Raw genomic sequence first — 144,179 nt, 5'->3', positions numbered from 1 at the left:
GTGAATTCTTGTATTGGCCATAACTTGCTCAAAAAGTGTCAAAATTCAGTTTTGAAACTTGTTGTGAGTTGCCAGTATAGAGAGGAACCTCTGGAGTGAAATTCACTTCATTTTGACCAATTAGACATCATATGTGTATGATGTCTCAAGGGCACTTTTAGAGACCAAAATTGAGATTTGAGCATACCAGGTGTTAAGCACCACAAGACAAGCTTATAGACCAAGTTTGGACCATTTCTGTTCTCATAGACATCATACACGTATGATGTCTCAAGACTAGATCTGACAGTCCAATTGCACTTTTGACCACATAGGGGGTTTGGAAATGATGTGTTAGGCTTGCTTGTAAAATTTCATCTCATTTGGACACATACTTTTGCACTTAAAGAGATTTTTGCATATACAAGAAGGTAAAGGTGAAAAAGTGGTGATTTTGAGCAATTTTGACATCCAAAATTTGTTGTAATCACATATTCTTGTTGTATGCATCAAGGAGTACCTTGGGTAGAAATCTAAGTGAATTCTGAGCCAGTAGACATCATACGCGTATGATGTCTCATACGCCAGATTTGGGTCAAATCAGACGTTTGGGCATACCTCAGTGTCCTAGAGCATAAAAGAAGTCCCTAGCCAAAATTTCATTACATTTTGGAGCTCATTTGAGTTTGTAAAGGCCAAAAGACAGGTTTGGACCGATTCATGCTTGTATTAATCATAACTTGCCCAAAAAAATGTCCAAATTGAATTCTGAAAGTTGTTGAGAGTTGCTTGAGTGATAAGGAATCACTGGAACAAAAGTCACTTCATTTGACACAAAAGACTTTATACGTGTATGATGTCTCAAGAGGTCAAAAGTTATATATGAGCTCACAAAAGTGTTTTCCAACATAAAATAAGCCTAGAGACCAAGTTTCATTTAATTTGGATCACTTTTGGCTTAGTAAATCTTCCTGGGAAGTTACAGGCAACCTAACAAAAAAGGACTGATATACCTGTCTAAAAGTGTCAGAATCACAAACTGAGAATTGCAGTGGGTAGAAGACATCAAGGGGAGTCTACAATTTAAGTTTGGAGCAAATCAGAGTGAGGAGACATTATACGCGATAAAGTCTCTAGGCATAGGTTGAGTTAGAAAAAAACTGTTTTGGCCATAACTTGAGCTTATGGTATTGGATTCAAAAACATTTTTTATCAAAACGAACGTCCAGAGTATCTCTACGACTTTCTATGTAAACCACGAACAATGATGAAAGACTCCTTTGGGGTTATTCATTGTTGGTCAATGCCCAAAAAACCGTCGTTTAAGGCCTCAAAATTCATTCGGAAGTTAGGGGTGTCTAAAATTGACAATTTGAGAGAATTGTGAGAAAACTGTCGCGGTTTTGGACATAGTTTTGATTTTTCCCTAACCAAATCACTTGAACACATTGGACTAAGCCTTCTTACATCAAACTAGAGCTGTTAAGCCCAGAGATCATGCTCTCTTTAGAGTCAAACTCAGCTTATACAAGCTTCAAAATCCCAGCAATAGAGGAGCATCCACCCATAATGGATCTTCCAAACTTGCAACTGATAAAGACCAAGCTTGTTGAGAGATTTTGGATAACAGGTCATGAGAGTGAAGGACTATATAGATACGTTGACGACAATGAGGTCAATCTTTATAGATGCACATAGCCCTACCGAAAAGAGCTGACAGATTACAAGCTCTTATATATCTATACATACGGAGTCAACTATCAATGAAAGTCTACAGTTGTTGATAAGTATGGACAAGAATACATAGTTGTAGAAAGCACAAACCCATGAACTGCATTAGGAATAGGTGGATATTTGGTCAATGAAGGACCACATATACCTCCACCAAACATGAGAACTCCAAAAAGGGAGCCATGTGGATTCCCTTCTAGAGCAATAACGAGAGATGAAATGATCAGAGAGATGGCAGACATGCCCCCTCAAATGAATCTGCTAAGGGACCGATCTCCACCAAAACGACTAATCCCTTCGAAGAAGCACCTAGGCATGGTAGAAGGCCTGAAGCGAGAGAAGGATTGGGAGAGTCTATGGTTAGATTTGTAAACAATCGACGAGTTAGAACATCCCAGATCCAGAAATGAGTAAGAACATCCCAGATCTAGAAATTTGCTAGAGATAAAGATCCAAGAGATCACGCAATGGCTTTCAGAAGAGTAATTAGAGCAGAGGAAGTTTCAGATTTTGCAACACAATTTACGAGATTTGGACTGCCTCTAGAAGATGATGCAGCTACATGATTTGACTCAGTGGAAAGACGGGATTTTGAGTTCTAGACGAGTTGTTTAAATAATTCATCGAAGAATTCTTGCAAAAAGGCATAGCTCACAATACGGTCTCACAAATTCACTGATTCAAACAAAAAAAGAGTGAATCAGTGCGCAAAGCGGCATTATGGCTCAAGAGATACATCAAGTTCTGTCCAAGAGTGAAACTTCCTACGCAAGCACGATTAATGTTGATTTTTATACATGGAATGAGACATGCGGGTCTTCAGAAGGATCTGCATATTGTAAGGAGCTTGATGCTAAATGAATTGATCAAAGAAGCTCTTTATCTGGTGGACAACTATGAGGGATATAGAGAAAATGATTGTAAGGGTCAATAGGACGGCACATCCTCTCAGCACAGTGATTCACATATGAGTGAGTCCATTGCAAAACCCGCGGTACCTATCGATCAAGAATAGTTTATCACAACAAAATGGTCAAGAGGTTAGCTCCTCTTGTAAATTTTGATTCAGGGGAGCTTAAATGGTGCGAAATTGAGAGAAAATGGACAAACCATACGAGAGCAAAGTGTTACTATGACATGGAATATGCTAGGGAGAGGTATGTACAACCTATTCCAGTAGCACCTGCTCCACCTAGATACTTTACGGGGAATGTGCTAGGTCTAGCAAGAGTTTCAAGGCCACATCCTGTCTTAGGACAAAAACCTCTACTTCCAGGTGCTAGAATGCATGTAGAGATATGAGATACATGCCGATGATGGAAGGTCCTAACAAACAAACACTAGTACCAACTACAATGTGTTATAACAACCAAAGCAGGTACTTCCCTTCGAAGTGACAAAAGATGAGAGAAACACATGGAATGGTGAGGCCTTTACAACCTCCACGTCCTGTGTTTCAACCTGAAGAAAGAAGGTATGAGATGGACAAAAGGACATTACGGTTCATTGTGAATAGAGGCTTAGCTAGGTCAGAGCCTGTTTATAGCCAAGAGGAATTACAAGAAGAAGCTCCTCAACCAAATATAGAGTGTCACAAAAGCCGTGACAACCACTTGGTCAAACAATGTCCTCAGATGGAGGTCACTCAAGTGAATGCCTAGTGTCTTGATTGTGGTGTCGTTCACTTGATCCCCGACTATCCAAAAAACCCAAACCGAGTCATCAAGATCACAACAAATATCTCAAGAATTTTTTAGCTACCTAGTAGCTCAGAAAACAAAAACGTCGTACCAATTCAAGTAGTTACAAGAGCACAAGCTCAAAAGCTAGCTGATGAGAATCCAGAGACAAAGAAAACAAAAATTGACGCAAGTCCAGAGACGAGTGAGCCAAAGACTAACACACCTAGTCAAAAAACCAAGAGCAAATGAAATAGTTGGAAAGCTACAAAGGCTAGGATGAAAGCATGTAGGGAACGAGAGCAAAAATCCCTAGCTGAGGAGCTCACCCAAGCTAAAGAGAAGATAAGAAAACATGAGGAAAGGGTTTCACCTTCTCTTACACAGATGTCTCAACCTCCAGAAGAACCATCCACAAATGAAAAACCAGGAAGTGCTAGTTCGGGAGGATCAGTGTTGGTCAAGAAGGTTAATGAGCCATTAGATGCCCTCCTAAAAGCCTATGAAACACGGCTCAAAAACAACCAAACCCAAGAACATAGGTGGATGACATATCCATATGCAGAACTAGAAAAGAACATGCTAGAAATGTGCAAGAAAATGATTCAAACAGCCCAAGCTTTACTAGAACCACAAGTTGAAAAACCTAAGGGTGTGATCCCTGTCCCACCTTTACCAATAATCCCACCAAACCAGGAACAAAAAGAGCTAAATTCCAGTCACGAGCACAGACCAAAGCTCAAGGACCCCGCATCAGAACCAAGGATAGTGTTGAATACCACGGATAACTCTTCCAAGGGATTTCACATAGCTATACCTGACAGTTGTAAAGAAATATATGGTCTTGACGAATTATGGAAACAAGTCAGAGAGGCCAATGAAGCGAGTGAGATAAGGAAACGAGTAAACCAGACAAGTGATGGAAGAGGAGTGTCTCTTCCATCAATAGAGGAATTTGAGGCTGGATCTCAAATGCATCTAGAAGTGGAATCATATTGGGGAGACAAAGAATCTGTACAGTCTATGGATATTCAATCCCATTTGCTACTAAGAACACTACCATCCTATACGAGAGAGTACGAGGCCAAGTCAAATGTTGTTCCAGTCCCATCACAGAGATTGCCTCCCAACAAGTTCATCGATTCAAAAGGAATGATAGACATTTTGTCGTCGCTAGTCACTTGTACGATAACGTTAGCCGAATTCCTCAAAATACGACCAAACATGTGGGCTACTGTGGGAAAATGAATAGAGAAATTTGGTGTTAAAAAACCAATGACTCAAATTGAGGAAAGGCTCAAAGAGCTAGAAATGACTCAGTTAAATACTAGACCAGTGCCACTTAACAAGGTAGGTGAGTATTATGAGTGAGAATATGGGAACACCACTCTTCCTGTGGAGTTCCAAGGTATAAAAACCATGGCAATCCTTGACATTGGAGGCGGTGTTTCCATCGCAACAAAAGAGCTCTACAAAAAATGGAGAAAACCAACAATGAGGACTACTAGGATGAAACTGCATCTTGTAGACGGACACATGGAAAGGCCCATAGGACTGTTAGAAAAAAGCAGTTGTTACTTCTTGTGGCATTAAATATGAGCAAACCTTTGCTATTGTTGACTCCGACAAGAAGAACAATTATGATATCATTCTAGGAAGACCATTCATGTGACAACTGAAAATTGTCCAAGATTGGGGTTATGATTATATCTACCTGAGACATATGGAAACCACGACAAGGATAAACTTGAAGGACCATAGTTACAACGATGTGATGAGAACACCTATGGAGGAGTTTGATTCTGCTACTGTAGCAAGATCAGAACTTCAAGCATGGTTGGGTAAGCCTAAAGAAATGTGGATGTGTGGAGCTTTGCAATGTGGAAGCTTAAAGCAAGAGGAATACATCCTAGAAAGGGCAATTGAAGATGAGGATTATATCCCAAAACCCTTTCCGGAGGAAGTCTTGGAGCCACTTGAATGGGAACACATCTTGGCTACTCTCAATGTGTGCACTATTCAAGACAATCCAACAACGAAGTTTTTCTGATGAAAATGGCTATGATGTCGTTCCTTACTTTGTAGTGAGTGTAATCCAAGAAAACAAAGAAGACGAGTTCTACGACTCTGTAGAACACTTGGAGCTTCAAAAAGATGCCAACAACAGAAATCCGAATGACCTAGCAGGTGACAAGAACGAAACTTTAACTAATGCACGTTTTTTTGATTGTCCAAATCAAAAACACAGGAACCAATGTCAGCGATACAAGAATAAAGTGCATCAGAAGTGGATTCCAACATCCTTGATGGAAATGCAACTGCAACAAGCACCCTCATATGTAACTCCCATACATGAAGAAAAGAGTCGGCCAAGAAGTACACAGCCATGTCAACAAGCTAACATTGCTCTAATCAAGTGGACACAAAAGTCATCCCAGAAACAACAATCAAAGAGCAAACCGACAGCAACTTTCCATAATCAGCCAAACCACAAAGGGAAAGTGCTAGAATGCAACCTTGTGGAGGATAGTAGTGATAGTGATGATTCTTATGACATCCCCTACCAAAAACTCAGGTCATTATTGAACAATGAAGGCCAAAAGAAAAGAACAACAAGTCAGAACCAAAAAGTTTGACAAATTTGGATATCAAAGAGCCAAATTGTCCAAAAACATGTCTGGATCAAGAAGACAAAGATTTCCGGTGAAAAATTACAGGATCCAGCACCAAAAGGAAAACTGTCAAAGCCTGCAAAATCATATAAGAAAATCTCAAAGTTGCCAGCTTTTGTAAATCAGATTTGGGTTCCAAAGAAGTTGACTCAAGCATAAAGAGTTCAAGAATTTATTTGGATTCCAAAGCATTTAAAGTATCAACTCCCAAAGCCTTGAATCCCGTCCTCAACCAAGAGTACAAGAGCTGAAGTAAAGCCCATTGAAGACTCACACAAAGACAAGGTGGATCCAAAGAAGTATCTTCAAACACAAACGAAGCAAGAACAAGTATGGGTTTGCAAACGAGAAACATCAACAAAACAGCCAGTAATCTCAAAGAAGTGGGTCCCAAAGGTAGCCAATAAAACTATTATCACTGCACCACCGCTTGAATTCTTTCAATTCCTCCTACAGTTAAAGTACAGCTAGAAGAGAACCCACTCTAAGGAACAATGACAAATACGACAACAACCACAAGGCCAACATGGATTCCAAAGAAGCATCAAACAGATAAGTAATCCTTTGAAAAATCTCTACAACCTTCAATCAAGCAAACAACTCAGGAGCTTTCAAAGACCATCACATTGCTTAGAATAGGAAGCCTCGCCAACAAATGCCAATAAGCAAATTTCTTATACCCACATCTTGCACAACATAAATATTTTCCATGCATTGATTGTGTATACATAATAGGGCTACATTACAATGTCTGCATAGGTGCAATTTTTGACTGCCCAAGCACAACACATACCCTTGGCAATACCATGTCGTCAAGGAGAACTCAAAATAGGAGGGGGGGGGGGATTCTAAATGCGGACCTAATATATGAATATTAGAGGGCAATCTTTTGTGAGTTGCATTGAATTTTTGTGTTTGATTGTGACATTTTTTGACAAAATCAGAGTATAGGCCCTCATAATAGCGTTATAGGAGGAGTACGGGGACAAAAGTCATACATGAGCCCCTAGGGACATGTGCACAGTGTACATAGCATTTAGATTCTATTAACTTGATTTTGCTTTTTGAGTTGAATTGATTTTTGGTTTTATTTTGTTATTCTTAAGATTTTCAAAAAAAAAGTTATAATCCAGATGAAGAAAATACTAAAGCGATGTCGAGCCACACAAAGCAAAGAAGGTCCAATTAAATGATGACACTTCACGAAGCATGTCTCAAAAGCCATAAGTAATGTCAGAGGGAAGAAAAGAACATTGATCAGCCTTCAACAACAACGTGAGGCCAAAAATGACTGAGAATGGTCATCAAACTCCAAGATGGACTACAAGGACAAAGAAAGTTGGTGATGCGACTAAACAAAATCACCCATCAAGTGTAAGTTGCATATCAGACACTTCACACAATGATAAGGCCGTGTACAGGAAGTAGATATTTATACTATAAATCTTCTATCTTGTATGTGACTTAATGAAGCCTAACAAACAAAAGGGATTAACAGTACTGACAAGCACAAAAGGGGCAAAAATGACAATTCATTCATCTATTGTGATAGATGCCTGCAATAGCAACCAGGGATCAAGCCCAATTTTGATCATTATCATTGGTTCTACATGTGTTTGGTAGCCAAAAGGTGCCAAAGATGCCAATCAATCATTTTCGAAACTGAAGTCCAAAAAGTGCCAAATACAAGACCATGAGAAGTGGTTGCATTGCTGTTACCACCCTTTCTTTGAGAAGCAATAAAAGCATGTTCAACTACACCAAACTTTGTAAGGGGGCTATGAATACAGAATACAAGCTAAGGGCTATAAAGAAAAAATGAATTAATTTTATTTTTCTTACCCTTAGCCAAAGATGCAATTTTTTCAAATCTGAAGCCATGATAGCCATCTACATACCTTGTACATCATGTATATGAGTTTTGGAGACAAAGGGACAATGATAGCTCATCAATGATGAATGACGTTAATTGAAGCCCTTTTGATGCAAGTTTCTAACTTGGGGAATTAACAGGGTTTTGTCGGGCTTTAATTAAGTCGTGTATCAAGTAGAAAGAGTATAATGACTTACACATTACACAAAAGCTAACAGTGGCAAATGCGACTTTGGTCACCTTGATGCAGGAACAAAGGAGTCACCAATGAAGAAGAGCAGACATAAAGTAATTAGAGGATCTCAAAAGATTGTCCTTGATGAGGCACATCAAATGCTAGACATGGATTTTGAACCTCAAGTCAAAAAAATTATCTCCCGGATTCAGTGTGACAGACATACTTTGCATTAGGGTGCAACTTGGCCTAAAAAATTTGAAGGTTTTTCCATACAATTTCTATAGAATTCTTACAAAGTTTTCATTGGCTCACAATACCTGAAAGCCAATCACTCAATTCTACAGATTGTAGAAGTTGTTTCTAAAAATGAGAAAGACAAAATATTGGCAGATATTTGTCATCATCAATTATGATTTTCCTGAATCGTGTGAAGACTATGTACCTCTGATTGGACGAACAAGACAAGCTCGTGCAAAGGCTACAACCTATACTTTCTTTACATCAGCAAAGCAACAACAAAGACCGCACCGACATTGACCACCAAGTCATGTCAGGGATGACATGAATACGGAGGGGGGGAGTGTTGACCGTTGGGTCAACATCACGACAAAACTCAACAAAGCCTTACTTTATGAGAGTTATGAAATGCTATGGATTATGATTAAAAAGGTCATTTGTAATGAGTAGTTAGCCTAGTTGCAGAAGCCGGGGTGCAATGGCACTTCTAGATTGTAAATACCAAGCCATTTGACCCTTCAAACTCTATTTGTGGTTAACCTAAGGTAGTCTTAGTATATAAGGTACCTAGGTCACTTTTGTAAAAACATTTAATCATAATCATAGTATTAAGATGCCATTGATTATGCCTGAGAGAGGAAGAGAGAGAGTGTAAGGTTCATCCTGGCACTACTCCCTACTCGTTCATCACATTGTAGATCTGAATGCACCATTGTGCTGGCCTTGGCAGGAGCTACGCGACAACGCCAAGCATTCCTTGCGAAATGAAGCGAACGTGCTCACGCATCTACAAGCTATTTGTGGTTGTAAGTATATCAAACGATGTCTATTTTTTCGCATGCAAGTAGTCATTAGGATCGTGGCAACATAAGCTATGCATAGGTACTCATAGATTTCTCTTTCGGGCATTTCAAAATTCTGCTCTGTCTTTATACGCATTTTCCATAGATGGGTTTAGAGCGAGGGTTTTGAGTGTACGGGCTTTGGGACAGGTGTATCCTAGTAAGGAGATGGTGTTCCTTAAGTTTCGTATGATTCTAGAATGATTTGATGGGTTTCCTTCCATTGTGTGTATGTAGGTAGGTGGTGTAGTTGAGAGCAGTGAGATTCTAGATTGTGGTTTAGTTGGCCTTCCAGAGTGTTGTATGTGTAGGATGGTCTTAGCCTGACAAGCTAAAGAGATTTCCTTCGTGTGCCTATCATGTCATCTATGTCCTCGATTGACATTATGTTGATCTAGGTTGTGTTGCATGCACTTTATGGGTGGTGTGATTCACTCCCGCAACACAAGGCAGATTAAGGGAACTTCAACAATCATTGTGAGCTAGAGGTCCTCAGGCAGACGGTTGAGACGGTCCCAATGATGAATGGCAATGGTGTGGACAAGAATGGGCATGAAGTAGGGCATGGTACATAGCATTTGGAATGAAGAAATAGCATTTGGATTGAAGGAATGTCCACTACCTCTATGCACCAATAGTAAAAACTTTGCACAGTAAAAAAATAACCTCTCCTTTTTCAAAAGCAAAAAGGGGAGGCATCACTAAGGCCTCACCCCTTTGCAGACATGTCAAAACCTTTGATGAATATGTATGGGCTATACATTAACTTCTTACATGTGTGTCCCTACAAAGGCAGACAATAGGGTTTCAAGTATTGATGAGTTTAAGTGTACCTTTACTTAACAACAAGTAGATAATTTTTTTAGTTTGATAAAATATATTCAAAATTTAGGCTTCGAGCTACAGGGTGGGATATAGAAAATGTGCAAGCTATAGTCATACTTGCTTGTAACATCAAGTGTTTAATAAGAGAACACTTGAGGTCTTGTAAAACTTCAAAGCATGCATGTATCTATTAAAGATTATATGTTAGGCTTAGAACGGGACTTATAAATTCTTTTGGAAGGAGGAGTTAGATTATTTTTGGCTACAAGAATGTGAGCAGCAAAATCATGAATAGTCTATAGGCCATGGTAGGAATTGCTTTATCAGTAAGTGTCTAATGACAACACATTAAGGTCTTGTAAAATTGCAAAATACACATGGGTGTGTTGAATACAATGCTTTGGCTAAGAATGCCCCCCCAAGAAGAAGCTAGATTAGGTTCAAATGCAAGAAGGTGACATTATGGTTGGTCACCCAATGAAGGTCAAGGATCTTGAATAAGGCAGTAGCATCACTGATCATCCAAGTAAGGTCAAGGATCTCACAGAGTACCTACAGGCTAGCAACGATGAATTCATTGCAAATGATGAGATATTTGGCAAGACTTTAACCTCAACTTCACAAACTTATTGGACACTTTGTACATTCTTAACTCTCACTATGGAGGGTAATATATGTGCCCCTAACATTTGAAGATTTAGTGGGAATGTTACTGCACATAGATGAGTCAAGTAAGAACAAGTTTACTTCTACGAATACATGATTAGGGTCTTCTTACTACATAAGGTAAAGGTAAAAGTAAGCCCAATAATCTAATCAGGCACATCATGGCCTAGTTTAAGAGGATGATCATGCTCAAGAATACATTACAAAAGAAAAATGTGAAGGAGAGTAGCCTTGTTTTTTTTGGAAAAGTTCCCTTTTTGTACAAATTTTGGTCAATACGTTGTTGAGGTGCTCTTCAGGGGAGCAACTTAAAACTGTAAGGATAGCCAGTGAGTTCAAATTAAGAGTCATTTCATTTGGAAAAATTTAAAACATAACATAAATCCATTCACCAAAGGGGCTTTTAATTGCATACTAGGAAAAAACTTGTAATTTTCATGAGAGCCATGGTCAACTCATAGCATATAAGTATATCCTAACATTTGAAGATTTAGTGGGAATGTTACTGCACATAGATGATTCAAGTAAGAACAAGTTTACTTCTACGAATACATGATTAGGGTCTTCTTACTACATAAGGTAAAGGTAAAAGTAAGCCCAATAATCTAATCAGGCACATCATGGGCTAGTTTAAGAGGATGATCATGCTCAAGAAAACATTACAAAAGAAAAATGTGAAGGAGAGTAGCCTTTATTTTTTTGGAAAAGTTCCTTTTTTGTACAAATTTTGGTCAATACGTTGTTGAGGTGCTCTTGAGGGGAGCACCTCAAAACTGTAAGTATAGCCAGTGAGTTCAAATTAAGAGTCATTTCATTTGGAAAAAAATAAAACATAACATGAATCCATTCACCAAAGGGGCTTTTAATTACATTCTAGGAAAAAACTTGTAATTTTCATGAGAGCCATGGTCAACTCATAGCATATAAATATATCCATTTTTTGAATACCCGTTGCACACCTATAATAGGTTGATTTCCTATAGGTGAACCACCAAGAAAATGCTATCACTGAGTAGACATATGTGTGAGATATAGAAAGAAACAATAGGGTGCAAGTATGATGAGAAGATGTACCCCTTATATGACGAGAAGATGATGAGAAGATGTACCCCTTATATAAGATGCAAGTATGATGAGAAGATGTAATCTTCCAATTATACTGATAGTGTATCTACTTCTGCATTGGAGCCTCATACCACTTAAATATTATTGTGCATCTCATCGGATTGCTCCACCTATAAACAATGAGAATCTCACTTTCCTAGGAGTGAGCTAGTACACCACCTATCCCAACCTAGATACAAGAGGCTACTTCACCTCCCTCCATGAGCGCATGCCCTGAAAGGATTACAATACCCACCAATAATGGAAATCAATAATACTTATGATTTTAACACCTTAGTTGTACAACACATCCTTGTTCCATGGCCAACTACCCGCAAGGATCATTGCTTCTAGTCCTTCATGAACTTGCCTCAGTGAGGAAAGCTATCCTAAACTAGAAAAGGTGAGAATTTGTCACAATCCATATAATATTTTGACCGCAATAAATAGAATGAAAATTTCATTTTTTCACTATTCAAATGCAACAATGTAAGCTATGGATAACCTATAAAAACACCATAAAAGACTGTAAGAGAGAGAGAGAGAGATAGAGAGAGAGAGAGAGAGCATGTGCATAAGCATCTCTATGTGCATGTTTTCAGAGAGAGAAAGAGGGACATAACACAAGCACTAGGTACAATTTCCCCCCATGCAAGTATGAACATCTCCCTCTTGCATGCACTTAATTTATACCTTAAAGTTCATGTTCAAAATAGCTACAATCACCACTTGGACATAAATAGGGAGATGTTCAAAATAGCTACAATTACCACTTGGACATAAATAGGGACATAACAGAAGCACTAGGTGCAATTTCCCCCCATGCAAGTATGAGCATCTCCCTCTTGCATGCACTTAATTTATAACTTAAAGTGCATGTTCAAACTAACTACAATAACCACTTGGACATAAACAAGGATTACTCATAAGAGCTCACAAAAATAACAATTCTCTTGACATAATGCTAAATTATTTAATAGAATGTATGGGAGATGCGCTTGCCAACCACATCTAGAATGTGGCTGCACATCTGCAAATCCAAAATCCATTGCCATTATGTCTTGCACCTATCCAACTCATTGATTTTCTATTCATGAACACCAAATCAACACTATCCATTGCAGTCATAAAAGTCATACAAATTGTCAATGCAACATCAATATAACTAAATCCAACGAAACAATATTCTATATACAAGTATTCATTTCCATACATATCACAAAGTTAATATACTATTGCCCTCAATTGTTACCAAGACCACATTAGGGGTAGTGATGGCTAGCCCCTTGTTGTATGGTTTTGTAATCAATCTTTCCTAAAAAGGTGAATCTACACCAATGGCCATGCTACTTGAACCATCACATCTACACTAAATACTACCTAAATTGGGTACTACCTAAACCAACAAATCTAGATTGAGTATTTCCTGAATTGACAAATCTACACTAAGTATAGCCTAAACTAATAAATCTAAACCGAGTACTACCTAAACTGACAAATCTAAACGGAGTATTGTCTAAACTAATAAATCTGCATTGAGTATTGCCTAAACTGATAGATCTATACTGAGTACAACCTAAACGGAGTACTGCCCAAATTGACAAATCTGTACTTACTACTGCCTAAATTGAAAAATCTACACTAAGTAGTGTCTAAACTAAGTATCATCTAAACTTATAAATTTGCATTGAGTATTGTCTAAAATGAGGACTACCTAAACTCACAAATCTGCACTCAATATTGCCTAAACTAAAAAATCTACAATGAGTACTGCCTAAACAAACAAATCTACGTTGAGGTCATGCTGCATAAACCCAAAGATACGCATTGAATGCTACCTAAACTAGCAAATTTGCATTGAGGTCATGCTACCTAAGTCAATGAATATGTACTTAGGTCATGTCCCAAGATCATTATGAAATGCCCGTGGTTAGTGAAATGCCCCTGGTGGGACTGCCTGGAATGAACCTCCCATTAAATAGCCCCCTTGGGCCTCATTCCCTATCCACACTTGCAGCCGGACCCTTGGGCCTGGTCCTTGACCACCGGGCATTGCCCTTGGCATGACATTACTCCCCCCTTGGAGAAGCGTTTTTGTCCTTGAAAACAAGAATGATGATACACGAATGTTTTTCACATTGGCTTCCTGCAAGGATCCAGCTGTTTGCTTGACCGGAACACGGTTTAGTAGGAGGTTCAATGAAACCAAGAGTAACCTCTTGATTTTCCACATTGTTGTCTCGTTGCAACCGTCTTGGTGTAACCATCTTATAGATAATATAGCATGTAAACTCCATTTAGAACTCACTTGAGTATACTAAATGAGTTATCACAACTAAGACGTACCCGAAAGAGTACCTCTTCTCACTTTCCATGAAAGTAACTTGCTGACGTAACTCATCAGCTCAGCCAAGTTTAAGTGTGTGACTTGTTATCTCTTGTATCAGTAAACAACCCCACTATAACTAGTGTTCAAGGTTGAGAACCCGAATTATACATGAAGAGACTAAACCTAGTCGCAAACGTGCTTTAACTTATGGTAAGCAATCTCCAAGTAGAGTAATAAATGCTTACTAATTGGATTGCTTGGTGCTAACGTACGCACAGTGCGTATCCTTTAGTACAAGATTACACTTTGTAATCTGTCTCTCCTCCTTGGATATGTAATCTGCCTGTCCTCCTTGGATAACGAACAATACTAAGGTGTTTTTCCCACCGTTTACAGACAGTCTTCCAAGATGACTGGTAAACAGGGATCACAATATTATACAACATTGTTGAGTAAACAACAATGTCCTGAATAACCATCTTGGTTAACATGAAAAATCCACAAGCACCCAAACCGAGCCATGACCTCTATTGGTGATTGGTAGACCCAAAAGTAAGCGCATAGAGATATCGTACATAGAGTGCAAAATGCTTCATAAGCAACTAATGTGATGAATATGCATGCCGCTCCAAGTCAGTCTTTGCTAAACACTAGAGCCCATAACACCTAGTGTGCATGCATTTAGTAAAAAATAGATCCGAACCTGTATATCCAGGATCATTCTTGCCAATACTTATGGCGAATGTGATGCTCCTAGCACACATTAAAGAGGAATGTAGATATTGCTGAAAAGAAACAAAATACTTTCGGCTACAATCATTTGCAAGCGTGGCTGAAACCTTTGGACCATAATAGAAGGTGAAACATTAATCACTTTTAGGGACAAACAATGAAACTTTTTCATTAACAACTCATAGCCTTGCTATATGAATAAACAACCATCTGTAATATTGTTTAGAAGCACTTGTATCTTGACAAGTCATTCTAAGTATCCAACAATTTCTGGCCACCGAAATTGTTTCTGATACGTCGTGCTGAAAATGGTCTAGAAAACAGATTTTTTCAGCACCTAGGGACTTTGTCGTGACACATATTTGAAATAGTGGGCACGAGTGCCCGTCCTAGAGACTCATATTCTCCACCTGTGGAATATGTCTCATGTAAGGGTGTCTGAAAAGAACATCCTTCAAGTACAAGATGTACTTGTGCGTGGAGGTTAGTGCAAACACACTACGACGGGAGTGAGAGGGACCCTCATTAGCCTTGCTCCACACTCGCTAAACCGAACTCCTTGAGTTCCTAGACCATGTTGCATCCCATGTGACAACATGTGCCAAATAAACCCTACAAGTGGGTCTATAACTGTATAATGCAAAAAAGGTATTTTGGACACAATGGCCCAAAATTCTTGGCTCTTACATGACCTTGTCATTTCTCGGGAGAGCAAACATAGTGTATGCATCCTATGTAGAAAACCAAACCAAAAGAAACAAAACCAAAGCAGATGTGTACCTGTAGGTAAAACATAGTGTTCACTTATCCGGAGTGAAGAGCACCTGCCCAATTTTCTCGCATGCAAAGGCCTAGGAACACTAATTGAAAATTAGTGAAATGCTAAGTAGTATTGCAAATGGAACCTTGGGTGTTGCCTTTGCAATCCAGACCCCTTGGATAAAGCAACATTGTCAAACCCCTTGGTCAAACGTTGCATGAAAACTGCCCAACAAGTAGTCGGCCCTTGGCCTTTGTCCGTGACCCCCCTTGGGTTTGCCCATGGCATTTCATTATTTTTGAAGTTGAAAGATTTCCACTACCCCTTCGCAGTTTGTGGACTTCCTTCCTTGAAAATGCAAGAGTTAAGGTTCCAAGAATGGACCATCAACCCTTGAATGGACCATCAACCTTTACTAAGTGTTTTAGTAATCACGCGCTGGGTCTTATCCCTAATGCTACTCATATAAGCACTTTTAGTGCTAATATGATCTCCACTAAAGTTCTAGTCGTATTCACAACTAGATCTTTTTCCACCCAAAAATCCATAATCTGGGGTTGTTGTGAACAGATGTGTGGTCTGAAATGCTGGCTTCATCCATACACCTTGGTAGAGATAAGCCCTTACGAGTTTAAGACTTCAAAAACTCAACTTGACTTTCACTTAAAGTGTGGAGTGCTAAAATAATGCCCAAAAAAATCACTAATGGCAAGACCCTTGCTTGTCCATTATAATTGATGAGTACTCAATTGGATAAAAGTATTCGATCTTGAAATCAATCACTGATGGACTACAAACAGATGGCTCGTAGCCATGCCAAAATAGGTGGTAAAAGATGGCTCTTAGCCCTTCCTATTGGCGTATTGACATAGAAATATTTCAAGAAAGTCATGAAATATTGCCATAAAATCATTCCTAGTTTGCCTTTCCCGGATAGAAGTTGGGAAGAGAGAGAGAGAGAGAGAATGCGGGGCTGAGGAAAACCCCTTATGCAAATGTGGTGTATGCCCCGTGCATATGATCCCGTGCAGACCATGTCTGTGTCGTAGCTTATCCTATAAGCGTACAACTACACGTCCTCGTAGAGAGAGGCTTAGCTTATCCCATAAGCATACAACTGTGTACGTGGACCACGCCCTCGTAGAGAGAAGTACTATAAGGCACATCTTGACCCATTGACCTTGTATGTGATCGTGATTGTATCAAGGTAACTTTATTTTATGGAACTTTGCCTGTGAATGACATAAAAAAATATGTTAAGATAGTAGCTACCTACCTTGTCCTTGGCAAAGTATTTAGTGTTATAGAGAAAGCATTAATAGTATTGAGGTAAAAGTTGATCTACCTCATGGGCATGCTATGCATGCAGAGGTGTTGCTCTTGGCGACAAGGACGGTCTCAACCATGTGATCCCCTGGTATAAGTGCCTTGCACGATTACATTGGCATGGATACATCACAGGGCAGCATTGCATGTTGTGAGCTTATATCCATGTAGTGCGAAAGATGTGTGCCATTATCATTGATCTGAAATCAATCAATAATACCTTGGCACCTAAGCAAAGCCATGTTGCACATGAAGAGAGGCAAAGCACTTTGCTTTTTATAGTGGCTTCATATGGAGTCTACCCAAGCACTTTGCTTTGCACAGCAGAGAGATCTTTTCAAAAATGAAAAGAAAAACATAGACAAAAATAAACATAACTCAAAAATTGACGAACCTTGTCGCCCACTTGTGGTGAGGTTTCTGGTAGTGCGCTCGAATCCGGCTCATAGAGTGAAGCCTTGTCAAAATTTTATAGAGAATTGGCCTTGCCGAATCTGGAAGCGTGTTGAGAATCATGGGATTTTCCAATACTGATAGAGACATCATCTATAGCTGAACTATCAAGAGAGAGTCAACTATTGCCAAACACATTTTTTGTAACCATTGCCCTTGGCATTGGAAGGTGTAGCATAGTTGGTGATGCCCATTTACTTCATATATAGTGTTTTTGCCCGTACTGTGGCAAGTTATAAATACTATGGAGTGACCATGCACCCAATGCATATACATAGGTATGGAGCCTTGCTCGTGAAAGCCTTTCTTTTTCCATGGTTTTGAGTGGATTGTCTCTTCCTCTACATTAGGTCAAAAATACAAGCTTCATTGTTATGAAAACTGTAACACAACTATTGGTTACACAAGCCTTGCTCGTGGGTGGCCGCATACAGAGTCCTACTTCATAGGCAAAATATGCTTGATGTATTTAATGTGCGGAGTTATGCTCCTGAAAGCCTTGCTTTCCCCCTCCTTGAGGTAGCACACAGTGGAGAGATCAAAAATTTAATAGCCGACGTAATACAGAGCCGTACTCCCGAGTTAAAACTGACATACTGTGGTGCATCTTATGACAGTGTCAAATTAAACAGAGTTTAAAGTAAGTTAACCCTGTCAATTGTTGACCTTGTCGAAACAATGTACCGAACTTGAGAACATCTATAGTAAGTGTAGAAACAAAGCATACTTGTTGCCCAATTCTACTAGCATGCATGTTTTGCCAGTTACTCTTGAAACCCTGTCAGATCTTGCTTCAGTGATTGCAGAAAACTTGGTGAGGAGCCATGCTTTGGCATGCATGATCAAAACTAGCAACAAGTCTTTCCTGTGCATCTAAATTTGAACTTGGTGAGTTCCATCTGGAGATTCCTGATGACCATGTGGATATTGCAATACACATCAAATGTATATCCAGCGGTCAAGGGCCTTGCCCAATTCACCACCCAAGGTGAAGCTCGTGAAAGCAATATCCGCTATGTGCATGCCTTGCATGATCGGGGTATGCGGCCTTGGTGGTTGGTGTTCCTCTACCTCCGTGCCAGAGATCTTGGTTAAACTCAAATGGTTACTATGTAACCATGTATGTTGTTCTTCAACCGTGATCCACAAAATACCAAAAACCTTTGATTTGCTGATTTTCTGATTTTTTTAATTTTCTGTTGGGTTTGTGAAATTGCAAAAAATCATGCTAAGCTCCTTACTGTGGAGGCCTCAAATTCCAAGAAGGTGGGGAGGGGGGGGGCCACCCTCCATTAAACTTTTAAACAATTTTGCCCTAAGGCCTCATGACCTTGGGCGTTAAATGTGAACGGGGAGCTTCAAACAAATTATGGTGCCATCGACCGCCTGCTGCAGAGCTTGAGAGAGAGAGAGAGAGAGAGAGAGAGAGAGAGAGAGAGAGAGAGAGAGAGAGAGAGAGAGAGAGAGAGAGAGAGAGAGAGAGAGAGTAGTTCCACTAGCCACGCTCCTGTGACGTGAATTGGTCCTCCCGTCCTCACGCTCCTGTAGAACCCACCCTTGCAATGTTTGGTGATGGTCGACATCTCTTCCCCATTTGCTGCAAGCGGCCCTGCACACGTTTGTTCTCATAGCCCTCTTTGGACCTCCCACCTTGCAAGAGACCTTCCCCACGGCTTCATTCTCTCCTCCATACCCCTTGCCAAACACGCCCTTTCCCCTCCTTGAAGGTGTGAGAGAGATAACAAACATGCAAAAACATGAAAGACATGCTTACCCTTCTTCCATAGCTGCCCTTCTCCCCTAAGCTCTGATACCAGTGAAATGCACCTAGTCAATGAAATGCCCCTCGTGGGACTGCCTGGAATGAACCTCCCAACCTCCATTAAATAGCCCCCTTGGGCCTCATTCCCTATCCACGCTTGCAGTCGGCCCCTTGGGCCTGCTGGTCCTTGACCACTAGGCACTGCCCTTGGCATGAAACGATAAATATATACTAAGTGTTGTCTAATTGAATGGATCTACATTGAAAGGGAATCACTGCCTAAATTGAAGAGTGCATTTGCACACATACGTGCATGTGTGGTGCAATGTGGTGCGGTGTGTGCGTGCGAGAAGGTGAGAGGCGAAAATGCAAAATAGACCCGGTGGCCTCTACACCAAGACTATGCACAATAGCCTCATCATGGGAGGTACACAATAGGGGCACCACCTAGCTTGGAATGCGGCTAGGACACATGGTAGGGCGGGTTGGCACATAGCACAAGGAAGATGTGAGAGAAGGAGAGAGAGGGAGAGGAAGAGATCATTAGAGCTACATAAATATAGGCTTCATAGACACCATATAAACATTTACAAGTTTTCATCTTTTCTTTCTTTTGGGAAGATTCACCATGCCTAATGCGCTTTACCCCCATGGCATCTACTGCTTTAAACTTGGTCTTACCTTTTGCCACTCCCTTGATATCCTCCTCCACTTTCTCCTTTCCCTTACCTTCAAGATTAATGACACTTACTGCCTGGTTTTCAACTGATGGTGGGGGTAAGGGTGGAATGAGAGGTTGTGGTGGCGATGGTGGATGTGGTTGAATGTGTGGTTGTAAGATTTTCACGAGTGGTGCTTGTTGTGGTGCCCTTGGTGGTGGTGATCTTGCTCTCGGTGGTGAGATCTGGTTTTGTCTAGCTCCTCTGTTGAAACTTTGCCTCCTTGGGTGTGGGTAGTATTCCATGGCCATCTTCCCCACAATTGTAGCAGTAGTATTCTTGGTTCTACCTTGGTTGTCCTGTCACTTGATCTTGATTGCAGTTGTGTGCATGTCCTTGTCACACAAAATTCACAGATAGATTCTCCAGGTGAGTAATGATGCGACTCAACAGGTCTTGTTGCTCTTTTGATGCCTCTTGTGGTTGAGTCCTCTGAGCGGCTGTTGGATTTATTGGGGTTAGTTGAACTGAGCTTGATTCCTCTGACTCATTGACTCTTGCTTGCATACACAGCTTCTTTCCTGTAAGGCGAGCTACTTCCACTACCAACTCATACATTGCAGGGAATCTCCCCTTCACCTTCTCTTTAAGAGGCGACCACAGGCCAGCAATGAAACGTTCCTTCTTCATGAAATTAGGTGATCCTTCACCTTCCTCCAGTGAGGCAACCCATCGCTCCCACAAATCCACAAACTTGGATTCGTAGGTGGCATACTCTAGCAGACATCCTTGCTTTAACTCTGTCAGCAGTTGCCATAACTTTTTAGAGGTTGTGCCTCCACCAAACCTCTTCACAAAGGCAGCACGTGGTAAGTCCCATGTATCCTTGGTATTTTGGGGCAAAGCATTGTACCAAGACTTTTGGCCTCTACTTTCATCAGTATAGGAAATATTTGTAGTTGTGAGGCGTCATCATCCTTATTGGAAACCACACAAGAGATAACAAAGTTATCCAAAAAATTGGTGGTGATGTCTTCTCCCTTCTTGCCACTAAACGTGGGAAAAGAGACACTTGCCATGGTAGTAAATCAATGAGCAAACACTCACAAACTTTTTTTTTTTGGAATGACTTAGTGATTCATAAAGTTTTATATATGGGTGGACAACTTGAGCAAGAGCTAAGAAGAGCACAAGGCTAGAATAAAATTAAGATGCTTACATCAAAAGAGTGGTAGTAATCAAGAATGGGCATGATGATGGGATGTGGGGATCTGAGGATTTCGTCAAGCATCTCTGGTCCAAACAGGAAGATAATTTTTTATTGGTAGAATATCTTCCTATCAATGTACACATTTACATGCATGTGTTGCAAGAAGTGAAAAGGAAAAACTTCTGGCCTATTGTGATTATCCATGTTGGGTGTAAGGCATGGCTTTGACCAGTACAGTTGTATACCTTAAGTGTTGACAAGGTGACACCTTCACCACAGGCCTTTACCTCTCGTTGAAGTCCACATAATCCTCTATATTGGGTTCAAAATAGACTAGGTGAGAAGAGTGTACCTCAATTGGCTTTCCATTTTGCATGCGGCAGTGACGCTTGGATGGTCATACTTGACTTGAACTCTCTAAGCCTAGAGAGAGCATAGGCCCACTTGCTTCCACCAAATGCTTTAGGCTTTGTGGTTGATGTAGTTGACAACTCTTCTCTGACTGTTGGAGAGAAAAGACTTGGTGCTACACAAAATCTGACTGGTGTGAGAGTGCCAATGCGGTTCTCAAAGTAAAACTCACCGTTCTTTCTTCACCTCCTCTGTCGGCACTCATTGACAGAATGCTTTGGTAGACAACAATGATAAATTTTGTAGCCCTCCCTCTTAATGCTCTTGATTTGTAATTAGCAAGAGCAACGCGATATGAGGAGCTTACCTCTTAGATATCGATGACACTACAACCGGGCAGTAGCACTTCGATGAAGGCCTTGAGTGCTTCTACAATCTCCTCTTCTTCAGTCCTCCAATTTGAAAACTCTTGTAGCCACTCGTCTATATGGCATGCATCGCTACTCTTTATTGATTGAAGTTCTTTGCAAATCACTCCTCATTGGGGGCATCAAATGAGAGGTGGAAGCGCAAAACAGACGTGGTGGCCTCTACACCAAGACTATGCACAATAGCCTCATCCTGGGAGTACACAATAGGGGCACCATCTAGCTTGGAATGCAGCTAGGACGCTTGGTGGGGGGGTTGGCACATAGCACAAGGAAGATGTGAGAGAAGGAGAGAGAGGGAGAGGAAGAGATCATGAGAGCTTCATTAATATAGGCTTCATAGACACCATACAAACATTTACGAGGGGAATTGCACATAATCAACATCTCACAAGCTCATGTGTGCATGGTAACTCAAACCTCTTGGCCACTAAAAACCAAAAAAAAAGACCATAGCCAATACTATACCATAGTAGAACTATGTGTGCGCAGAGGTGCATACATAAGGATATACATATGAGAGCGTGAGTGCTAGAGCTTGCTTGTGTGTCCATTTACAAAGTAGAAGGCCTCCTTTGATAGGCCAAGAGAGTGATTAGGGAAGACATTATGAGCAAGAGGAGTTATTACAAAGTAACCTCAATTAGAGGCATTCCCCCAATAAAAGAGCTCCATGTGCCATACTTATTGACCAATTTCCTCGCAGTCGCCTTCATCATGGCGAGCTTTGTCTCCATGCCTCCTTCCATAGCATGAGTCCAAGAGCTTCCTTATAATATTTGAGAGAATCTTGATAAAATAAGAGAAAATCAAGCAATAATGGAGAGAAACCTATAACAAATTATGTGTGTGTAGTTGGATAACCATGAATTCTTCCCATGTGGACAAATAGGCTCCACCATTTCAGCCATATCTCCCAAACCGTAGCTCCAAAAATTATTAATAAAATAGGGACAGAAAGATCAGCTCAACGCCTACAACTTTTTTTGTTGAAAACTTTTTCCAATTTGGAATAGAAAAAATAGAGAAAAATTTATAAAAATATGTGTCCGTCTTTTCCCTTCCAGACGTCTTACAGGTGGTCCCCTCTTGACTTCATGTGCAAGCCTTCCGTCCACAAGTGAAGTATGCTTGAATTTGATTATATTTTGTTGACTCCAACTCCATAATGCATAAGATTCTCCTCCTTTCACTATTGACTCTTATTCGTCACTTGTAGTGACCATCGGGTAGAATCAACATCCTGTGAATTTTATTTTTTCATAGGGTTTGTTCCTACCTCTCCTTATTTCCAAGATCCAATTTTTTGAAAACCATAGTTATGTACAAAATAAATACATAGATTTCTTTTGTGATCTTCATGCATCAGGTCCCTCCTTCTCCATGAAACCTTGAAGCCTTGCCATCAAGTACATACCAAGAGAGAGGTGGACCAAAATTTTGAAACGCGACCCTTAAAGGGGAAAGGAAAAGGGAGACGCTGTGTGGGTGGAGTAGGGCTCAAATGAGCTACTCCTTATTCTTAGTAAATGTACAAGAATAAGGTGAGTAGTGGTGGGAGCCCATAGCCAGGGCGGTTGGGAAAGGCATAGATGCCTTTACCCCAACAATCTCCCACTTAAAGGTGAATGTGCTGATAAGTGGTCCTACTAGCTAAACTACTAGTACGTACAAAAAAACAAGTGAGAGACTCTCTCAACCTATGCCCACTAGCTTGCTCAGTTGATCTACATGTAGTCGTATCGGCTCTAGAGATAGGCAAGCATACGTATCCACGCTAGAGCCTACATGTAAATCCCATAGACTATTGTATATATTCTACAAAACTCCACTATGCATCATGCTAGTGTTAGTCACCGTACGATAGACAATCCCTGCTACAAATGCTCCCACTACAACTGCTAGGTCGGGCCTTGACACTAGTAGGTCGTACATGAGACACCCGAAAGCTGACAAAATCTACACAAATATGGATGTCCTAGCCTCCCTTGTGCTATCTGCATGTACTACATCATTAAGACTACTCATCGCGTATGGAATGTGTCAACACCGACACTAGGATGGCTACATCCCTCTCACCCATAGGCAAAATTGTGCATCCTAGCACCAACTCATCAACCTCTAGAATGAGCATATCAAAGAACTTCATGTTCATCATCTATGCATGTGTCACTAGGGAGAATACTCGCTTTACCTCTGCCTGCACACACCCTGACAACACATATTGTGTCTCACTAGAGCACTGCCGCTCTACCTCTATCTCTATAGAGTCTACTAGCACGTCCTGCACAACTAAATACTCTGTCTTGTGAGCATGGTGGAGCTCACCCATGGAGGAGACAGCATGCCAGCAACAAAATCGAGACCATGCCATCTCAAACCTAAGACATGTGCATATGATATATCAAGCCGCTACGGGCTCCTTTGGCAATCACTAATGATCCGCAATGCATCTGGTAAGAATGCTCTCTAAGTAGTGTCTGACACCCAAAATCTACTAATCGTCTCACTGAGATCAAACTTTGTCTCAGCTAAGGAACATTGTGCACATGTCGTAGCGTATATGATGCACCACTGGGCAATGACAAACAAACATCTCTCGCACCTGCAATGTCAAGTGCCAAACCATCTGCCAAGTGCACATAATAACCAAAGCTCCCACTAGAGAAGGTGCTAAACCAGTCACGATGCGGTGTGACATGGAAAACTGCATCCTCATATAGCAACCAACATGTAGAAGTGTCACCTTTCAAAGACAAGTAATCAGGAAGGCTAAAGGCAAATGTGACATCACCATCACTGACATGTGAAGTCATCACACTAGCATGTGTCAAAATCTCATATACACCACGTATAGATCTCCGCTACTGTCTCATACGTCTAAAACAACGGCGCCTAATGTGCCCTATGTGACCAAAATGCTAACATTGCATGTATCGGCAACTACGAGACCGCCTTCTCTCTCGAGTCATGACTGTAGACTCTAAACTGTCACACAGATCTGCAACCATAAGTGAATGTCAAGAAACCAAACTATGGTGAGAAATTCTAAGAGAAAATTGGCAGAGTATCCCCTGTAAACTGAGTAAAAACTCAAGTATAATCTCTACCATAAACCATGCCAAACTGGCAACAAAGTGGGAGTAACTTGACCACTACATAATCATGAAACTCATGATCAAACACATCAAAATGGATGCTCACATATGCATAGAGCAACTCCACAATCTGCTATATCTACAAGCATACAATCTGCTATATCTGCAAGCATACAATCTGGGACAAATAGCTCAATTAAGTGTAAAGCGCATAACCATATACGTAAGTAGTGAGCAAACTAACTCAAAACACATCCCACAAGAGAAATTGCCTACAAAAGTTTGCAAAATTGATGAAACCTATGGATGTATGTCTATAGCCACACAAACATACGCAATCCTCACTCCTACGAGAGTGGGTACAAGAACACTAAGTTGTGTCCACGTTGACAAAACCTGTCAAAGTGAGAGTAAACACTCAATCACTATCAAATTGTGAGTCAAACTCAACCATTAAACCATCACAGAGTAAAACTACAGTAAACCATCACAGAGTAAAACTACAGCTACGCATAAAACATGGTGAGAAACTGGGAAAATTTTGACAAAGTTTTTCCTGAAAACTGAGTGAAAGCTCAAAAAATCTCGCCAATATTACATAACAGATTCACACATGTATACATGCACTACCAAAACCTGGCAAACTAGTTCGCTCCTAAACGAGTGGCTCTATGGACGTGTACCTATCCAAAAACGTTGTAAACTTGTGAACCTGGTACCTGCGAGCTATATCTAGCTCAAGCTATATCCGCACATGCATACATAGCATAGATTGCACAAAACCATGCTAAAAATTGCTCTCTGGAATACCCCACACAATCATACATATCTGCAATGCAAGAAAGTGCAACCTGTGAGCAAAACTACCTAGAATGTGGCACACTACCTTATCAGTCAGAAAACAATTCGATCAAAAACAAAACACAAAACATGATCAACTAGCTGCGTGTGGTTGAAATCATTGTCTGGGAGTCGGCTCACAAGAAAGATTGCTCCAGAATGGACCATCAGAGCCACTATGCGTTGTTGTGTGCTGTCGAAGCTGGAAACAAAGACTCGTCAAAGCCGTAATTCTAGATCAAGGCCAAGGTGCCGGGAAATGTTTGAACGTCAAAGTCAAAAAACCACCAAATTATTGTCGAAACCGAGACAAATTCGAAATTTGAGGGCCGATGTTGTAACTGCCTAAAATCGCCAAGAAGAAGTTGTTCGAGAGAAGCTCTCTCAAGTGGGATGTCATAGCTCTCTGATGCCAAGAGCTAATGCAAGATCGCTGAGAACGAGGTGTCGTAAAATTATAGCCATGCTGTTGCTGAAGGAGAGCTGATCCGATGTTGGGGAAAATCTCAAGCGTACTCGCCCGTCTCGCACACGCCTATGTGTGTGTGCAAGCGCGTCTAGTGCACGTGCTCTATCCTTTCTCTCTACAACCAAGAGAGGTCCAAATTTTGCTCTCTTTCTCTTTCTTTCCGCTACCTAGAGTGTGTAGCCGCGTGCCGAATTCTCTCTCGATCTCTATCTTCTTTCTCCTGAATGTGTATATGCGTGAATACACTCTTAAGAGAGAGAAATTAAAAAGAAATTGTCTTCTCTGTCAAAATGTTGCTACTGCTTGTTCTACTGCAAGGTGTGTGTGTGTGTGTGTGTGTGTGTGCGCGCGCGCACACCTCCTTGCTGCTTCTCTGCCTTTCAACGCTACACCCTGGCTTGCTCTTGCTATGGTACTGCCCGAGAGCTCCCAATTTGCCAACACTGTAGCCCGATTCTCCCACACCTACTGCTGCCCAATTTGTTGCCAGTTCTACCAAGTTTGTTACACTTTTATTAGTGCTGCTTAATTTTGCTTGACATTGCTGCTGCGCGCTTGCCGATGAGCTCCCCTGCGGCCTCTGTTAAGGATCAATTTGCGTGCTTCAAATGTTTTGCTCAGCTCTCTTTTTCTTGCTTCAAACACACAAGTACACACACTTTGACTTGCCCGCTTGGGAAATTTCCCTTCTCAAACTGAATTTCCTGCCTTCCTATTTTGAATATCTCCAAGGTCCCCTATTGTACGAGCTCCTGCTACTCAACTCAAGCTCTCCTTGCTCACAATTCTGCTCAGCAGACTTAGGCCAGGTTCACGGTGGGCTGCGGCAGGAGTTGCGTGAGCTCTGTTAAACAATCAAAAGCGAGCACGTCAGATGCCCTGTTCATAGTGAGCGGCGGCAATCTCTTTCTTGTTTGCCAGCGCATGGAAGAAACTCCAGCAATTCCTTCCGACCCCTCGGCAATTAGACTTCCACCCTCCATGTCATCTCATCTCACAACTACCACTTTTTTATTTTATTGAATTTCAAACCTTCCACTTTCCTATTTTAATAAATTACAAACCTTTCAAAACCTGACCTTTTATTGTTTATTCTGCCCATCGCCAATGTTCACAACAGGTGGCGGTAGGAGAACTATTGATTTTATTCTTCCACCCGTGTGTGAACGGATGGGTGGGGGAAGAGTGCATTCCAAAGCACTTCTACCTGGAAATGCCTCTTTTGAAGAGTGATTGCCGCCGCTTTAGTGTGAACCCAACCTTACCCCACTTCTCTATGGATTCCTTGATTCTCTCTCAAGATCCGTCTACAAGAGGGGCTACACACACGTTGGGAGCTCCGAGATCCACCCAATCTCCTCGAGGCGCAATCGATCCTTGCCATATCCGCACTGAACCGCTCCAATCTAGCATCGGCAAGTGTCAAGATTCATTTGAGCTTCATTTTCGCATAGGGAACATTGTCACCGATCTCGCGGCTTTGATACCAGTTAGAGAGTCATGTGTGCGGATGCGTGCATGCACGGTGCGGTATGTGCATGCGAGAAGCGGAGAGGGAGATGGAGACGCTGTGTGGGTGGAGTGGGGCTCAATTGAACTACTCCTTATTCTTGCTATATGTACAAGAATAAGGTGAATAGTGGGCGGGCACCCATAGCCTGGACGACCTGGAAAGGCATAGAAGCCTTTACCCCAACATAAATAAGCAAAATTTGTGGTCCTAGCTGATTGATAAGCAAGTATCAAGTTGTGATATTGCGGACTTAGTGATGCTTCTGATATCCACTGGCATTCTTTTAAGGAACGAGTCTTATGTTTCACTGAGTACCGTTTGTATTGAGTAGGGCTTTGGAGCAAGCTTTTTTGGTTATTGGCTTGATTACCATTTTTAGCAAGAAAAGTTTGCTCCATACGAGCTTTGGAGCGATCTTTTTTACCTCTCAATTATCTCTCACACAATCTCTCTATCTCTCTCTCTCTCTCTCTCTCTCTCTCTCTCATGTGAGGCAAGGGAGTGTGGAATCTAATATTCCACCCAGCTTGCCTACCTAATCTTATAGACCGCCCCCATGCCATTTCACACCTTGCCCTTGGCCTCACACTTTCAAAAGCATTCGAGGTGGAAATAATGGTTTTTTTTTTTTTTTTTTTGGTGTAGCCACAAATGCTTGCTCAAGAGTAGGTTGGTTAGCCTTGTTTTTCTATAGATTGGGTTGCTTGTAGCAATACAAGGACAAGTCCATCAAACACCATTTCTCTATCACATGCCTAAAGGTGTGAACAAAATTCTGATAAGAAAGCATCAAGAAATGTTTGCCCAAGAAACTTTTAAGAATAACCTCACTAGGGGCAATTAATTAGTCATTGAGATCTTTAGTCTCCACAAAAATTACATCCTTATCCTTCTCCTCATGCATAACCTTGGACTCTAGCTCCTTACGTAGACTAGAAAGTTTTGCCAACTTAAGACATGCATACAAAGAAGCCAGTCTATCCCATGCTTGTTTTTTTGCTTGTGCTAAGCAAATAAGTGGAGTAATGGAAAGCTTAATTGAAAGTGAAATCAAAGCACGAACTTGCGCATCCTTAGAATCCCAATATGCATGCTCAGTAGTAAGTAAGAAAACTCTAACATTAGTATTGTTACCATCATCCATAGAACCTGGTCTTACATCATAACCCCGCACGATGTTGCACACACCCATTGAAACGAGGAGATTGTTGCATCATGTATGCTCAAAATGGGTAGTTGTCCCCATCCATTTTTTCCTTATGGGCCAACATGTGGGAAACATCATTATTGTTAGCCATGGTTGGTGAAAACAAAAAGTCCCCTGCATAGAGGAAGAACTACACAAAACTAATTTTTGCTATATAGCACAATCCACCAAAGACAACAAAATGCCTTTTTTGTAGAAATTTGAACCGTCAAAAAACTTGCACAAAAAGACAAAATTGCCTATAGAGTATCGCTGGTGGTGGAAATGGAGGCCCGAATCAAAATTTTAGAAATACCATGCTCCATAAGATCTCCTAAAAATTATGTCATCCTCCAATTTTTGAAAGTAAGTGAGCCAGGAGGTTGATGAAGAAGCTACTTGGGATACTAAAGCCTGCTCATATATCAAATTTTGGAAATACGGCCAGAAGTATACACGTAAAAATGAAGAAGATGAAGGTGAAGCTTAAGAGCACACAACATAGGAACTAGTACTATTGATTGTGATAATTACAAAGATAATGCTTGCCCTATAATGATGGCCTTATATACAATATGAGAAAAAAATCCTTCTAGCAAGCGACAACAGTACTCAATGGTCCTAATTGCTTTCACACACATTAGTATAATAATATGGTATTGAGGTGATGAGTGAATTCTAGATATGTTATCCCTCACCCTTGTTACTCTAAGGAACTTGATTTAAACATTTTAGGAGGTTATTATGTTCAATATTACCATGTTTTACTCAATGTCAAAATAATCCCTACATATTCTTCTACTTTGTAGAAAAGGGAGTACCTCTCCCATTGGGGGACTCATGTTGCTCAATGAGTGGTGAATTGATGTCACCTTGATTGTCATGTCAAGTTTTCACTCATAAAGAGCTATATAGGAGGTTATACTGCTATTTTGCTAATCGAGGCAAGTATCCATCCATCCACATTTCAACTCTTGAATCTGATTTAGAGCTTTACTATGATGATGAAATTACGAAGTGGCATAAACTCATCTGCTTAAAAGGGAAGTTATAGTATATCCGAAGCCACCATAGAAATGGGTGGCTTGTAATAAGTGATACGCTCAATAACATCTCTGAAATGTTGTGAAGGATTGGGGGCGGGCCTCTACAACACCTCAAATCACCACAAAGAAAAGAGGATGAAGAGAATAGCTCTCTCTAGATAATATGGAACGATCTTCGCTCACAAATTTTAACAACCTCACATACGCTCAACCTCGACTAGCTTCTCTCTACATTGCCATAGCCCCAGCTATATGCAGTTGGCCTCAAGGAAGAAAAAAAAAACACTAAATGTTGGGGGGGGGGGGGGAACCCAAGAAAAAACTATGCACTTTTCATCATAAAAACCATAGCCTCACACCATCTCAACAACCCTTACATATGCGAGATAGGGCTCCTTAGTCACTCCCAACCATGCACATAAACCCTTAAAAAACTATGTCAATCATGAGTTATACAAAAATTCATGATGTTCATCCAAAAAAATCATTAAAAAACATGGGGAAACACTCTCCCATTCACGACAATACAAAGGGCTTTCACTGCCAAACTTGAGTAGCAAACACACGCGTACAAGGGAGATTTGCTTCATGCAGCTTCCATCACCAAAAAGCAAGAAGAGGGGTGAAATTATAGAGGTCACATCCATGTTCATGGCCTTCTTGATGAGATACACGCTCTCCAATCAAGGCTCCAATCCCTCCCTCACAGACATGGGCACCTCGACTACACAACCCCCATGCACCACCATAGGTTGCAGCAATAGAGGCTTTCTTCTTTAGACAAAATAAACTATTCAAAGGATCTTCTCAATCCAAAATGCCAAAAGCCTAGCACATGGGAGACTTGTAGCTTACCCCTGTCATACACATAACATTTCATTCCTTCGTTTGCGAAAGAATCATTCTCAAACTCATGAAGATTAGCATGATACCTCCCAACATATCTACCATACACTTCATCATAAAAGAGGGACCATATAACCATTTTTCTACCATGTCCATAACAATGCCAATCAAAGCTATTCATCTCCCACAAACTATTGGCCTCATGATCATAAACACATTGTAAGGAAGCATCAAAATATTTTTCAAAGGTATTCAATATCATCATCACATAAGAATCAAGGCATCTCTTACTCATGAAAAAATACATATCATCCTTCCTTGCCATAACTTGAGACAAACTAGCATCAAAGCGTTGTTTCTCCCCAACCACAACAACATCATCCCTCATAGCATCCTTCTTATTTGTTTGCATCTCCAAATTTATCATAAGAGGCATATGACCAGCCACATACACACTCTTCATTTATATGCTCAATATCATAGAAAACTTTTTCTGCCTCATCAAACAAGCCAAATGTAGGCGCATAATCTTCATATGACACCACATCATGTGTTGAAATGAGATTTTAATCATCATAAAAGACCTTTACTTTTCCACCATCAAAAGAGAGATGAGACGCCAAAGCATATGTGTAGCACAAGCACTCTCATCACTAGTGACAACCATGGGTAGCTCATCAAACACACCATTCATTGAGACATAGTTTTCATCCATTATAGCATCAATATTATCAATATAGCATCAAATAGACCATACAATGAGACAGTCTTCATCCATTATAGCATCAATATGATGATATTATTCTAAAGCACGAAGGACATCAAAATCAGCATCCTTAGACTAAAGAGGATATTCTAAAGAGTTCACAACATGAGAAACAATTGTATTATATGCTTCTACAACCTCCCCTTTTCTAACATTGTCATCAAATAGACCACATACATATACATAATCTTTCTCCATCTCGACCTCATTAACATTAATAGAGTCTAATTTATAGTCAAGGTCACCAAAATCAGCACCTTCAAGATTAACAAAAGAACCCTTAGAAACATTTATAGCCTTCACATCCTCACAACAACCATCACTACATTTATGGTGTCATCTTCTACACAATCACATGCTGCTTCTGCTACGAATGGAGGCGTGGCAATCCCTACAAAATACTAAAAATAGCATACTACATGGCATAAAACAACAGATCTATGTACTTGTTAACCATACTTGCATATCCAAACTATACACGGTAAGAGAGATACAAAGAGCACGAGGAAGCAAGAGAGCACATGCAGGTGCACCTCCTAGAGCAGACTGCTACAGTGGCACATCGAGAGAGAAGAGAGGAGAGAAGAGAAGAAAGAAACATGCACTAGGTACAATCTCGCCCCTTGCAGGAGTGAGCATTTTCCTTTTGCACACGTATTTATTTATACATTCCTTGAATGCTCAAAATGAATACATACTAGTCGATCGAACATAATTGGTCATAGCTCATAAAGAGCACTTAAATAATGAAATGTCTATAAATGTGCTATCCTTTCGCATAACCCTTAGCTTTTTCCACCCGTTTCCTATAATAAATAAGCCATTTTCCATTTTCATACCTCTCCGTTAGAAAGCAACTGTCCTCAGTTGTTAAGTTACCTGCAAGCCATATTTGTCAAAAAATAATGGTTAAAAATATATGTCATAAATCAAATTGTGAAATTTAAACAAATAAAGTTGTTTATGCCTATCGTCATCCACATGTTGCATATTCTACTGTCCCATACCACTAGAATAAGCAGTATATGTCATACCTTGATGAATCAAGATATCACTGGTCACACTCATCGTTCAGTAAATCAATTCTCATAAATCTCAAGTCCAATCTAACAAACATTGTCGTGACAGGACATCGTCATATACCAATTTCAAATCCAAGATGTAGATGTGAATCAAAATAACTTTCATTATATACTCGAGTAATAAGTCATACTAGGGACAGTGGTGGCCAATGATTGGTGTTGCCTAAATCGGTGAATCTATACCAATAAGACGTGCTGCCTAAATTGATGAATCTGCACTAATGCTGCCTAAATTGACGGATTTGCATTTAATATTCTTTAAAATAGTAAATCTGTAGTTTCTTCGTGTGCTGCCTAAATCAACGAATCTGCACTCATGCTACCTAAATCGGTGGGTCGGCATGTATAATTGGTGTTGCCTAAATTGGTGAGTCTAGCTAGGAGGAGTACTTACACATTGCCTAAATCAACGAATCTGTGTACACATAACCGATGGACTAGACAAGGCATAAAATTTACAAAACATTTACCTAGTTCCAAATTAAAGTAGGTTGACATGATGAAGTAAGTACCAAATGTTGACGATCTCAAAAAATTGAGCTCATGTAAGTGGTTGTTTGACAAATCATCCCAATAGAAAATCAAATCAATGTAAGTACACGCCATGATGTTAAAAATAGTTGATTTTGTAGCTTATAACACAATATAAACAAGTAAAATTGCTTTGTCTTCTAAAAGTGTCCCCGACGGTACTCTTGCTTGTTGCAAAGTTGCTCGGCTATAGACTTGTGAGAATATCTTCAAAGAGAGTCACTTAAAAGAAATTAAATATAATAAGGATTAATTTATCAAGCCCATATTAATTTTGGGGATTCTCATATAAGAAGATGTTATAAAGTATAGTGAGAGAAATTTGGAGATCTTAAGATAAGAAAGGAGATAGAATAAGCACTTGGGTGGTGTATTATATAAGATTGCATCTGGGTCTAAAGATACATAGAGGGAGAATTTACCCATCAGAGATGATTCAAATGATCTTTCTAAATGTACATTATTAAAATGCATTGAAATTTTTTGTACCTGGGGGTTCTCTGATATGATAGCCTTGTATTTAGCTTTATCTGCAAAAGTGTTTCTCAAAGGCAATGCAGTAAAGGTGATTTCTTGTTCAATTCAACAACAATCGAATCGTAAAATAAATACATTAACATTTTAGAATCTATTAACATTTTAGTAAAATAAATACATTAACATTTTAGAATCTATTAATGATAAAATTAATGCAAAGTTGGGATTGAAAGCAGGCAAATCCCAGTATGAACAAGTAGATAATGAAGAGGCTATATAAATTTACAGAGTTGTTTGCAAAGTTGGTACAGCTAGTGGATATCTATCTTGTGTTAAAGTAGTAATAGGTCAATCAAGTACAAAGACACTTCCATTACATCTTTGCTAATAAGTATAAAGCTATATCATTGGGTTAATGGCTCATGAAAAGAGTAAGTGTAGACATGTAGTTGTTTCCTGTTTCATCAGCTTCACAATTGGTATCAGAGCAAGGTGATTTCCAGAGCCTCTACTTGCGTTTTCGCGTCCGCGCGTGCAATCGCAATTTTCAGGCAGTTTTTGGAAAATTTGCTCGTGGGAGCATCCTCGACGTTCCGGGAGTATTCTGATCAGGCAACCTGCAGTTTTACCCCCCTTTCAAAGCTGTTCGAGCCCTCAGAATTTTGTTCTAAGCAACATAGCAGAAGTTACTTTTCGGAGGCGTTTAGATCAAGAGGGTGTGCTTTTTGACAGATTTTCTTCAGGTAAACAGTTCTTTTGGGAAGCAGCTTGTCTTAGCTTTGTGCTGAGATTTTATGTAGAGTTTTGCTTGGATTGGAGAGGAGATTTGTGAATCTCTTGGAGGTTCTTTTGCTCTCTTGTGTGCATCCAGAGTATGGCTCAATCTACGGAGAAAGAGATTTTTGGTGCGTTTACATCCGAAGACAAATTGGATGGTACCAACTATTCTCTTTGGTCTTTTATGGCCAAAAATGTTTTGGTTGGTAAAGGATTGTGGGATTATGTATCTGGAGATGAAGTTCGTCCAGGTAGCATTGCACCTGCCACGCCTGGTCGTGGTGCAGTTGTTGGTGCCGGACCCTCACAAGTCACTCCAGAGCAAAAGAGATGGGATACTAAAGATGCACAAGCTATGGCTGTGATTGCCTTAACCATAAAGAGGACAATCACACCACATATCAGATCTTGCAGAACTTCTGAGGATACTTGGAACACTCTGCAAGCTATGTTTGGAGGAAGAAACGCTGCCTGAATAGAGTTTTTGAAGAAACAACTTGACAAAATACAGATGGACGAAGGTGACGATATTGTCGAGCATCTTACAAAAATCAGGGATCTTAAAGAGCAATTGCTTAGCATTGATGGAGTGATTCCAGAGAAGGACTTGGTTTCCAAAACACTCAATTCACTACCACCATCTTATTTGACTTTTCAGACTTCTTGACTCTGTCTTTGCGAGCTAATCCTGAGCCTCTTCATTTTGAAGAGTTAGTGGCTTTGCTATTGCAGGAGGATCAATCACGTAAGAACAAGTCTTTACAGGTGGATGGTATGGATCATGCTCTTGTTGTACAGAATAAAAACAAGGGTAAAGAGAGTGTTCATCACTACAAGTCTGGTGCAGGAGAGTCTTCAGAGAAGTCTAAAGGTGATTCCGACAAGTCCAAGAAGAAAGGTAAATGTCACTACTGCAAGAAACCTGGTCACTACATTAGTGAGTGTAAAAAGCGAATTGCTAAAGAAAAGAAGAAAGAGTCAAGTTTGGTTGTTTCAGCTTCTAGTGATTCTTCTACAGCTAAAGAAGAGTCTGCAAACTTTGTGCAGGATTCTTATGCTTTCGTAGTATGTTCAGATTTTTCTGCTTACAGTGTTGACGAGACACAAATGATTTGGTACTTTGATAGTGGTGCATCCAGGCATATTACTTCAAGGAAGGATTTGTTTTGTTCATTGGATGCAGCTCCAGCAGGAAAGAAGGTGACATGTGCAAATAATGATTCTTATCCAATCAAAGGCGTTGGTAAGATTTTGATTACCACTTCAGATGGTTCAAATTTATGCTTGTCAGATGTCTTATATGTTCCAGGGATCAAGAAGAATTTTTTATCTGTATCCTCTCTTACAAAAAATGATCTTCGGGTCATTTTTGAGGATGACAGATGTGTTGTACGAGATCGAGAGAATGGTTATTCTCTTATCACTACAGGTACGCTGGAAAATGGACTATTTGTGCTAGATCGTTATGAAACGCAGATTCAGGTATGTATTGCAGAAACAAAGACTCAGGCCATGCAGGATGCTGAGTTGTGGCATGCTAGATTTGGGCATGTTAGTTATGGCAGTTTGATGACTTTACAACGTCATAATATGGTGCATGATTTGTCTTTATTGGAGATGCCACCAAGACATGTATGTGAAGGTTGCGTTCTTGGAAAGATGCACAGATTTGCATTTTCGCAGGATGATTCAGTTAGAGCGACACGAAAGTTGCAGCTTGTACACAGTGATGTATGTGGTCCTATGAGGACACCATCTTTGGGAAACAGCCTTTATTTTATGACCTTCATTGATGACTTTTCCAGGTTTTGTTGGGTGTATCCACTCAAAGAAAAGTCAGATGTGTTTGCAATTTTTCAACATTATGTCGCCATGGTTGAAAATGAAACAGGTTGCAAAGTACAGACTCTTTGTACTGATCGAGGAGGTGAATACATGTCAGGTGCATTTAAGGATTTTTTGGGAAAGAAAGGCATTAAACACCAATGCACTATGCCATACACAGCACAATAGAATGGTGTTGCAGAAAGGAAGAACATGTCTTTAATGGAGACAGCTAGATGTATGCTCAAGGCTAAGAGTTTGCCTTATAAGCTATGGATGGAGGCAGTTGCTTGTGCAGCACATGTTTTGAACAGGTGTCCTACTCGTGCCTTGAAGACCATTACTCCATATGAAGCTTGGTATGACAGAAAACCTTCAGTCATTTATCTTCGTGTTTTTGGTTGTCTTGCTTATGCTCACATCCCTCAGCAGTTACGTGGGAAGCTTGATGATAAGGCAATCAAATGTATATTTGTGGGGTACAGTAGTGGAAGTAAAGGTTATAGACTTCACAATCCTGCTACAAACAAGATTTTTGAAAGTCGTGATGTAATTTTTGCAGAAACTACTGCTCAACCTATGGTTGCTTTTGATGTACCTCATATGCAGACACATGATGTATTTGAAGGTTTGCTTCCTTCTTTTGTGGAGAATCAAGAATCACAACAGGTTGATAATCTTGATCAATCTTTTGATTAGCATGTGACACCTCATGATGTAGAGGAAATTGTGCGTGAAGAGCAATAAGTTCTCAGGGAAGAAAGAACCTTGCCTAAATGGGTTCAGAAAACTTTGCAGGATAGCAAGTTGGATGAACCGTTGCCATGGAAAACACGTGCTGGTACTACTTTTGGCAGAGATTTGGCTTGCTTTAGCACTCTTTGTGATGCAGATGAGCCTGATTCATTTGAACAAGCTTTAGAGTGTGTTCAGTGGAAAGATGCTATGCAGCAAGAAATTGATTCTATTCATAAGAATCATACATGGGATCTAGTGGACTTGCCTACAGGTAAAAAGCCTATTGGTACAAAGTGGGTTTTTAAGGTAAAAAGGAAACAAGATGGTACTGTTGACAGGTACAAAGCAAGGCTTGTGGCAAAAGGCTATGCGCAACAGAAAGGCATAGATTATGATGAAACCTTTGCTCCTACTTCTCGTGCGTCCACAGTTAGATCACTAGTTGCAATTGCTGCTCATCATGGTTGGAAAGTGCATCAGTTGGATATCAAAATGCTTTTTTGAATGGTGATTTGCAGGAAGAAGTTTATGTAAGTCAACCAAGTGGTTTTTTTGTAAAAGGTCAAGAGCAAAAGGTATGTAGATTGCGTAAAGCTTTGTATGGTCTCAAACAGGCTCCAAGAGCATGGCATGAGAAGATACATACTTATTTGATTGGCCAAGGATTTCAGAATAGTCCAACAGAAAGTACTTTGTATGTCAAAAAGAGAGATGGAGTTCTCATTATGCTAACACTTTATGTGGATGATATGCTTCTTACAGGCAATATTGCAGAGGAAATTGAAGCGTTTAAAGATGCTTTGAGAAAAACCTTTGAGATGTCTGATCTTGGTTTGCTACATTATTACTTGGGTATTCAGTTTGTGCAATCAGAGGATGGCATATACATGTTGCAGGCAAAATATTTGCATAAAATTTTGGACAAAATTGTAAGCCAATCTCTACACTCGTAGAAACTGGATCAAAGTTGAGCATGCATGATGCTGGAGAACCTTTTGATATACATACTTATGCAGCAGCGGTTGGTTGCTTGATATATTTGGCAGACAACACTCGTCCAGACATTCAATTTGGGGTTTCACAAGCAAGCAGATTTATGCACAGCCCAGGTATGCATCATTGGCAGGCTGTGAAGCGCATACTTCGTTACCTTTCAGGTACCCCTAATCTTGCCATGTTCTTTCCAAGGGGGGATATGTATGGAAAGCACAGTTCTATGCAGCTTCTTGGTTACAGCGATTCAGATTGAGCTGGTGATTTTGACACACGACATTCCACAAGTGGGAATTGTTTTTTCTTGGGAAATGCATGTATATCTTGGCTAAGCAAGAAGCAACCCACAGTGGCTACATCAACTTGTGAAGCTGAGTACAGGGCAGCTTTCACGGCAACAATTGATTGTGTATGGATACGCAGGTTATTAGCAGATCTTTGTGAGTGTCAACATGCACCCACTACCATTTTCACTAACAGTCAGAGTGCTATGGCAGTTGCAAGGAATCCAGTATTTCATGCAAGAACAAAGCACATAGAGGTTCACTACCACTATGTCAGGGAAAGGCTACATGCAGGGGAGATCACACTAAGTTACTGTCCTACACAGGATAACATTGCAGATCTATTTACGAAGGCGTTATCACGAGAAAAGTTTGAAGCTTTCCGAAAAGCTTTGGGCTTACTCTCATACACATGATGATCTGCTACCTTGTACGGATTCACACTATCACTACAGGGGGGATTTGTAGACATGTAGTAGTGTTAGTGTGTATACGCGCTTCACCAGGGGCACTTTTCTCCCACTGGGTTTTCCCCCCTGGACATCTGGTGTGAAAGGACACCTTATCTCTTAGGGTTTCATATAAGCTTTGTAGCTCTGAGTTTGTATACTCTATTATTCCAATACAGAGAGATAGACTACAGAGATCTCGTACGCAAGCTCTGTGTCTTCTCCTTCTCCATCTTCTTCCTACTCTGAGTTGCTGTCTTCCCTCTGTTTCCTGTTTCATCATCTTCAACAGTAAGGAGAGAGAAATGTTATTATTTTCCATAGAGAATTGCATGCCTAGCTGCATTTGGATTTTAATAACCAAAATAATAGTCATCTCACATAGTGGGGAGAGTATAAGAGGACCACAACCTACAATTATAATGATGTTTTCTCATAGCCACCCAATCAATCTTTAGGGAGAAGGCTATGTTCTGGCATATTGGCATCATTCATGATATTTGTAGTCTAGAGCATAAAAGTATTAAAAATGACAAAGAGTAGGTAGAGCAGAGATGGTGTTGCCTCGGCCTTGGATGCAGATGAGACTTTAGTAGAAGGGAACTGGATGATGTGTTCAAGATTTGAAGCCGTTGGAGATGCACACCAATTGTGAAATTGATGGCATTCTTGAGATGCTTCACTTAGGATTGAGGCTTGTTATGCCTAATTTGGGGTAGCGGAAGGTGGCATATGTCTTGTAGAACTTGTGGCATTGTCTCTAAAATAGTTTCTCCAAGCACAACTAAAAGTTGGTTGTCATGTGTTGTGCTGAGTGGTTAATATTTTTGTGTGTGAATGAGAATAATTTGTCCTTGCTTGTATATTGATAGCTTTGTAAGCCGATCGAATGTGGGTGGCGTACTCTTGCAAACCATACGTATCAAACCTGAGTAAATGAATGATAATGGTTTCCCTCCAAAAATGAGTCTTGGGGTCTCGAGCTTGGGTTGCACTCGAGGATCAAATTGTGGCGGTAGACTTAGGACAATATAATTTGATGAGATGAAGTTCCTCTCTGCAAGAGCGGAGAAATTCCCCCCACAAAACCGTCTCAAGGATTCAAGTCAGCTCGCTATAGGCATTTCTTGAGTTGAGTGGTCCTTTAATATGTCTTCTTCGCATGATTACATAAACATAGATTGTTTCAAATAGCCAATAAATAGCAAGTTCCAAGGAAAAGTTTTTTTTTAATAAATATATTTTGAGACAATAGAAATGTAATTACCAGCTGTGGAAGAATAATTAGCACGACAACATATACCGTACCATTAGTGTGGCCCGTCCTTTGCAAAGTCAAGAAAAAGTAGTAAACATGCCTCGGTCGGCAAATACCAAAGGAGGAGGCATGGGAGTGAGGTTGATCATAGTGTACCCACTCTGATGAGCAGAAGCACATCATAGACACATGGTACTCTATGATACGAGAGAGAGAGAGAGAGAGAGAGAGAGAGAGAGAGAGAGAGAGAGAGAGAGAGAGAGAGAGAGAGAGAGAGAGAGAGAACTGATGGTGAAGTTGCGAGCATTTGTAGCTCGTATGTCACAGCCTTCTTGCGCTATCCTCAATTTTTGCTTAGCAAATGAGATCAATGCAGAGAGTATTTTGCGAACCTAGCTAAGGGTGAACAACGAAAGCCCGAGTATAAACCCATCAACCCAATGGACCAGGTTCCCGAATATTAGGGACCATTGGTACCTCACTGATGTTAGAAAGGAGCTAGAGCTCAACTTGATTGCATATTGGATTGGCATCATACGTGTCTATGACATAGCCTAGTCTAGTGTCATAGCACCTACTCTAGCTCGTGCTCTTGATCCTCATGCTATAGCAAAAGCTAAATCTCTTTTGAAAGCATCCCTTAAAAGGATGGGATGATGTAGCTGAGTTTGCAACCGTCTATTGCAGACTTGAGCCTTGCCGATGAAGTGACGTAGTTGCAGCTTCTTGGTAAAGATTGTGTTGCAGACTTGTTGGATCCCAATCCCAAAGTGAAAAGTGGGCTCGGTGTAGTTAAAAGAACCTTATCTCCACTTTTTTTTTTTCCGATTACATGAGACTCCGCTAAAAGCATCCAGGATGTACCAAAAGATAAGGGAAAGGGACGTGCTTCATTTTCTAGTGAAGGTAGCTCTTCAATTTTCCTGCAAGAATTGTAGATGGCTCTCCTAGGCGAGGGCGATATGCGCACCAGTTGGAGGTCGAGAGGAGGGTCGATTTACAAGGGAGGGCAGACCATGGCGTGAGATGAACAAGGGATGCACCATGCACTAGGAAAGAGAGGTCATGCAAAAACGCCTTCCATTGGACCTTGACCTCTCGTTATATGCCTAACAGAGCGGTTTTCTCTCTCTAATTACCAGAAAGAGAGATAGCGAGGGAAAGTTCGTCTGCCTGCCTATGCGGGGGGGTGTGTGTGTGTGTGCAGCTTTGTAGTGAATGAGGAGCAGAGAGAGAGAGAGAGAGAGAGAGAGAGAGAGAGAGAGAGAGAGAGAGAGAGAGAGAGAGAGAGAGAGAGAGAGAGAGAGAGAGAGAGAGAGAGAGAGAGAGAGAGAGAGAGAGAGAGAGTCAGATTGCAGAGGGGGTTGGCTGACGGCCACTTGTGTGTGTGTGTGTGTGTGTGTGTGTGTTGGGGGGGGGGGGTTTAAAAGTAGGCCGTAATGCTGCGGCTATAAAACTGCATGGCTAGTTGTTGTGGTGTGTGGTCGATATTCAGCATGGCTACACCAAGCAGCCATCACCATTATTTGGAAAATACAAAGAGAGAGACGATTAATGAACAAAACAAAAATTGCACGAACTACAATCTTATGCACTTTAACAAAAAAAAAAATGCACGAACTACATGTGCCTATAATTGAGCTCCATGAGTCGCTATTAGGGTTGGCAAACTGCATGCACCAAGAATCAAATAGCGGTTGCATGTGAGTAGTACAATGGCGGCTATGGTCAGGTAGCAAGGCACTGGATTGGTTGTAGGTGTTCACAACATTTTGGGTTGACGTCATGGGTTGTCGTCCGACACTGCTCACTCAAGGTGAATAGGCAGCCGGTGTGGCAATGTGTAGCTATCATACAACAAGGTGCATGAGTCAATGTTATGAATGGAGTCGACGGCCATGGCTTCCCAAGAGACGGGGCCAAAGCTGTACTCGAAGAGAACATTATTGCACCTCAGACATTCCCATGATTTCGTCTCTCTAATCAGTTCTCTATACTTGACTATTTGTACGATTCTTTTATTTTCAATTAATCTTACATAACCTTACAGATCTTAATCTCTTTCTATTAAATTCTATCAGTCTTCGTCATATTTCCTCATTAAATGTTTTTAAAGTTTGGGAAGGGGATTATCCCATTCATTCCCCAGAGGGGTTTTCTTTTTTGAGACAGAAAAAATTCCCCTCTTCATCAGCTTATTTTCATAAAGTCTTTGGAAGTTGCTTCCTATGACGATTTGTACATTTCTTATGCTCTTTCAACTCCATTCTCAATTGAATCTTGCTAGACCGTGAAGGTCTCTTCGTATCCCGTAATCCTTATTCTAATCACTCAAACTCTTCTTGCTTCATACACCCAAAATTGTTACGTCTAGAAGATACAAGCATGAAATCTTCCCTATAGTTATGTACATCTCTCTTAGGTATATCTAGACTAACATTGACTTATTTCGATACATATATGCATGAAAACACTCATTTTTCTTTTGATATATTCATACATACATAACTTCATAGGATTAATTTAATTGCCAAACAAAGTTTCATTCAATAACAAGAATCCACATGCCCTCCACAATCCAAACACAAATACAAATTTATGAAATTAAGAATCACCTATATACAATACCAAAGAAGAAGAAAATCACTTTCAAAGGAAGCATGGCTTATCTATGATTATGGTGATCTCTATAGCCGGGATTGTTGCAAACTAGAGACCATAGCCATGGATCTACATGGCATAAAACAATAAATATACGTACCTGCTAACCATACTTGCATATAATCCAAACTATACACGATAAGAGAGAGACAGAGAGCGAGAGGAAGCACAAAAGCACGTGCAGACGCACCTCCTAGAGCGGAGTGCTACATTGGCACAACAAGAGAGAAGAGAGGAGAGGAGAGAAGAAAGAAACACGCACTGGGTAAAATCTCCCCCCGTGCAAGATTGAGCATTTTCCTCTTGCACGTATTTATTTATATATTTCTTGAATGCTCAAAATGAATACATACTGGCTAGCTGGACATAATTGGCCATAGTTTATAAAGAGGACTTTAATAATGAAATGTCTATAAATGTGCTATCCTTTTGCATAACCCTTAGCTTTTTCCACATGTCACTTGCAATAAATAAACCATTTTCCATTTTCATTATAGCTTCATTATCATGCTTCACCGTCTGCTTACAAAAACCTCTCTCAAGCTTCCATAATGCAAAATCCACCATAGCCTTATCAAAATGAGCCTTTTCATATTGAAAGTTCAGACTAACAATGCTAATCATCACATCCACTTTGCACCTACTATCAAAAACAATGTCTTCCTTATCCCCATAGAGATGCATATTCATCAACATAACTTGCTTCTCCGCTTGCAAGACCTTTGCTAAACTCTAAGAGAGCGTCCTTTTTCTTTGTCCAACTACCACATACCTCACACATAGAATCATTCATAACATACTTTTGAAGTACCAGTCAAACTATCTATATTGGCAAGACAACATAAAGAGGAAACCCTGCTTATGGTCATCCTTTTGTCCACAATTGTCAAATACTTTTTTTCAAGTGATCAAAATTCAGTAAAATCATCTTAGAACCAATGTTAGGGAAGGCCTAGAGTTGATTCCTAAGTGGACCCCACCTGGCAATCAAAGCAACAAACACTACTCTCCTTTCCTCCGTGGGGGCACCGGTATATGTGAAGGATTGGGGGGTTGGCCTCTACAACACCTCAAACCACCACAAAGAAAAGAGGATGAAGAGAATAGCTTTCTCAAGATAATATGGCCTGATCTCCGTTTACAAATTTCTTCAACCTCGCACAGGCTCGACTAGCTCGACTAGCTTCCCTCTACATTGCCATAGCCCCATCTATGAGCAATTGGCCTCAGGAAAGGAAAAAAAACACACTAATTGTTGGGAGGGAAAACCCAAGATAAAACTATGCATTTTTTCATCATAAAAACCATAGCCTCACACCACCTCAGTAACCCTTACATATGCGAGATGGGGCTCCATAGTCGCTCCCAACCATGCTTATAAACCCATCAAAAACCCTGCCAATCATGAGTTATACAAAAACTCATGATTTCAGACAAAAAAATCATTAAAAACCATGGAAGACATGGGGAAACACTCTCCCATTCACAACAAATAACAAAGGGCTTTCACTGCCAAACCTGAGTAGTAGACATGCACATACAAGGGAGCTCTGCTTCATGCAACTTCCATTACCAAAAATCAAGAAGAGTGGTGAAAGTGTAGAGGTCACATCCATGTTCATGGCATTCTTGATGAGAGACAGACTCTCCAATCAAGGCTCGAGGCTCTCTCACACACACATGGGCACCTCGACTACACAACCCCCATGCACCACCGTAGACTGCAGCAATAGAGGCTTTCTTCTTCAGAGTTGAAAATCCCAACTCATTTACTATCCCAAGAAGATAAAAGTTCATTTTCTAGTCATATTTTTAAGGCACTTACTCACTCTTTAAAGTCTCAACACTTTTATGTACAAAAACAACAAAACTATATATCCCACACAACTTGCTTGCATGCGTAGAGACAGCTGGCACACATCGCCTTTGTGCACTTTGTAAAAGCATGCTTTATGTACATCCAAGGGTTCCAAAATCACAAAAAAAAACTTCTTAAAGTCTTTGGGGTGGACCACATCATTTCTCAAAAACACATCACAACATATTCAAAACTAATCGCTTCATTGTTTTGTTTACATAGATGCATAATCCTTTTTACATGGGGGATTCACCTTGAGAAACTTATCATACCAAGTAAGTGCAAGGGAAGGGGGCTCTTTGGGAGTTTAGATAAGAGTATAAGTTAGGGGTAGGTCTCCTTCATTGCTAAAACATAAGGGAGGGGGTTTTTTATATATACTTCAAGGGAAAATAAGAGGTATCTGGGGGTAGTGGAATAGATTGATAACATATATATAGACATACATGTTCGGGCTTTTTAATAGTAAACAAGCCAATTATTGCTACTGAATTACATGTGGTTACCCTATTACATGCCCCCATAAAGAGAATACAAGCCAATCTGATTAAGGTATTGACTTTAAAAATGTAACTTGTATGGCATCAAGTTTGATTTTGTTAAACTTGAAGATGAGAAACTATACCAAATCTTATATATAAATTAGAAGCATAATAATTTTAGTAACTACATGTCGTACAAGTGTAGAAAGGAGGATCATTTTTACTTCACATGAGTAGTAAATAAGAGTTTTCCAAGACTCTCAACTCTCAGGTGGCATGCACTTTTCTATAAAGAGTGAATCCCCCGGGCCTTTTTAAAACACACTTAGGATAATTGCTATTCTACATTGAAGATGAAGACCAATGACATCTACTTTTGTAAGTTTTTGATATATATGAAAAGTGGAATGCACTTTGCCATCTTTACTTTGAACACACATAAAGACACAAGGGTACCTTGAGCTGAAATAATGACTCCTTAGTACACTTTATCACAAAGGGATGCCTATGGCTACTGTCAGTAAATCCTCTGCGGTAGGTGGTGTGGAATGTGTATATGGCGAAATTTCAAATTGGCGACGACCTTCGAACTGAGGCACTGTCCAACAATAGGGAATTTCTGCTTCATCTGCCGTAGTCCACTTACTTGATCGTAGGTGTCTTCCTTCTAATGGACAAGCCATGTCCCTAGTTCGCCCCCAAACTTCAAAGGACCCTAAGGGCAGTTTCGCACGCCATGGCGACGGGGGTAAAGCTCACATTGGCAAAGTTGGAGGGAAGCATATAATGAGTTCCGAAAAGCGGATAGAAGGCTTGTCTTGTGCGCTTGATAAAGCTGGGGTAGCGCCAACTCTGCCGAAATTGGCAGAATGGGGGGGGCTCGTCTTCGTTGCTGACACACGCCATGTGGGGGTAGCAATCCCGTGTGCGGATGTGCTCTAACTAAAGATATTATTATAACTACTCACAGCTATTCACCTTGCTCTATCCGTCCAAACATTTAAGGCACATGAATGCTTCTTTCTCAGTACTTTTTAAGCATGGGAAAGCTTCGTTGACCCGTTGCGTCTCTCTCTCTCTATCTCTCTCTCTCTCTCACACACACACCCACCCACCCACGCATGTGAACTATCTCGCTCTGCTGAGTTGGTGTCTCTCTGAGCAGGCCTTGGTCAAAATTTGGTTTCCGTCTGCGCCATGTCTACGATTGTGAACTACTCGCAGCTAGCTGAGCATGGCACCGCCAAAGATTGCTGGCTTCTTATTGGAGGCAAGGTGACTCTATTTCCGTACTAAGCTACATGTGCGTGTGTGTGTGTGAGAGAGAGAGAGAGAGAGAAGATTGATTGTGTGATTTGTATGGGGATTTTATGGATTGGACTATGTAATGGAGTGAGTACTCATTCAGTGAGTTATTCTTGTGCCTGCATATATAACTACGTGCAGTATGTATGTTTGTGACTCAGCAGATGCCTTTGTCTTACCACATGTGCGGACATACATGTGCACCCTCACGCGGTGCACAGGAGAGGCCTGCATATATTTCTACGCGCAGTATGTATGTTTGTGAGTCAGCAGATGCCTTTGTCTTATCACATGCGTGGACACACATGTGCACCCTCATGTGGTGCACAGGAGAGGTTGCCTAAGGGAAGAATGTTCATTGACAAAGGACAAGTACCTTCTTGAAAAACAAGGTATAAGCTGCATAAACATTCCAAACTGGAATTGCCAACCTGCATACAACACTTTGAAATTGCCTTTTCGAGGATGAGGAAACGGTGGAGGGGTATAGTCAATTGAGTGTAGACGAGCTTACAACAATCCCGGGGTATATCGATGAAAAGACACCATAACAAGTTTTGCATAAACACATGAATTTCATGAACACCTTCCAAATTCCATAATTTACATAAGCATAAACCAAACAAAGTAGTTTTCATGATTCCGTTAAAAAATAATCCAAATAATACAATACATCATGTACACCAAGGGCTATACTTATTCACTATCGCCAATTTCCATCTCTATTTCTCTTCAACTTGACCTTCCAAATGCTAAGGCCCAAAAAGCTTCATGGCTCTTTTTTATTGGGCTGCATCCATTTGATGTTGTAGACGGTCACTTATGAAAATTGGAGTGGCTGTTTTGCATAAAAAACGCTACTACTGTTGGTGGGTTGGTTGATGCTAGGGATATTGATGTGCTGATTGCTGAAATCTCCAAGTGCTGGGAGAAAACGCCAATGTAGGCTGATGCTAGCAAAAACGCCGAGGGTTGGTCCTCCCATAAGGGTATTGACTTGATGATGTAAGTGGTCACCCCAGGGGTCACCTTTATATGACTTGCAGGTGAGGTAGGGTAATGCTGGGTTAAAACCTCACGACTTTATTCATGCTGGGAAATTATTTATAATAGGAGTACTATTAATAAAAGGTTCTTTAGATACTGTTAACTACCCAGGTTAGGTACTAAAGACGCTAAAGTGCCTGGACATGCACGTCGTGCATACAAGCTCATAAAGGTGCTAGAACACTGCCTAGGCTCTCCTTAACCCTAGAAGTAGGAGTTAGCTTGTCCACATGCACATAGGGTTAGATGTGCACGTGATATCCACCCCTTTTCAAGGTGAGGTACTTGTTACGAGCTGCATATTTTCCTTGTAGTTCACCAACAACCTTGGTTAATCCGGGAAGAAATCTTTGTCGGCCCACATTGCTTCATGGGGTCCGCGATACTTGAACTTCAAAAGCGACTGCTGTGTTTACTTCTTTAAGCTGTGCCGAAATCAAAGCAAGAAATTCTGCTCGGGCTCCATGACTTCAACTTTGTCTACATTTTCGGGTTCATCTTCTTCAAGAATCTCTTTGGGGGATTTTCTTGAAACAACTTCAACCAAGAAATATGTAAAACGTCGTGCATTGACTATGAGTTAGGCAACTGCACTCTCATAGAGGCATCATTTTGAATGACTGGCAATGGATTATACATCCTAAAAGACTGTGGATAGAATGTAAACAAAAAACTTGATACTTCTCTATCTAAAATAGCCGACTTTGGCCCCACAAAGGGATTACCAATGCTTGATGGGCGATTGTGATGTATGTTGTGCTGTGATTGTGACCTTTCAAGGAATGAGCATGCAAACTTATCGACACAATCAACAATGTGGAACACCGTGTTCTCCTGAATGGAAATTTTCTACTTTTTCTTAATTGGTCTTTATCCTTCTGTGCCCATTCGTGAGTGAATCATGTGTATCGTGCAATGTGGCTTTTCTATGAGAAGATAACACACAAATGATGATAAAAATACAAGAGATCAGTAGGAATGAGATACTCGGAATTTGCATATTGATTTTTTATGCTATCAAAAGATACTTCTTGAATGGGTACTATAAACCTTGACTCAAGAACCAAGATTTGTCCTTCGCACCTGAACGCATCTGCAACTTGGTTAGCTTCACTAGGAACATAGTCAATTACCACAAAATTGCTCAACAGATTGCGACCATCTAGCTTGAGGGTCGTTCCAAAGTGCCCTAGGCATAGACTGGAGCCACATGAGGGCTTGATGATCATAATGAACAATTAAATTTCTATCATACAAAAAATACTTTCCATGCTTTAGAGAAGGAATGATAGAGAGAGGTTCCTTGTCATGCACTGATTGAATCTTTTCTGAATTGTTGAACTTTGTACTGAGAAATGCAACTAGATTGTGTGTCTTATCTCCCTTTTAAGACATGAGAGAGATTAATGACTCGGAAGGAATGCTTTGCTGACCGCAAATGACCACGAAAGAGGCACCTTTACGAGTGAAAGTGAGCGTATTATCTTTCCAATTAGCTCATGGATTAATCTCACAAAACGACTTACAGAAAATCATATCACATCCAGAGAGAGGAAAAATAACAAACTTTGCAACAAAAACATCTTTTTGAATGGAGACTTGCACACTAGGACATTCATGCGTGATTGAAGAGTACATGCCAGGAGCAAATCTAGAAACCGCAATGGGATCTGTTGGAATAGCTACGAAGCGTGTGCTCTTTAAAAGAGAATCACTAATCACATCATGCATTGTGCTAGAATCAAACTAGATCACAATGCTCTAACCATTCACATGACTATAACACTTAAATGAGAGATTCATCAAGATGATCGTTAGAAACTTAGGACACATTACTTTGCTCATTTATGACATTAACAAAAGATGCGGGTTTTGTGGGTTCTTTCTTAGGTGATTCCTTAAGACAATCTCTTTTCATGTGACCTTTATTGTGATATGTAAAGCATCTTCCTTCTTTTCTATACTCTGTTCCTTCTTCAAGACTTAACCAACCTCCTCCTATTGCTTGAGTCTCAACTTAGGGTTACTTGAGTTTTAGCCTTTCTTTTATTATCATTGTTAGGTGTAGTGGAAGATTGAGTAGAAGAGTTATGCAGGGTGTGAGAAGGTGACTTGTTCTCTTTAGGCTTATCTATGTAGTGTCATAAACTGTTGACGTGTCAAAGCCCTGAAGAAGGGTGCCAACTTGCAGATGTCGGCCAAGGGGCCTAAACCCGAAGAAGAACAAGTAACAGAAGAAGAAGTCCTACCAACTTATGGGGACCCTGTCTGATGGGGCCCCACGTAACATAAAGGATTAAAATAAAGCAAGACCTACAAAAAAAAAAATTACGTAGCAGCTGATGACGTGGCAATTGTACGAAAATTTCAGATATTGCACTGACATGATGATGTGGTAGGCTGCACGGATTTTTGCGTTTTGCGCTAACTGCTGTACGGAAATTCCGTGATTTACACTGACAGCTTTTTGGCATTGCTTTTGCACCAGATGCTTTTGAGTTTGAAGGCTTTTCACTGTAAATTGCTTTTGGGGCCTAAGGCCTTTAAATATGTGCTAAGGGCTCATTCTCTGGCATCTTCCTGGAGAAGGTGCAGAGTCTGGAGTAACGGCTTGTACTGTGTTGATGCAACATAAAGAAATACCGAAAGGGGCGCCAAGGTTTTGGGGCCAACATTAACTGGGGTGGAATTCCGCCACTCCGTGTCGCGTGTCGTCTCTCTCTCTCTCTCTCTCTCTCTCTCAATTTAGTTGTTATTGAAGTGCTAAAAGTCTATTGAGTCTGTTCTTTTCTATTGGCACGTGGTGTCCGTCTTGTGACAGTGGTATCAGAGCATCAGGCGTGTGCTTTTCTGAAAGCATACCGGTCCTACAAAAGAGCAAACAGAGATATTGGAATTTTATTTGAGGTATCCTTGGCCTCTGACCCCGGACTTATTAGCCACTCCCTCATACCCGGGATATGCGCCTAACCAACCCAAAGATTTCAAAGATGGCGGCACGACAATCAAATTTTTTACTTTTTCCGTGGTGAAAGATCGCAAGAAAGCATTACAGTTCCTACAGCAATTCGACAACATCTATGCTTTAGGGAACTATACAAAAGAATCCAAGATTTCTCGAGCAGCGGGATTACTTAAAGATAATGCTATGCAATGGTGGAGTTCAATCGCGACACAACCGCATGCTCCAAGGACCTGGCAAGCTTTTGACGTAGTTACATGACTTCTATGTTTGAAGTCCGGATTTTGGCAGAGTGGGGCAACTTGAAAATGCTTGCCACCGAAACCATGGACGAATATAACCAAAGGTTTCTCGACATGTACCTTCCGGTGTCCTTCTTTAGGTCTGTTCCCTTGGAGGCCCAATGCGAGTGATACACCATTGGACTACCATCACCATTGCATGAATATTGTCTATCCAAGCAGGTCTCCACCATGCAAGAACTTATGGACCATGCCGTGGTCGGCTACAAACTGATGAAGGGAAAGCTAGAGTTTACCACCAGAAGAATCTCCGGCCACTAACCACAACTCTCGGCAACAACGAACAAATTCTCGAGTCTCGTGAAAATCAACCGCAAAGGCCTCGTTTGACGCCTCCACAATGAGACACCTTACTCCAAGAAGGCCGATGCTTTGGATGCTTTCAAACAGGGCATAATCATTCTAATTGTCCCAAACGCACTAATAGACCAGAGGAGCTGACGTTGGCACCAACGGTCGATAGAATCTCGGCGAGAGCTAGACCCGCCATTGGACTAGTTCCCGATATTTATGGCATACGCCTTGAGAGTACAAATGAATTGTGTCGAGCATATGGCAAAGTCAATGGCTTCAAAGCCCTTATTTTCTTTGACCCCGGAGCTACAGAGAACTTCATCCATCCAGAATTCTTAAAGCAGATGTACTTTGATTATGATGCAGAGGGTAGAGATATTGAAGCTGAGCTAGCCACGGGCAAACTCAGAAAGTAGTACCGCTCATTGGTGCTCTTCCAGTGACTATCCAAGATTATCATGGAAAAGTTGATTTCTTCATCATGAAGTTGGGCAATTGTGACGTTCTTTTGGGCATGCCTTGGCACGACAAGAATGATGTGTTGTTTTTGACTCCCGGCCTGGACCTTGATGGTTATGCGGGAGGAGTATTATAAAGTCTGAGCAGTGGTTACTCTCAGCACCTCCAAACGACGCAGGCTGCGGTCTAGGGAGCGTTTGGTTGTACAAGGCCTCTTTATCTCCCGGCCCGGACCTTCTTAGGTTATGCGGGAGGAGAGATGAGGAATTTGTTGAATATCTCCTGGCACAGACCTTGTTAGGTTATGCAGGAGGAGTGTTCATCGGCGGCTTTATGTTTCTATGTCTTGTAACATGCATATGTGAGCATTTGTCTTGCATTGTGATGTGCCAACCATTGAATATTCCTAACTGGATGAGATTGCTTGGGTATGTAATTTTTAGTGCATCAAGACACCGATGGAAGATGAGTACGGTCTGGGTGTGATGGCTAATTTCACTACGCCAGAATATCAAGAGTTCCGATCTGAACGAAAGGAGAACCTAAATCCTTGATCAAAACAGCTGAAAGGAGAAGCTAACTCCTTAACAAAAAGAGCAAACTGATTGTCTCTCGGAATGACCCTCGAAAAATTTTCAGCTAACTTGAGTTGTTTTGCAGATATGCTGTAATCGCGGACGATTACTCTCCTTCGTGAAGGGGAGATGTCACAAACTGCTGACAAGTCAAAGCCCAAAAGAAGGGAGCCAACTTGCAGATGTCGGCTGAGGGGCCTAAACCCTAAGAAGAACAAGTAACAGAAGAAGAAGTCCTACCAACATATGGGGACCCCGTCCGATGGGGCCCCAAGTGACATAAAGGATTAAAATACCTACACACAAAAAAATTACGTAGCAACTGATGACGTGGCAGTTGTATGGAAATTCCGAAAATTGTACTGACATGATGACGTGGCAAGTTGTACGGATTTTCGCGTTTTGCGTTGACTGCTATACGAAAATTCGGTGATTTACGTTGGCAGCTTTTTGGCATTGCTTTTACACAAGATGCTTTTGAGTTTGAAGGCTTTTCACTGTAAACTGCTTTTGGGGCCTAGGGCCTTTAAATATGTGCTAAGGGCTCATTCTCTGGCATGCTTACTGGAGAAGGTGCAGAGTCTGGAGTACCGGCTTGTACTGTGTTGATGCAATATAAATAAATACTGAAAGCTGTGTCAAGGCTTGGGGCCAACACTCTCTGGGGTGGAATTCCGCCACTCTGTGTCGCGTGTCGTCTCTCTCTCTCTCTCTCTCTCTCTCTCTCTCAATTCAGTTGTTATTGAAGTGCTAAAAGTTTGTTGAGTCTGTTCTTCTCTATTGGCACATGGTTTCCGTCTTGTGACATGTAGTGCTTTATTTCTTGTGCTAGAGCGATAGCGAGAGCGTCATTGTAGTTAGTAGGGCTGAAGACCTGCTCATCGTATTTGATGTACTCGTCCATACCAAAGAGGAAAGCCTCCTTGCGATCCTCACCCGACTTACGCAATTGAACATCAATTTGCAAAATACGTTTAGAATAGGAGTCTTATTTGCTTGAGAGCTTGCCAATCCTCTTTCAATCGATCAAGGTACTGTGGTGGCATAAAACTAGTCTTGAGCTTAGCCTTGAAAGTCGACCCAATTGTAAGACATTGCCTCGCCATCCGCCGCATGCTCAAGGTGCGCAACCATTTGTCACAAAGTGATGACGTGGCATGACCAACTGGAAGAGAAATGACCGAGTGGACTCAAAGAATCTTCGTGTCCCTGCCTCGGACTTACTAGCCACTCCCACCTTTCGTCCATCGCGCATTAGGCGTGCTCCTGTTTGCATCAGTGTGTCTTAAGGGGAATAAGCCATAAAAGAACCCAAGACTACACGTGGGTTCTTGCAGAGAATTTGACAGAGATGACACCTCTCAGCGGTAAGGCAAAGAAAAGTTGAAATCCAACACGGAAACTGAAGAAAAGAATGAAGAATTGGGCAAATTTTCGGTGGGAAGTTTTGCTAGAGCGGAGTACAAACGTCGACTGCAGGTTGACACGTGTGTGAAAAGATTGATCAAGTACTCTAGAGACCCGAAATTTGCAAAACACATGAAGAACTACCCAATGGATGAGATTCTTTCGAGATGGCGTGAGGCCATTGATTCTCCTCTCAGGTCGGGAAGAAAGCTGAAAGAAAAGCTAAGTGCCAAAGCGGAAGTTGTACTCACGGAAAGAGTTGGAGAGAAGAAGATGAACCAGATAATGAAAGGCTTGAAGCACTCTCGGAAGAAGAGGAAATTGGTGGATTCCCCGGTTATATGGGCTGGAAGTCCAGTTTCGAGGTGGCAAGCAAATCCAAGAAGCGTGTTTGTTTCGAGGATGACTCAGATTTTTCTGTCTTCAGAGAGTTCCGACAGTTCGTCGTCCTCTAGTTCTTGAGAGGATGAGAAAAGGCGGAAGAAGCGAAGAAAAAGCAAGAAAAGTAGATATCTGAAAAAGTCTAGAAGGCATGGGAGGCCATCTAGCGGTTCAGAGGAGGAGAGCTTGTCCTCTTCTGACAGTGAACAGATGAGCAAGAAGACCAAGGAGTTCAAGGAAGGTGGTCAGGCTGAGACATTTTCAGGTTACCTGGACACCCATTGAGCCCTTGAGTTTGTACAACATTTTGACATCGCCTTCTCTGGAGGTTGGTTCACGGAACACTCCAAGGTGCGAAGGGCGACATCTTACTTGAAAGGAACTGCACACGCAGAGAAGCACTTGCGACGTGGTTAAAATTCAAGAAAATTTTCACGTCCACTTGGATATCAAACGAATATGAAAGAGATGCCATCACGGCTTGGCATCATTTGAGAATGACTAAGATACATTGGATGACTATTGCAAGAGGTTTTGGGATACTTATTTGCCAGTGTCTTCGCTTCAGAAGATTACTTTGAAGGACCAGATTGGGCGGTTTTGCTGTGGTTTTCTAAAAGAGATTCGAGAGTATTGTCTAGAACAAAAGTCTGACTCTATTCGGAGATTTGTGGGACATACTAAGCAAGGATTTGGGATGCATGTCGACTCATTGACTTATCCTATGGACAGGACAATATCCACCTCAACAGGGCAAGTGTCTTCCAATAAAGAGAATGAATCAAGGGAACCAGATAACAAATCATCACAGGATTTCGGAGCAGTACGAGAATCGAATGGTAGTGCACCCGAGGGTTCACGAACTAAGGGAACCTGATGCAAGTTCATCAGAGGATTTCAGAGAAGAAAGAGCAAATTATGAACCTAATGAAAGAGCTTCTTGAGAAGGGTCACATTCAGCCCAATACATCACTTCATTGTTCGCCAATGTTGCTGGTTTTAGAGAACTATGGATCTTGGAAAATGTGCATTGACTATAGAGCTCTCAAAAAAATCACCATCAAGAACGGATTTCCTATACCCAGGATTGACCCTCGGACAGTGTACAATGAAGCATCAATAATAAAGGAATACCGAAAGGGGCGACGGTCTTTGGGGCCAACCTCTGTCGATGCGGAACTTCACCTTGCTGTGTCGTCTCTCTTTCTCAGTTTTGTTCATTTTGTTAAGTTGTTTTCAGTTTCTCTCATGTGTGTTGCATTAGATCCTTGGCTTGGGGTGTCCAAGTTTATTACAATGGTATCAGAGCTGAGACGATTTTTTCTTCTACGGAGAATCCAATCTCTCTATTTGCGGCACACATCGATTCAGTTGACAAATCCCGCCAGGAGGAAATTGTTGCACTTGACTACTCAGGGTCAAGGGAAAACACTGAAGATTCGAACGGACATCAGCCACCTTCTGTAGATTCGGAATGTCACTAGACGGCACCACGTGCCAATAGAAAAGAACAGAATGAACGTGATTGAATAACAAGTGAACTAAAAGAGATGTACGACACATGAGACGGGGAGTGGCGGAATTTTACCCCAAGAGAGCACTCGCCCCAAACCTTGGCGCCCCTTTCAGTATTTCTTTATGTTGCTTGAACTCAGTACAATGGCGGTACTCCAGACTCTGCACCTTCTCCACGAAGCATGCCAAAGAATGAGTCCTCTGCACATATTTAGAGGCCCTTGGCCTTGAAAAGCAGTTACATGAAAAGCAATCAAACTCAAAAGCAACTGGTCCTAAGAGCAACCCATCGTAATTTACGGAAATCCGTACAGCTGTCACACCATCAACGTAAAACACGAAAATCTGTACAAGTGCCACATCAGCATGTCAGTGCATTTTGTAGGCCGTCTGTATAGGTGCCACATCATCATCTTCTACGTTGTGTGTGTGTGTGTGTGTGTGTGTGGGCCTTGCTTTAATTTTTAATGCCTTTTGGTCACTTAGGCCCCATCCCATAAGTTGGGGGAAACTCTTCTTAAAAAATAGGCCACTCGGCAAGACTTTACAAGTTGGTAAAACTTCTTCTACTTCTTCACTTAGAATTTAGGCCCCTTGACCGGGATCTGAAGTTTGGTCCCGTTCTTCAGTGACTCGACACGTAAGCACTTCGTGACACGGAAGGAGAGTACGGGCCACCTCCGCCCACGGAGTATGAACGAATGGAGATGCAACGTCAATAGTAGGTTGATGCCTGTGCGCAACAGATGCTCTAGTATTCAAAAGATCCTCAATATGCGAAATTTTCAATCAAGCACCCAATTGATGAAATGCATTCCCGATGGTGTATGGCCATCCGTTCTCCTCTGAAGCCAGCTTTGAAGAAGACATCTATGACGGCAACACCTACTCAGAGGGTGTATTCAGAGGATGAATTCGATGAAGCAGTAGAAAGGTGAGTTAGTTGAATCATGAAGACCAAGAAGCAACTGAGGAGACAGTGTCGAGTAGTAGACTATCGTTGCTACTTGGGTTAGAAATCTACTTTTGAGAATGCACGAAAGACAAAGAGGCACGTGCGCTTTGAGGGTGTTTCTAGTTCATTCTCATCCTCTTTTGACCGCTTAGACAGTTCTTCCTCTTCTGACTCTAGCGACGAGGACAAAAAGAGTAGGAAGAGGAGAAAGACTCAGCGACATAGCAAACGCAAGAAGAAGAAAAAGAAGAGCAGATCCCATCGACGATCTTGCAAGTATTTTGACAGATCAGACAAGGACTTTTCCTCCTTCGAAAGTTCGGACTCCGATGAGGAGATGTTTTCTACAAAGAGGAAGTATTTTTATAGAGCCAATCGGTATGATTTTCTTGAGGATAAGGGCAAGAGGCCGAAGGATTTCAAGGAGGGAGGGCAAGCATTAAAATTTGATACTTTTTTAGTGTTTCGAGATTAGCCTTGTCCGGAGGACGCTATCAGAGCACTCCAAGGTTAGGAGGGCGGCATCTTATCTTAAGGGAAATGCGCAAACATGGTGGTCTACCCTATTGTTACGGAGGGAAGCACCAACGAAGTGGCTACAATTGTAGCGAGTTTTTACTTCTTCATGGCTCACTCAGAAGTACAAACGTGATGTGATCACAGCTTGGAATCATCTGCGGATGACCAGGAAAGACACTTTGAACACATACTGTCAGAGATTTGGGGATACTTTTCTACCGGCCTCTTCTTTCAAAAAGATCACCTTTAAGCAGCAAATTGAGCAATTTTGCTATGGTCTACCTAAAGAGATACGGGACTATTGTTTGCTAGAGAAGTCCGAGTCCATGCAACAATTAATGAGGCATGCCAAACAAGGTCTGCGATGCACGCGGGTACTCTTACGTATCCCACTGATCAACTTTTGGCAGCTCGGACCGGATAGAACTGGAACAACGGTAACAGAAGAAGGGGAAAGACTCAAAAAAAGAAATTTGAGGCCCTCGATTGTCAGCAAAGTAGCGAGCTGAGTATTACAAGGAGGGGAAGTGTTATGGTTGTGGAGAATAGGGGCATGTGTTGACCCGGTGAGTACTACAAGGAGGAGAAGTGTTACGATTGTGGATAATAGGGGCATGTGTTGACCTGGTGTCCCAACAAAGCACCCAGAGGATAACTAGAGGACAAGCCAGAGAGTTTTAGAGTAGCAGCTCAGTGTGACATGAAATGTTTCGGGGTTTCGTGCGTTTTGGGGTTTCGAGGTTTTTGAAACGTTTCGTTTCGGGACTCAAAGAAAGCGAAACACATGTTTCGTTTTACATGTATGTACCTATAATTATACATTGAATATACATATAAATTTACCTGTCAAAACATGTGAAATACCAAAATATGGATGTGAGACTTGAGTCACGAGTAAACAAGGTATTGATTTTGTGAAGCGGCCTTGCTTTAAAAATCCTCAAATGGGTGGTTTAAGGTCAACTGGTCAAAAGGGGGCCCAAAAGAAAAGTCGGTTCGTTTCGCCCGTTTCGTCGAAACGTTTTGGCGTTTCGGGGTTTCAAAGGGTCGAAACGTGTTTTTATGTCACACTGGAGTAGCTGAAGAGCGTGCAAAGAAAGGGAAGACAAAAGCTCGACTGGTAGTAGACTTTGTGGGGACCTACCCTGATGAGATGGACGAGAGAGAAAACTTTGCTGAGCGTGGGGCAAAGTGTGAAACCAAGAAGCCCTTATTTTCTTTGATGGAGGAGCCAAGGCCAACTTCATCTCAACCGAATTGGCGTCTCAACTTGGAATTACGCCCAGAGGAAATGGGACCACCGGTAGAGGCAATTCTAGCGGCAGCCGGACGGGATGTTGCCATTTCACCTGTCATTGGCAAACTACGATTGCATTGCCAGGGGTATTTAGGGCACGAGGACTTCTATATCTTGCCTTTGGAGAAGGGTGTGACGTCCTCTTAGTAATTCCTTGGTTCCACAAGATCTTCTTGCACGAGCTGAATGACAATAAAACGTCAAATATGTCTGACCTAGGGAAGGAATGACAAGATTTTTTGCAAGCTCAAGCTGACTGTTTCTATGAAGGCTTACCAGGAGAGTTATCTCCTCATCTTCGTGAAGATCACACGATTGATTTTATTCCTGGCCTTACCGGCCACCTTATCGGGTTAGCCGAGCTTAAGATGAAGAAATTATGACTCAAGTGAAAGAGCTTCGTGAGAAGAGTCTTCTCCAGCCTAGTACTTCACCTTATTGTTCGCCTGTGTTACTGGTTCTAAAGAAAGATGGCTCTTGGACAATGTGCATTGACTATAGAGCTCTCAACAAAATCACCGTCGAGAACAGATTACCTATTCCCAGGACCGATGATATACTAGACAGACTTCAGGGTTCTGATTGCTTTAGCAGGATTGATTTGAAGAGTGGTTATCATCAAATCCGAATTGCGCCTAGGGATGTCTACAAGATAGCTTTCAGGATGTCTTTTGGTTTGTATGAGTATTTGGTGATGCCTTTTAGTCTCATGAATGCTCCTACACGTTCAACCGCATGATGGATAGGATTTTTAGAGAGTATAGATCATTTGTGGGCACCTTTTCGACGACGTTAGTGGGGATGTCGTGGTATTTAGTCAATACTATATATTGTCTTGTGGGTGACTACCATAGGTCTATACCTTGCACTTTCCTTCAAGGGTGAATCTGGGCTTATCCTTGATTCATCTCAATATATTTTTTAGTCGTATAGCGGACATGTAGACTTCACATTGTGACGTTTTCATCCGAGTTACGACCAGTTGATATTGTGCTAATTCTTTCTTTTTGTTGTGGTGCGTATGCCCTATCAACTACCGCATTTTTGTGGTAATTTCTCCGATTTAATGCTTCTTTTAGTGCTAGGCTTCATTATGGCTGAGTTTACCCTTGATCTCCGGAGTCATGACAGAAACTCAGTACGCTGAACTTTGTGTTGATGTATGCTCATGTGTGTGTGCGTGTGGTGTGTGTTGTGCTGGGGAGCATATGTTAGTATCTAGTTCTACACCCACTATTGGGCATTGATGACATTAGTGGGGATGTCGTGGTATTTAGTCAATACTATGCATGATGGAACTGATGGTTATATTGTCTTGTGGGTGACTACCATGGGTCTATACCTTGCACTTTCCTTCAAGGGTGAATCTGGGCTTATCCTTGATTCATCTCTGTATACCTTTTTCAATGACATGATCTTCTCCTCCAAGAGTGAGGCTGAGCATAGACACCATCTGTTACAAGTTTTCCAGGCATTGCGGCAACATCGATTGGTAGTAAATGGAAAAATGAGCGAGTTCTTCTTGCCAGAAATACACTTCTTGGGACACATTGTCTCAGCAAAAGGTGTAAAGATGCCAGATGGACGCTACCAAGGTTGAGACCATTTGTGACTGGACAGATTTGAAAATGTACATGAAGTTCGAAGCTTTTTGGGTTTGTGCTCTTAATATCGGCGCTTCATTCGAAAGTCTGTGGAGATAGCTTCTCCATTGCACGTGTTGACACAGAAAAGGGTTCCTTTTTCTTGGGGACCGTCGGAAATTGCAGCCTTTCCAACTCTCAAGGAAAAGTTGACAACGGGGCTAGTGTTGGGTTTTGCCAAACTTGCAAAAGCCCTTTGAGGTTTACTGTGAAGCTTGCTTGTGGTCGCAATTTGGAAACAGTCTTTGAAACCGGCCTGCTTAAATCCAAAAAGGGCGGTAGACCTTAGACTTAAACCTTATTTGCTTTCACCCATTTAATTTGTCGCCCACTTTACCTGTACTTTCAAGACACAACAAAGGGGAAAGGGATACAGGTTGCTAGGCTGCACCTGTATGAGAAGACCGACACCAGATTGGCCCCTAATGTCACAAAAATACGGAAGCGTAAACTGATGTTTAATTGCACTTCAAATACTCAAGAGAATTAGAGGGAGCGAGAAAACTTGACACTTCATTGGGGACCAGAAGATGGGCTGGTCCCCCCCCATAAAGAGAATATCTTTATTACTAAGGGAGAATCTTTACAAGCACAGGAACGGGACATACGCCCGTCCTCTATTCTTTCTTTTGTTCTGTTCTGACTACTGACTGAGAAAGTGTTTCCACTTTCTTACTGCTTAGGGGATTTCCCCTCTTCTGCGAGACTGGTTGGAAGCTCTCGAAAAGAGAGTCTATCTTCCGAAACAGCTCATTGGAAGCTCTCACAGAGGAGAGTCCATCTTCCGTTATGTGTTGCCTTCATGCTCATTCATTCATGCATCGAACACAAAAGAGAAACAAGCAAAATGCACACGCACATGCTTGCTGTAATTTTCTGCACATAACCTGAAATTCTTACCTGTGCACACCCCTACGCCGAAATAGAGGTCTTCTTCGCGATGGAATCGCGCCAAACTTGATGTAGACTTAGGATAAGGAGAGAGAAGAGAATTTCTATGGCTGATCTGCTGAAAACAGCCCTAATCTAGGTGATTAGGGGCTGAAAACAGAGAATTACAGCAGCCGCACTCTGCTAAGAGAGCGTCTACGGCAGCTTCTCGCGATGAAACTTCACCAGAAGGTGTCTATGACTGTGAGATCCCTTGTTCTTGACAATGGGAGCACAAGGCTACCACATATGTCGCAAGGGGCTGCTCTCAAGCTTCAATGGAGGGCTCCACCGCGTAGAGCACGCTCACATTAGGGGGGGGTAGGTGCACTGCCAGCCCTGAAAATGGGGGAGGGGGGGCTCCTAAATAGCCATCAGGGAGAGGGGGTGCTAGGAAGAGAGAGAGGGTGAGAGTGAGAGTGAGAGAGAGTTAGTTTGCATTGGTAAGTGTGCCACTTGGCACACTTACTTTAAAAACTTAAAAACCATTCAACTTTTGACTTTAAAAACTTCTAGCTCATTAATTAAAAATGTGCAACTAACTAACAAATGCTACCAATGATTCTTTTATGAGAACACCAAAGGTCTGCCGGCGCAATGCCGCACTGGCACTGCACCGCCTTTACCTGTTCACACTTGTCCGGCCGCCTGCCCGGGCACGGACCGTTAAATTTAATTTAACGAAACTTACCCTAAGGCTTTATTAGCTTTATTAGCCTTAGGGTCACTGTTCTAAGGACCCCATCTCATTCATGTGCTTGTACTGACGCGCGTATTTTTCTGAGCCTAAAATCTGAGGCTATTGCTTACCCCTTTCTGAAGACCCGATTTCCCAATCACTAGGGCTTCAGGGTAATTTCTGCTAAGGTCCCTCTGAGGTGTTCCAGCCCGCATTTAGGCTCACCTGAGGCCTTAGAACTGCTAGGTCTATTCTGGTGTGCACACAACTAATTAGATAATTCTTTTCTCGTAAATAAATTAATTATTTACAAAGTCTGACTTAGTTACATGCCTCTTGGTTCTAAACAGCTGACCTCAACTGTAGAGCGTCAACATAACTGTGCAAGATGTCAGGGTAGTCCTTGAGATCGGACTCAGTCATCCACTTTGCATCTAAAGGAGTGTAATTCTTGAACCTGACTAAATACTTTCGATGTAGACTCCCCAACTTGAGTTGTCTCTCCGAGTGGTGTATTATCTGTTTAGGTTGAAGGATTTCCTGAGTCTCTTGGACTTCTGGAGGATCTTCTTGTACGGGCGCCACTGGAGGAGGTCCAACATATGGTCGGAGGAGACTGACATGAAAAGCATTGTGGATGCGCCAGTTAGAAGGCAAATCCAATCTGAAAGTCACATCATTGACTTTATCTGTAATTTTGAAAGGGCCGTAAAATCTATGGGAAAGTTTGACAACTTTCCCTTTGCCGACCCGCTTTTTCAATCTAGCTTTCTCAAACCGAAGCAGGACATATTGTCCTTTTTCAAGATTGAGATTCCTTCTGTGCTTGTCTGCTTTTCTCTTCTGTTGCTCTTGAGTTCGAAGAATCGCTTGCTTTACTTGTTGATGGGCAATATCAATATTGCGCACAAATTCATCTGCGGCGAAGATGTTTTCTTTGGTCACCATAATAGGAAGTAAGAGTGGCTTCCCATAAATAATTTCGAAAGGGGCTTTACCAGTTGAGGAATGTATGGTATTATTATACGCAAACTCAACTATTGGTAAGTACTGTTCCCATTCGGATTGTCGTTCCGAAACATAGCACTTGAGGAGATCTAAAACAGTGGCATTAGCGATTTCGCTTTGACCATCTGTTTGAGGATGAAAAGCTGATGAAAAATCAAGCTTAGTTCCCAAGTTTTCAAACAATGCCTGCCAAAATAGACTAGTCATGCGGGGATCTCTATCGCTGACAATAGTCTTTGGCAATCCATGGTGTTTAAAAATCTGAGCTAGAAATATTCTAGCCATGTGATCAGCTTTGATCGTCTTCTTTACTGGAAGAAAATGGGCTTGCTTACTGAATCTGTCTACGATAGTCCAGATTGCATCATTTCCATTCTTGGATCGAGGAAGATCCGTAATAAAATCCATGGCAATACTTTCCCATGGCGTGTTAGGCACAGGGAGCGGCTGAAGCTTGCCATAAACTTTATGTCTGTCATATTTCACTTTTTGGCATACTAAACACTCACGTACATGTTTTTCAATGTCCGCACGGAGTGTTGGCCAAAAGAAATACCTTTCGAGGGCACTAGTGGTGGAAGCAATTCCCCGATGCCCGGCATAAGGAGAATTATGTGCTTCATCCATCACCTTTTGTCGTAAGGGCTGAGCTATGCATATTGCTTGTTGACGATAGAGTGTATTATCCCTGATAGAATAAGGTGGCTTTGAGTGACCAGCTTGAAGATCTGCCCAAATTGTGGCGAAATCTGGATCTTGAGGATACATCTCGCTGAGAGATTCTAGTTCCTCATGATAAATTGTTGTTAGTGCATTGATCTTTGGACGCCTGGAGAGAGCATCTGCAGCTGCATTCTTTGTTCCAGAAGTGTGTAAAATCTGAAAATGAAACATTGAAAGAAAGTTGACCCATCTCATCTGCTTTTCTGATAACTTTCTCTGTGTGAGAAAGTAGCAAAGACTTTGATGATCTGTCTTGATAATAAAATCAGCTCCTAATAGATAGTGTTTCCAAATGGAAAGAGCATAAATTACTGCCAGTAGCTCTTTTTCGTATATGGAGGCATGCAACTCTGCATCTTTAAGGCGCCGACTTTCATAGGCTATCGCGTGACCCTCTTGGTTCAGAACTGCTCCTACACAATCTCCAGATGCATCGCAGTATACCTCGAAAGGTTTGCGAAGATCAGGGACGGTGAGAACAGGTCCGTGATTGAGTAGATACTTAAGCTTTTCGAAAGCTTGTTTTTGTCCAAACCCCCAATGGAATGGAATCCGCTTCTTTGTCAGGTCATGGAGGGGACCTGCTATCGCGGCAAAAGCTCGAATGAAACGCCGATAATAAGAACAGAGGCCAAGGAAACTTCGTACATCATGTACTGTAGTTGGCGTAGGCCATTCTACAACTGCTTGAATCTTATCAGGGTCCATTCTCACCTGGTTATGAGATACTATATGGCCCAAATAGTGGATTTCTTTTAGAAAGAACTCACTCTTCTTAGCATTCACAAATAATTTGTGTTTGCGTAATTCTTCAAACACTAAGGCGAGATGCTTGATAGTGTTCGTCTTTCGTCTCTAAGAAGATTAAGACGTCATCAAAGAAAACGTCTGTAAAGCTTCTGTATGAGTGGAAGATTCTATCCATCATTCTGTTGAATGTAGCTGGTGCATTAGTGAGCCCAAAAGGCATCACTAGAAATTCATACAACCCGAAGGTTGTTCTAAATGAAGTCTTATGCACATCCTGAGGAGCTATGCGGATTTGATGATAACCGCTCTTCAAGTCTATACGACTAAAGACACTGGCTCCTTGTAACTTATCAAGAATGTCGTCAATCCGAGGGATTGGAAATCGATTCTTGATTGTGATCTTGTTTAGAGATCTATAGTCTATGCACATGCGGAATGTGCCATTCTTTTTCTGTACTAGCAAGACAGGTGAACAATATGGAGAAGTACTAGGCCTTATTAAGCTCTTCTCCAAAAGTTCGTTAACCTGCTTGAGAATTTCCTCTTGCTGCATTAGACTAACTCGATAAGGGGGCTGATTTGGAGGAGAACTTCCTGGGATCAAATCAATGGTATGATCCTCAGGTCGCGAAGGTGGGAGTTCATTTGGAAGTTCATCTGCAAAACAATCTTTATATCTTTCTATTAACTTAAGTCTTTTTTGCTCTAAAGAGGAAGAAAGTTGTGAAACAGACACATCTCTCTCTCTTGCAAAAATCAAGTACGCTGAAACACACTTTTTCATTTCTTTCTTGATGGCAATGTGGTTGGCGATAGGAATAAGCCAATCACCTGCATCTGCAAGTACAAGATACTCCTTTCCTTTATGAGCAAAAGATAAGGTTTTCTTAACATAGTCAGGAATGGGATGCATCTTGTAGTGCCAAGGCATTCCCAAGATAACATCGCATCCTTCAAGTGAGTCTAGTAAGAAAGACTCTTGATCCTTGTAGCCGTCGACCTTTAGATTCAACTTCCCTATGATTGGAGTAGAGTTTGAGTTCTGCCCTTTGAAAGCAGATTGCGCTTGAATAGAGACTCCAAAACGATTGGGCTGCAAGTTCAGGTCGTCAGCTAGCTTGGTAGAGATGAAGTTGTCTGTACTACCAGGGTCAAACAAAATAAGAGCCCGCTGGTTGTTGATACTACCCCATGCTTTGAGAAGAGCTCTTTCTTTTCCATCCTTGGTTGTATTTCCCTGTACATCTGGGACTGCGTTGGAAGAGGGTGGTTGTGGAGGTTTGGTTGGACAGTCACCCTTCATATGACCAACTTGTCCGCACTTGAAGCATCTTCCTTCACTAATGTAGGTCCGCAACTCAGCAGGAGAGAGATATCTCCCTTTCTTGGGCTGATTTGGCTTTGCTTCTGCTTCGGAGGCGGTTCTTTTCTTCTTTTGAGAAGAAGTAGAGGAGGTAGGCTGCTCATGGAGAGCCTTCTGCTTAGCATGGTAAGTGCTTTGCTCCATCTTCCTGGGAGTACCCTTGTCATGTATTCCATCAACTATGCGGGCTGATTCCATAAGTATCTGCAAGTTACCTCGAGGGTAAAGCTTCATAGCCTTTTGCAAGGCTTCATGCAAACCTGCTTCAAACTTGCGCATCTTCTCCGAATCATCAATCTTCTTGAAAGGAGTGACTTTCAAGAGAACGTCCCAAAACCTATCCACATAGCGTGGAACAATTTCGTTCTTTGACTGTGAAAGTCGATCCCATTCTTTCTTTACCTCTTGCTCATAGTCTGGAGGAAGGAACTGTGCGTAGAACTCCTTCTTGAAGGCAATCCAATCTTGGGGTTTGCGATCTTCCAGGATAAGGGTTAACCACCAATTGTTGGCAGTGCCTTTCAGGTACAAACTAACATGGCGAAGCTTGGATCTTTCTTTAAAATTCCCTTCAGCAAATGCAACTTCAAATTGGCGGATGGAAGCCAAAGCTTTGTCATTATCACGCCGTCCGTTGTAGGTGTCGAATTTCACATCTCTATCTCCCGACTTGAATGTTTTCTGCCTGTGGTGCTTCTTCTTATGGTGCTCCTTCTTTCTATGCTTAGACTCCTTGGGGACAGGAGTCCTTTCCCTTGAATGTACTTCTTGCTGCGACGGATCGTCGAGAAACATGTCTTCCGGAGAAACTATGTCTTCCAGATCCTTCATGAAAGAGAACTGAGGGGAATCAGGGGGATCCTGCTCTTGAACTTTTGGATTAAACCGCACATGACGTTCTGGAGATTTCTTCTGCCTCTCGTGCATGCTGGAAGTTCCAATCAAAGGATCTTTTCTTGGCTGTGGCGCCTTTGGGTTCTGCGGGATTTCTCCCGACCCCATCAGCATTTTCTCCTTCCCTTTTTCAAGAGTATGGAGAATCTTTTGGACTTCTGGATGGGAGAGAGCTTTCTGCAACTCTTCCACCTGCTGTTGAAGGAGAGAGAACTCTATCTTGCGTCCTCCCATTTCTGCAGTCTGCCAAGAGTCGTCAATCCCTTCAGGAAGAGAGAGAGGACCTTGCTCTGATACCACTGTCACAAAAATACGGAAGCGTAAACTGACGTTTAATTGCACTTCAAATACTCAAGAGAATTAGAGGGAAAGAGAAAACTTGACACTTCATTGGGGACGAGAAGATGGGCTGGTCCCCCCCCATAAAGAGAATATCTTTATTACTAAGGGAGAATCTTTACAAGCACAGGAACGGGGCATACGCCCGTCCTCTATTCTTTCTTTTGTTCTGTTCTGACTACTGACTGAGAAAGTGTTTCCACTTTCTTACTGCTTAGGGGATTTCCCCTCTTCTGCGAGACTGGTTGGAAGCTCTCGAAAAGAGAGTCTATCTTCCGAAACAGCTAATCGGAAGCTCTCACAGAGGAGAGTCCATCTTCCGTTATGTGTTGCCTTCATGCTCATTCATTCATGCATCGAACACAAAAGAGAAACAAGCAAAATGCACACGCACATGCTTGCTGTAATTTTTTGCACATAACCTGAAATTCTAACCTGTGCACACCCCTACGACGAAACAGAGGTCTTCTTCACGATGGAATGGCGCCAAACTTGATGTAGACTTAGGATAAGGAGAGAGAAGAGAATTTCTATGGCTGATTTGCTGAAAACAGCCCTAATCTAGGTGATTAGGGGCTGAAAACAGAGAATTACAGCAGTTGCACTCTGCTAAGAGAGCGTCTACGGCAGCTTCTCGCGATGAAACTTCACCAGAAGGTGTCTATGACTGTGAGATCCCTTGTTCTTGACAATGGGAGCACAAGTCTACCACATATGTCGCAAGGGGCTGCTCTCAAGCTTCAATGGAGGGCTCCACTGCGTAGAGCACGCTCACATTAGGGGGGGTAGGTGCACTGCCAGCCCTGAAAATGGGGGAGGGGGGCCTCCTAAATAGCCATCAGGGAGAGGGGGCGCTAGAAAGAGAGAGAGGGTGAGAGTGAGAGTGAGAGAGAGTTAGTTTGCATTGGTAAGTGTGCCACTTGGCACACTTACTTTAAAAACTTAAAAACCATTCAACTTTTGACTTTAAAAACTTCTAGCTCATTAATTAAAAACGTGCAACTAACTAACAAATGCTACCAATGATTCTTTTATGAGAACACCAAAGGTCTGCCGGCGCAATGCCGCACTGGCACTGCACCGCCTTTACCTGTTCACACTTGTCCGGCCGCCTGCCCGGGCACGGACCGTTAAATTTAATTTAACGAAACTTACCCTAAAGCTTTATTAGCTTTATTAGCCTTAGGGTCACTGTTCTAAGGACCCCATCTCATTCATGTGCTTGTACTGACGCGTGTATTTTTCTGAGCCTAAAATCTGAGGCTACTGCTTACCCCTTTCTGAAGACCCGATTTCCCAATCACTAGGGCTTCAGGGTAATTTCTGCTAAGGTCCCTCTGAGGTGTTCCAGCCCGCATTTAGGCTCACCTGAGGCCTTAGAACTGCTAGGTCTATTCTGGTGTGCACACAACTAATTAGATAATTCTTTTCTCGTAAATAAATTAATTATTTACAAAGTCTGACTTAGTTACACCTAAATAGGCGCCCCTTACGGTATTTCTTTATTCTTTAAAAGAGGGAATAAAAGCTGTGTTTCCCTACAAGCTGCCCCGCACAAGCTTGGCTGAATTTCAACTGTTTTGGCACGATTTCGGCAGCATAACTGTACTAGGACCCTTCATAGTCATTATCCCCACGCATTGGATGACTTTCCCGACGCATACGGACACTTTGCAAAACCTGGCAAGAATCTGCAGCACGCTGAATTCTCTGTTTTCTGCCCCGAAAATGCTCCAGATCACCTGTACAACGGTCCCCTCGCGTCCCCGAACCTCTTGGGGGTATTAGGGTCCGTTTAGGGCCAAAACCCTAAACCTGCAAAAATACACAGCAGGCTGAATTCATTGTTTAGGGCTCTGTTTTGCGTGCCGGTCGCATCCGTAGCAAGTCCTCGAGCTCCCGCACCTGTAGGGCTACTTGCCCTTTGAATCGGACGTGACTTCGCACGTGAAACTCCTCCAAATCACCTGTACCTGCGGGGGATTAGCCGCTAGCTAATCCAGTACCTGTGCAAGAGGCTCTTGCCTCGGCAATCGCGCATGAACCCACACAACTGTACATTGGTCAATTGAAAAGCCCACTAGAGGGGCATAACATACTGCCATAGGGGGGAGAGAGAGCAGTGCGTAGCGTGCAGGGCATCACTCGTGGCACCGCACTGTACATAAGAGGGAAAGGAAGCACTCCATAGCTCTCAACCTGTGAAGACAGCAAAACTGAAAATGAGCTCTCTCTTCTCTAAATTCAGCGCCACTTCTTCATGCATGAGGAAAGTGTACAGAAATGTGCCAAGTCATTTACAGGCCATTTCTCGTTTCGGGGTTGCTGCCTAAAAATCTCCTGACCGGTTGCCCAGTTGACTTTACGGCAGAGTAATAAAATGTTTCCCTTGTCATTCCGGAGGTAATGACGCGAACACATTTTCACAGTCAACACTCGGGTGTGCGCACACTTGTCGACACATGTACGACACATACATGCTCATTGTCAACCCTGGTGTATTCAACATCTCGTTGGCACATGTATTGTCTATGTGTGAACCCTGTCCCAATGACATAGTGGTAGCTTCGCACTCTGCCATTGCTTTGAGTCATTAACTTTCCAATGACAAAATGGTAGCTTCACATTTTGCCACTGTCTTTTTAGTACACGTTGGATCCGGTAATACTTTCGAGCATTCCCAAACCGACAGTTTAAGAATGCAGTTACACATGTACTCTTTAATAGAAGCAATTACTGTATCCTTGACAAGCTGACAAGAAATACTCACTTCTATCGCACTAACTACACTTTTGGACATTTCGTAAGAGGAATTGCCAAACTGACAATCTGTACAGCTCTAACATTCATGTAACATGTACTTGATTTGAGCTCACTTTAAATACCATGTACATCATTTCTTTTAGAAGCCGTTGTCACACTGACAATCCATGTAGCTTTGAAACTCAAGGGGTCAAGGTAGGTTGCAAATCGAAGGCTTCAAGGTAAAGTGATAACACAGTTGGTGACTCTGCAAGTTCACCTTCTTCCATCCACTTAGCATCCATTGGTGGATAGTTTCTGAACTTCACCAAGTAACGCCTAGCAACCTTGCCTTTCACTTTTCTTTCTTTATGTGCCAAAATCTGTTCAGGGACCAAGATTTTGTCAAGTTCCGCGACTTCCGGCTGATCTTCAGCTAGCATATCCTCTGGCACATCACCCACATAGGGTCTGAGAAGACTCACATGAAACGCATTGTGAATCTTCCAACTCTCAGGCAATTTCAGCCTATATGGAACATCATTGATTATGTCGCATACTTGAAAAGGCCCATAGTAACGCATGCTGAGCTTTGGAAACAGTCTTTCCTTGCCCTTCATCTTCTTTAACCTTGCCTTTTCAAAGCGTAGAAGCACCCAATCACCAAGTGAAAATACCACTTCACGACGGTGACGATTAGCTGCTTTCTTTTGCTTTGCCTGAGTCTTTTCTAAGGCCACTTTGACCTTCTTGTACATTTCATCTATGTCCTGAACATACTTATCTGCTTAAATATCTTGTCCTTTGAGCATATGCTTCTCAGATAACTTTGCTTGTGTTAAGAAGTATCGCAAGGTCTGATGATCCGTTTGGACAACGAAATCTGCACCTAGCCGGTAGTGTTTCCAACTTAAGAGCGCATGAATGATGGCCTGCAGTTCTTTTTCATAGACTTGCATAGTCTTTTCTGGCCCTTGCAAGATTCTACTCTCATAGGCTACTACCCTGCCATCTTGCATTAGCACTGCTCCAATGCTACTACCACAGGCGTCACACTGGACCACAAATGACTTCCTAAGATCTGGCAACACAATGATTGGATATGAAGTCATCTTTTCCTTTTAAGAGATTAAATGTTGAAATCTCTTTTTGTGTCCATCTAAAGGTGACTGCCTTCTTTTGAAGAGCATGTAAAGGTGAAGCAATCTCAGCAAAATTTCGGATAAACGTTCTGTAATTGGAGCATAGTCCCAAGAAGCTTCGGACATCGTGCACCGTCTTCAAATCTGACCATGACTTGATTGCTTCAACTTTAGCAGGATGCATTCTGACACCATACTTTGAGACAAATTGTCCCAGAAAATGAATCTCTTCCAGAAAAAATTCACTTTTCTTTGCATTGATGAGCAACCTATGGCTGCGTAGCTCTTTGAACACAATGGCCAAGTGATGCCTATGCTCCTCTCATTCTTTGAGTAGACTATCATGTCATCAAAGAATGTACCAACAAACTGCTCGTGTTGACGGAAAATTCTGTCCATCATCCTATTGAACGTAGCAGGAGCATTTGTGAGACCAAAGGGCGTCACTAAAAATTCGTAAAGGCCAAATGTCGTTCTAAAAGCAGTCTTGTGCACATCCTCTGATCTAATGCGGATCTGATGGTACCCACTCTTTAGATCTATCCTGCTAAACATAGCTGCTCCTTCTAATTTGTCCAGAATATCATCAATTCTAGGTATAGGGAACCTATTCTTGATGGTATTCTTGTTCAGTGCACGGTAGTCGATGCACGTACGCCATGAGCCATCCTTTTTCTGCACCAACAACACTGGAGAACAGAATGGAGATGAACTGGGCTGAATCAGCCCCTTTTCTAACAGCTCCTGTACTTGGCTCATTATCTCTTTTTGCTGAGCCGCACTAACACTGTACGGAGGCTTATTTGGTGGGCTACTGCCCGGCACCAAATCTATCGCATGGTCCTCGGGTCTCTCTGGCGGTAATTGAGACGGTAATGAATCGGAAAACAGTCACTATACTGTTGTAAAAACATTGACCTTTCTTTATCTAGCACAAATAAATTTGATTCATCACAATCTGACACTTCACGTGCAAAAACCAAGTACGCAGAAAGATGCTTTTTCATTACAGAAGTAATAGCAGAAGCTGATACAGTGGGAATAGACTCCCCTTTAAGCTTTACATCCAGAATGTGAGTCTTTCCCCTGCTCTGTACAATGATCTTTTTGTTGTAGGCATCCATGATTCCCTGTACACGAAACAACCAAGGAATACCTAGCAACACATCACATCCGTCCAGTGGCATGATGTAAAATTCTTCAGCATCTACATAGCATTGGATATGTAGGCGCAACTTTCCGATGATGGGTGTCACAGCCTCTGTATGGCCAGGACATGCCAAACCTGCCTCTGTTGTATACCCCATCTCTTCAGGTCTGTTCTTAACTATGAAGCCAATTCTGGGGAAATGAAGTTGGCTTTGGCACCTGGATCAAAGAAGATAAGCACTGTTTGATCCGTGACCTTTCCCCATGCTCTGTAAAGCTCACTTGCATCTGAATTTGGCTTGTCGCCCACCATATCTGGCACGAGACCAGCCATGGGCCTCTTTCCTTTCCTATCCTCCTTGTCTTCAGAATCAGCTGGCCTTTTCTTTTGAGGACAATTCTGAGCAATGTGGCCCGGCTTCTCATAGATAAAGCATTTGTTCTTTGACCTCAGGACCTTCTTTTGCTCTTCCGACTTGCGAGGAAAAGGTCTTTTCCATTTCTTTGCTGGTCCCTTTTCTGATTCAGCCGTAGCTTTGTCTTTCCTTGCGTTGGCCGGCTCTTGAGTCGCTCTAGGAACCTCATTGAGAACGTACTTCTTCGCTGAATTTTTCTTGGCTGATCCTTCCTTGACGCCAGTATTAAATTCACAATCTTCTCCCTTGAGCAAACCATTGCCAGTGTTTGCTACCTCGATGAGCTGCGTCAAAGTAGTGACTTTGGTCTTCGTGCAGTAAATCCATGTGGACGGAGCTTGCCCTTGAAGCAATAAAGTTGTCTACCATTGTCCCGCATTCCTTGTCAAGAAAGTGGCTGCCTTGCGGACCTTTGAAGCCTCTGCAAAGTTTCCCCCTGCATAGGCCTTGTCAAATTGCTGGAGGAATGAGAGAGCCTTCTTCCTGTCATCAAACCCTGTAAAGGTCGTGAATGTCACACCTTTGCCACCTTCTTTGTACGGAGTTGGCTTCTCCAGTGGCGTTAAGTTGTTATATGGAAGTGATTGAAACATGGGAACACTGTTAGGGTTCATCTGTGTTCCTTGGCCGCTATTAAGTTGACTTGGAAATGTCATATTTGGCTGCTGATTTGTAATTCCAGCCATACCAAAATTTGCCTCTGGCATCTCAAATTGGCCCTGAGTGCTTTGAAACCTTGGTTTCATGCCCTTGACACCATACATGGGGTTAGGCATCATCGTTTGAGCACCCCCGAACATTGTTCCTGGCGTGTAAAAGTGATTTCCAGGTGCATGACTAGCCATGCTCTGGAATACTGATCCACCTCCAAAATAGCCAGGGTGTACTGAAGGTGGTGTGAAGACTTGTTGCATAGCCTGTAGGTTGCTTCCCTTGTGCTTGAGGCTTAACAGGCTTTTGAATATGATCCAGTGACCCAACTTGCTGAGACGGAAGAGGAGGTTGCAGAAAGGCTAAAAACCTCCGGTTCTGCATTACTTATGTGAACATAGCCACAACAGTAGCCAACTAGGTCGTGAATATATCATCATCCGTCTGTGGTGGTCTTGAAGACTCACCCACTTCACGTGTCTGTTGACCCTGTGAAGAGGAAACCTCTTAAGTCACATCATCTGGTCTGTCAGCCATAATTGCAATTTCCTGTGTCTGGTCTATGATCCCTTGTGTCTTCAAGCCCAAACTGACCAAGGCTCACTTCTATGGGAAAAAGTGATTTAATCCCAGTGATGGAACCATGAAACCGGCCTGTTTAATCCAAAAAGGGCGGTAGACCTTAGACTTAAACCTTATTTGCTTTCACCCATTTAATTTGTCGCCCACTTTACGTGTACTTTCAAGACACAACAAAGGGGAAAGGGATATAGGTTGCTAGGCTGCACCTGTATGAGAAGACCGACACCAGATTGGCCCCTAAATAGGCGCCCCTTTCGGTATTTCTTTATTCTTTAAAAGAGGGAATAAAAGTTGTGGTTCCCTACAAGCTGCCCCGCACAAGCTTGGCTGAATTTCAACTGTTCTGGCACGATTTCAGCAGCATAACTGTACTAGGACCCTTCACAGTCATTATCCCCACGCATTGGATGACTTTCCCGACGCATACGGACACTTTGCAAAACCTGGCGAGAATCTGCAGCACGCTGAATTCTCTGTTTTCTGCCCCGAAAATGCGCTAGATCACCTGTACAACGGTCCCCTCGCGTCCCCGAACTTCTTGGGGCTATTAGGGTCCGTTTAGGGCCAAAACCCTAAACCTGCAAAAATACACAGCAGGCTGTAATTCACCGTTTCGGGCTCCGTTTTGAGTGCCGGTCGCATCCGTAGCAAGTCCTCGAGCTTCCGCACCTGTAGGGCTACTTGCCCTTTGAATCGGACGAGACTTCGCACATGAAACTCCTCCGAATCACCTGTACCTGCGAGGGATTAGCCGCTAGCTAATCCAGTACCTGTGCAAGAGGCTCTTGCCTCGGCAATCGCGCATGAACCCACACAACTGTACATTGGTCAATTGAAAAGCCCACTAGAGGGGCATAACATACTGCCATAGGGGAGAGAGAGAGAGCAGTGCGTAGCGTGCAGGGCATCACTCCTGGCACCGTACTATACATAAGAGGGAAAGGAAGCACTCCATAGCTGTGACAACAAAACTGAAAATGAGCCCTCTCTTCTCTAAATTCAGCGCCACTTCTTCATGCATGAGGAAAGTGCACAGAAATGTGCCTGTGCCACTTGGCACATTTACAGGCCATTTCCCGTTTCGGGGTTGCCGCCTAAAAATCTCCCGACCGGTTGCCCGGTTGACTTCACGGTAGAGTACTAAAATGTTCCCCTTGTCATTTCGGAGGTAATGACGCAAACACATTTTTAGGTCCAAAATAGTAGTTCCCTAAATTTTAGGAGATGCTGCCATTGTATCTTTCTAGGTCATCTGACCCTCTTTGTACACTGCAGCCACACCAAGAACTGAAATGTAGCCTCTGTAGCAAAGGATTCCAGTTTGGCTAGTCAATGACCCCACTTTGGCTAACCATAGTCCTTGTCCAACCTTAGTGCTCTCTTGCCCTCAGGCCTGGACTCCCTCTGAATAGTTCCACACTAGCTATGCAATGCACGGCAGTTAGATTTCCCGAGGGGTGGTTCCAAAAAGTGAAAATAAATAAATAATAAGAAAGAAATCAACAAAAAGGATAGATATTAGTCACATGTTGGTGACAGTCTTGATGCAGGATGGCCATGTTCTAGCTTACGAGACCAAGATGTTCTCACATCAGGAAGGGGGTACACACCCGGAACATGCCTCTCTATATCCCAGGATAATCACAACCCCCTAACCACTAGAATTCACCTTGAAAACTCACACGACTCACATGCAAACACCGTTTGTATGCCACCGTACGCATACACTCGATACGACAACACAAACAAAGCCCAATCATCCCGTGCAGCTCGATTCAAGGCCCTTCACCGCACACACAACCTCTCTCAATCATTCTGTGCACATCAGATCATCGGGGGGGGGGGGGGGGGGGGGGGGGGGGGGGGGCACAATTGCCGACACACTCTCGGAAACGCATGCACACACAACGAAGAAGAGAAGGGGCAAGGGGGAATCAACACCAAATGCACAAAAATAATGGCTTCCTTTCAAACACGACCATATACAACTCTAGCTCCTAGCTAGCACACCCATCGCCGAGCATAACACATCAATCAGCAACACATCTGCTCCTCACAAACTCCATAGCCGTAGCTCGGCTCAAGAAACCCTTGGTCCTGTCGGTTCAGTGGCCTCGGAAAGGAACCCCCCAACTCGCGTGTGAACTCCCTTTTCTAGGGGCTTTACAAAGCAAAGAAACAAAAAAAATGGTGTTTCCTCGCTCGTGCTGCTCAACTGAGCCCATGATAGTATCCTTGTGCACCACTTGGCACCTCATTTATAGCCCGTGATAGTATCCTTGTGCATTGCACACCACTTGGCACCTCATTTATAGTACCATATGCATGGCCCGATAAGTCGGCCACTTCCATTTCCATCTCCCCCCTTTACTGATTGTGAATCTTCCCTTGACCGGGTCTCGGCATGACCTTCAACCTCCACATGAAATCACTCTTTGGGGGGGGGGAGGGGGGCACCGACGGTGCACCCGCTTAGCCTTCAAAAGTAAGAGCCCTTAGACGGCGTGGAACCAGGGCGTAGTCGGCTGCCATGTCATCACCTTCTACGCGGCCGCAGCGGTAGACTCCCAACTGCACCACCGCGCGCACATAAGGCCGCCTGCCATAGCCCGTGAGCAAGATAGCTCCCTCTCACCACTCGGATGCTTCAAGATGTGCAGGCCCGTAGCCTATATAGCCCGCATTTCGGCCCTCAGAACTCCCATGGGGGTTTTACCTTGCCACGTGGCGCCACTTGAAGTGGCCTCCCTCCAAGGCCTCCCATTAACCTTTTGAAAATTTCAAAAAACTTAAACTTTTCTTCCTTGTTTCAATGCTCCTCCATTTACTGCCTGGTGCTCAAGTTCCCGAGCCGCAAAATCAGCCCTTCTAGCCGGCCTGAGACCGTCTCGATCCCACCGCATTTTGACCTTTTCAGACTCGCAATCCGAGACTGCCAAAACTTGGAAAAACCGTCTGGAAACTCCTCACCATCACTTGGCACAAACTTCAACCTGCAGTAACTTATTGTCCAGGCATCCACTTGGCAAGCCGTCACTTTCTATCAGCTCCATATGGTACATACTATCCCTGCAAACCCGATCGAGCTTCAAAAGAACCTTTGTTGGCACACTTCTTGATGCAGACAAACTGGCACCAACCCGGCACCCGACAAAACTTCATATGCTAATATCTCTCTCATCTTGGCTCGGATTGCCGATCTGAAGGGACCAGCAGGCTCCATAAATCAAGCACTACACACCCATAGCTCTAAACTGACTCGGACTACCTGGCATCACTTGCCCTGTCCGTCTCAAGTCTACAATCACCTCCCGCTTCAAAGCCCCGCATCTTGCACACCGTGGCTCTGTTCGACGAGCTGTCTGGACCTGCCTCTTCACCATTTCAAGCTCTACATTTCTAAGCCAAAAAACAGCACTTTGAACCTCCTTCATGTGCCACCTAGTCAGGCCCTCTCTGATGTCCTTTGGGTCTATAAAACCACATCATCCATACACATCTGCTGCGATCTGTCTGCCCCTTCTCTTTGTAGTTGCTCTAGCCCTTTGCCATGTACCTGCTAGCCTGCACATACCTACTTGTACCACCTTTTATGGTCGACACACTTTGCCTACACCAACGTCCTGAATGGGTTGCACAGATTTATGAGAGAGCTTTTGGAAGTTATCCATGCCCTTACACAGTGGCGACATTTTTTGCTCGGAGCCGATTTTACTGTGTTCAACAATCATCGCTACTTCTTTATGGAGAGTTCTTTTGCAAAAATACGCGAGGTTCTTGAGAAGTCTCAAGCAAGGCATAAGAAGGCAACGGACAAGCATTGACGTGACTTGCAATTGAAGAAAGATGATTGGGTGCTTCTACGATTTGAGAAGGCACGCCTACAAAAACGAAAGGGTAAGGAGCGACTTTTTTCAAAGTTGAGTATGCGATACTATGGCCCTTTCCAAATGCAAGAAAAGATAAATGATTTATCCTTCATATTGAAGTTACCAGATACTTGGAAGATTCACAATGCATTTCATGTGAGTCTATTGAGACCTTTCAAAGGTGAGGTGCCAGTGGATAGGGAGCCAAAGGAGCAACCCAAAGTGGAAGAGATAGAGGAAATTCTCATTCCAGAACGGGTCTTGGCTCACCAGGAAAGGAAAGTCAGAGAGTGAAAGGGATTAGATGATAGTGCGTCTCAGGATTCGGACGATTGAGACTGACATGCCAATGGACGGGCAGCTAGCGAGGTTGCCCACAGGTCCCAGGGCACAAGGAAAGAAAGTAAAGGGAATTAGCTGGTAGATCAGAGAATTCCGTAGATCCAGATTGAGGTGCCAAGGAGAGGGAGGCCAGCAGGTCAAAGGGCACAAGAAAAGAACAGAAAGGTAAGCTAGTTCCACCGGATAATTTGGTCAAGGGTACTTTTGGCCCTCGATGCAAAGTGGATGGAAGAGGTGAACCTCACAAATTCTCTTCAGAAAGAGCTGTACCTTGAAGCTTTTGGGCTCTTAGCAGTGTCTATCCAAAAGTTACCAATGAAGCAGCAAGTTGAATCTGGTGCGGTGCAGATTGCACAAGAGGGGAGCCACTTCACTCCCTTGTCACAGACTGCCTAGATTGAATAAAGTCACTAATTTCTCTTTGAGATTTTAGATACTTGAATGACTTTATAGACTGCGTGCACTGAATTGGAAATTTCCTTGATTGAGCTGAAAACATGTGCCTTATCTTAAAGGTATTTTTTAGAGACTTTACGAGATAAGATGCTGAAATGAGAATGTAGATATAGAGAACGGAAAGAATTCATTTATCAAGATTGTAGATGAGATTGACATTACATTTTGGATCGATTTGCTTTCAGATATTTTCAACCATTAGTAATCAATGGACATCCCTTTATGCTTCAATTGTGATGTTTTTTTTTTTTTTTTCGAGAAAAAGATCCTTCTATTAGTTAATGAAAACTGCCCATAGGGCTACATCCACCTCTACAAGAGAGGGCTACAACAAGCATGATGGGGAGACTCTCCCAATGAAAAAACAACATATATACAATGAGGCTAAATCAAGAGATGGGAGGAGGGAAGAGCCACACAGGTGGACAATAGTGCCATCTGAGCACCCCCTGGACAATGGTATAGAAAGGCCCAGGGCGCCAGAGTCGAAGGAAAGCCTCGCGGCGCTCCCGCATGCGGTCGGAGCTGCCCTGTAGTCCCTCAAGCTGTCCTCTGAGAGTATGGATCAGCTCTAGCCAAAAGTCACGAACAATCTCTACTGGTGGCACAGGGCGAGCCTCAAAGATGCGGAAACAACGGGCCCGCCAGATGAACCAGAGAGCTAGGCCGCTGATGAGCTCCCAACACTCTCTCTCACTGCACCACTCCTGTGGAGTAAGATCTGTAGCAGGCTGGAGTGTAGGTCGCCCCCCTTGCATCACTATCATCTTGCTGGTGGAAAATAGCTCAAACTGGAGTGCCGGGCCCGTGAGGGTGGACCAAGCCGCTGCCCCCCAAGTGTACTGTCGAGCCGTGGAGAGGGCAGGCATCAGTCGAAGAACTCGTAGCCACACGCTGGGCCGAGGGACAGTCCCAAAGACAGTGACGCTGACTCTCCACCAACTGGTCACAGGCTGCACATGCGGTCGAGAGACCACAATGCACAAGCCAGCTCCCTACTGCTGTGGCTCTGTGTGCAACCAGCCACTGGAACAAGGTGACGCGCCTCGGCTGTCTGGAGTCCCACAGCCTCTGCCAAAAAGCTGCCAAGAACTCGACTGTGAGGCCCTCCTACTGCCAATGACGTGCTGCAGCGGGGCGGGCCTCTCTGTGTGCTGCAAGTATATGACGTCCAAGCCGAACAATGTACTGAAAGAAGGGGACTCCTGGGCGATCTGCAGAAGAGAAGGGGTCCCTCCATAGCCACTCACCAGGATCCCACTGTACTCGTGCCAGTGGACAGCACTCCCAAGCCCATAGCCTCCAATGTCGGGTCAGGGTCTATGACGCAAGTCCTCCCACAGATGCCCACAACTCGGATCATCTAGAAACAACACTCTGCTACCTGCGGGGCCTCTACTGCAACTCGTTGTAATCGTCCCCCACCCTGAAGCTCGAAGAACAGGGCTGGGACAGTCTCTGAGCAAGCCCTGACTGAAATGAGAACCTCCAGTCGTGTGAAGGCTCCCATCCATCGGGGTGCTACTGGCTCGAGAGGCGTGAGCCACTCAGCTGGAGCTGAGCTAGGCCTAAGGCCACTCTGTCTGCAGGTAGAGCTTGGCTGTCCATGCCCTCTGTCCAGAGAGCCTCTACCCTCTCTCTGAGTGCTGAGTCCAACAAGACCCGCTCTGGGATGCGAAGCATCGTGCTCCCACTCCTCTGCCTGTCTGCCACTGTGAGGATCACTGGTGCATGGTCCGAGAAGGATGTCCTTGCGAGGATGCCCACTGATGCAGTGATGGCGCAACAGGGGGGGGGGGAGTGTGCAGCCAGCAGCGAGCCCGATCTATATCTCATATACTCTTCTTAAGAAGGTTCAAATGGAAACTGTCCAATTGTGATGTTTTTCTATCTTTAAATGTACAAGTGATTTCATGGAGCATCTTTGAGTTGCTAACACTCGCCTATCTTTTTGCCTATGTTATGTAAGGCGCTTTGTCGAGGTCCTTTTTGTTCTTGACATTCCTTCCTTTTAAGATTGCATATTTGTGTAAGGTTCTATATTTGTTTAAGCTATGTAGGTGGAGAAATTCACCCTATGGAGTTTTTTGAGCTTGATCGTATAGAAATGGTGATATTTTCTTAGGCCTAAATATTTTTCAAAGCCCTCAGGGTTTAGAAGTAGATATTTATGGTAATACCTTGAACTGGAATATGCCAAGCAAAGTATGCCTCACATCATATTCATATTGTCATGCGCATATCTAACCCTATGGACATGTGGACAAGCTAACTCCTACTTCTAGGGTTTAGGACAGCCTAGGAAGTGTTTTGGCACCCTTGTGAGCTTGTACGCAAGACGTGCATGTTCGTGCACTTTAGCGTAGTAGCATACCCTTTAATTGCACATAAGCAGCCAGGGTCTGCTAGGTGTAGGCACTAGGGGGTGTTCCCATAGTCTAGCATTAGTACTTGGCCTAGGTAGTTTAGTAGAATGTGAAGCACCTCTTATTAATAGTACCTATATTATTAATAAGTGACATTATGCCAGCATTATTAAAAGTCATGGGGTATTTTTTGAGGCTTTGCTCAACCTAATCTTGCTCTATGTATGTAAGTGACCCTAAGGGTCACCCATTGCATAAGTCAATACCCCTTTGGGCAACAACCTATGTCACAAATTGCTGACGCGTCAAGCCACTGAAGACTTGAGTCGACTTGCAAATCCCGGTTGAGGGGCCTAAACCCTAAGAAGAATCTACAGAAGAAGTTTTTACCAACTTATAGATCCCCGTCTAATGGGGCTAGGGGATGTAAAGACCATGAATAAAGCAGGATCTCACACACACACACACACACACACACACACACACACACACACACACACACACACACACACACACACACACACGCACACACATACACACTCAATTCTTGCGTAAATTGTTGATGACGTGGCAGTAGTATGGACGCCCACGTTTTACGTTGATTACGTGGCAACTGTACGAATTTCCATGAAACGCGCTCGCAGCTTTGGCCGTCAGCTTTTGGGACCAGGTGCTTTTAGAACTTTAAGATGCTTTTCATGGCAAAGGGACCTTTAAATATGTTCCTAGGGCTCATTCTCTGGCATGCTTCTGCATGAAGGTGCAAAGGGCAGAGTACCGGCGTTGTACTGAGTTCAAGCAATATAAAGAAATATTGAAAGGTAGGCTAGGGTTTTGGGCGAGTGCTCTCTTGGGTGGAACTCGGCCACTCCAATCTCGTGTGTCGTGAATCTCTTTCAATTTAGTGGTATTTGAAGTGCTTAAAGTTGTTCAGTCGGCTCTTTCCCGTTGCCACGTGGTGCCCCTCTCATAACAGTGGTATCAGAGATCGAGTCGTGTGCTTTTCGTAATGTATACTGGTCCTATCAAAGAGCAGACGGAGCAAGATGGTGTTTCTAAATTCTACATAAATTTTGATTAAAGAATCTTCGTGCCCTTGCTCCGGACTTACTAGCCACTCCCACCCTTGGTCCATCGCCCATCGGGTGCATTCCCGTCTTCATCGCACCGTCTTGCAGGGCTCAAGCCATAAAGAACCCAAGACCACTTGCAAGAGGAAGAGACAAAGAAGGAGTTCGTCACGATGAACCCTACGCATTTGCGCGAGTGGATCTTTTGGGCCATTTTTTTTCTCAGAAGCAATGCCATGCAGTGGTGGATGCCTATAGCTACCAAGCCGCGCACTCCAAGGGTTTGGCAAGCTTTCAAGAAAATTTTTACCTGAAGTTACATGCCTTTTGACATCTTCCTTGGGAGTGCAGGCTCTAGTAGAGTGGGTTATCCTAAAATGCTTGCCACGGAAACCCTAGCAGATTACAACTTTGAAATTTTTTGAACATCTCTCAACAAATGTGTCTTCTCAAGCTGATAACCTTGGAGGTCCAGTGTGATTGCTTTGTCTTGAGACTACCGTCACCGCTACAAGAACATTGTCTGTCCAAGAGCTTATGGACCATGTCGTAGTCGGCTATAACCTTATGGAAGGAATCTAATCCTAATTTTTGGTGCAAGGTTTAGAACGGAAGGCCTATCGACTTTCGAGCTCGATTGATGCCCGGAATGCTTTTTCAATTTGATTTAGCATTTTTTTGAAATTTGTTTGAGAACTCGTTTAGTGATCTTGTTTGGAATTTGTTTGAAATGGATGGTATATGTTTTAAACCTGACTTGGTAGCGATATAAATTGTTTGACCCTGGTTTTAATATTGGTTTCAATGCTTGGTGATCTACTCGTAGGTGAAGTAGTGAGAAATGTTGTTTTGGTATTATCTGAACCTCGGAACGACGTAGACGGGATGTCTGGGGAGCGTTTCGTTGTATGCTTGAAAACCTTGGAATGACGCAGACATGTCTTGTAACATGCATATGTGAACATTTGTGTTGCACTGTAATGTGCCAACCACTCAATATTCCTAATCGTGTGAGATTGCTTGGGTATGTAATTATTAGTGCATCGAGACACCCATTACAGATCAGCGCGGTCTAGACGTGATGGCTAATTTTGCTATGCCGGAATATCAAGAGCTCCGATATGGAATGAGACACCCGTTAGAGATCAACATGGTCTGGGTGTGCTATTGAATGACCCTCGGAAATTTTCAAGCTAACTTGAATTGTTTTGTAGCTGTCCTGTAATCGCGGACGATTACTCTTCTGTCAAGAAGGGGGTTGTCACAAACTGCTGGCATGTCAGGCCACTGAAGACGTGAGCCGACTTGCAGATCTTGGCCGAGGGGCCTAAACCCTAAGAAGAAGCAAGAGAAGAAGTTGTTACAACCTTACAGAACCGCGTCCGATGGGGCTAGGGGACCTAAAGACCATAATAAAGCAGGATCACACACACAGACACGCACACGCACACACACACACTCAATTCTTGCGAAAATTGTTGATGATGTGTTAGTTGTACGAACGCTTGTATTTTACGTTGATGACGTGGCAGTTGTACGGATTTTCGTGAGACGCATTGGCATTTTTGGGCGTCAGCTTTTGAGACCAAATGCTTTTAGAACTTTAAGCTTTTCATGGCCAAGGGGCCTTTAAATATGTGCCTAGGGCTCATTCTGTGGCATGCTTCCGCGTGAAGGTGCAGAGGACGGAGTACTGGCATTGTACTAAGTTCAAGCAATATAAAGAAATACTGAAAGGGGTGCCAGGGTTTGGGGCCATTGCTCTCTTGGGGTGGAACTCTGCCACTCCTCGTTTAGTGTAAGGTGCAACGGAAGTGAATGTTGATCTTGCTCAAGATGAGTGCTCCGAACTGTGCTCAAGGGTTCCTTTTACTTACGGAAGGGAGAGCCTTCCGTTCCTTTAGTGAGAGAGTGCAATGATCACAAACAAAGTGAATGCTACTGTGAATGAAGGTGCTGAGAGAGAGAGAGAGAGAGAGAGAGAGAGAGAGAGAGAGAGAGAGAGAGAGAGAGAGAGAGAGGTGCAGCGGGAGTGAATGTTGAACTTTGCTCAAGGTTCCTTTTACTTACGGAAGGGAGAGCCTTTCGTGTCTTTAGTGAGAGAGTGCAATGGACACAAACAAAGTGGTGAACACTGTGAATGAAGGTATTGAGACTGAGAGATAGAGAGAGAAGAGAATACGACACCAGAATGTAATCAAAAACCCTTCTTCGAAGGCCCTACTCTCTATGGCGAGAGCAGTCTACTATTGGTTGCACAAATCTCTACAATGCTTGGACTTGCCGACGATGTCGTCGACGACGAGACGAACTGAAATCTGAAAACGCTAATGGTTGAAATCTGTAAATCTTGTACCTGCTGAATTCTAACTCTATGTTGGTGACGATGTCGATGGCGACGATGCGACGACTACGCGCTGAAAACGCAGATGCTGAAATCTGTGTTTTCTGGGCTGAAACTGTAAACTTCGTCAGATCTGACCGTGTGGCGAGGATTTGTTGCAGGAAGGTGAGATTTGGGAGGTTTGGGGGTTCTACTGTGGAAACTGAAAACGCTGAGTCTAGGGCTGATTCCGTCGCGAAGATCTACAAAAACGCTGAGGTTGATCTATAAACCAAAAACGCTAGGGGTGAAAATGGGTCCTGCTGCAAACACGCTGTGGATCTACTGGTGAAATCCACTAATGCTAGTGCTGATCTGTCCTTTGCTGTCGCTAGGCTGCTGCAAGTGCAAAACGCTGGTTGATCTGGGTTCTTGTCCAAAAACGCTAGGTCATCTACAGTGATGCAAAAACGCTAGAGAGTCTTGGGGTCTTGCTGAGAAGTTGCCTGTGAGCAAGGTGCTCTTGTTGCCTCTTTTGCCAGAAAGTGCTAGTGCTAGGTTTCTATATATACAAACTTAGCAAAATTGCCCTACCTAGTTTTCAACAAAAGTCACTTAAAAATAATAAGTGAAAAATGTCAAAAATAGGGAAAATAGGTCTATGCATTGTAAAAATGCTACTGATGGTTTCTGATTGGAATCTGATGATCGTGCTGTGTGCAACCAGAGGATATGCATCTAATCTAAGTGTTTGGACATGCACTGTCTGCGAACAGACTCACAAAAGTGCTAGATCACTTCCTATTCTAGACTGACTTGACTGAACTGAACCCTGGTCATGCTGTAGCTTGTCCACGGACACATAGGGTTTGATGTGTCACGTGACATCCCCTCCTTTTCAAAGTGAGGTACTAGTACCGAACTGTATGGCGTTGAGGGAGATCACCAATAACATCGGAAATCCTGGAAAGGGCTCTTCGCCGGCCCACTCTTATGTGTAGGTCGTGCGATACTTGAACTTCATAAAGGTCTGCAACGCTTGCTTCTTTGGGCCGCACCGAAAGCGACACAAAGTCATTTGTGGCTCCTTCAATGCTTCAACTTCGTTTAGAGTCATGCTTCTTCCTTCTTCAAGAATCTCCATGACTGAAAATTCCTGAAACCACTTCCAACACAAAACCATGAACACACCTATTTCTATGTAAAGTGATTGGAAAAAATCTTGTCTTCCTCAAAGACTGCGCATACAATGTAGATGAACAAAGAGACGGAGTGTCAAACCGTTCACCACACACATGTAAACAATGAGAGCGAATCTTGTCGTGCTGATCTAAATCAATCACCTGTGGCAAAACACAATGGAAATGCCCATGCTTGGTGCTCATACTTTCGTGTGCTCTTTCTACAATTGTGTCGTGCCAAGGAAGAGACATGGAATGTGACTTCCCTCAATACATGCTTTTTAGCTTTCATGAATAATCCGCCTACATCCGTGCTCATTCATGAGTGAAATGTGCTCAACGTACAATATGTCATGCCTAGTAAAAGGGATCACATAAAGACGTTGACCAAAATACAGGAAATGATCACGAATGAAACACTCGAACAATGCGTGCTAACTAATCACTCGAACACTAAATACTCCTTATGAGGGTTCTTTGGACCTAGGCTCGAGAGCCAAGATCGGTGCTGCCTGTTTGATCGAAACTGCTTGGGAGTTTGCTGTGGACCTCGACTCGAAAGCCAAGATCGATTCTTCGTGATCGATCGATTCTGCAATGAGGTTAGCTTCACTAGAAAAAGCATCAACTAAACCATCATCCTTGGGAACAATCCCGTCTTGATCACACAAATCATCATGCTTGTGAGAAATCACATCGTGATCATCATGCAAATCATCATGCTTGTCATTATCATGCAATTCATCATGCAAATCTTGTGTGTCATGCTTTGAAGAAGAAGAGACTGAGAGAGTCTCCTTTTCCAGAATCTCTTGCATCTGTGCCTGCACTTGAGAAAAGAGACGCACCATCTCTTTCATGTGTCGGTCGTTCATGGCTTTTCTTGCTTTGTTCTCGCGATCCATTTCTGCTTTTCTTTCCGCGCATTCACGATCAAAATTCTGCCATTCTTTCTGCTCTTCTTGCTTCGCGTTCTAACTTCTTGTCCATCATCATCATGTCGAAAGCCTCCATAGGAGTTAGTGCAATCCTTTGCGTAGATGGGGAAGGGAGAGGGTCGGAAAAACCTCTTGGTGGGGAAAGTTCTTCGCCTCTCTCATGCTCATCATTTCCAAGCGAAGTATCCATTCCGCTTCGAGTGATGACCATCAACTGAAGTCTTGGGTTCTTGGGTTCTTAAGTTCACAAGGAACTTGGGTTCTTGGTTCTTGGGGTTCTTGAGTTCTTGAGGTTCTTGCGGGTCGTGAGGTTCTTGAGGTTCTCCTTTAGCTTGCAATCTGTGTTAGAGAAGGATCTTCTCTTCACCCGAGTTCTGCTCTTTTCCGCGGGCGCACCCCTTGGCGGCCTTGCGCTCACACCAAGGTTGCTTTTTCCTACCTCACGTCGATTGGCCGGCCGCTAAGTGCACGGTCCACTCTCAATGAGTGAAAAGAGGCACAAGGGGAGGCTGGACAAGCCCTTCTTTCTTGTGATTCCTGTCACTCTTCAAAAACACGATTAGGAATCGACACGCCCGAGAGAACTTGGGTTACGTGTGACCGCAACAAGCAAAAAAAATTATGTGGTTCTTGTGGTTCTTTCCTTGAGTGACATAGAATACTGCCAAAGCTCTGACACCAATGTAAGGTGCAGCGGAATGAATGTTGAACCAAGGTAGGATCCGTACGTACGTACGGATCCGTACGGTACCGTACGTCTGTACAGTACGGTACGGTACCGTACGGATCCGTACTATACAAAAAAAAAAAAAAAACAAATTTCTCCTTCTCGTTTTCGGATTTAATTTCGCCTCTGTTTTGGGGGTTTGGCCGCTTGGTTATTGAGACATAGTGAGTTTGGGCGCATGTTTATTGCAAACTATTGACTATAGAGTACTACAGAGAGAGTTTGGGCGCCTGTTTATTGCAGACAGAGCTCTGCAAACTCACCTGCAGAGAAACCTTGTGCGCGGTAAAGGTAAGTGCTCGTCCTCGCGGGTCTCTCCCGTCTCCCTCGCACATACCTTGTGTGTTTCTCGCGATAGCATCAATGTTTTTGTTCACCATCTGTAGGTACACTATGCCTCGCAAACCCAACCCAGTCTGGAGCGCACACACCACTGTCATTGCGGTGGTAAATACAGGAGGGCAAGCAGGATCAGGAACACGTACTTGGGCCTGCAAATATTGTGGAAAACAGAAGACAAGTACGGTGACGCGTGTGTTGAGGCACCTTACTGGCATCGGCACTACTGGCCAGTGCGGATGACTCGCCTTGGATTGTCTATTTATGACAGCCTTGGATAGTAGAACAGTGAGCTAATATCCTAGAAGTGATACTTATGAATTTATTATCAAGTACGGACCGTATTGTAGGTTTTTGACGTTTTCGAAAAAAACCTTACGAATTTTACGTACCTTACCACTCAATCCATTCGGTACTACGTACAATACGTACCGAACACGTACCGTACCTTACGTACCTTTCCACCTTGTGTTGAACTTTGCTCAAGATGAGTGCTCCGAACTGTGCTCAAGGTTCCTTTCACTTACGGAAGGGAGAGCCTTCCGTTCCTTTAGTGAGAGAGTGCAATGGACACAAACAAAGTGGTGAACACTGTGAATGAAGGTACTGAGATTGAGAGATAGAGAGAGAAGAGAATACGACACCAGAATGTTGTCAAAAATCCTTCTCCGAAGGCCCCACTCTCTATGGCAAGAGCGGTCTACTATTGGTTGCACAAATCTCTACAATGCTTGGACTTGCCGACGATGTCGACGACGACAAGACGGACTGAAAACTGAAATCTGAAATCGCTAATGGCTGAAATCTGCAAATCTTGTATCTGCTGAATTCTGACTCTATGTCGGTGACGATGTCGATGGCGACGATGCGACGACGACGCGCTGAAAACGCAGATGCTGAAATCTGCGTTCTCCGGGCTGAGACTGTAAACTTCGCCGGATCTGACCGTGCGGCGAGGATTTGCTACTGGAAGGTGAGATCTGGGAGGTTTGGGGGTTCTACTGCGAAAACTGACTGCTGAAAACTGAAAACGCCGAGTCTAGGGCTGATTCCGTCACGAAGATTTGCAAAAGCATTGAGGTTGATCTGCAAACCAAAAACGCTAGGGCTGAAAATGGGTCGTGCTGCAAACACGCTGTGGATCTGCTGGTGAAATCCACTGACGCTAGTGCTGATCTGTCCTTTGCTGTCGCCAGGCTACTGCAAGTGCAAAAACGCTGGCTGACCTGGGTTCTTGTCCAAAAACGCTAGGTCATCTGCAGTGATGCAAAAACGCTAGAGAGTCTTGGGGTCTTGCTGAGAAGTTGCCTGTGAGCAAGGTGCTCCTGTTGCCTCTTTTGCCAGAAAGTGCTAGCGCTAGGTTTCTATATATACAAACTTAGCAAAATTGCCCTACCTAGTTTCCAACAAAAGTCACTTAAAATAATAAGTGAAAAATGTTAAAAATAGGGAAAATAGGTCTATGCATTGAAAAAATGCTACTGATGGTTTCTGACTGGAATCTGATGATCATGCTGTGTGCAACCAGAGGATATGCATCTAATCTAAGTGTCTGGACATGCACGGTCTGCGAACAGACTCACAAAAGTACCAGATCACTTCCTATTCTAGACTGACTTGACTGAACTGAACCCTGGTCATGCTGTAGCTTGTCCACGGACACATAGGGTTGGATGTGTCACGAGAGAGAGAGAGAGAGAGAGAGAGAGAGAGAGAGAGAGAGAGAGAGAGAGAGAGAGAGAGAGAGAGAGAGAGAGAAAATAATACGACACCAGACGGTTCTCAAACCTTCCTCCACCAGACAGTTCTCAAACCCTCCTCCAAGGGCCCCTCTCTCTACGGCGAGAGAGGTCTATGCTATAGATTGCACAAATTTGGTACAATGGTCTAGATGCAATGGACTTGCCGATGATGTCGACGACAATGATGACGACGACAAAGACGGGCTGAAAACTGAAAACGCTAGGGCTAAAATGCTGAAATCTGCAAAACGTTGACTTTCTGCTGATCTCTGACAATGTGTCGGCAAGGATGGCAATGACGACGACTCGACGATGATGCGCTGAAAACGCAGATGCTGAAAACTGAAAACAGCGGCCTGAAACTGTAAACGTTGGCTGACTCGACGGTACGGCGAGGATCTACTGTGGGTAGGTGAGATCTGCGAGGCTAGGGGTTGAATGTGCTGTGGCTAAGTGCTGAAAACTGAAAACGCTGATGTGCTGTGCTGATATGATGCTGGAATCTGCAAACGGTAGGTTGGATCTGCAAACTGAAAACGCCAGGTTGATCTGTAGCAAAAACACTAGGGAAACTGCATTCCAAAAACGCTTTCTGCTCTGTTGGCTTGAAACACGAGGGCCTCCTGTGGGTCTTGCTGAGAAGGTGCACTGCAAGTTGTTGGAACTTCTTCTGCCTCTTCTGCCAGAAAGTGCTAGCGCTAGGTTTCTTTTATAGAGACTTAGCAAATTTGCCCTACTCACTTTTCCAACAAAAGTCACTTACTAAATAATAAGTGAAAAATGTGTAATTTGGGAAAATGGGTTCTATGCATTGTAAAATGCTCATGATGGGTACTAAATGTTATGTTGATGATCATGCTGTGTGCAACCAGAGGATATGCAACTACTCTTAAGTGCCTGGACATGCACGGCCTGCTCACAGGCTCACAGAGGTGCCAAAACACTTCCTAAGTTGACCTGAACCCTAGACCTGAGATAGCTTGTCCACATGCACATAGGGTTAGATGTGCACGTGACAGTTAGTGTGTCGTGCATCTCTTTCAACTCAATGTCATTTGAAATGCTTAAAGTTTTTCAGTTTGTTCTTTCCCATTGGCACGTAGTGCCCCTCCTGTTGCAGCCTACAGTACCAAATCAGCCCTAGCGTTAGCAGTTTTCAGCCCTAACCTTGCCGTACTGTTGCAGATCCAACCTGTCACACCAGCATTTCCAGATTTTAGCCATCAGGTCAGCCAACATTTTCAGATTTCAGCCCATTTCTTTTGTCGTCATCATCACCCTCCACATCGGCATTAGCGAATCAGCCCATAGCCTCATCAAGTTGCAAATCACATCAGATTCCGCTAGCGTTTTGCATTTCCAGCCCTTAGCCTCACAAATCCAAGCATCTACCACAAGATCCCATCAGTATCTCACCATCTAGATCCATTGTATCAGCATTTGTGCAATCTAAAGCAAATACCTCGCTAGAAATAGAAAGGGGGGCCACTGGAGGGGGCTTTGGGATCCCATCTAGTGTTAGTCTTCTTTCTCTCTCTATCACCCACAGAACCTTCACTCACAGTAGCATTCTCTCCTCTCTCTCTCTAGTCTATTGCACATCTTGCTCATGAAAATAAAAGGAATTTTGTGTATGTACTGAGCACTCATCCTGAGCTATCACCATCAGCCACTTCTGCTGCACATTACACTATTATCTCTCTGCCTAATATTATGTGTACTCAGTTATGTAGATTTCCTTGACTTCGTTCAAGAAAATCTGCTTTTGTGGTTCAGTCTTGTTATCTTGTTTCTTTACTTGCTGAAAGGGACACTCTTTCGCAAGCATCTTGAGACTAAAGCATTTTCTAGTGTAGCGTACCTAGTATGACAGTGTATGTCTTTATTTTATTTTTTTATTTTTTGTTTTTGGGGGGGGGGGGGGGGGTTGGGAACAATTTTAGTAGCTAGGGGAAAATAATATTCTATGTTGTCAGGAAGTTTTAAGATTATTTTTTGTCTTAGCTCAAGGTGACCAACTTCTGGCAGGGTTTAGGTATTTATGGGAGCCAATGTCACTTCGGTACTCCAAAACTTGTTTATATATTACCACTTTTAGAAGCAATATGGGAGGCCTTTTTTTTCTGGCTGTTTTTTGTTTTGTGCATAGGCTTCTTGTTCCCTCTCGCCGAAAGTGGTTTTGGTGGGGCCTTGGTTGTAATCTGACCCTTGGGCCTCAGTAACTAGCGTATAGACACATTTTCACGTTATATAAGATCCTTAACATGACTTTCTCGATTTGTATCAATTCAAAATAAAATTGGCTGTGCACTTCCAGTCTTTGTTTCTCACTTTTTACTTTGTCTGACTATGGTTCAGGTATACGATGTCACAAATTTCTTAGACGAACATCCAGGGGGGGATGATGTCATCTTGTCAGCAACAGGTACATTGCTAATCATATCGCATTCTATTTTGAGAAGTAGGATATTTTGCTTTCTGCTACACAAAGGTTCGTTTCTTAGGCTTGGTGTTTTTGTGTTGTTTACATTTATGTCATGTTGAGAGACCAAACTATTTTCGTCATAGGAAGGATGGGATCAGAACCGAAACACACACTCACACACACTTTCTTTGTAATGTCACGCACAGACACAACACACACACACACACACACTTTCTTAAGTAATGTCACACACACACACACACACACACACAGTGTAGAGGCTTAGTGTAGAGGCTTCCTGCATCAAATTGGTTTTAGAAGCTGCAGCATATGTTTTGGTAGTGATGCTGAAATTGACCATGCTCAAACTAGGACGTGTTGTTTCTCCTAAAGGGGTGGCTTCGACACCCATGCAGCTGCAGCATATGTTTTGGTAGTGATGCTGAAATTGACCATGCTCAAACTAGGACGTGTTGTTTCTGCTAAAGGGGTGGCTTCAACACCCATGCAGCCTTTATCTTCTTATGGTGACGTCGATGAGTTTTCTTCTTCTTGATGTGATGGATGGGCACCTTGGTTTTCTTCTTCTTAGGACTTGGTTCTTTTTGGCATGTGTTTGATGTACTTCCAGGCAAGGATGCTACAGATGATTTTGAGGATGTTGGACATTCGAAGACTGCTAGAGATATGCTGACTCAATACTATGTTGGGGACATTGATCCTTCCTCAATCAAAGAGGATAAAGCCTACAAACCCCCGACACAACCTGTGTATGAGCAGGACAAAAGCACCGAATTCTACATCAAGATCCTGCAGTTTGTTGTCCCTCTTGCAATCTTGGGCTTGGCAGTTGCAGTGCGATATTATACAAGATCGCCCTCTTAACTAGTTGAGTGACTGTTTGTTCACGGAGTTTTATGGCCACTTAGCCCTGCCTAGATGTTTAATACTGCGGAGTCAAATCGCATTCCACATTCTTCATTCTTGAATAACGCGAGAGCGATGTTTGAAAGCTTTTAAGATTTGAAGTAACATGTTCAGTTGAAAAGGGCTGTTGTCTTATCCAGGAATTGAACTTTGATGGTGTAGAGGCATTGTTTGGATGGTTAATTTTCTAATGTTTGCCTCACAATAACAGGTTATATGCAGGGTAAATTTGGGAAGGGTCAGACCCACAGTCATACAAAATTTTGGAAACTTTATTTTCTAATAGAAGTGTCTTCGGAGTGGGCTGTTCAAAGGGCTGAAAGCATGTAATGGTGGAAAACTATGTGCGGTATCGCAAAGCATAGCATCAAAATGGGTGCACAGTGAAACGTTCACAAATCATATTAAATTTGTTTGGAGATGATAATTTTAGATTCCATTGAGATATAATTAGATAAGAACTGAACATCCCCTTACATAGAAAATGTAGCAGATTGTTTTGATATTTAGGTGTCTACGGACGCCAGCTATTTAGATACCATTACATGCTTTTACTTTGATGAGGAATGGTGTCAATTTCTAAGATGTACAGGAAGGACTAGCTAAAGACATGACATTGGGACTGCTTGAAGGTACTTGAGCAACATCTTTTTTTGAGTAATTCCTTTTTATAGGACATGGGTGGAAGCAAGGGGAGGTGGTACAATATCTGCACTTTTCAAGTACAAAGGCTTAAGGAGTGGTTTGGTCAGAAGAAGCTCATGTAGCACAACTTCTGCCCAACATCTGATATATCAGGCACAACAATTTTTCGATTTTGACTTCAGACCACTAAACACTACGACACTTCTTGCTGTTGCATAAGTTTACTTGGCCACTTTGTGCATTCTTGCCCCCCCCCCCCCCCCCCCCCCCCCCCCCCCTTTTCTCTCTCTCTCTCTCTCTCCATTCCCTGTGTGCGCTACAGTAGGTAGGCAATGATGGACACACACCAGATGCAAATTGTGTGCCTCTCCACAGCTCAAAGGATCACACTGTCCCCTAGTAGACACACACAAGCATAATTTGCAAAACCTCTCCCCCATATGCTCCCATCTGCACATCTTGGATTACATATCCTCGTAAAGAAGCATGTCATCATAGCACCAATTTCTAGCCTGAGAAATCACGCTCTCCCACATGTATGTAAATATCAATCAATACCATAACTTCTCTCAAGGCCTCTGAATTGCCCACTAGTTCTCACACAAACACTCCCTCTGCACACATTGCACGGGAAACACACCCCCCCCTCGACTTGTGGGTTGTCATCAGAGCAAGAAAAAGTTTGAGAACAATCAAACTGACAACATGAATATGAAAATTTGAGCGATGTTGATTTAAATTGTAGCAACTAGTTGGTTTACAATCATCCTTAATGAGTATTTAAAAGCTTCAAAGGCAAAGGAGGAGAAAAATCAAGACTGTGAAACTACTTCAAGTGTAAGTTTCGGGGCTCCATTTATGTTAACTAAAACTAATTTAGAGAAGCATTTAGCAACGGATAACTTTTACAGTCTTTGCATGCCTAAAATAACTGCTAGCTATCTATGGTACTTAGCAAGTGAGCCGCTTTTGATTCTTTCCCTATTTCTAGTAGTATGTGCACGTAGTCTAAGAAAATATTGGCATGTAAAAGTTAAAAAAAGCGAAACCCCATATCAATAAAGCAAGAGGCAAAGGACAAAGAGCGCATAAAGAGTGGGAAAAGTTAGTAGTCAGACGTGTATAGTGGTTGAATAGTTAATACAGGTTATGGCTTGAAAGGACTAATTACTGTGATTTGTGGAGCTATCAATTGGTTTAGATCCGTTAGTCGACGCAAAAATGTTAACCCAAAAACTCCGTGACCGAGGAATCCTGTAAACATGCCTCTAATTCACGTATTGGCGAATCGTCTCCATGTGGGCGATGGAGATGCGGTTTATTCCTTGGATTTAGATCTTTTCAATTTGTTCAGATCGCATCTAAAGCTTACTTTTCGTTGTAGATTTAACGCTGCCTTTGTTTTGTTTAGCTGTGGATTAATTGCTTTGCTTTTTGTCTTAATACTAATTGCATTCCTGCTTGTTTTTTCTTTTCTTGTGCTGCTTTACCTTGGTTAGCGTTCCGGAACGCGTTGTATGCCTATCTCTACGACTCAGCGGGTATTGACTAAAGCCAGCCCTGCAGGCGGGCAAAGACTGGATCCGACCGCACCGCGCCAAGTGTCCAATGCTGAGTTGTATGTTTGCTATGGTCTTGAAGTAAGATGAAACAAAAAAGGTTATGAATACAAAAGATGAAAAACCCAATACGAAAAAAAAGATTAAACTAAAAAAGTTTATGGTAAACGCTTTATCTGTTTTTAAAAGCCAGTATCCCGCATTCAACGAGATGGAAGACCAACGTTTTCTATCTATCGTTGGTTTTATGACAACAAATCTGGGAACCAGTCGGACCAGATTGTTACACAATAAAGGGGTTTTAACCCCTATCGCAGAATCTAAAGCAGCCTTAGACGCCTTCGATTACCGGAAGGTTGGGGGCACTTTTTACGTTCTTTCACAGATCAGTTAGTTGAGGGAATACCCTTGGGTATGTCTCTTACCGCAATAGTTGCTATTGCGGGGGATCCATATTCAACTTTATTACTTCAGATCGTGCGAATATATTCTTTATTTATCGAAAGTCGAAGTAATAAAGGTAAAACTAGCCTAGATCAAATTCTTACGCGGCAAGATGCCGGTGAAATAGTTAAAGAAAATGAACATTTAGGGGCTCTAATGTCAAATGCAGAAGAGCTGCTAAATTTATTGGGATTCCTAACTAAATTAAAAGAGGGAGAAACTAGGCTCCATAAGCGTATTTTCAACTGTGTCGAGAGATTGTTGGAAACACCCTGATAATCTAAAATGCCTTTAATCCCTTATTTTTACAATATACGGGTCAGGGCTCTACCTACCCATTACTCTACTTTTTGAAACTTCATTTTGCTTTTCGTTTTTCATGGCTATACGCTTTGCCAATGCCGTCTTAATGCCTAGATAGTATGGCTTTCCCTTTAGGGTCAAAAATACTCACCTTAAACCGGCCCCTTTTCGAAAGGAAAGGACTACTGGTATGGTTCCAAAGCTTGCTTGGTGTTGGTTAGCGTTGGCAGGGTCTGGATGTTTGTGTCCAGGCTGGCGGTGTTTTATTAAAATGTAAATTTGCTTACTTTTTGTAAAAAAAGTATAACATAGAACGAACACTGAGGGAATTATTCTCCTCCAGGAGGTATGGCTGAGCGGCTTAAGGCATTGGTTTGCTAAATCAACGTACAATACATTGTATCATGGGTTCGAATCCCATCTCCTCCAAGCAGTAATTGTAGTTTTTCAATTTAATTTGATTAAATAATTCATTCCATTCATAAAACGTAGGTTACGGCAAGCGTAGCTCTGGATTCCCGGGGGGAAGCCAGAGCGTAGCGATAGGGCTGTTCCTTAAGTCAAACTAACTCATGCAAAGCTAAAAGGTCTAAGTTACAGTTTCAGATTGATAGACCCTCAGATTGATAGAACCTGAACATTCAGTTTACAAACTCAGTGTCGATGGACCTGGCGATTGAAATTAGGTTTGCCACCGGACTTTGCAATTGTTTGGTCTTGTCGTTGATACTTTGCTTTGTAAATTGCCTGGAATGGCAAACATACCTTGCCCCCACATTAGATCAATAACGGGATGTTCATGCAGCAGGTCGCCAGTGCCTGGCGTAGCTCCCTGCCTTCTTCATATGCGTGGAGGATTTTCGACCTACCGGCTTGGTCAAGCTTTTTTGTGTGTGTGGAGCAGGTTATCGGGTTGCGCCATTGGCGGGGGTCACTATGGCGCTTACCACGCCGATGGCTTTCCATTTGGTTGGTCTATTACTATCTTAGAGGTCACCATCCCATCCCGTGGATGTGATGGTTGTCAGCCGCTCGACGGCGCCTCGTTTCGTCAGAGGCAATTGGGGTCCTTCACCATCAATTATTGGAAGCTTGGTTTTCGTCACTTTCCGATGAGGGATGGTATACGAAGGATTCTCAGTTTGACGACACGGTTTGGTGGGAGGAGGCTACTCGAGCCCCTTGGGTAGAAATTTACCTCAACCAACTCTGTGATACCTCTTTGAGGTTGATACAAGGTGAACCGATAGATCCTCTGCTGGATGCAGTTGAAGTGAAGAATGACCTGGAACGCCTGCCCCCTTGTGGGGCTTCAAGTGAGGCGCTCCGTAAGTGGTCTCGGAGCTTCCGACTGTATGATCGTATGAGTCGTATCTTGCCGCATCCGTTGCCGAAGCCAGTACAGATTTTCCTTCTCTGCTTCGACACCGTCTACAACATGCACTCCTCCTCTCTTTTAAGCTTGGTTGCTTTTCGGCAATGCACCTCATGCTATCCTTGTGGACATCATCTTCCTCCCCCTTCTTCCTCTCGGCAATGCACCTGTGGATAGCATTAGCCTCTTTCTTCTCCTTCTCGCATTATGACAGTCCCACCTTCCATGTTGTGGCCCACCATTTGTAGCGATGCTTTCCCTTCCCCGTGGCGGCCCTCTCTCCTTGCGCTGGCCTCTAAGCGTTGGCCTTCTTTTTTTCTTGCAAAGTAGGGCTCCCTTTTACGTTAAACTAGTATTGGTTGGTGGGTGATGCTATAGAACATAACAGGACGTCTGCAGATTGACATCAAGCATCTAGCATTGAAGTAAACAAGTATGTCCCTACGATCTTTTAAAAAAAATCGTTATCGTAGCGAATCTAAGATGATGCGCACTTCGAAGAGAGCCTCATGTACAAGATGCGACGGCGAAGGGGGAACAATGTTGTTGGCAGAGCTGGATGCAGGGTCGGGGGATTGCGCTTGGCACGAACTGAGCTGTAGGGCGCGCAGGTGGACGAGGGCCTGACGAGGGCCTGGGAAGAGGTTGAAAGACTTTTTTTAATAAAATGGAAGGTGCAATTGACATCCCAGAAAACAGCTGGCTGAGTTGGTTAGCTTCGGATTCTGCTGGCCCGGCCGTCAGAGTTCAAATCTGGAAACCAACTGCTAATTTTGTTGCTCTTTGTACGCCAAGCCAGGAAATGAGGGATCTCAGAAGATTCCTGTACAATATAATAGCAAACCCACAAGTATAAAGTGCATTGGCAAATTTAAAAAAGAAGAAGTGCATGTGTATTTATTAAACATATATGATGATTGCTTACCTCTATAGTTGCTTGTAAATGGTCCAATTTCATGGCTTTGTGTGCAATTGCTTGAGTAGTGAAACCAAGGCGATCATCTTTGTCGTACATATTTTGATAGATTTTAGAGCGCAGTTGGTTACTTGGTTGTGATTACTGCTGCCTCGGATTTTGTTGTGAAACACGAGCGGATGAGTAGAACCAATTGAAAGGCAACAACAATAACTCAGCTTGGGACTTGATGCGCATTGGGAAGGAGCAAGTTGTGTCCCATAGAGCTCACTATACAATTGAGGGCTAGTGAAGGGGGTTATTGAATCCAACAAAGAGTTGTATCGTAATCATTCTGCTTTAACCCTACTCCTTAACCTACTTTGGTAGTTGTTTGCAGATTGTCGCTCAACGTAGCAATATCAACCATTTAGCCTCTAGATCAGGGACCCATCTTTGAGGCATATTATAGGACTTTCCTTCCCTCAATTATTCACCAATGCTGCATACATTGCACGTTCCCCTGTGAACTCACTGAACAACATTCTCTCATAGTTCCGCTCTCATTTGTACATGATGAGTTCCCTACTGGCATACATAAGCCCCACACTGCTGCCTACTTTTTTTTTTTGTTGCTATCTGCACCGATTCCCCAAATCAGGTCTTTTCTGCTTTCTCCTTTTTCCTAAGCTATTTTTTCCTTTGGTTATTTATAAAGTATCTTTATTGTGTGCAAAAGGTGCTTTTGTTATGCTTTGCACAACATCATGCTCCAATCAAGAGGCACCAATTTCTCATATCCCGTGTTCATCATTTAGTGGTCGAATCATTTCCACCCCGTGGTCTTGGGCTGGGCGCCCACTTCCTTTGCTTCGCAAAACGCTCCTGTGGGCAGTTTTTTTTTCTTTACATTGCAAGAAATTACAACCAATAAACAAACTTAGTCAGCATACATAGTCTATGCGCTGCTAATGTTGTAACCTCTCAAGCATTTAATAAACTTACACAATCCATTTCAAATGAGATCGATCTTGTCACCACACGAGCCATCCACAACTTGTAGGATTTTCCTTTCCTTTTTCCATTCTCACTTTCGTGGGTTTATGGGTAATGGGAATATCTACGAAGATTCTTACCCATATTCAAGCATTTATCTAGAAATGTATGCTTATAGCACGACGCGCTTCCTCAATGGTTTAATATATAATACGACCCGCTGAACAGATTTCAATGCCATATTCTCCAAAACTAAGTCATGTACCGTCCGTTCTGCAACCTTTACATTTGCCCTTTTAGCATTTCCAAAACTTTGTACGTTTTGGATACAACATCCGAATTGAGTCTCTTTTTGTTCTTTGAAACATGTGAAAACGGAATCCGCACTAACACCCAGAATCCATAACCAGTGAATGTCTCTATCCTCGCGTAATTGATATAATAAAAAAAGACATGTAAGGATGTTGAACCAAATTTCATACGTTCAGTTTAAGCTAGTAAAGCGCCATTCAATCAACCTAGACGACAAATATAGATTCCCTTCACACATTCGCAGTTTTCAATCCATCAAGGTATAGATGTACAAATTTTTACAAATGATTTTTTTTTTGGGTCCCCAAAGTATCTCCTAAGCTATTGGAAAAGCACTTTAATAGGAAAAATCAACTTTTACTGGCTTGATCAAGATATTAGTGCTTGTTTCACTAGATGAAAAAAATTTATATATTCCTCTTCCAGCAACGATAAATGGAGACTTTCTTAGTTTCATTGAATCAGGCATTCGCTATGTACAAGCGTCAACGAGCATCTTTTCCTAAAGAAAAATAACTGCAACTATTGCATGTATCTTTGTTTTTGGGTTTCGTACATTCACATTAGGCATCCCTATTAAACTTAGAGTAACAACGCTAATTCTTAGCTTTCTTACGTAAAGCATTCCCTATATACCTACGCTATTTTCTCTTTGCAAACTTACCCCAGGTAGAGCGTTAGGCGAAGTCTTTAGCATTAACAAAATGAAAAGGCAAGCAGAGCCCCGTTTCATCGGCTTGACGAGGACAAAGCATAGGAAAGGAAGAAGATTTTGTTGCACTTCCTATGTATCATTTCCCTCTTGTAACTAGTGCAGGCTACATAAATGCTCTCTGCACCGGGCTAGATAGTCACCTATCACTAGGCATGCAGTTTAGGGGCTCCTAGAGTTGGGCTTGTGTTAATTCATTGGTCCTCATAATGGCCTAGCTCTGAAAAGCTACCTAATTTTTATTTCAAGGCCATTCAAGCTATCATCATTCATATCTTTTACATTACTTGCCCTTGTTAGATTCGAGAAAGAGCTCTTAAGAACTACACTTTCAATAGCTTCTTAAGATACCTTTGAAAGACCTCAAGAACTACAATAATAAAGGACATGTGATCCTACAAAACACTTATGGCCCTACGAGGGCGATTTAGACCACAATTTTCATATACTTTACAACCACCTTGTATAATAGAAAAACTATCTTTGCAAGTACCTACGACACCTAAACATGCAAGAGAACTTAATTTTTTGAAATCCGTGCATGCACAAGAGTATATATGCCGTCATATTAGTCATGTTGGAATCAAGACTCTTTGTTGCATGTCAACAACAAAAATATGTGCCTCAAGTGCTACAATCAATGGGCTATCTTCGTAAGTTGTCCCCTTGACTTTATCGCACATGCCTTGAAGCTCCTCTATTTGTGTTATAAGCACTGAATCTACTAGTATTTGACCCTCAATCTTCCACATGGATTGTTGCATGCTATAAGGCCAAATCAAGCTCTGCCCATGATGTATTGCTTAAGTCCTCGCCCCTATAAGCTACCTCTTTATTCCATTTGATCATGCTCATGGCTTTCAACATTGTTGCACATTGACACGACAAAAGTTGGATCACTTACCATACTAGGCTTCTCTCATTTTGTGTCAGGATTGTTAATCTTCTTTTCTATTACACCACTCAATTTCGTGCAATGGTTCGCCTCCTAATGCCCAAAAACTACCTATGCAACTTTGTGGCTATTAGGGTCTCGGGTAGGAACTCTACAATTCTAAAAAAAATAAAGCATAACTTGTATGCAATCCCTTTGGACTGCCAGATAAGCAAGATGGTAAAGTTTCCTACACAGCTTGTGAAAAAAAAAAAATCCTTCTTCTCTCGCTTGGTGCAAAAATATGTTGAGCCAACTTGTTTCAAAAACATCCGCAACTCCTAGGTGCTAGAGAAGATTATCTTTGATGGATAAACCATGTTTAGCATGTAAATCTGCTACTATGAGGCAAAAGTGTTTCTGCCTCGGGTAAAGAAGATGCTTCCCACTGGCTTTCGACATTGGTACAACCAAAAGGTGTCAACAAAGAGAAATGCCAAAATAATGCGATGTTGTGTATGTCAAATATTGGGGAAGTGTTATGGTAGTTGCTGGGTACAAGTTTGAACATGTGGCTCTTCTATGTGTAGGCCAAATTTGGCAATTTTTTGCCAAAAGGGTGAATTTAATGCTTGGTGGTCCGGATATAGGGAATTTGGAAAATTTGGGTTTTTAATGCATTATCTAGTCCTAACATTCTCTCTTGCTCGTCTTTACAACTTCCAATTTGGAGGTTGTTTGTGCAAGTTATGGGCAATCTAAGATTTTGCAAGGGCTGGTTCTTGTGTATGGATCAGCTTTGGGATGCGTACCAAGACGTTCATTTTAGGATTCCATATGCAAAAGTTAGTTGCTTCAAATTCATTCTCCATGCTTGGCTTTGCAACACATTGATTAAAGCTCTTGACGAAAAGTTATGGCAAGTCATACACATAGCAACCATGGTACGGGACCGGACATTTAATACCCGATGTACAATACGCATACTATAAATATTTTGGAGAATAAAAAATAATATACGTCAGCTTTTTTTGATATGATACTTTAATGAGGACAAATGAAGCAGGTCATGCACCTCCTCAATAATGTTTAATCATAGCATACATAAACAAGCACCGTGAATCTCTAAACACACTTGATCAACTAGCAAAAGACATTAGAATAGATATGTTTTGCACAAAAAAATGCTAGAATAGAAAACGTTATGAGACGTATTGTACGTTTCAATAGGGGATGTCCCGTATTCTAAATAAAGTACGTGCATTATAGTTGTTATGGTAGTACATTCTTCACTTGCAAGGATCTATGGCATTTATGCTTGATGATACAAATGTTTTGGTCATACCGAAAGCGATTGAGATTAGAAATTTTGGAGGTGCCTACGTGTTCTAGCTGTTGTAACACAAGTGGCCAATGCAAAATATTTCAAGCTCGACAAATTCTTACTTGCCTCCAACCTTGTGTTCAAGAAAAGATGGGATATGAAGATCCAAAAATCTATGAAGAATCTGTCAGAATTGCCAAAGCAAAGAGTCAAAAAAATGAAGAAGAATATAAGGAGATCTAACTACTGTACCCCAAGTAGCCAATGCAGGATATTTCAAGCTGGACAAATTCTTGGCTTGCCTCCAATCTTGTGTTCAAGAAAATGTGGGATATGAAGATCTGAGAAGCTAAGAAACTTCCAGAGTTGCCAGAGCAAAGAGTGAAAATGGAGATGGGATTGTTGCAGCTTACAGATGTGGCCGGTGTACCTAGGCCAAACTGGGTAGATGAGTTGCAAGAGGTAAACCCTTTTCCTTATACTGATATGCATTTGATAGTAGAAAGGATGGTAGATTAGAGGAGGTGCAATATGTGCCTATAGGTCTCAATACAATTGCAAAGGGGCATGTTCAGGGCGTCTATGCAAAGATCGAGCAACAATAGTGAATTTCATACTTTTAATTATAAGATCCTTCTACACTAAGACCAATCGTCTCGAAATTCGTCATACTATGAAAGTTCATATAAATCATGCTATTCTAGGTCTAGCACGTCCGTTGTCATTGCCTAAAATAGTCCACTATCCACTGGTTCATCCCTTAATGATGCTAATAAAATACCTTTGATGCTTTGGGATAGGAAATCGGCACCACAATGACTCTTGCTAGGTTTGTGAAAAATTGTGAATTCAAATTATAGCAAGAAACTCTAGCCCTTCAAAAAGACATCAATTAGAGGAGCTTGATCTCTTCAACGTTTGGTTGGTAAGCCTGTGGTGCTCAACTTAAATGAGGCCAAGAGATTGAGCCGCTTGGCTCAATCTCAACCATGCAATATAAGCTCATCACCTTCGTTGACTGTGGATAGCATGAAAAGCTAGTCGGCATTTGCTTCCGAGATCATTAAAAGCTCTCCTGATTACATTTTTGGCATGCAAAAGGGCGACAATGGGCTGCACAAGAAGATTTTCAGAAATTTTCTCATGTAGGAAAACAGAGTCTTTTTCAATGTTTTTCATACAATGCATAACGTCATGAGCTTCTGCTCGAGAGGCACCGCATACCTAGCTAGGTACGATTGGGGGCAGGGGACCCCCGGCCCCCCCACTGGGCCGACGGTCCCCTGCCCCCATTCATACCTAGCTAGGTGTGCGGTGCCTCCCTCACATAAGCTCATGACGTTGAGGCAAGTCACAATGTGGGAATTATTGTGAGAATTTGTCCAAAACTTCTTGTGCTGATAGATTTAAGGGATTTTATCCCACATTTTGAAGGTCTTCACAGAGCTGAAAGCTAACTTGGGTACGTACTACGGTGAGGTGAAGGTGGTGCAGTGAGAGCAAAGAGGAATTTTAATCCAAGCAGAGAGCTAGATAAAGACAAGCTTAAAATTTGTTATGTCAGTCTTCTTATATTGCTTGCTACTTGCATATTAGTCTCTTGGACCCTCCGCCATTATACCTCGCCTTTTGGCGTCTGAGCAACATTTGCTTCACTCGCCATGAGATAGTCTTCACCACCCACAAGTTTCATGAACTATTGCTTTTTGCCGCAACATTTGCTTTTTGATTTCGGTTAGGGTGATCTCATCCCTTGTTGCACAAAGCTAGAACCCAATATCCGTAGTTCTTAAGTGTTAGCAGATTTCATTATCAACCTCGCCATGGTCCTAGACACGCGCACGCTCGGCCGAGTCATCTCCTAGAGTAACTCTCCCACTTGATTCTTGTAACGACGAAATTGACCTTGCCTGCAAATGGAGCTGTTGAGGAAAGCAATGGTAGGAGGATGGGAGCAGGTGATGACTCTCATGATACACATCCTCACCTACATTGCCCAAGGCTCGAGGATTTTGATGTTGCAAGACTGTTGAAATTGCCTTACCTCTATCTAGAGCACCACAAGTGATATCATGCTTAGGACCATAATGCGATATCAGGTATTGAAATGCTTAGGACCATAATGAGATATCAGGTAATGAAATGCAGGGGACAATTGCAAGAGCTTGTACTGAAGGTTCAGAAATACAAGTAGCTAGAAATTTAGCTTACAGAGAAGTGAGGATGCCTTACCACTACTCAAGCATATCCAATGTCATATCCGCCTTAGTTTAATAGGTTTTAGTAGAATACAAAGTTAATACTGCTTTAAACAATTTGACTTTTTTTATTTAAAGAGTATAGTATAGAGTCGAAACAACAAAATGAGACGCCCCCCAGCTCAGTATTTGCAGCCTACTGATTGAGCCATTCTATTGTAATGATTGCATTGGAGCTATGAACTGAGAACTCATCACTACAATAAACCCTACACCTTCTATGACGTAGAACATAAAGCTACCTCTACTTCTTTTTAAGTCAAATCTATTTGTGTTAACTCATGTTTTGTGTGTCACAGAAAACGAATATATTCACAATAGTGGATGTTTCGACTACATAACCACGACTCCAACTTGACAACACTACAAGGTTCGTTATTTGCATCCAATTCCCTATGCCTATGCACTTGCTTGGTCAACACATAAACCCTACGGGGCATGGCATGACTTTCGTTTCTTATGATTTTTGGAGAGACCACAATGCCAACTCTTCACCATCCTTTTGTATGGCACTTCATGACGTGCATTGTATATTTAGCATTTTCACTATGTGATGCTTTATTGCAATACAAAATGTTTAACTATTCACATTGCTTTTAAGTAGCTTGACACAAACATTGTCCTCTAGCTTGCACAATTGGACATCAACAAGTCGGTAGTGCAGTTTAAATTTTTATAGTCTATTGATGCTTTGTGTATCGCCAATGCTTCCTTAAGTGTAGTTTAGCTACATGTTTTTCTCATTAGTACATTCTCAATCTCAATCATCATATTTATATATCAAATAGAGACACTCTTATTTTCTCACAGTTGGAAATTCAACTTATGTATTGTAGTACTCAATGTACTCTGTACATGTTTACTTTATTCCTAGGTGGTTGATGTCAATCTATGTATGTCCTTGTTTGACAATGCATTTTATATACTACAACCCAACATTCTCCTATGCATAACCATTCTATAGCAAGGGAACAACCCTTTATCCCAGTGTTTTCTTCTTCATATATGTTCTGCACCAGGTTTTGTGAGTGACAACAAAGACTCCTCGTTCCCTCCAACTATGACAACACGTCTCTCTCTCTCTCTCTCTCTCTCTCTCTCTCTCTCTCCGAGCAATAAGGGGACATTGACTACGCTTGATTTAGAGTTTGATGAATATGAATCTATGTGACTGACTTGATGTATTGAGGCTTGTGGGTTATTGGTTAGCTAAAGGGCTATATGTGTGTGCTTAGATACGTTGTATGCACATTTATGGACTCAGCCATGTGGCTTATAGTGTGTTTCATTTACGATCACTCACACATATAAGTGGCTTGTTGGCTCTAATTTTTCCTACCATTGCGGAAGCGGTTTAGCTAGAATCACATTTGCTAGGTCATACACCCATAAGACAAGGAATAATGTAGCCACTTGATTTACGTTTCCCATCTCGTAAAAAACAATCTTGTTTCCTTTTGCACTATGCGCAGAAAAGGAGCCAATTGATTAAAGGTTCTATCCTTTAATCTCAACACGTCAAACATCCACTCATGAAGTGGTTACAATAGGTGCGCATCGAGATAAGGGATCCATAAAAATCCTTGTCTTGTGTTGCAAGCATGCATACTTCGAGCAGGCTTACAAGGCTGTCTTGTAAATAAAGTTGTGGTTGCGTAGAGGTAAGTTATCTTAGGTGTGTGTGTTTGTGGTATCGAGGGAGATTCGCTTTGCTTGCAGGTTTGAGAAAATAAAGGAGGTAATGTGAAGAAAGGCAGCAAGCAGTTATCAAATGTAAAATTGGCTTTGCTAGCTGTCAAGATCGTTACAACAAGAAGGCCCTTTAGTAGCTTACTGCTTGAGCCACCATGGAGTTACTCGCAACATGATGTCATGAAGCACTGCACTTGTTTGCCTATTGGGCCCTAGGAACCTTTCCTTTCTCCAATTTTTCTTTTTAGTAATGGAAACAAGAGCGGCTCTTTTGGCTCACATAGCTTATACGTATTAGGCAGCTACGGCTTTTTCCTTACTACGTCTTTCCCTACGTGTTGAGGATCCAAAGAGAGTGCAGTGGAGATAAGGGAAACTAGGATTTGATATGGGTATAGAAAATATTTGAAGTGTAACCGTACACTCACACAACCTTTGCTGGGTGGGGCAAGAGATAGGAGCATTCAGTGAAACCGATAAACCACACTTCTAGATAGATGTGTGGGACAGAGGATTCGTAATACCTGCCTATCTTTCGCTTCAAGAACCATGTTATCCAGATCAACAAGTGCAAAGTGTCTTCGCTAAACTTGACGCAGTGCAAGACGTGACTTGTTGTCTAAGACACGAAGACGTAGCCTCCTTTTTGCCTTAGTGAAGTAAAGCCCCTTAAAAAAAACGGTTTCAAAACAAAAAAAGGTTATGGTTACAAGAGATGAAAAACCCAATAGAAAAAGTCACCTTTCGGTTTATCATGACTTGCAGTCTGCCAAAATCATTTGCTATTGTTTTATGCTTTCCAAACAGACATATAAATTTGAAATCTCAAATAATAAGAATAAAAAAATAGTATACACCGTTACAGTCTATCCATATAAGATAGAAGAAAAAGGAGAAAAATATTATTCTAAAGAAAAACGTAAATCATTCTTTTGCTTTTGCTAGTGACGAATAGTGAGAGACGAGGATTCATTTTCCTCTCCTCTTCTTTCTGCCATTGCAGGAAACGATAAATTCTCTGTCGGCGTGTCAAGCCTTGTTCAACGGACTGTTGGCTTGTTTCCTCTTTTGGCCTATCTTCTAAACTGTCGAAATTAATGGAAGAATAGAAGTAACAAGTTAAAAAAATTCCCCCACTTATTCCTTCCAAATTTGCACATTGAAATGGCGACCACTGAGAAAACACATTCGATATGAACTCTCGAATCACTCTAGAGTGACACCTTGCGGGTAACTCTTAACAAACAAACAAAAAGGGTGCTCACTTTTCTTTTTGGTAGCCAAGTTCACTAAAGACCCCCAACTGCTAATCATAAAGAGTTAGACTTTTTGAAGTTTCAAATAGGTTAATATTCATGGTAGGGCACATCGTTTTTTGTTGATGATCTCTTAGCTAGTTACTGGCAAAGCCAATATCTATAAGCAAAATAGCCATGGCAAGGCGGATCATCTTACATTTTGGAAAAGGGTTACCCCAATAATCTCCAGTCACCATACGAGTGCTCAAATTAATGACAAGTAGTACATGATCCTTCGGATCCAGTTTGGCTCATGACCGGGCTTGAACCGGTTAGTTTCACAAACTCTCCTTTAAGTTCCATGAGCTACAAAAAACTAAATTACTGCGAAGCGAGGAAGGAAAAAATCTTTTGAGATAGAATGTGGTCATATTGATTCCTATTTGTAGGCAACTATGGTTCATGAAAGCGAAGAACTGTACGAACTATAACGTAGGGTGCCGCTCTACCCTTCAAAACTCAACCAACTAAACTCTCGATGTCTGCAGGTAACGAGTGAACTTTGTGCCCAAATGAGCACACAGACCTAGGGATTTCAAAATACCTTTATCAAATAGGGTGTTGTTTGCTTAATTTGCTGGTGGAGCAATGAAACAACTCTCTATATTACGTAATTAATGGGAGGCAAGGAAATGTAATTAATTGTTTGTCTGAGCACCAGGGAAAAGGTATTTTTGAAATTGTACAATCAAGCAAGCATTGCCTACAAAACTGCTTTATTAGCAAGAATGGGGGTCGACTGGTAAGTCAATCTGTCCATACGGTTGTCTATTTACTCAATTTTTCAGCTATTGCGCCTCTAGCCGGGTCCAATTATGCCACTTTTTGCAAGGTGGAATGAAGTTTAATCATGAAGCATGATAGATTCTATAGCTGCTCGACCAAACTAAGAATTAGTGAGGGATAGATATACTAAAATACATAATAGCTACCCGCTTATTTGGTCATGCAAAAGGGAAGGGCCATTATGAAAACAATTGAAGCCTGTAGTAGTAAGGCCAATGCCAAGATGCAAGTGAAAGGATTTTTGGGGGAAATCCCAAGCTGTCAAGCCAATACAAGAGAAGCATTTGTGGGCCTTATATCAATAAAGGATTTAAAGAACAATAATTGCTTAGATGCATCCACATTCTTAGTATTGGTAGGATAGATTGGGACCCAAGTTCAGTCACACCCTAAGGTTAAGGACATGGCTCCTTAGAGGCGCTCCCGCTCCCCACCAAAGTCAGTAGCTTTGGCAATGGATGCGACAAGATATGACTCATACGATCATACAGTCAAAAGCTTTGAGACCACTTACGGAGCACCTCACTTGAAGCCCCACAAGGGGTTAAGCATTCCAAGTCATTCTTCAGTTCAATTGCATCTAGCAGAGGATCTATCAGTTCACCTTGTATCAACCTCAAAGAGGTATCACGGAGTTGGTTGAGGTAAATCTCTACCCAAGGGGCTCGAGTAGACTCCTCCCACCAAATTGTGTCGTCAAACTACGAATCCTTCATATACCATCCCTCACCGAAAAGTGACAAAAACCAAGCTTCCAATAATTGATGGTGAAGGACCCCAATTGCCTCTAGCAAAACAAGACCCCATCGAGCGGCTGACAACCATCACATCCACGGGATGGGATGGGGACCTCTAGGATGGTGATAGACCAACAAAATAAAAATCTATTGGCGTGGTAAGCACCATAGGGTAGACCCACAAATGGCGCAACCCGATAACCTGCTCTTCACACACAAAAAAGCTCGACCAAGCCGGTAGGTTGAAACTCCTCCACGCGTATGAAGAAGGCGGGGAACTGCACCAAGCACTAGCAAACTACTGCATGAACATCATGTTATTGATTTGAAGTGGGGACAAGGTATGTTTTTCATTCCACGCAATTTACAAAGCAAAGTATCAATGACAAGATCAAACAGTGAAAGTCTGATGGCAAGCCTAATTTCAATCGTTAGGTCCATCGACATCTAGTTTGTAAACTAAATGTTCGGGGTCTTGCTGGGCTGTCTCTTTACCAAGCCTACTATATTATTGTAATGATAGTGAGAACCACAGACATGAATGGCATACCATGGGATGGAGTCAACCTGACTAGTGCATGGAGGCTACATGAGGTTGTCAGACTCTTAAAAAACACATTGAATCCCTTCTTATCCAAAACAACACTCAACCGCATGTTAGGCAGTAAAAACTAGTTACGACACCACAAGGAAATCTCATCATTTCACTAAGCAAACAAAGTCCAAACGAGATAAAACTTATAGGACGGGAATACAACACGTAAGAGCACATTCCCATACAATCAGATCCCCCTTTTTGCAGGACAGATTTGACCTAACTGCTTTTTATCCCCAATGCACCTACTAGCTTAACAATGATGCCCTATTACCTCACCTATGCATAAAATGCAGAGTATGTAAAATGTGAGCTATGAGCAGATTTAGGGAGAGGGTAGTGATAGCAAAATCAAAGATTCGTCGCAAGAAACTCTGTAAACATGCGTAGATTCATTATCCCAAAAACTTAAAAAACCCTTACAAAAGTTGTTTTTATACCTTGCCATAAGGTTTAGGTCAAAAATAAGGGATTGAGGGATCAAAAGTTACAATCTAGAAGCTTACAATCCCGTTGGAATAGACTTATAATTATATTTTCAATAAATTCTTGCTTTGAGAATCAATAAATTACAACGGCTCATGGATATAAGTGTCCATATTGTATAAAAATTAAAATAATACGTTCTCATAGGGTCTCGAGCTCTTCTTGTATTAGCTAAGCTGCTATCATTTCCCCCCCTCCTATTGTGAGTCATCCGCAACTTAGTTTTAAGGAATGGGATAGTGATTGGGTTTCCTAGCTTTTTGTCGCTTCTTTAGAGACTCTAGGGATTCATAGTAAGTGTTGTGCAGCTTCTTGTCAGATTTTGTCAGAAATTGCATATCTATAGGGTGGCTCAGCTCCATAGCGGTGTATGCGATGAAGCATGCTCGTAGGTTCTCTACCATGGGACCAAAAATAGAAGATCTGAAGGTGAAGAAGCTGGTGTAGAAAGCTTCTTCAAAATTTTGCATATAATATGAAAGCAAACACATGACTCTAGAAAAAATTCCATAAAATACTTCGTCACTTGGTTGATTGGAGAGATCGTAGCATAGACCTTGATTCCCTTCCAAAAAATCCATCCATGGTGCATCACTTTGTTCTGAATGATGGAAGGTCTATATGCATGTGAGGATCATTTTTGCTATCTTGATCATCATGATACATGCAAGATCAGGGATACGCTTGAAGATCTTTATGGATTATGTGAGCGTTTTTGTCATGTAGTCTTCATCTGCTTGACCTTTGGGTAGGGCGAGCCTTGGGTAATTCAACCAGGTAGGATGCTTCTTCAATAGTTGTTGATGACTTCCTCCAACTCCTCACTCTAGGCATCTTGCAAAAAATAGGATCCTTGCGTACAGGATTGTGTACCTTGGATGCTTCTTTAGACAAGTCTTTCTCCATAAAGGATGTGGTTTTGATGCATCTGCATTCTGATCCTTGAGCAATCTTTCCTTCACTTTGAGCACTTCGTATTTGATGAGTGGATAAGGTAGGGATTGCTAATGCTAGGTGGTAGTGATTTGTTGTGAAGTGAGTTGGGCCACATTAGCATAATGAAAATTTTTTCCTTCCACTCCATTGCCTCCTTCTAGATATCTGCAGTCTCTTGGACTATCTGAACCTTGAGCTCCTATTCGGCTTCCGAAGTGAAACTTTGTCAAGGGGCCCTTCAGGCATTGGATCCATTGTCTCGTCTTCAAGGGGGTAGATGTAGAAGCCTCCATTGTGGATCTATACTTTGGAGGTACTAGAGGGCTTCCATTCCCATTGTTGGTTCACATGTGCCTTCTTCTATGAGAATTGCTTTATCTTTTTGTGCTTTGGCAGATTCCAGTTCTGCTTGCAACTTTGCTATGTGCTTCTGATATTCCTCTTCTTTGTTCATGAAACTAAGGTAAAGCTCCCTTCTTTGCATCCGTTCCAGCTTCAAGTTTGTCTCTATGTCTTTGCACTGTTATGTCCCCTATCAGTTTTGGTCATATTTGGTGAACTGAGTTGGCCGATACAATCATTTTTGCGCTCTCTTTGTTTGTGGGGATTTTGCTAACCTAGGGTTTTTCTCGGCTCCACCTACCTCAAAGACATGAAAAAAAATTGATTGTTAGTAGGTTAGGAATTTACCCTTCATGTCTCGTGTGAGATGGTGTATTGTAGTGGTCGCTAGAAGTCGCAGAAGGTGCGCGCAAGAATGTCTCCCATAGCTCTCTCTAAAGTGGACAAGTGGAAATGAGACTATTTTTAGCCTACCTTGTTGACTATACATACCCAGGCTTCCTGACTCATTTCCTCCCAAACTTCCCAGTTAGTCCTACTAGATCACGAAGTATACTTTCCTTTTGAAAATTTTTGAATTTGGATTCCAATTGCTCTTGTTCCAAAGGTTTGCAGAATTCGGTGTTGTGGGCCCAAATTATGCTTTTTTGTCACCATCCTCATAATCATACAAGATTTGGGATGGTTGTTGTCTCTACTTCTTGATCATCATGGTCTTTTCACTTTCTCCATTTGGATTTGTTTCATATTTATTTATTATTTTTGACCTTTTTATTAAGAAAATTGAAGAAAAATTAAAATCTCACTCCAAAAAATAGAATTTCAAACTCAAAAATACTAAAACATACCTAACTTCAGTACATGGCCATATTTTTGTGGATTTCTCCATTTTTATAATATTTTTGGCCCAAAAACGCACAAAAAGAGTAAAAATTACAATCTTTTTGGCTTTTTTGACATTTATATACAATATATATATACACCTAGGGGTTATAATATCACATTCTCCCCATTCAATTAGTTATTATGACATTTTTGTCTAATTATTTTAGAAAAATTCACACATTAATACACAATTACTTCAAACATTGCCCTTTTTCTCTATCAGATTCATAAGCTTGGGTTCGGATTCAGAATGCCTCATAGAATGGTGCCATGATAGGATTTTTCTTAGTATACAATAGTTTTTAGGCACCCAAATTCATCTATGATTGGTAGCGAGTTGGGCCTTGGGTACCCAAAATTGCCTGGTTTCTTGCATATTGGTGTTGTGCGAATGAATTTGATGTCGAAGGGTGGACATAGGGCTTGGGGTGGTGGGCTGCGGAGTTTTGAGGGCATCTTTTGATTCTTCTCGGCTATGAGAAAATGACACTTGTAATTTTCCGCCCTTTAGGGTTAATTCAAGAACTATGTCATCCCAGTCTTGGACTGCTTCGTAAGTGCTTAATCATGGAACTCCTAGCACTATGTCTTCATTGATATGTTCATCTTGAATGCAAATGAAGCTTTGTGGCATGAAAATCCATGCACAAAGACGTTGAGATTGATCAGACCCAAGGTTGGTGTTAGCTCTTTTTGGCAGCCTTTGACTTGTGCTCTGCAACGTTCAAGTGGTTGGGTTGTTTCTTTTTTGTACATTGTATAATTGATCGCATTAAGTCATGCACCCGTATCAGCTAGTGCACTGACTTGAAATCCATCCTTCAAGGTTATGGTTATACGCATGTCCAACCATCCTGCCATTCATCATCGATTTCTACCTCATCATCTGCTAGGGGTTGAACCTGGATGGTATTGAGGGGTTGGACTCAAGGAATTTATTGCCTTGGTTCTTCTTTTTTTTAGGACCCAAATGCACGCTTCTTCTAGAGCTTCCTCAATCACCTGCTAGATGTTTAAGCTTACGCTCCTTAGCTGCATACATTCTTTTCAAAAGTTCAGCAATTAAAGGTAGATGGTATTTACGAGGTTGACATCCACTGATCCAATTTTCCATGATTTCCCCATCTAATGTAGCTAGTTTGACTGCACCACTTGGTGAAACATCTTCAATGACAAAAGGACCATGTCCCTTTTTCTTGAACTTGGGCATATGTTATTTTAAGGAGTAAACTAGAATCAAGTCCCCTTGTTTGAAAACAAAAAAATTTAGCAAATGTGAGTCAATTTTTTTTTTTTGTTTTTGTTTCTGTTCATATATATGGGCAATGGCCACTAATCTCTATTCATCAAGGCGTTCCAAGTCCTCGAGTCGTTCTGACAACGCATGCCTTTTCCATTCCAATTTATGTGCAACTTTGAGAGTGGGTAATAAAAATTCCATAGGTAGAATTCCATCTAATCCATAGACCAAGTTAAAAGGAGTTGTGTTCAAGCTTGTCTTGAATGAAACTCGATACGCCCATAAGACTGAATGAAGATGCATTTCCCAATCTGTTCTACTGAACTGACAATCTTTGTAAGCACAGAGCTCAAGATTTTGTTAGTGAGTTCAGCTTGTCCATACCTAGTGACTATGCATTCATATAGGAATGTTGCAATGGTTCTAGTATCGTTCTTCCTAGTGACTTGTGCCTCAGCCCATTTGGTTAAGTAATCCGTGGTAACAATGATATATTGTGCCTAAGTTTTTTATGCCAGCGGTTGTATTGGACCCACAAAGTTGATACCCCACTTAGCAAATTAACGTGCTCCCATCATAGGTCGTAATGGCAAATTATCAATTTGTATCGGCATCTTTCCCACAGACATGAATCACATCGTCGAAAAAATTCTTTGGTATTGGCAAACAATGTTGGCCACCAGATGTATGCTATCAATATAGCCTTGGCCGTAGTTTCATAAGAGAAACCCACAAGACCCGCATCCGCTTGTTTCAAGATAGGAAGGTATTCGTCCTCATTGGCACACAATCTAAGTTGTTGGTCCTTTTCTATTTGATAGAGCTGATTTCCAATAATTTTATAGTTGGTTTCTTCTGTCTCTATCGCTCTTTTTTGTCGTTTACTCATACCTCTTGGGAATGTTCTTTTGGTCAGGTATTCCACCAAACATCTACTCCATTGTAGTGTCACCAAAATCTAAAATAACATGGCATGGGGTATGGCAGCTTTTTCTTTACATTGAGAGAAATTGTTCGCGTAATCATGAACGTCTTTCTTCATGGTAGGCCAATAAACCCCTAGCCATGTCAACCATCGTAAGATTTGGTCTTTTGAAAAATGAAGTTTCACTACCATAGTATGATCTTGACTCAAATAAGTTTCTTGTTCCTCCGCATTGATGCACAAAAGTAGCATTCCATCCTTGTTTTTCCAATATAGTCTTCTAGCCAATAATTGATATAAGGCGGATTGTTCTATCAATCTTAGTGTAATAGGAAGCGGTATCTGGGAATCTACTTGTGATATGGTCATTAGAGATACAAGATCTTCCAACCATCTAGGAAAAATTTCCACAGAGAATAGATAAACATGTGGTAGACCATCATCTACCCCCTTTGGTGCTTCCCCTTGCTACAGACAAGAGTGCAGAGAACCCTGCAAAATATCAAGAATCGTGCACTACAAACCATAAACGATAAGTATGCATATCTGGCAGATCCACAAGCACATAATCCAAGCTATACATGAATAGAGGGAGACAGGGAGTGGGATAGAGCGAGAGGGCACATGCGGATGCACCTCCTAGAGTGGAGTGCTACACCAACACGACGAGAGAGAAGAGAGGAGAGGAGAGAAGAATAGACACGAGCACTGGGTGCAATCTCCCCCCGTGCAAGAGTGACCATTTCCCTCTTGCACGTATTTCATTTATTGATTTCTTGAATGGTCAAATTGAGTGTACAAACTGGCCGGTCGGTCATAAATAGTCAAAGCTCATAAAAGAGCACTTGAATAATAAAATGTACATGATATACATATCCATTCGCATAGGCCTAGGTCGGTCAATCCTTTTCCACCTGTCAGCTGCAAAAATAGCAAAATATCAATTCCATAACATACCTCTCTGTTGGGAAGCAACTGTCCTCAGGCATTGGCATAAATACACAAGGACTGTATCAGTTTGTTCTCACACTTAATTTTACATTTTTAAGACGGTTAATATAACATTTCAGTTTCTTTTCTCTCTCTTTTCCCCCCTTAATCAAACTGCGGGCCCTACCTTTGTATTCAATTGTCCACAACCTCGCAAGTTGATAATTGTTTGACACCTACACACACACTCACTTGTCAATTCGAATGCTATATGTGCGCGCGCACACACACACACACACACACACACACATTGAGAGTGTCTCATTAATGTGCAAACCAAAATCTTTACTTGATGGGTCCTTCTTCTTTCATTCTAGCTAATTCAACATTTACTTCACCCTAATTTTGAATGACAGGGCTATACGTCATGTGGTCTGCATTATTTGACTTTTAAGGCATTGTTTAGCTTAGTTTATGTAATTTGTACAGGCTGTAGACTCCCATACTACCTACAACAACTTTAAACGAGAAGCTTAAGTATGTGGTTTTTTTGAGGCATTCTCTTGAATCTTGATGCACAAAAAACCTAGATTATCTTACATAATTTTATGTCTAAGTGACAATATCTCTCGTAAATGGAGACTTCTAGGAAATAGCTGCTATGATCGAATTAAAAGTGCGTTATTTTTTTGTCTATTGTTTATAGTATGGCCTTTACATGATGATTACACACTAGCCAATGTCCTTAAAACAATTAAAGAAAATAAAATAAAAAGAATAATAATCATCTTTTTTTAAGCATTTTACAAACAACAGCTTGCAATATCATGAGGATTGCTTCATTTACTAGATATTTGTAAGTAATTAGTGTAATTTTGACTCTTACATTCAGCTATACACTCAAATCGGATCCGGTTCCTACATTTTTTTGCTTGAGACTCTACTTTATCTATGCTATTAAGTTAGAATTGTAGAGCTTTTCTTCTCGCTCAGTTGTCCCACATCTCAGTTTCAACATGGCTATGGATAACTTTTAATTTGTGTTCCAATTTAATTTATTTTTAACTTTACGATTATCGCGTCAAGGTGCCAACACTGTACATTCTAAATGTGTACTAATATTGAATCATTTTTTAAATAAGGATGAATATTCTTTTATTTCATGGCCAATCATTAACACAAAATTAACACATTTTGAATTTGTTAACTATACTTTGGTGTAAGTTTGATAGTTACAGCTTTCTCCTACTTGTACCTCTCTCCCCATGCACAAATTGGTATATATATTTTTTCAAATGCAGTACATCATCAAGGTATATACATCCAATACCTCCCTACTTTTATTTTTTGTGTTATCTTTTCAGCTATGAACCCAGCCATCTCTCATATTGTGGCTTGCACTTAACTAAATCGAATTGCTATTGAGAGAATTTGACATTAAGCTATGACCATACTCACACAATCTGAGGTACTTTCAATAATCCAAGAACTTTCTAATTACTTTGATATACTCCAAAGTGGTGTCAAACAGATAGTAAATATTTTTTTGTTTTATGTCTTGTCTGGTGCATTGGTCACAAAGCACACAGATGCGTCAATTTAGGCAGTGTGTAGATACTCATCTTGGTGCGGATCCATCAATTTAGATAGCACATTGATAAACTACAGTTTCATCCAATGCAGATTCGCCGGTTTAGGCAACATTAGTGCAGATTCGCCGGTTTAGGCAGCATCACGTCTTATTAGTGTAGATTCGTCGATTTAGGCAACACCAACCACGAAATCATGCTACAGGGCTGGCCACCACTGTAACTGGTATGATTTTGTTACGCAGGTATACAAAATGAAGAATATTTGGATTTTGGATTTGAAATGGGTATGTGTTGGCAGATATTTAGAATTGGATTTGGAATTGGTATATGATGATTTTTTATCGCAACATTATTTATCGAATTGGACTTGAGATTGATGAGAATTGATTATTGAATGATGAGTGTGACCAATGATATCCTGATTCATCAGGGTATGACATATACTTCTTATTCTAGTGGTATGGGACACTAGAATCAATAGTATGTGGATGTCCTTGAACTCAGAGGAGATGTACTCGCCTCCATTGTCACTGCACAAAGCTTTGAGCTTTCTACCCGATTGGTTCTTTACCAATGCTAAGAACTTTTGAAAGACACTAAAGACGGCGTTTTTCTACTTCAAGCAATAAACCCACACCTTTCTAGTAGATTCATCTATGAATGCTAGGAAGTAAAACGCTCCCCCTAGAGACTTGACTAGCATAGGTCCCCACAAGTTTCTATGAAAGAGACATAGAGGACTCCCTAACTCCTTGTCCAAAGGTGTTGATGTCAACCTAGTCTGTTTGCCATAGATGCAATGCTCACATAAAGAGAAGTTAGAGTAATCTAGCACAGGTATATAGCCGGAACGTTGCAAGACTTTCATTCCGTTTTGACTCATATGTCCTAGCCAGCTATGCCAAAACTCTGTAAACGGCAGCTCGACTACACAAATAGAATTTTCTTTCACAGAAGAGAAATAAAGTGAGTACAATGAGCCAGGATTCTTGCCTTTAAGCATGAACAAATTTCCCTTCTTGAATCCAAGAACCATGAGAAAATGAGGTAGTGTAACCCAAATCATCCAGTTGTCCAACTGACATCAAACTCTTTGTCAATTTGGATGCATGTCTGACATTATGTAGCATAAACTCAGTGCCATTACACATAGGAAACTTGATGCTACCGACACCACATATATCAAGCTCATAAGAATTGTCTAGCTTCATCGTGGCATGCGTGGTAATGTATGTAGAAAACCACTCCTTGTGAGGAGTCACATGGAAGCTAGCACCTGAGTCCACAATCCAATTATGCGCATAACACTCTTCATGACCTAACAATACATCAGGACTCAAATTTGATATGAAAATCAACACATCATTTGGCACATCAAAAATTGTCTCAATGGCTGGATACTCAACCACATTAATCTCTTCAATTTTCATGCTGCTTTTAGGTTTGTTAGACTTTGCCCAATTTTTGCCCTTATCATACTACATTGTGCGGCAATCTTTCTTCAAGTGTCCCTTTTTATGGTAGTAGTAACACTCAACCTTTCTCATGTCTTTGCCGCAACTCTTGCTACTACCTTGATTGCGATCATGTGAATGATCGCGGCTACGACCACGCTGCCTCTGCTTGTCACGATTGCCACTAGCCACATACGCATCACCATGCCCACTAGCATCAAGAGATTGATGTCGAATCTCCTCGGTGAGCAATGCACTAGCAACATCATTGAAAACTAGCTTGCCATTAGGCGTAGAATTGCTTATGATTGTGTTGAAGGTATCCTATGACGATGGTAGTGAACATAGCAAGAAAATGGCATTCATTTCATCATCAAAATTGAGGCCTTTTGAAGTAATCTGTGAATACACGTTGTTGAACTTGTCAAGTGAGAACTAACATTAGTGTTTTCTTTCATGTTCATGTGCATCAATTTCTTCTTTAAGAAAACATTTTTCAAGGTGTTGTTGCCATCCCAAGCCTGACACAGAGCATCCCATAAATCTTTGGCATTGGTCTTATCCATTATGGTAAAGTAAACGGATTCACCAAGGTGTAGGCAAATAGTCGCATAGCACGCTGATTCAAGTCATCCCACTCATCATTAGTGTATGCATTCTCTCTTCTTGCACACAATTGTGCTATCAAGGCTTTGTTGATCAAAACAGCTTGTATACGCTGCCGCCAAATAAAAAATTTGAGCCATCAAACTTTTTGATGTAGTACTCTTCTCTTTTGGAAGCACTACTCTCAGCCATGATTATGGCAAATTGCCTAGGATAATTTTGGCAGAGTTTCCCCTAGAACAAGAGCGAAAACTCAAAACCAAAATGTAGTACAATCACTATGTAAGAACAACTAGAAGTGCCAAGAATGCATCAAAAGACTCGCGGAAAAATCCGATAGAGTCTCCTTTGTATGTGGAGTCAAAAATCAACTCACAAAACGTATAAACAGCTCAAAAGAACCACTTGGCAGCAACTGCTCAAAACCACTGTTGTGTGACCGCCAACTCGGTATCAAAAGCACAAAAACCACCCAGATACATATCCAATGGTGAGGATATCGTAAGAGGGAAACTCCAGCTATGTGTATCACCAAAGATATCTCAACATTCAAGAATACCTTAGCTCAAAGAAAACATCACTCTATCAACCCTCCAAAGGCTAATGCAGACACAAAAGGACTAGCAATAGTCTCAGAAAGGGTGCTTCTAGCCCAAGTCTCAAAAACTGTCATGTATGCTTGAGAGTCAGTCGCTGCCTGCATCATCACCTATGTAATCGCCTACATCATTGCTAAAAGGCTCTAGAAGAATCTAGAAGATTCTAGAAGTTTCTAGAAGCATGGAGAGGATTTCAGAAGAATCTAGAACTTTTTGGAAAGCTCTAGAAAGTTGAAGTAGGGTCTAGAAGGTTCTAGAAGAACTTGAAGAATCAAGAAGTTTCTAGAAGCTTGGAGAAGATTCCGAAAGAGTCTAGAAGTTTCTGGAAAGCTCTAGAAAGTTGAAGAAGGATCTAGAAGGTTCTAGAAGAAATAGAAGGATCAAGAAGGTTCTAGAAGATTCTAACCTCCTCAAGAAGAACCTAGAAAGTCCTAACCTCCTCAAGCACTAGTATAAATAGGGGTCTTGGGCCACAAGCCCCTCAGTCTTGCCAACACCAGTTGTGAGGCTCCTATAAAGAAATCCCTCTTCTAGTTCTTATGTTCAAGTCTTGTCCTCGCAATCAAGACTTGTTTTGCACTCAAGTCACGTAATCCAAGTCTTGTATCTAGCTCTCTTAATAAAGTATTAAGTCTTGTAATCAATATTAAGCTTATCATCAAGTCCAAGTTCTTGTACATTGTGAGCGTCTCCTCTTGCTCTCTTCTAGCTCTATACGTGCTCATAACAGTTTGGCAAGACTGACATCATGGCTTACCTAGCCATGCAACAATCTATTTTGGAAAGCATTGCATCCACCTTGCAAAAGGTGCAACAAAAAATTCAAGAGCTACACGCACAACGAAAAGAAGAAAAATCACACTTGCCAAGTCTAGTGGTGCAAGAGCTTCAACCCCCATCCCATTCCCAAGAGGTTCAACCCCCAGTGCAAGAACTCCATAAAGCCACTATGTGGCAAAATCCACCCATGATTTTGGCTAGTCCAATGGGTCAAGTAGAGAAACCATGCTTTCCAAGTCCAGTGGTGCAAGAGCCTCAACCACCAGTCCAAGAAGCCAATATGTGCCAAAATTTGCTCGTGGTTTCAGCTCGTTCACCACAACAAAGGAAGGAGCATGAGGACAACCTACTTGAAAAGAATGATGGGAGAGGATCAAAGTTTAGAGGATTCTTCCAACAAGCAGAGCTGTTTATATGCATGCAACCAATTTATTTGGATGGTGCTTCTCAAATTAATCTCATTGGCGCACTTCTCTCGACATGCTTTGGAGAAGTAGTAGTTGAAACCAAGCTTAGCAAGCTACACCAACGCTATCATCCTTCTTCATTCATTGGGGAATGAATGGAAAAGCTTTTCTTTGAGGATATTTACCGCTATCATGAGCTTCCATGTGACATTGTTTCAAACCAAGGACCAAAGTTGATATCAAGCTTTTGGAGAGGCTTGTTCGAGCTTCAAGTTGTAAAGATTAATCTCTCTCTATCGAATCATCCACAAAGTGATGGACAAACAAAGGGGGTGAATCAAGCGATAGAACATTATCATCAATGCACAATCAACTACCATCAACACCTAAGGATGGATGTCCACATGAATCATTGAGTGAAGAATCGAACTGCCACAGATCTAGCCATACATCTCCAAAGAATTCATAAAGAATTGACGATGAATATTAGAAGATCTCAACAAAGATATACGGTCAACACAGAGGAACACAAAATGAAACAACTACCATGCAAGGTTAAGGATCGAGTGTGGCCTCTCTGCCATGATCTACGTACGTTTTGTACGTTTCAAAGCTGAATTATCAAAGACTTGGACCATTCAAGATAGTTGGCCAAGTGAATCCACTCACATATCATCTCCAGTTTCCACAATCTATGCAAATTTATCTTGTCTTCTGTGTTTCAGTGTTAGAGCCTTGTCATTGGTCCAAAATTCATGAGTTCTATCAACAACATCCATGGAAGGCCAACTCAAGGAACACCACTGCTCCTCGTGGAACTCGTCGCTAGAGGAGGGGGTAATGTCATGGATGCTTGAGAGTCAGTCGATGCTTGCATCATCGCCTACATCATCTCTAGAAGGCTCTAGAAGAATCTAGAAGGATTTAGAAGATTCTAGAAGTTTTAAAAGTATCAAGGAGATTCTAGATGTTTCTAGAAGCATTGAGAAGATTCTGAAAGAATCTAGAAGTTTCTGGAAAGCTCTAGAAAGTTGAAGAAGGATCTAGAAGGTTCTAGAAGAACTTGAAGGATCAAGAAGTTTCTAGAAGCTTGGAGAAGATTTTGGAAGAATCTGGAAGTTTCTGGAAAGCTCTAGAAAGTTGAAGAAGGATCCAGAAGGTTCTAGAAGAACTAGAAGGATCAAGAAGGTTCTAGAAGATTCTAACCTCCTCAAGAAGAACCTAGAAAGTCCTAACCTCATCAAGTAACCTCCTCAAGCACTAGTATAAATAGGGGTCTTGGGCCACAAGCCCCTCAGTCTTGCCAACACCAGTTGTGAGGCTCCTATGAAGAAATCCCTCTTCTAGTTCTTATGTTCAAGTCTTGTCCTCGCAATCAAGACTTGTTTTGCACTCAAGTCACGTAATCCAAGTCTTGTATCTAGCTCTCTTAATAAATTATTAAGTCTTGTAATCAATATTAAGCTTATCATCAAGTCCAAGTTCTTGTACATTGTGAGCGCCTCCTCTTGCTCTCTTCTAGCTCTATACGTGCTCATAACAAAAACGGCCAGGAAAACTGCCGAAATAGCCGAAAAATGGCTCCACACATAGTAGATTGGGTAGTGTCAGCAACTCAACATACATGAGTGACTGCGCTCAAACATGCACCAAGAACTGCTGCATGCTGTAACAGTGATCCCTGCGGGGATATCTGCTCTCAAAAGAGCTCAATAGCATATGGTGTGCTAAAGCAAACATGCACCTGTCAACGCATCTGTCTGCAAAGAAACTGTTGTCAGAATGACTGTCAAAATATCTTATAAAGTGTTGTGTCTGTAAGTGTATGGAAACTTGGAGAATCTGTGTGTAAACGGGCTTAAAAGCCTATAACCTACATGTCAGTGTAGATATGTGCCGATTTTCGTCGTCGGGTGAAAATGCCCTAGTCGAATAGCCATCAAAGGTGCTCAGAGTCAAAAAAGTATCATAGAGCGAGATCAGTGTGCTTGGTGCCGACATCGGGTGTCACTCCTCTATGGTGGAGGCACCTCACCTATGCGCGTGACAAGCACAGTCGTCCCCGGGAAGATGGTCATCTACAAGAATGCAAGTGTCAAGGTCGGATGTCGGAAATCCGCCGCGTAATACACAAGAACGGTTTTGTGGTCACCAAAATCGGTGTCAAAATTGATGTACTGTGCTGTCAAAAGGATATCAAAAATTGAATCGATGCCGAAGGACTAACCAAGAGCCAATCCGCTCTTGCCGATGTCTGAGATGTGGTATCAGTGTCGGAGCAGGAGCTCTCTCTCTCTCTCTCTCTCTCTCTCTCTCTCTCTCTCTCTCTCTCTCTCTCTCTCTCTCTCTCTCTCTCTCTCTCTCTCTCTCAATAGAGTGGTGTCGATGTTGGTGTTAATGTTGCCTTCTCTCGTCGGACGAAAACCTCTGACGTCAATGTCCTGATGCCATGCTCTAGCTCGCTTGCTCTCTTTCAAGATCTCTTGCTCTCTCTCACTCTCGCTCGCTTGCTTGCTCACAACTCTCAAGCTCCCTAACTTTCAAACTCTCTCATAGCTCTCTTGGCTTTCCAAGAAAAAGAGTCCCTTTCTTGCACCACACACGGCGGATAGGGTCTAGGCAAGGCCAGATATTGCACATGCAGTGGGAGTTGTGATTAGGTTCATGGATAATCCAGGTAAAGAGCATTGGCAAGATGTGAAGTGGATACTTAGGTATCTAAAAGGGACAACAACAAATTCTTTCTATTTTGGAGGCAGTAACATTTTCTTGGAGTAAGTTGTTTTGGCTATAGGACTTGGCTCCCTATAGATATTGAATGATTTTTATTGATGTGCCTCTTTATGGTGCAACTAGACATTCTGAAAAGATGCGAGTATCAGAGATCACCATTCAAAGCAGCAATCTAATAAGGCTGAGGATGAGAATGATGGTGAGACCTTCTTTACTCATTGCTTGCTCAAGAAAATCATCTCAACACGTAGAAGAAGTTTGTAGGGTTGATCTCATTAATAGTTTTATCTCTATAGCTCATGTTCATGCTCATCAGTGTGTAAGTTGCTTGGGGTTTTGGTTTTAGGCAGAGATGGAAAAGCGACGAGCGAGGAAGTTCCGAAGTCACCGCCTTCTCCGAAGAAGTCCCCCAAAAATAGTACTCCCCTCCAACATCCCAGTATTATTTCCCACCCCCCAAAGCCTCGTGTTTGCAAGAAACCGTGACATTGAAGACACATCGTGTCTTCACTCTCTTGTAATGACAAGAATATTTGATTTTTTCTTTTTGAATAAAAATGAGAATTTTATGTTGACCTCCATTTATTTATCTCTCATTTTATTGCAATTGTCACTCTTGTTTTTGTTAAAAAGTGCTTGGTCTATTCATTTTCAATGTACAACCATGTATTTTACAAGGATACCAAAAGTAAAGGGGACTCTCAAAATCATCAGAAGATCCACCACCCAAAAACCATCACATTGCTGCCATTTGATATCCCCTCACGACCAACTTTAGTATTTGATCTTAATGGTGTCCTCTGTGCTTCATGGATTGAAGATCCTAATATTAAGAATTCTCTATCGCGTGATGTAGAAAGTATTGCATTTGACCTCATCAATGAAAAGCGGGATAGATTTGACTAAGGCTATGAAGTATTTTTGCTATATGTATGACTTGTGCATGCCCACAGAGCAGAAATTGTTGTTCTTTAGGTACCTCTACATCCCCAAGATGCACAAGGGTTCTTAGCTTGGGATATGGGCTGGGCAAATATTTACATTTGGAGTTAAACAATGTTGAACTCGAGTGAATAGAATAATCAAGGCAGCTTTTGGGGGGGTTTGTGACTACTTCAGTGGATGGGCTGGAAAATAGTTGTGTAATGTAGCCACATTCAAAATGGTAGGTGGAAAACTAGTTTTTTTCAAGAATCTGCGGAATTTTCTAAAGCTGGTTTTGCGATACGGTACGAGAAATGTGCTAGTAATCAACAATAGTCTTTATAAATTCCATTATAATTCTCATGGTTCCTACATCATTATACCTGGCCTAGAGGATCAACGTAGTGAATTTTTGCCCAGGGATTTATCGGAGGTTCTTGCCAAGTGGCATGATGCTACCGATCGGTCAGCCGAAGATTTCACCTTCAGTGTAAATCCTACATTGGAGGACAACTATGTTAAAGCTACACTCCAACGAGGTCAAAGGACAACCAGCTAATGAAGGATACTTGAAAGGGACACATTTGATGCCAATGGTCTTTGAGCACTAGTATCTCATCCTTGTCATGTGAGGGATATTTGTAAAAAGCTTATGTAATTTTAGGAAGCCAAGCTTTGTAGCTAACCCTTGTACTGTCAATTTTGTCATTATAGCTCAACGCTCTCTACAAACCCATGTATATACCTACTTCCCATGAGAGATGGTTTTTTTGGTAACATTTTGAATGTCTTTGTATTGACTGATAAACATGTAACTCATCTGCAGCACAAAGGTTGAATTTAGAGTTATTCCATTGTGTTAGTTTAACATGCTTTGGACTCTAGTTTTTGTGCTTTGAGATCAATTTATGTTGCGGGTAATGTGTGTTTGGTTGTGGTTGTGGATAGTGTGTGTCAAACAGGTAAGTTAAGCCTTACAAACATGCTATGTAGTCATTGGAGTCTTCTTGTCATTACAATCATGTTGTGTTTTAGCATTCTAGCACTAGAAAGTATCAATACAAGTACCAACAATCTACTGATAGCCGTTTTTTCGGCTCTTTGTAATTGCCATAGTGAGTTACCTCACCCTACCAAAATCACCCAAACACTGTGGCTATCCCTACCATTTCACTGTACATAGGCGTGCGTGAGTCACGGGACTTTTCCCATATCGTCTTAAAAAACCCTCAATTAACTAGTCATTGGGCTAGTTGAGCCAAAAATATAAAAATATATATATATAAGTATATTATGGCCCATGCGTATGTAAATATTTCTTTGTATATAGGGCCTAAATAAAAGATTTTTTCATAATTATTTTGGTATTTATTTAAATATTTCTACCTAGGTGTGTGTTATTTATGCTCTGTACATTGCCTCACCATTACCACAATTTTTCTTATCATTTTTCATACTCTTTATTCCATATAGAAATATTTTCATGTAAGATTCTCTTATATTTGGTGTAACTCCACCCCAACAAAAATCCAAAAAAACTAGTTTTATTTATGTGTATATTTTTTCACTATTGTGATTTTTCCCTTCCTACATCTATTTTGTTTTTTTTTTTCTAAAAAATTGGAACACCAAAAATATTTATCTTTTTATGGTAGCCTCATAATGAGAGAGATTTCTTTTGACCCCTTTATATTTTTTTCACTTATATTATTTATATTTGACATGTACATATTTTTTAGACCCCTCAATATTTGATTTTCTTAGTTGTACTATTCACTTATATCATAATCTCAACAATATCTTCAATTATAGACCTACCAAATAAGGTCAAGGGTAGGTGGCATGCATACATGCACTATGGAGGGCTCACTCTTGGAGGTATTCAAAAGAATCATCCAAAGAAGGACCCCACAAGGACTTTGTGCAGTGGAAAAAAACGGTCGGTTTTGCTGAATTTTTAAAGTTCACTTGCTCTTCGAATTTGAAAAGGTGATACAAACAAAAGTTGTAGCTCGTGGGCTGAACTTTTGCCTCAAATTTTTTCATATTTTTTTGAGCTACGAGCTGTGAGCTATGATTTTATTAGTGGACCCCAGTTTTCCCATGCTATGCAGCCACACTCTCTCTTCCACTTTATCATTTTCCTCTTTCACACACACTTCTCCACTCATCATCCCCACCTCTCTCACCACTCCTCTCTGCACCCTACTCACCATCTCCTCAACCTTGAAGAATAAGAGAAACCATGGTGAACTCATACCTCCCACACACAATTCCATTCCAAAATTGACCACCTAGTCTCATTTTTCCTCCTCCAATTTACCCATATCTATAAAAAAAACCACAAAATTCAGCCTCTTCTCTTAAAAGACAGCATCATGGTGGTTGATTACTCAGCTTCAATTACCTTGTCTCTCAAGGAAGGTCAAGAGTGGAGAAAAAATGTACCGTCAAAGCTAGTGGACCGTCAGCAAGCGTCAAAATTGGCCCTACTCAAGACACTTGGAGCATCAACCTTGTAAGAAATCCACCTTTTTTTACCTCTTAAGAGTTTTTCTTCCTTATTTGTATCCTACATGGATACTCCCATTGTAAATATCCAATTCCATTTGTAAATTAATACTAACTCTACTAACACTAACCCACTATGAAAAGTCCTATCACCTCCATTTCTCTCCTCTCTCTTTCCCCACCAACTTCTTGATAATTCCAAGCAAAAGAAATTAGATAAATGGCTGAAAATCTAACCCAACCATGGTTAGAGGAGTAACCCTAGCCTTCAAAATTGCTATAAAAGGAGGGTGTGGCTAGCACAAAAGGAGGAGCCATAAGCAAGAGCACTATGCTATAGCTTGAGAAGCCAAGCTCAACCTCTCTAGAAGGAGCTCTTGAGTGGAAGCTCACTGTCTTATGCATGTGCATGTGTTGTAATAGGGGATTAGCAAGGGAACTCTATGCCATTGTAAGAGAGAGAGTGATCATTCAATTGAGAGTAGGAAATCTATCATTTCTTCTACTAGTGTAAGCCCAACATTTGCTGAATCAAGGAGGGTGGATTTGGACTAAGCTTGGATACTTTGTCTCCTTTCCAACGTGAAGTAATGGACAACAATGATGCGTAAGTGTCTTGATGTTTTTTGTTAAGTTCTTGATAGCTTGTCTCTGGTGTTGTCATCAATCTAGCCATAAATCCCACATACTGTAAGAAGGCGACAGGGTGGAGAGGACTCCCCTGGCCTTAACACAGTGATTGGGGTGGCTTTTCTTGTGATGTGTTGTGGTGAAATTTACGCAAGCTATGTTGAACAAATACTAATCTCACTTTGATTTGTCATGACAGATTTGTAAGAAGGTATTAATGCAACAAGCACCCCCTCCCCCTTTCTCTCTCTTTCTTAAATATATAGTTGTGTTTGCTTGATCATTGCCGATACGTTTCAAAGCAGCCCGAGCACTATCTCTCTCTCTCTCTCTCTCTCTCTCTCTCTCTCTCTCTCTCTCTCTCTCTCTCTCTCTCTCTCTCTCTCTCTCTCTCTCTGCGCGTCCTAGTTCGCATCCAAAACTAGGTGGTGCCCCAAATTTGTGTAGGGTTAGGTTGCGGGTTTGTGTGTGTGTTTGTTGTTTTTTTTCCCAACCCCAACCCAATTGAGCAGCATGGGAGCCTAGAAGAGTGCTTGGAGGCCACTCTTCTTGTTGCCCGCCCCAGACCGCCTCAGTACTTGTTGTACCTTATGTGTAGGTAGGTATTTTAAAAGGGAACTGTGAAAACACCTACAATGGTAGTTTAGGGTACACTATCTACAGACAGGTACATGTGAAGAATGGTACTTAAAGTAGCTAATTTATAGATATGTTCCATGCATGGTACTTTAAGTACCTAATCTGCACACTTCTACATTGTAGAACATGCACTAAAAACCTGTCCTTGGTACTTTGAGACTACCTGGATACCCCCTTTCAGTACCTAAAAAAGTTGTCTAGTGCTTGAAACCTGAACTATAGTAAGTTTAAAATTACTTTGAAGTACACATGCTGGTAATTTAAGTAAATGGGTAGATAGATATTTTGTTGTCATGTAGGTCAGCCTTTGGTGAATATGCCTCTAAAGTCAGAGTGTCCAGAATAGAGACTAACGAAACGGACAATGCTCCCCCAAGACACCTCCTTCACAAACACGGTGTCCTCTCCTCTGCAATTTTCCAAACAATTGTCTGCAAGAGGACTGAAAAATGCAAGCACCTCCAAGGGCTTCACCACATTAAAAATGCAACCAAGAGTCTCTTGGTCCCTTTTATAGAGAAAGAGAGGGTCTCCCACACTTTACCAACATGAAAACACTATTGCATATGCCTTATACGCTCGCTAAAAATTAGCACTCTGATATCATGTGAGAAGTGGCAGTGGGAGAGTGAGAAACACACCACACATGGACTGTAGAAAGAGAAAAGTAAGAATCAAGGTTTAGGGTACACTTGTGATTAGGTGTTTTTGGAGGACTCAATAATTGTAGCAAAACAAATGTTTATTAGGCTTAAAGATACAAAGACCTACAACACTATTGATATGTTGTTGTATACATTTTCATAAACTTGCAAGGGTTCCAAAGGTAACTTGATGGATTGAACCAAGCGTGATGCCAACAATAGTTTTGGTTGGTCATGAGGTATGTAATAAACATCCTCAGTACCATCAACTAGCTCATAGTTGTATCCCTCAACCAAATAGGAATTTGAAAAAATGCAGTTTTCCCAAGAATCTTTCAAAGCTCGTGTCGTTCTGTATTTCTCCTTTGAGCACCTTAAGAGGTAGAAGTATGATCCATCTTCGTTCATATTCGTGGAAAAGTTGTCACCTACATGCAAAGCATCACTAATTGCATCATGATGTCCACCATACATAGGCAAATCTGATCCTTAATCATTACTTGACTAATCACTTTCTTCATCACTATTGTCCAATGGTTTGATGATGGTATACTGATAGTTTTTGACATGTGTGTTGTTAATCCATTTCCTCCAACATTGTGACATACAAAACTAGCAAAAACATGAGAAAGATTTGTAGAAAAGTGCACACTTGTCATTCCTAGAGTGTCCATTCATATGATGCGATGAACGTGACCCTTCCACTCGCTTGCAATTCCATTTCCTCTCCCTCGTCACATTAGCCGCTTCGACGCCCCAAAAACTTTGAGTCACCTCTGATTGGGTGTTTCATCATGAAATTTATGTTTCAAGTAACTAACCACATCATTGGCACACTTCATGTGCCATGTATAAGGTTTCAATTGCTCATGTGTCAGAGCCTTTTTGACAATTGCAACATCCCCCTTATGATCTCCTTTGTCATGGCCCGATGCAAAGAAACTCCATAGCATCTCAATGCCAGTCAAAGAGTAGTACCTAGATCAATGACACGTCTTAAAGGCTAGGAAGAAATAAGAAACTTGAAATCATGTTCAAGAGATCAGAGAAGCTAGAATACCTTGACACAAAGAAAAATAGCATGGATGCCTTGAATTGAGCAGCACATCCTTCTGACCAGACCCAGTGCCGCTTCAAGGAGTTGAATCCTTGCTCTTGTAGCCACACACTATGCAATTGCATGCAATGTTGCACAAACAATGTTTCATGATCTTTGTCATCAGAGATGTAAAAATTTATATACTTTAACACCCTGTCAGCCTCGTCTCAAACATAGGTGATGTGCAGCAAGATTTGTGACTTGTGAAGAGTACCAATGCATTGATTGGATTTCATTTTTCTCCTTGACAGAGTAATAATCAGCAAAGTCTATAACAGAGACTGCCACGTCTCTAGGAAACCTTTGAATGCAGTCTTTGAATTGCTAAGATTGCCACCTGGAAATAAAATTGTGTCTGATGTAGGTGGTTAGATTCTTTTAAGGAAGGATGTGAAATTTTCACATCCCATTTCCTTGACTAGTAGATCCTTGTGCTTCTTGCCCTCTTGATGGGTTTATGCAACGTCTTCAAACACCTTTACTAAAATCTGGAATGCATTTTCATATTCTCAACATTATACATGATGTAATACTACTTGTACGCATGGTACTTATACTAGAGCATACAAGAGAAAAAATAATTCAAGCACTTTTGGAGCATACATGTGACTCATCAAGCAAATGTATTGGATGGCCTATGTAAGATTTTTGCCCCGGACGTTTCGGACACACGTCCTTTTTGTTTGGGAACAATCGCGTCTCCGTTTCCAAAAAGCAAAAACAATGTCTCCTATCTCCTGCGCGATGCAATGACTTTGAGGCTATTTACATCGGCATAATTACAATGGAAATGCTTCTGCCTCATCCTGTTTTTATCGTGAATTAGTTGTTGTAAAACTTTATCGATGTAACCTTGTGAACCTCGCCATCTCTGAATTGCTTATAGACCTTGATGGATCCCCTTCGCTATTCATCAACATCATGCATAAAGCTCTTTTTAGCTTCAGCTCCTCTTGAGACAAGGATGCTTTGACTTTGGTGAATGTGCCTTGTATGTTGGAGAGTATAGACTTCTCTGATCCACAATGCAACCGTAAAAAATTTGGCTTCTCTAGAAGCGATCAAAAGGTGGATTTCTTAGCAATTCATGCCTTTTGTATCTTCTTGCCAGTAGAGCACCATTGTTTTGCAAACTGTACTCATATCTTCAGGCGTTGACAAGCATGATGCATCACGTTCTCTTTTCTTTTGACAACTCTCTTGTTTCATCATGGCCCAATATTATCACATCCTATGTGTGGCTTCCTAGCAAATCGTAGTTGAGTACTCAGTGTGCCCATGAGGGTACAACCCATCATTTCTTGGATTTTCCTTGACATGATCCTGACATGAGTGAGACCACTCCATTAGATTTCAAGTTTGTTGATGGTACGCAAAACCATTATCTTCAATTATGGGACCATCCAATGTGACGATCATTTGGAGAATGTTGTTGGTGTCCAATTGTTTCTTCCATGGATGTGGGCTGCAATTTAAGCTGAAGGAGCTACCAATGTTGCTGCTGTAGCACAACCACCTCGTCCAAGTTGCTCTCACCCGTGCAAAAATGTTGTTGTTGAATTTCATCTCCCAACCTGCTAATGCTTCTATTCATTGGTAGCCATCCACCTTGAGATTAGTTACAAGGCTACTGCTGTTGAATTTCTAGCTACCACAGTTGAGCCACACCAATACCCTATTGCGGATACTCTCCAACCATGTTTCTCAAGGCACAAGCCCAACCTGTCAATTGTAATCTCTACTTGAAATAGCTTGCATCAATCCAGGTAGACATTGAGGCAGATCGTTGTGCAAGCCATGCTTTCTTGCTTCAAGAGAAGGAGAGATGGAGGTAGATTGATGAACCACATGCAAGTAGAGAGAGATAGAGAGAGAGTGTGTGAGTGAGTGAGAGAGAGAGAGAGAGAGGGAGAGAGGTGCTTAGTTATAATAGCACACATGAAAGGTAGATGGATAGACATTTCAAGAAATCATTAGAGTGGTTGGAGCCAACAGTTCAAAAAAATAAATATAAAACGTAGTCCCACAAGAAAATCCCCGTAAAAATGTGTTAAAGCACCATCCATAAGTGCCTCACAAGAAGTGTCAAGGACACTTCTTTTTGCACCACCTTTTCATGATATCACCCTATTGGGACGTGGACACAAGGGACTTTACAATATGCAACATGATGAATGTGATACAAAGAGTACAAAAATAAAGAATGTAGTGAAAAGGGGGGTATTATAGAATCCTAAACTGCTATATGTGAACTAAGCAGCTAGTTGAAACTATGTAGGATATAAGTTGGGGGATGAAAGTAGTGAATGGGGGCTAATACAACACAATGTTGGTGTGGGTGTGGGTGTGGGGATATAATGGATAAGAGCTAATACAAAGGTTGGTACAAGATGAGCATGGTACAATCCTCAAAAGAGCTAAATCACAAGAGATCCATCATCGGTCACTGGCAGATCTCATCAATCTCCTCCATGGTTAGTAGTCTAACAAGGTGTCGTGCATGTCATGTCATAGTGATCCGAATCCTCTGATGCAGACTCCATCAAAGCTATGTAGTCCTCTGCAGTCGTGGGCATTTTGATCTTGCTTTGGATCCCTACAAGCAATGGTATTTTTAAGCTTATGGTTTGCAAGAGCAAGCAGTGTCATGTGTTAGCTAAGTGGTTACAAGAGCTATCTCAAGCCCTTGGATGTGTGGTTGTTTCAAATCTCATTCTAATTTCTCTTTAAAGGAAAGAGAAATGATAAGGTCAGCATTAGGATGAAAGGGTGGGACTCTTGTAAATTAATAAATATAATAAGGATTGAGCTAGTCCCTACAATATAATAAGGATTGAGCCAGCATGTCCCTATAATTTTTAGAAAATGGCTTTAATGAAAATCTTGCATAGATTCTAGAGAAGGTGCAAATTGATGCAATAAGAAGAATTGGAATTTTTAAGCCGTAAGGGGAACTAGAGTTTGCATCAAAGGGGGTTGCACTATGAGGAGGATACTAGGTATATTCCTTGCTATTGTATTTTTATTTTGAATTAGCTATTAACTGTCCCCAATCTCAAAAAATTGAAAAGCCTTTCAAAACATCAAAAGGGAATAAGTGAAGGGTGAGTTTAGGAAATGAAAAGACCCATGGAAGTGGAAAGTCAAAACATTTTTTGCTTTTTTATAAAGAGAGATGGTCAAGTGCACATTACTACATTTGTGTTTTTTTTTTGCTTAATTTCCCTTTAGTGTTTTTTTCTCTTTAGAATTAGCTAGTATGCCAGTATGCCATTTAATACTAGCTTTTTACTATTGTCTATCAAGAATAAATGTTCTTTTTTGCCAAGTCCATTTTTTGCACAATTTTTGAAAAAGATTTAGAAGAAGAATCCAGGGAGATTCGTTCTCTCTTCCTCTCATTGTTTAGAAGGTAGGGGCATGATGTTCACGACTACTTCACAGGTGGTGGGTGACAAGACGACAAATCAAGAGAGGACGGTGAGGAAGGCAACGCAAAGCTAGCATGGAAGTCAGGTAGGTTGGGCCAAAACAGGACACCCGAGAGGTCGTGTGGAGCTAGGGGAGAATAGTTTTTTTGAAAGACTAAAGTGCAACCTCCAGGCACGAAAGGCTCATGTGTGAATTGGTTAGCGTAGAGCATCTACATTATGAAGGCACCTGTTGAATTTCAAATCTTGCTCTTCTCCTATGGTTCTACTCATCAACTCACAAGGATGTCAAAGAAGGCTTGTAATAGGTTGAAGAAGGAATGGCTACGAAATTAAGGTGGAACAAGCGGCTAAAAAGAGAGGGGGAGCATGAAGAGGAGGAGAAGGGGGAAGGTAAGGTCCAAGGAGATGAAGGCGAAGGGGGTGGATGTGCATTGTGGGGCTGAAGGTGGAGCAAAGTAGTGGAGAACATTAGCCTCCAGGATTCTAGGGAAGGGTTTTTTCGATGCAAAAGAGAATCTAATTGGGATTTGCGATTGTAGCCGGTCAAAAAACACATAAAAATCGATTATTTGCAAACACTAATTGTGATATCATCTTCTTGTGTATGAGAAAGAGGATATAGGGGGAGACTAACCCACACACATACCCTCATAATTTACTCACAATCAAAACACATGCACCTAAAATGCTCAAAAAATGAAATCAATTACGTTGGAGGTCAGTTTCAAGCATTTCGAGTGCATCTCAAGGATCAATAATTTAAGTGTGCTTGAATCATGTAGTATAGTGTTCAACTGGTTTGAATTGACTATTATGCATTTCAAGTGCAAGCAAATGTGTGAGAGAGAAAAAAAGACCACACACAAAGCTACTACCCATGTGAATGTACGTGAGTGCTTGTGGATATTAATAAACTACATGTGTGTGTGTGCGTGCATGCGCGTGTGTGTGTGCGCATGCGTGCATGCGTGAGAGATAGATAGATAGATAGATAGATTGTATTATCGTCCATGGAGGTCAGATATGACCTATGGGACCAAAAACAAAACATTACAAACGTGAGGGGATTGTGTGATACATCTCAGTTAGGGACTGAGGGTCCAAAAAGAAAGTTAAGATAAGATAAGATGAACAAAATCTATGCAGAAGGAGGTGAGGAGGGAACCGGTTTGGGAGTTCGAAACTCTTGAATAATGGCTCTACCTCCTCGGTAGACTGCCCATTTTACTGCTATGCGCGCTTCTTGCATCTTCTGTAGTTCTGCCTTCTTTTGTTTGAGCTGGGTGGGTGTGAGATCTTCGGCAAACCAAATTTTTGTGTCTTTGAGAAGCTTCGATTGCTCAAGGAGCTTGACTCGATCCGCTTTGGTCTTGAAGGTAAGAATTGCATGGTTGGTGCGATGCTCGTGAGCAAGAGTGGTGATTGACGCTGGATCCCATTGTATCATGGGGGTTGTTGTTCGGATGCGAGCGAAAGACTCGTGGAACTTGGGGTCCTCCTTTCCTTGCCAATCGCTCGGGAGCCCACCAATGCGGACATTGAGAGCAATAGCATCTTGGCGTTGTTGTTCGCATAGCATGGACGCCACCCGATCTTCAACTCTGTGGAAAATGACATCTTGCACTTGAGTTTTTACCTTCTCTGTGAGGATGATTTCCGTCTCCGTATTGAGATGGATTTCCTTTTGTTCCGTCTTTCCCTTGTTGGAGTCCTCCACAATTGTGAGGCGAGACTCGATGGCTGCGAGTCTTTCCTTCAAGGCGTCATTTTCCTTGCGAAGTCTTTTGACTTCATGTTGAAGCTGAGCCATGCTGTCCACCTTGGGGGGTGTTGCCAGGACACTGGCAAATGTGGGCTTCCCGCGAGAAGAGGCCCGAGTGGCCATGGTGGGCACTTGATCAAGAAAGCAAATCACATTAAGGGTTTATACTCAGTTTAAGTAAAAGAAGCCTCTCTGTGAGACCCGATACTCAATTAAATTAAAAGAAGCCTCTCTGTGCTAGCAGGTCAAGACCCGGGTGAGAGGAGGCTGAGACTGGCGGGGCTCAGCTTGGGCAAGTGGCCGGGCCTGTGCAGAGGCCGAAACGGGGTTGAGCTTGGGCGGGTGGCCGGGCGAGTAGGGGCAGAAACTGGCGAGCAGGGTCGAGGCTGCAGAGAGCGAGAGTGCACGCGAGCATAGCAGGGGCGGGGTTACTACTGGAGGTGGGGAGCACGGCTCTATGGCCTCCCCTAGGGCTGCCCCCTCACCCAAGGGAGACAGGAGTCATAAGAGGCTAGGGTTTGAGCAGGGTCGAGGCTGCACAGAGAGAGAGAGAGAGAGAGAGAGAGAGAGAGAGAGAGAGAGAATCTTTGCCCAAAGGTCATAGCTGATTTGAAAAGAAAACTTGATTGTCCAATTGGTGGTATGTCAATTATGTATGACAATTAGGCAACGTCTATCAAGAATACATATGACATAGGTAATTATCCATCGATAGCTTGAGAATAATTACAATCCCGAGACTCTATTGCAATATTTTCTAGATGATTGTGAAGCTATGGAATTATGCAATTCCTTTTACACAATTTTTAATAATCCTTTTGAGCGTGAGGAAACTCTTCTTTCTCACAAAAAAGCTTTAAAGGAGCACAACAAAGAGTCTTATCATAATGAAGAATATGTTCATGCTATAGATTTGGTTCAAAGAACACAAATGTAGAATATTAAAGAAATGTCCAATTTTTATCATGTTTTTGCTCTTAAGAGACAGTGATGAAGAAGCATAAAAGGATGAAAGTAGCTCTAAATCAAGTGAAGTGATCAAGTATGAAGAAGACAATGAAGAAGTTCTTGATGTAGAAAAAGAGCGATATGAAGTTGAGAGTCTTTAACTTTTTGAAATTCAAGAAGAAAGTATTATATCGGAGAAGTCCTTGTATCGTAATATAAAAGGAGCATTTCCCTTGCCTATTCTACCATGCTTTCCTCTTGTCCATGGAGAATATACTATGCTTTCAGATGTCCAAAGGTCATTTGGGTTGCGAGAGGATGAATTGTATGCTATTTTGGTAGATCATTTGAACTATAATGTTGGGATCGATGAGAAGAATCAATTAAATACAAAGATTTTGTAGAAAAAGATTCCTCTTTTGGGTAAGTTGGATGTTTGCTTTGAGCCTCATAAAGCTTTGGAGATTTGTTTCAATGAAGCTCTTCATTTCAAAGAGCTTATTGAAGAAGAGTTTCTCAAGGCATAAGAGAAAATAACAGATCCTCAGAAGAAAATAGTGATATTGAAGTTCAAGAAGATAAAGATGTACATATCATTCAAAAGCCAAATTTCAAACTATAAAATGTTGGTTCAATAAATCTTTGGAGAGACAATCAAATTGTCTCAGATAAGAATATTATGGTGAGCATTTTGTTTGTATATGCTAACGTTTTCTCTTTGCTTTCAATGTTGCTAATGATTAATTGATTAGATTCAACCACCAAAAGATGAATTATTGAGAAGGCCATCAAGAGTTGTTGATCTTACCAAAGATGCTGCTTCAAGGCACTACATTAAGTACCTTGCTTCTCTTGATTTAGCTTTTTTTCACATGAAGTACCCTCTGGCTGTTATAGAACAAGACGTTGTCAAAGTACCAAGATGGCTATGCTCTTATCCAAATGCCACTAGAGACAGTCTTTTGGAGAAAGAGCGTGATATCAATGTTTTTGGATACGATCATGAAATGCAAGACTCAATTGCAGGAAGTTATTTAACATATATCGAATATGCTCTTGCTAAGAGAATAAAACATGATAGAGATTTCTACTTCTGGAAAACAGTTTCTACTTCAACACGATGATTTGAAGCAGGTTTTAGACTATTGGCAGTCAAACCAGATGGGCATCCTCCTAGTCGACCCCTTCTTCATGAGCCCTTAAATTTTGAATACCCACCATTATTTTTTTGAAAAGCCTTGTAATTATAAGAGCCTCTAATTTTGATCAAATATTTTCTGAGTCTGTCTATGAAAAATATGAGTTGTAAAGTCTGTACTTGAGCCTAAGCCTTGCAAAGCCAGCCATTGGCCAAAAAAGCCCTAGGTATAAAGTTCATTTTGTTAAATGGGAAAGGACACTAATCATTATCACAAGGTTTTGACTTTGAGCGTATGACTGAGAGTGGATACTCTCATGCGCTCTGTTATCATCATATCTTAAGCTCTAGTAATCACATTTGGTTCTGAAACTTGCATTGTGTTCCTTTTCTACTGCTCTTTCATTTAAGTATAATCATTGTCAATTCTACTACGGTTTGTGCCTACACATTAGCAAGCTAAATACACTATTTTGAGTGCGTTAATTGTTGTTTTTTGACGTTTCGACCATAGGGTAGTGTTCTTAGATATAGGAAGACCTTTATGGTATGTTTTGTTGCAGTTTTTTTGGACCTTGATCATGATGGATTGTGATTTTGGTACCTAAGTTATAGCCACCAAGTGATTTTTGTATAGGTTGTAGAAGCAAGAGTTAGCAACTCAATTTGCTATATTGGAAGGTTGAATGCACTCTAAAAGGTAACATGTTAGGGTTTTGCAAGCGTAATTTTCTCAATGTATTTGCAATCAGGCAAGTTTTATCAGAATAGAAACCCTATTACTAGCGACTAGTCGAGTCACATTTCTACAGAGGGAAGTGTGAATCAAGGAACTTTACAGACATTAGAGCCAATTTTGGAGGAAAGTCTTTTTGACACTTCTTTAAAGAGATCTTATACCTACATGGCCATGTGATCCAAAAGTGTGAGTTTCAAGGAGGAAACCAAAATGGGAGCGAGATCATCACACATTGCACAAACCTTGAAAGTTTTGTACCTACAATACAATTTTGTGCCAAAATCTATAGAGACGGTATGGATCATTATTGCATGAAAATAGAGACCTAGTAGCATGTGGATTATAGTGGTGATCTGTACCTTGACGAGAAAGGAAATATGTATTTAGTTGTGCATAATCCCTTTATTGTGGACAAGTGGGGATTAACAAGCACAAAAGAAAAATTTGATGTCAAGCTTGAGGAGAAACCACCAAAGCTAGACATTCCTAATACAAAGCTTAGGCGAATGAATGTTTCTACTCACGTCAACACAGACAATATGCATGTGGGTTTATACAAGTATGATAACGGAGAGCAAATGCTCTATTACAGGTGTGAGGAACCCAATACAAGGGAGTTAATGGAGCAATTTTTTTTGTGTGTATTCACGTATAAAGTGAAGAGAGATATGCAACTAATCATGATGGACAAGTATGGTCAGAGATATTATGCAATGAGCTGCAACGAGCTTGAGGAATATACGTACTTTGGGGGGACACTCCATCAGTACCATGTCACCCCTAGCGTGCACAAACCTACTGTCTATGAAACAACAAGGCCAGAAACTATGCGAGTAAGCCCACCTAGAACCCGAGTAGAAGATTCTTTTAGTCAGCCACATTTTTTTGAGCCTCGATTGATGGGTCCTTAAGCTCAAGGGTCTCTATGTCCACACATTGAGGTAGTGATATTCCAGACACGATTTTCAGCACAAGGGTGCCTGATATTAGAATTGAGGGTAGAGACGCACGATTCAAGGAGAGGGTAGCTAACCAGATTCCCTCGAGAGAACCTATCAGTGGGTGTGAGACGAGAGATGTAGTGGTAGAAGAGCCTAGAATGATGAGAATGGTAGCAAAAACTCAAAGAATGTGACATTCTCAAGTGGTATAGTGTGTGCCAAAAAATTACAGTGGATTGAGGGATCCATACACACATGTCTTGATATTTAAGCCAAGGGAGGAACAAGTCATGGATATTCATACGCAGCATGAAGGATTTGGGTTGACATTGGAAGGGACGGTGTTTACGTTGATCAACTCTTGCGAGAGTTTATCGAGGAATTCTCTAAGGGGGGGATCAAGCACAACATTGTTTCCCAAACTTTTGTTTTTAAGTAGAAAGAGAATGAAAATTTGAAACAAGATTTGCTTTGCTTCAAAAAATGCATTGAAAGATGTCATGTGCAAGAGTTACCACAAGACAATCGCTTATCAGTTCTCTTTATAGAGGGCTTGAGAAACGAAACTCTCAAAAAGGAATTACACATGAAAGCATGCACAACATTTGTACCAAACACAAAAGAAGCATTGTATCTATTGATAATTGTAAGACATACGGGGAGGTAACGGAGGATATAGAAACAAACACTAGTAGTGTCTCTTCTACATCCAGCGAGTCAACCACGAAACGTAGTGCTCCAACTTCAATCACACAAAAAGTGCATCAAGTTGTCGAAGAAGTGATCCACAGAATGAATCAAGCATACCAACAAAACCCCAATCTAAGGCCGTCGCAACCACCAGTAGTTAATTCATTAAGAGTATTAAAGTGGTGTGCCATTGAGCATAAATATACCAATCATGATATTAATGAGTGCTTTCATAATCGGAATTATGTAAGGGAAGGTCATATGGACCTCCAACAATGTAATAATTGCCACCACCTCCAAAATACCAGATTGGACCCAATAATGCAGCACAAGGAGGAGACAAACTACAACCTATGTTGGGAAAATAGCCATCTTTGCCTCATGACAATAGGGCCATCATGCGGTTCACACAGCCGATCGAGTTGCTATTAAGTCAGCCAATGATGCCACCAACTGTTTACTGTGAGAAACATGTAGAAACCCATGTGAGAGAAATTAAGGGTGTAGCTTACGCTACTGAGGATAGTCCTTTTTGGGCTAGCACTCACAAAGCTACTAAATCTTCATATGTGGCTCAACCTTTCAAAAATCAATTCACGATGAATGAAAATATTCTTCTATTTATAGCCATCTAGAACTACAAGCCTAGAGGATATTTGGAAAGGACATCTAATGGGAACACCACCAGTTGCCCAACCATAAGGCCCATGCTTTGAATGTGGAGGTAACCATTGGGCATGAGGTTGTCCACACAAAGGTCAACAAACAAAAATCTTTGGATTCTATAAGGGGTGTGGAAAGGATCACTTACTTCAACATTGTGCTAAGAATCCTGACAACCTGGGAAAAGCGATCGTCAATGTCATTGGAATTTTCATGCGCTCAAGCAAATCTGAGTTAGAGCAGTCACTTCCAATCAAGGTGGTGACTAGAGCTCAATCTCATGAAGTGGCCAAAAAGTAACAAGTAGCAGATGAGTTGAAACTTCTAGAACAAACCAATTTGAAAATGGGTCGGTTATGACTCAACAAAAATCATGGAAAGCCAAACAAGACAGAATAAAAGCAAAGAGATTAAAAGAAAAGACTACCTTGGAAACAGAAAAAAGCAAAACAAAGGAACAACTCCAACGTGAACGAGGGAGCAAGGAGAACTCAAAGGGATTGGAAGAGTCAAAGACAGTATCAGGCAGATCAATCTTAGAGGAAAAGTTAAAGGAGCATTTAGTTCTATGTTGCAAGCCTACGAGGCAAGGCTGAAGAACAATCAAACTTTGGAAAAAAGGTTGTTGAAACCAAACGAATGGAGATATACAAAAAGCTCATAGAATTGCTGAAGCTCTAATACAACCAAACACCTTGAAAACTCCATAGCAAGTAAAGCATGTGCCTAAAAAGGTAGAAACAATCACGCTCAAGGAAAACAACAGGACGAACAAATCAAAAATTTTGGGTTCTACGGCGGATGTGGATGGGATCACCTACTCAAACACTACACTAAGAATCTAGACAACATGATCAAACCAAAAAGTGCAAAAGGAGGGACCCTTGGATATCAGGGTTGCTGTGAACACAACGGATGAAGTTAAATCACTTGAGATGCTACCAATTCTTGAAGTGGAAGAGTAGTGGCCACATTGACTATGGGAGACAATCTAAAATAGAAAAGATGGAAGTGCCACGTTGATATTAGCACCAATACCTGAGGTCAAAATGGATCATGAAATTTATCTGGGGATATTTATGGGGATGCAGGTACAGAAGTATCTGTGGAGAGTAAATCACTAACCATAAGGAATTTATCATCCTTCATGGGAGAACACGAGACAAAATTTGAAGTGAGGATCACACCATCTCAATGGAATCCGATACTATAGACGACAAATACAAAGAGCTTACATGATTTGATGTCTTCTCCTATAAGATGGACCATTATTGTCGCTTAGCTTCTAAAAATCATACCTCATTTGTGGGGACAAATGAACAGAAACCTAGAAAAAATGGGGCTGAAAATCCATCCGAAAGATAGGCTTGTAGGTGAAATTATAGAAACAAGTCAACCAGAGAAACTTAAAGTAGAGCTTGTACCAGTGAATAAGGTGGGTGATTATTGCAAAGGCGAGGAAGGGAACACCACCTTATTGCTAGAGTATAAGGTGGTAAAGACGATAGTGATTCTTGACAATAGAGCCGGAGTAGCCATTGCTACAAAGGAAATCTAGGAGAAATGGTGGAGACTAGCTCTCAGAAAAATGCGCATGAAACTGCAACTAGCAGACAAGTATGTGGAGAGACCCTTAGGAATGTTGGAGTCATTGTATCCTCTTGCAAAATAGTATATGAACATACCTTTGTTGTGGTTGATTTTGAAAAAGGCAACAGCTTTGAAGTTACTTTGGGGCGACCATCCATGCATCAGCTCAAAATGGTTCATGATTGGGGCTATGATCATCTCTATTTGTGGTATAAGGGTCTCACAACCAGGGTCTTCTTGGTTAATGAAGGATACATATATTTGGTTATGTGGAGCATCTAAATGCGGAAGCCTAAGAAAGGAGGATTGTGTCTTAGAGTGCTTTGTGGAAGATAACTATCACGTGAACCATTTACAAAGGAGTTGTTTGAACCTTTTGGATGGGAAAGAGTACTGACAATGCTCGATGTTTGTGTGAGCGAGATAAACACCGCGACCTTTTGCAATAAAGACAATTATGAAATAATGCCCTTCCAGATGGTGAATGCTATCTTGACTCTAGAAGATAAGACGGAAACAACAGAGACTAGTGAGATAATCAATCGCAAACAAATAATGGACAAAGTTTCTATTCGAGATCTGAGTGACGATGAGGAAAATGAGTTCCATGATTCAAGAAGTGATGATCTTGGAAATGATAGTGAGGATAAGCTATCGGGTGTTTCAAAAAACAAAAAATGCACCAATCGGATGAACCAATCTTCTATGAGTTTCCTAACCAAAAAATGAGGAGACAAAAGAGATATCAAATAAGACGCAGAAAAAAACAACAAAACAAATATGAGAAACCAATGCAGAAGTTCATGAGAAAAATGCAGTATCTTATGTTCGTGGGAGTGGATGACTGTGTTTGAGATAAAATAACCAAAAAACCTTTAACACAGACAACTTTTTGCGCAAACCCAAAGAAGCAGAGCAAAACAAAAACAAAGGACGCGATCGAATCACCAATGAAGATATCCAAAACTAAACAAAAAACAAATATCAAAAGTTGAAACAAACACTGAAAGAGGTTTGGGCAACAGAAATGGAGAATGAGGGGGGTTCTAACACTAAAAAGTTTGATGCACCCTGTCATTACAAAAAGTACACCATGTAGGACCGACGCATTGTGATGGAGAAACCAATGTGAGAAACAAAAGAACCAGGAACATAGTATGATGGGCCTGAAAATGCAAAGAGGATTGACCTTGCTGAAGCAGGGGAAGAATCGAGTTCAGCTTACATAGCCACATATCTCACCGAAGAGGAAGAGTAGCTTTTGATAGCTACTTTAAAACAATATAGAGATGTGTTTGCTTGGTCATATAAGGATTTTAAGGGAGTAGATCCAAGCATATGCCAATATATGATACCCCTTAAGAGTGATGTTAAGCCGCATAGACAACATCCCTATACATATAACGAAACATTTGCGAAGAAAATCAAAGAGGAGGTAGACAAGCTTAAGGAGGTAGAGTTTATCTATGAGATAGAGCACATGTAATGGGTGTCACCAAAAGTGGTAGTGCCCAAAAAGAATGATAAATTGCGAGTTTACGTAAATCTCAAATAGGTTAATGCTGTCACAATTAGAGATAACTATCCCTTATCCATCATAGATCATGTGATTGAGATAGCCGCAAGCAAGGAAGCTTATAGCTTTCTTAATGGCTTTTTGGGCTATAACCGGCTTGCTATCAAGCCAAAGGATCAGCACAAAATGGCCTTTGCAATAGAATGGGACATATTGCTTACTGGGTGATGCCTTTTGGCCTAACCAATGCAAATTTCCACATTCCAACAACTGATGAATCATGCATTCAAGGAATATCTAAGATAGTTCTTAAAAATCTATATGGATGACCTATGTGTACATTCTTGAGATAAACACGTAGAATACTTGAGAAAGATCTTTGAGAAGTGTAGAACTTATTATTGGGATGCGAGGGTTTGTTGCATCTCTTGTGTGAACAACCCCTTCCACCTCATGTGTCAAGCCATGTGAAGAACCTCTTACAACCTTTGTGTAAAGAGCAACCACTTGTATTTGTGCATAGGCAGCCACCTCTTGTACCCATGTGTCAAAAGGCTGTCTATTTGTATAAGCCTATATAGAGGCACATTCTGCTGAATAATTGTAACACTTTATTATTTACAATATACCCTATTGTGTTGTGCAATACTCTCTCTCTCTCTCTCTCTCTCTCTCTCTCTCTCTCTCTCTCTCTCTCTCTCTCTCTCTCTCTCTCTCTCTCTCTCTCTCTCTACACTAACTTCTCCAAAGCATGCCATTAGCATGAATGGCACGCTAACCTATCCGCCTTAACCCTACAACTGATATCAAAGCTTGCAATGTGATTAGTATCTCCTAATCACACAAATAAATCCACATCTACTAACCCCTTCTATGCTAGATCTTGTGAATCCCCTCTTGCTCACAAGATTGGATCAATTTCTTTGCATTTGCATTTAGATTAGCATTAATCTAATGTTGATTACACTATTTTTGGGCACGTTCTTGGTGTATGCCTCGAGCCAAACCCTTGATAAAGTGATTACAATAGATTATATGCTTAATTGGCATGCATCTTAACTTAATCCGACTTTGGGTGCTCACTAGTTGCTGCAGTTGAGCCCTCATCGGTTCAATTTTTTGTTAATTTATGCGATTATGCTCCATTTTTCATTGTTTTTTATTTCATTTTATTGCCTATGTAAAATCCCCATTTCAATTTAACAATTGTATGCTTTGAAAGAGATTTCAAGTGCACTTTCAACCTCTGGATTTGGAGGAGATTATCTCTCCTAATCATTGTGTGTGTGTGCGAGCGCACTTAATAGTGGTGGGAACCACTTTTATTTTAGTACAAAAGACGAAGGCCACACTACAAAAGACGAAGGACGGGTGTGGGATAGCAGATTTTGCAATAAGGAAGAGCTCTCAAGCAGCAAGCACGTTTGCAATAGGCCTTGTCCTGCTTTGCGTCATCTTTGCTCAAGCCCGAGCTGCTTGGTTGCACGCTCATCATCATTGTCTACACACTTTGCGTGCATTGAGCCCACACACAGGTCGACCTATTTGAGAACCTTTGCATCTGTCTTAGCATGTCGCCTCACCGTAGGTTATTGCACAGTGCTACCCACGGGCCATTTCCATTGCAGGCCTAGAGTAGTAATCAGCCGGCCACTGGCCGAGAGCAACTGACTGTAGAATTAAACAAAAAAAAACCTCAGGCCCCGCTCTCTGCTCATAGCCACTCATTCCCACCCTCCTCACAGCATCGACACCACAACATTGGCTACCTGACATCCTCACCTTGACAGGCTCATTAACAAACCACCCAAATTCCAATACCAAAGCCTTGCTTGCCAGCGCCATCTCATTATCATCTGCAACTCGTTGCAACCAAGGGCCCC

General features: G+C 41.7%; 1 protein-coding gene and 1 pseudogene across 2 annotated transcripts; both read left to right on the top strand.

Moving 5' to 3' along the window:
• The first annotated feature begins 40,261 nt into the window (after positions 1-40,261).
• On the top strand, positions 40,262-40,924 carry LOC147456087 (glutathione S-transferase T1-like; annotated as a pseudogene).
• A 5,088-nt stretch (positions 40,925-46,012) lies between these two features.
• On the top strand, positions 46,013-91,869 carry LOC147456086 (cytochrome b5-like). 2 transcript variants are annotated; one of them, XM_086514653.1, is made up of 3 exons: positions 46,013-46,244; positions 90,715-90,781; positions 91,413-91,869. In XM_086514653.1, exons 1-3 carry the CDS (start codon positions 46,209-46,211, stop codon positions 91,664-91,666), a joined length of 357 nt encoding a protein of 118 aa, XP_086370779.1. In that variant the 5' UTR covers positions 46,013-46,208; the 3' UTR covers positions 91,667-91,869. The 2 variants fall into 2 exon arrangements, with proteins under 2 accessions (XP_086370779.1, XP_086370778.1); XM_086514652.1 differs by having other exon boundaries at positions 46,017-46,249.
• Positions 91,870-144,179: the final 52,310 nt, after the last annotated feature.

This window comes from Adiantum capillus-veneris, chromosome 6 (assembly GCF_014529385.1).
Source record: "Adiantum capillus-veneris isolate H3 chromosome 6, ASM1452938v2, whole genome shotgun sequence".
NCBI lineage: Eukaryota > Viridiplantae > Streptophyta > Polypodiopsida > Polypodiales > Pteridaceae > Adiantum > Adiantum capillus-veneris.
The sequence above is the reverse complement of the archived record's forward strand: the minus strand, read 5'-3'. Positions and strand labels throughout refer to the sequence as shown.

Coding starts and splice junctions, on each gene's coding strand:
- LOC147456086 (XM_086514652.1), top strand. CDS start 46,172: ATGTCTACGATTGTGAACTACTCGCAGCTAGCTGAGCATGGCACCGCC. Junction 46,250..90,714: donor GGCTTCTTATTGGAGGCAAG/GTGACTCTATTT, acceptor ACTATGGTTCAG/GTATACGATGTCACAAATTT. Junction 90,782..91,412: donor TGTCATCTTGTCAGCAACAG/GTACATTGCTAA, acceptor ATGTACTTCCAG/GCAAGGATGCTACAGATGAT.